This window comes from Eschrichtius robustus, chromosome 2, assembly GCF_028021215.1.
Source record: "Eschrichtius robustus isolate mEscRob2 chromosome 2, mEscRob2.pri, whole genome shotgun sequence".
In the NCBI taxonomy this organism is placed as follows: domain Eukaryota; kingdom Metazoa; phylum Chordata; class Mammalia; order Artiodactyla; family Eschrichtiidae; genus Eschrichtius; species Eschrichtius robustus.
In genome coordinates this window covers 168,171,744-168,273,328 of record NC_090825.1, presented here as the reverse complement: position 1 = coordinate 168,273,328, position 101,585 = coordinate 168,171,744, and the positions used below count along the sequence as shown (strand labels likewise).

At 49.9% G+C, this 101,585-nt stretch overlaps 2 protein-coding genes, 1 long non-coding RNA gene and 1 pseudogene across 4 annotated transcripts; 2 read left to right on the top strand and 2 right to left on the bottom strand.

The window, feature by feature from the left end:
• The first annotated feature begins 3,478 nt into the window (after window positions 1–3,478).
• FAM32A (family with sequence similarity 32 member A) lies at window positions 3,479–9,074 on the top strand. The gene is made up of 4 exons (XM_068536807.1): window positions 3,479–3,595; window positions 3,686–3,827; window positions 7,548–7,601; window positions 7,904–9,074. The coding sequence occupies exons 1-4, from the start codon at window positions 3,522–3,524 to the stop codon at window positions 7,970–7,972; spliced, it is 339 nt and encodes a 112-aa protein (XP_068392908.1). The 5' UTR covers window positions 3,479–3,521; the 3' UTR covers window positions 7,973–9,074.
• On the bottom strand, window positions 4,143–7,529 carry LOC137759974 (uncharacterized). The gene is made up of 3 exons (XR_011073219.1): window positions 7,391–7,529; window positions 4,306–4,374; window positions 4,143–4,194 (listed from the first exon to the last, which is right to left on the bottom strand). It is a non-coding gene; the product is annotated as an uncharacterized lncRNA (long non-coding RNA).
• A 2,180-nt stretch (window positions 9,075–11,254) lies between the features above and the next one.
• AP1M1 (adaptor related protein complex 1 subunit mu 1) lies at window positions 11,255–41,498 on the top strand. 2 transcript variants are annotated; one of them, XM_068536806.1, is made up of 12 exons: window positions 11,255–11,414; window positions 17,018–17,174; window positions 19,665–19,732; window positions 21,506–21,636; window positions 22,467–22,614; window positions 31,461–31,587; window positions 32,635–32,777; window positions 33,233–33,304; window positions 33,945–34,103; window positions 39,620–39,745; window positions 40,366–40,441; window positions 40,601–41,498. In XM_068536806.1, the coding sequence occupies exons 1-12, from the start codon at window positions 11,373–11,375 to the stop codon at window positions 40,621–40,623; spliced, it is 1,272 nt and encodes a 423-aa protein (XP_068392907.1). In that variant the 5' UTR covers window positions 11,255–11,372; the 3' UTR covers window positions 40,624–41,498. The 2 variants fall into 2 exon arrangements, with proteins under 2 accessions (XP_068392907.1, XP_068392906.1); XM_068536805.1 differs by lacking the exon at window positions 11,255–11,414 and adding an exon at window positions 16,664–16,902.
• A 3,150-nt stretch (window positions 41,499–44,648) lies between these two features.
• On the bottom strand, window positions 44,649–45,543 carry LOC137758761 (NADH-cytochrome b5 reductase 3 pseudogene; annotated as a pseudogene).
• Between the last annotated feature and the right edge of the window lie 56,042 nt (window positions 45,544–101,585).

Here is a 101,585-nt window from a genome sequence, read left to right as displayed (position 1 = left end):
ATGGGAAAAGGCAGGCATCGTGCCCTCCTTTGTCGAACCCCTCTAGATTTGGGGGCACTTGCTTCTCTCTTCTTCTCTCTCCTCCACCCCCATAATGCCCTCCAAAAAAGGTCCCTGGCACAATTTGGGCAACAGCAGTCCAAATTTAAATGCACAAATGCACATAATCTTGGACTCAGCAATTCCACTGCTACAGAGTCAGGCCACTTGCAAAAGTCAGATAAGATTTGTGGGCACCTAGATGGTCATTGATTGGGGAGGGCTTCACTCAGCCACAGGACATCCAGCTTTGAGGAAGGTGGGGGGTGGAAGTGTACCTGCTGTCTTGTAAAGAGCTTCAAGACATTTTGATAAGTGAAAGGCTGAAGGCAGAAATAAAAGAACATCACAAAGATAAACATATGTGTGTATGTATATATATATATATATGTTGGCATATACACATTTTGTGCTGCAAAGAATCAAAATGAACTTGTTAATCGCTTTGGAAGGAGGTGGGAAGGGAAGTTTCTACTTTTTTGTTTTTCTTTCTTTCTTTTAACCTTTTTTTTTACTGTGTGGTTTTCTTACACGGAACATGTGGATTTATACATATATCTTAAAGTCAGCAAAGGATTATGGGAGATTTTTGGGCTTCTTCCCTGTTTCTCTCAGTGTTAAAAACCCAATGATAAAATTTTTAACTCAATACATAAAAGCAGTCACAGTATTCTGATGGGGCAAGGGTCAGTGACAAAGCAAGTATAGAATAAGATCCCATTTTTATTTTTTAAAATTATAAATAATAATAGACTGAAATAAAGAAATCAAAACACTAACAGATTTTTTTTTTCTGGATGGGAGCGATTTCTACTGTCTTCTTTGGGTTTCTCTGTATTTTTTTCTATTACGTATTCCACAATTAATGTTTGTATATCTTTTGTAATCTGAAAAAAAATAGATACACAGCATTGTGAATGTATTTAATGTTGATGAATTGTACAATTTAAAGTGGTTACAATGGTAAATTTTATGTTTTGTGCTATTTACCTGGTTGGTTATTGCAAGGTTACTTTTCTTTACGGGATGGTAGGAGTCTATCAGGCAGATGACCTAACTAGTGCTGACCAGGCAATTCCTGATTGACTAGTTTGAGATTCCATTTCTGGAAGAGCCAAAACTGTCTCAGTTTGGTGAGTCTCAGTTTGGTGATGTGGCACTTAGTATAAGTGACTCCATTTGAGGTCTGTTGTCTTGTTTGTTTTTTAGCAGTGTGTAGGTTCCAGCTGTGGGAGAGAAGAGACTATTGTCTTTAAATCAAGTTCTGGACTTTCCATTTACTGAATTGAGGCTTATTTACTACGTAAAGTGAGTTTCCTCTATGTCACATGAAAAAATGAGAGGAGAGCCATGGGGCTGACAGCATTTTCATCCAGGGCAGAGGAAGATGATCCACATTGAAAAATATAATGTTTAAAAGAATGGAAGGAAACAAAGATAGAACTGTGTTTTGGTTATGACAATAGTTCTGCTTATTCAACAAACAAATTACTTGTGATATCAGGGAATTAAAAGCCCAACTCACTGGAGTCCCAAGTGTTATGACACTATTAGATCAGGTTTTTTGGTACACCTTCTGCAACTATTTTCTCTTATCACAGCCTCAAAGCCAGAGTGGCTGAGAATCAACATTTTATTCTGAGGAAAACCAAATCTTGCTACAATTCTACCTCAAGAAGCAAAGGCATCTGGAGTGAGCCCAAGAGAAATGAGAACTATGTCCATACAAAGATATATACTATGTTCACAGAAGCTCTATTCATTATAGCCACAAACTGGAAACAACCCAGATATCTATCCACAGGTGAGTGGATAAGCAAGTTGAATACATTTATATATAATGGTGTTACCGAACCAAACTTGGGTCTGCTTGCTTGTGTGCAGTAAAGCCAATCTACTGACACTGGATTGTGGTGAAGGAAAGTGTAGCGTTTATTGCAGGGTGCCAAGCAAGGAGTCCAGGTAGCTAGTGCTTAAAAGGCCTGAACTCCCTGAAGGCTTTCAGGGAAAGATTTTTAATGACAGTGTGAGGAAGGGGTATTGTGGGGTATGTGATCAGCTCATGGACTTTCTTCTGATTGGTTGGTCATGAGGCAATTGGGAGTCAACATCATCAATCTTCTGGTTCCAACAGGTCTGGGATCTATGTGCTTGTGGTCAGCATACAGTTAACTTCTTCTACCTGGTGGGGAAACCCTCAAAGGGTATGGCTCAGAATATTATCTGTAGCCCTTGAGGAGGAACTAAATGTCTTTGACTTTGTTTTTGTTTTTTAAGTATTTATTTATTTATTTTGGCTACGCTGGGTCTTAGTAGCGGCATGCGGACTCTTAGTTGTGGCATGCATGCAGGATCTAGTTCCCCAACCAGGGATCGAATCCAGGCTCCCTGCATTGGGAGCGCAGAGTCTTAGCCACTGGACCACTAGGCAAGTCCCCTTGACTTTGTTTAATGGCTAAACTACTATTACTTTGTCTTCCTTTCTTTCTGCATTGTCTCACTTCTCTGATTAAATTTACACTTTGGAACTTGGGGACAGCCTAGTAGGCTAAAGCTCTTCTACAAACGAGAGGCAGGCAGAAGACATGGTGGGTGAGTGGGTGGGGGTGGGTGTGTTCCAGGAAGGGTCCTTCTCAGTTACGATGGAATAACACTTACCAATAAAAATGCAGTACTGTTATACCCAGCAACAGGAAGAATCTCAAACACACTATGCCCAGTGCAAGTACTCTAACTCAAGAGAACACACGTTTTATGATTCCACCTATATGAAACTTTTAAAAAAAGACCATTATGACCTGTAGTGAGAGAAAATAAATTTGGAGTTGCCTGGGGAAAGGGATGGGAGAATTAACTGTAAAGAGGAACAAAAGAATTTGGGGGAGAAGGAATGTTCTTTATCTTGATTCTGAAGGCGATTACATAGGTGTATAAATGTGACTACACTCGTGGAAGGCTACAATTTAAATGGGTGCATTTTACTGTTTATAAATTGTACGTCAATGAAATCGATTTTTATTTTAAATACCACGAACATATATTTCACATACTACCGTCATTTACTAAAAGCTGAAAAACTAACGAGTACTTATTAGGCTTACAAAATTAGGTTATCTATTGAACCCTCAAAATATGGCAATAAAGGAGAACAGAGCATTCAAATACGCGCAAAACACTCAACAGAACGTTGGGTTTTAGGAAACCGGTGCTTTGTCAAAAAGGTTTCCCAGGTCTAGGTGCCCAAGGCGGGGGAAATTGGAAGTGGGCGCCAAAACCGGAAGTGTGGCAGGAAACAGGATGCAGAAGCTGGGGACGCGCTTGACTCTCCAAGTCCGGCCCTGAACTCGGAAGTGTGGCCCACGTCCAGATGCAATTACGCATGCGCACAGCCTAGATCGGCCAATCAAAACGAAGGAAGGCGGGCGTTCAGGTGAAAATAGGGAAGTGTGGCCTTTTTACGTTCCGGACGTCAGCCGGGCGCCATGGAGGCCTACGAGCAGGTCCAGAAGGCGCCCCTGAAGCTGAAAGGCGTGGCAGAGCTCGGAGTGACTAAGCGGTGAGTCCCGAGAGGTTGTCCCTTTGAGCCTCTTCCTGAGACCCCGGAGCGTTGCCCTCTGACCCGCCGTTACCCCGTCTCCCCTCCCAGGAAGAAGAAAAAGAAGGACAAAGACAAGGCGAAACTGCTGGAAGCGATGGGAACAAGCAAAAAGAACGAGGAGGAGAAGCGGCGCGGCCTGGACAAACGGACACCGGCCCAGGCGGCCTTCGAGAAGATGCAGGAAAAGCGGGTAGGGCGGGTGGGAAGCCTAGGGATGTCCCGCATCGCTGGCCTGGGTCTCCGGGGGTGGATTCAGAGGCAGGACCCGGAGACCCGTAACCGGGATCTACCCCAGAACGCTCCGGGGAGGGCAAGCGGTCAGTGAGGACCTTAATTCCGGGGAGAAGATGCTGCGTGAGTAAGAGAGGAAGAGTCCACGGTGGGGGAGCTCCGAGGACAAGAAGGTTTTCTGGCCGGCTAGGACCGCAGAGGGGAGAGCTAGAGACCCGGCTTTGGATTCCAGCGCTGTCGCTCGTTTGCCCCGTAACACTGGGTCAGTGACTCACCTCTTGATGCCTCAGTTTCCACATATGTAGGGATCAGGATCATGCTTTCTCCTAAGAGGGATGGGAACTTTCGATGAGGTAACGCGGGCAAATGGCACTCAGTCCGGCATAAAGTCAGTGCTCAATGGATGTTAGCTGTTGACATTAAATGGGCATACTCACTGCTGTAGGTCACCACGAAGTGTTCCCATGACGACTTCGGCAGCTTCAAATACGTTGTATTTTCAGGCTCTGAAAAATGATTTCTCTTAATATTAAGTACTTAATAAATTTGGGTGGCGGAGGATAGGAGAGGTCAGCGTAGGATAGATACGTTCAGCGCATTGTGTTTGGCGGGAATAATCAGTCTAGGCCAGTGGTTCTCAACTGGGGGCCATTTTGTCCCCCACCTCCAGCCCCAAGGGGACATTTGGCAATGTTTAGAGACATTTTTGTTTGTTACCACTTGGGTGGGACGGGGCTGGGCAGAGATGCAGCTCAACATCCTGAAGTGCTTGAGACAGTGTCCCCCAGAGCAAGGATTGATCTGGCCCGAAACGTCAATAGTGCCCAGGCTGAGAAACGCTAACGGTGGTCTTGGTGATTTGGTCCAGTAACATCAGGAAAAAGTTAACTCATTACTCCCAGGCCTAATTGAGTCATAGAAGAGAAAAAGGAGAGAGAGGGAGAGAGACTCACCGGCTTTGACACGACAGACCTGCGTCCCATTCTGTCTCTACCACTGTTGGTGGTGTCTAGACAAGTTGGCTCACCTCCCACACCTTAAATGCTTCATCTGTAAAGTGGGACTCAAGTTCCAACCTCATAGGTGGTGAGGACTTAACAAGTGAATGCACTTAAGCCCGCTCCTTAAGGTTATCGTCAGAGGCGGGACTGGGATTTTACTGCTGGAGTTGGGGTGCAGAGGGGGAGAGGCTCATGCAACCATCAGAGTGACTAATAGTGGCCCCTCAGAGTAGGGCAGTAATAGTGGAGGTGATGGAAGGTGTCGGGTTTGGGATAGGTTTTGAAGGAAGAACAGCCAGATTAGCTGATGGGTTGGGTGTGGGCTGGGAAAGGGGAATCAAGGATGACCAAGATTTTTGGTGGGAGAAGCTGGGTGAATGAAGGTGCTGTTTTACTGAAATGGGAAGGACTGTAAGTAAAGCAGGTTTCTAAAGTGGGGGGATCAAGAGCTTCATTTTAGAAGTTAAATTTGAGGTGCCTGTTAGAAACCCAAGTGGAGAGTTCTCATGGACAGTTCGATACCTGAATCTGCAGTTTAGAGGAAAGGTCTGGGCCCAGATAAACATTTGGGAATTGCTCTGGGGACTGCATGAGATCCTTTGAGGAAGGATAGTGACAGAGGAGGTCTAGGATCTGACCCCTGGTGATCAGAGGGTGGCAGAAAAGAAATTGCAAAGGAGCACAGGACGGAGGGATACCAGGAGAGAGTGTGTCCTTAGGAGCCAAGTGGAGAAAGTGTTTCAAGAAGGAAGACGTGATCAACTGTGTCATACGCTGGCAGGAGGTCTAGGCGGGTGAGCACTCAGAGCCCTTAGTTGGCATTTGGTATGAGAAGGAGGAAAGGCTGATTAGAGTGGATCCAAGTGGGGGCAGGGAAAGGCAGAGATGGAGACAAGGATTAGAAATAAGTCTTGGGAGATTTGCTGTCAAAGGGAATGGAGAAATGGGCCTCTAGGTGGAGGGTAGAAGGTCAAGGTGAAGTTTTCGTTGTTGGCAATGAATACCAGAAATACTCCTGAGGGTTTTGTTTGACCCAGCAGAGGGAGGAAGGGGGGCAGGAAGAGAGGGAGAGAAAGAGAGGGGAAGAGAGGGAGGTGCATGAGGTGGATGAGAGAGAAGGGAGCAGGTGTGGACAAAGCGAGGTACAGTTAGGAAATGCAGATTCCCTTGTGGAAGAGTGTTGGATTGAGCACAGTGGGCTTTATAGGCTGGACAGCTCCTGGAAGGAAGGCTCCAGCCTGGTGGAAAGGATCAGAGCTTGGCATTTCCAGTCCCATCACCCACTGTGCACTCTGGTCCTCATTTTCTCTTGTCTGTGAAGTGGGGTTTGCAACAGCACCCATGACACCCGCTGAATTTGGTGCGTGGAGTGAGAAGAGGGAGGGCGGAGCCCGCCAAAGTGCCTGGCATTGGTGACAGCTGGTCAAGTCAGTGTGGCCTCTTGTGAGGAGACACGGGCCTCACGTGGGCTCACAGCAGCAGGAAGGGGCAGGGATGGACAAGGCAGATACTTCAGAGGGAGAGGGAGTGTCAGCCAGGTGAGAGCTGACTGGACACAGAGGGAGATGAAGAGGCAGCAAAGGAGAAGAGGAGGGAAAGGGAGGAGCAGCCAGGGGGCAGTCTACAGTATATCTCATGCTTTTGTGGGTTGCCTGGGCTTAGCTGGGTGGTTCTTCTGCTGGCCTCCCTTGGAACCTGGTGCAATCAGATGGCAGCTGGGGCTAGAGGCCCATCTGGGCTGAAAATCCAAGATGGCTTCACCATCACATGTCTGGTGCCTCATTGCTCCTTCCATGGCCTCCCTCCCCACATGTCATCTCATTCTCCAGGTCCTTTCTTTGCAGCAAGGTCATCAGACTTCCCGAATGGTGGCTAGCTTCCAAGAACACAAGGCAAAACCTGCTAGGTGTCCTTACAGCTTCAGCCCAGCACTGGCACTGCATTCTGTTAAGTAAACCATGTCACAGGACCAACCCAGAGTCAGTGCGACAGAGGACTGCACCAGGGCACCAGTACCAGGCAGCTCGGTTCATGGCGGGGGGGCCACCAAAGTGAGTCGGCCACAGTCACCCAGCTAGTAAGTGTAGAGCCAGGTGCGGCCCCAGCTCTTGTCTGGCTCTGCATCCCATGCTCTTAACTCATACCAGCTAAAATTGGTGTTAAGCATGAGGGGTCGGGTAGGTCGTGGTGGTACAGGATGCACGTTCCAGAATCATACTTGTCAAGGCGATCTGGATCTTGTAACCCTCTTGGCTCTGTGTACCGTCACTCAAGCACCTACTCTGTGTCAGCCTCTTTACCTTCCTCATTTATCATCCTTCCTCAGACCCCTTCTGAGGCTTTCTTTTTCTGCAAACTGGGAATGCAGTCAGTTGCCCAAGGATGCAGGAAGCACATGTACAGCTCCCAGCGGAGTCTCCTTAAGTCAGTGCTAGGACGCTTCCCGCCACTCAGACCAAAGGGCAGCTGATGTGAGTTCCCACTGGGGTGTGTTACGGTCAGGCATCCCTGCTGGACCCACCTGAGTGGAGTTGAGGGAGGGGCGAGGTGTTCACCCTGAGACCTCCAGCCATTCTAAGTGTGAGAGCCAGGCGGGCCGGGGGCTCTCATCTTCCATCGCGTGTTGGCCTGGGCTGCATCAGGCATGTGACTCCCCTCCATTTCTCTCCTCTCTTCAGCAAATGGAAAGGATCCTGAAGAAAGCATCCAAAACCCACAAGCAGAGAGTAGAGGTAAGTCACGTGCTGGTGAGGGAGACTGAGCCATGCAGGGACCAGGCTGGGCCCAGAGGCTAGGAGCCTGGTAGAGAAGCCACTGGAGTGTTGGTGGGGAGGGGCTTTACCCAACCTCCGCAGGGTCATATAAGGGCAAGGCCAGGGTTCAGGCATCTATAATGCCGGGCAGGGTGGCTTTGAGAGGAAGGGGCTCACTGAGGAGAGACAGGATGTGGAGAAGTGGGAGTGGGCAGTGCTGCGTATCCCTAGTGCCTTGCTTGGGTCTGTGTTGACGTGGGCTTTCTCCTCGGCTTTCCCAGGACTTCAACAGACACCTGGACACACTCACGGAGCACTATGACATTCCCAAAGTCAGCTGGACAAAGTAGCCTCCCCGCCTGGGGTATGGAGTGGCATCAAGGAGAAGCAGAAGGCAAAGCGGGGGTTATATTTGGTGCCTTTGGTATTTTCTGGAAACATTCTTTTACACACATCCTTGCATCATCTGCTGAGACAGTGCTTTTCAAAGCTGTATGTCCTCGTTCTGGAACTTGATTAAAATAAGACCGTCCTTTTACTCTATTTTGATTTCTCCGTAGCACATAGAAGAGAAACATTTTTAGTGTGGAAAGTGTATCCAGAGATTAAGGTTATTTCTGTGTAAGTGCCATGGAAAAGTGGTTTTACCCCCGAGTTGTATCTGACTCTTTGACAGCCAGCCAGCTGGCTTTGCCTGGATGAAACCGACTCCAGAGGACAAGGAGCTAATGCCAGCCTAGCCTGCAGCATGTAGACCCCTGTAGGGCCCTGCACAGGCTGCCCTTCCAAGCTCCCTCTAGCTTGGGGCTTATGCTCTCCCATCCAGGGCTTGGGGAAGCCACTTGCAGCTTCACGGTCTTCAGACTGCCCCCTCAGCCTCCTGGCCAGTGAGACAACACAGCCTGGGAAACAGAACAACCACCTAAGGCAAGGATGGAACGTACACCTTGTCCCTTTCTAAACCTGTGGCCAGCGTGTAGCCTCTTCTCCCAATATCCCCATTCCAGACATGTCTAGTGGGTGTTGCCATGGCAGGCATTGCCTGTCAAGCACAGCATTCTTTGTAATGGAACCCAGACACAGCCTGCCATCTTACCTTCAACCCTGGGCTCCGAGCAGCCCCCCCGTATTTATTCAGAGTTGGCACATAACATGTTTGGCGTTACTGGCCTAAGGACACCTCGAGGGTGATGGGACCGAGGCAGACCCCCAGCACAGACAGACGTGGGTGTAGTCGAAAGGAAGGACTCAGGTTCCCGTGCTGGAGAGCCAGGATCTTTGAGGGCCTCTGTATACCCACCAGATAAGGATCAGATTGCATATGCTGTTGGGAAAAAATGTGTTGACATAGATGCTGAGAGAATAAGAAAGGCAGAAAACAAAACCATGTGTTGGGTTTGGGACTGTCATATGTGAAATGCAGAATAAAACAAAAAAAATTATTAACTATGAGTCTGAGTATCATAATTACAGGCTGTTTGACTACCACTAGAAACACTGCCTTTAGGATTATCACACACAAAGAATGTGCGTACCACAAAACAACTATTCTCCCTCAATTTGGAGAAAATTTAGATGACGTGTTTCCACCTGGGGTTTGCAACCCACCTAAAGGAGGTGACATACTCTCTCGCTAGCATGGCTCCTTGCGGTGGATTCCCCCACTGACTGGTAGAAAGGCACTTTCAGGCCTTTGCCATTCATGAGTCAGCAGTTGGGGTCTGTGAGCATGATGCAGTGGCGCTGTGAAAAGCCTGCTTCAGTAGTGGGGAAGACAGCTATTCCAATTCTCCCTGCCCATCAGATCACTCCAAAACTGAGTGACTGAAAACAGTGGAATTTCTCTCTCACGATTCTGTGTGTTGACCATGCCCAGCTGGATGGTTCTGCTCCATGAGGTGTAGTTTAGTTCATGTGTAAGTTACATTGACTTACCTGGGGCCAGAACGTCCTCCAGAATCTCCCTTTACATAACCTGTTCCATCGCCAACACAAGTCATTGCCAAACCCACTCTGGGAGGGAATTACACAGGGCACGAACACCAGAAGATGTGGTTTATTGAGGGCCATCACTTACAGTCTACCACAGTGGTTCTCAAAATCTGTATGTTAGGCTCTCCTGGGGAGCATTAAGAACCACTGATGCTGCCTGGGGTGGGGTTCCGTCATGAGATTTTTCAGAGCTCCCCAGGTGACCCCAGCATGCAGCAAAGTTTGAAAAACTCTGGTCTAGCACAGTCAGTATGGTCTTTTCTGAGATGTCACAGAGGTCAAATCTGACTTATACATTAATTGCCAAGAATGAAATTCAGATATGATTCAAATTCCTGCCTCCACATGTGGAGAAAAGGAGGTTACAAGTAATTTATGTGTAAACAGTGTTTACTGTGACAGTACTCCTGGCACTTGGAAGTCTTTGTTTCCTCAAAAGACTTTTGTCCTCCTAGGCCCCCGATACTGTATTAAACATCTAAAATGCCCACAGCAAGCCTGAAAAGAAATCCTCCATAATGGAAAGGGTTGCCTCTCCTGGGTGGCTTTTCTTTCTGCCTTATGCTTTTTGGCATTTCCTCAGTTTTTCTTCAGTGAGATGTACAGTTTTGTAGTTAGAAAAAAGACATGTTTTTCTAAAACACTGCAATAAATTGGGCAAGGTATGAGGCTAGGCACGGTAGGATTTCTTAAGAGAGAGTTGGTGTCAAAAAGCCTCAGTTGGCTGCTTTGTGGAAGAATTCTTCCAGCCCAGGATTCACTTGATAACCTTTAAAGATTCCAGTTTTCTTCTCTGGATTTTCTTGCACTTACATCTCTACCCCAAGTAGAGGATATACGACCACAGAGTTGCAAAAACTATCTTTGAAAACCCCAAGTGGAGGTAGTAGAGAAGATAAAAGATAAGAGAGAGGCAAGCAGCCTGGGTAAATGGTTCTGATACTGCAGGACTGGGCCCAGGGCACTGTGATGGTTCATTGGGACAGAATGCAGGCATTTCTCCAAAGGCTGAGTATTCATAAAAGCAAATAAAATATAATTCAATTAGATTAATTGGGGGTCACAGTTTGCATTACCCACAGTGACCACTAACTACAGAAATAAATCACCTGCTTTTTGCCTAGGTTCAGTGGGGTGTGGCTTTCAGGAGATCATTTCAGGCAATAAACTGGCACACTTGTCCACTGACAAACGTTGACACTGACGGGTGACAGGAACTGACTGTTGATACGGCTCGATTGCCAGAGAGTTTAACTTCTTTCCAAGTAACCACCACCTTACCCCTCCCTATAAAGGGTATCACAATTGGTGACTATATTTGTTTTCGACTTTCCCACCAGGCTATGAGTTCCATACGGCTGGGCCCCAGGTGGGTTCAACCACCAGGATCTCTTACCTAACTTGGCCCACAAAGTGGGGTTTTCAGCTGCAGGGGCTTCGCCCAGTCAGGCAGCTAGAGTGCCCTGCCTCAGTCGGCCCGGCCCGGCCCGCCCCTGCCCCTCTCGTCTTACTTCCGTGATGCTTGAGGGAGGAGCGGGAAATTAGGGCGCATTGGACATACTGCGCCTGCGCACCCTGCGCCCTGCGCCGGCGCATTCTTGGCAGCTCGTCCCCGGCCGGACATAACGGTCCGCGCGCGGCTCCCTGGACCGGAAGTGGAAAGGAACTGTCGCGGGGCGCGCCCGGCCTGGCTCACCGCCTGGCAGTCCCCGCTGTCGCCGCCGCCCTCGGCCAGTGCCGAGGCTTTCCGCAGCCGCCATGTCCGCCAGTGCCGTCTACGTGCTGGACCTGAAGGGCAAGGTACCGAGGGCGCCCCACCTTCCGCGTTGCCAAGCAACTGGCAGGGGCCTCGCCCCATGGGGACCCACCCTGTTGCTAGTTAACCGGCCAATGGGAGCCATCCTGGTCTTAGGCAAGGAAGCCGTTTGGCCTCACCTGAGGCCTCCACCCTGTTGCTAAGTATCCAGGAAGGGATCTTAGGTCCTCCTTAGCCCTGCCTCGTTGCTAGGTAACGCGGTGGGCTGCCGCCGTTGCCAGGTAACCGGCTGCAAGACCCTCATCCCCACCCCTGTGGGTTGGTGGCCCAGGCCTCCGTGGGGACCTCGGTGAAAGCGAGGCCACGGGGAGCGCGGGCCGCAGCCCGCTTGGAAGCCAGGCCTGGCGCCGAGGGGCTGCACGACCCTTGACCAGAGGTGGTGAGGCGTTGCCGGGACAATGTGCCCTCGGGCCAGTCCCGCCCTCTGGGAGCGCAGCAGCTTATGTTTATTCAGCGGTTTTTCTGTGCCAGTCCCTGTAGGGATTTCTTAACGTTCACTGGGACATTGAGTTACAACGGTCAGGTGAAGTGGGTGGTGGGAGTGCCATTTAACAGAGGGAGAAACTGAGGCACAGAGAGGCGATGCAACCTGCCCAAGGTCACACCGGTCACAGAGAAGTGGCAGGTCTAGGAGTTGAACCCAGAATCATTTGTTCATTCAGCTGATATTTGAGGAGCACCTACTAAGTGCCAGGCAGGGTGCTAAGCCTTGGGCTGCCTTTGGGGGGCAAAATCAGAATCAGTCCCTGTCCTTCTGGAGCTCACAATCTGGTGGGCGAGAGGGACACTGATCTCAAAAAGCACAAATAAATATAAATTGCAGTGGTGGAGCAGTGATGATATAATAGGGAGAGTCAGCCTCTGCTGGGGGTCAGGAAGGGCTGCGCAGGGGGAGTGACAAACCCGGCTGAGACATGAAGGAGGAATTGGACATAACTAGGACTTGGGTGCCTTTCCCAGGGGTTTTTGGGAAAGCTTCATAAAGGAGGGATCTCAAAACTTTTCAGAAGTGACCTGCTGCCTTCCCCCAAGTCCATCCCGGCTAGAAGCCAAGCGAGTATCTGGCCTCTTGCATTGGGGAGTAACAAGAATAGGACAGGACCAACAATATTAAACAAGCCCCACATCAGTGAGTGAGAGAAACATGGGTGTCGGGCCTAGGTGAAGTGGGCAGTAGTTAGCTCAGAAGCAGTAGGGAGTGAAGAGGTGAAGTGACTGTCCCTTGCTGTTCCACTCCCCACCCCCAGCACTTTCCCAGAGTCCCTTAAGTGGGTTGCCTGCCTTGGATGCCACCCAAAGTCAACAGCTAGTGAGACCCAGTACTAGGCTCCCTTCTTCAACCTTCTTGGAGGCAAAGAAAGACACAGGGCACACCAGGGGCTGGGAGGGTGCAGTGTTCCCCAAGTCTTTGTAGCACGTGTTCTTGTTTCCTCCTGGCCGCTGTGTCGCCAGAGGTCCTACAGGCTGCCTACTCAGATCACTCATTTCTTCAGCAAACATTTCATGAGCACCTAGTAGGCACCAATTCCAGTGCGGACCATCGCTCTGTGACTGAGAAGTTAGGGCTGGGCTCAAAACCTGTCTCTGCTGCTCAGCCGCATGACCTAGGGCAAGTGTGTGAACTCGCTGAGCAGGCACACCAGACAGGCTCAGCACCACCCATAGGCCACAGGCCACGTTAGTCCCCACGGACCTAGAGCTCTGGTAGGGGAGGTGCATGGAAGCTGACAGATCCAAGCAGACGCATGGATCCAAATGGTCAGATCCCATTAGCCACAAGGACAAGGCCCCAGGTAATGCAGTTACCCAGCCTCAGTTTGGGCTGGCGGGAGGAGAAGTGGTTACGAAAGGCTTCCTGGAGGAGGGAGACGCCAGACCTGGGAAGGTGACCAGGTGGCAGTCAGGCGAACGAGGAGGTGTCACAGTGAGCCCGCTGGCGCTGGCAAGCCAGCAGTCCTGGGTAATGCTGGAGCCTGGAGGATGGCACCAAGAGGGCCGTGGGTGTTGAGGATGTCCAGATGGGAGAGCAGGACAGAGGGGACCACTTTGATCCCAAGAAGGAACAGCCACCATAAGGAGACAATAGCCTGGAAGAAGCATGATTATACGTGCCTTTCAGGAAGCTCCTGAGGCAGCTGTGGGTTTGCCTCCCGTCCTCAGTGACCATCACGCCATTTATTATTCCACTCCCCACGGACCTCATGTTTTGAAAGTTTGCCTTCTGCGCAGACTGCATTTAATAAAAAATAAGGTCAGGAAATTCACAACCACACATCTACCTGCCAGCCAGAGCCTCTGATCACCGAGGAAACCAGCAGGGCCACATTCAGCTGATAGAAAGCCCTCCATGGATATTTCTCTGCCCTTATCTTTCTTGCTTCTTTGCAGCTTCTGACACCACTACTATGCTCCTCCTCAGCAGGCTTCTGTTGGCCTCGAGGTTGCTGTGCTCTCTATTTTCCCTGTTTCTCTCACCGACTGCTGCCCCTCATCTTCTGCCCTCCCCTTGGATGTCGGCTCCTCGTGCTTGGGCCTGGTGTGCCTCCCATACTGTTGCTCTCCTTGAGGCAGGCTTTGATTTATGTCACTGCCAATGACTCTCAAATTTGTTCCGAAGAGCACTTATCTGGAGATCCACTGGCCTCCAGGACACCTTGGAGGTCGCACAGCCACCGCAAACTTGGCATTTCCCCAGATGAGCTCCCCGCCACCCGCCAGCCCTGCTCTCTCTCCCCATCTCAGTGATTGACACCACCATCCATGCAGCTGCCCACATTGGAGACATGGGCATTGTCCTGGCCTCCTTTTCCTCACTGCCACGTTCACTGCACAGACTTTACTGAGCATCTACTGCAGGCCAGGCTCTGTTGTGGGTGCTGGGACACAGCCGTAACGAGACGAAAGTGGTCACTGTTCTCAGGGAGTGTTAGACTCTGGTAGAAGCGACAGATGATAAATGAGGATATGAATATATAATGCAGTGGTGATGTGGGCAGTGAAGGTAAAGTGGGCTTGGGAGTGGAAAGGGGCAGGATATCATTTTAGCCAGGGTGAGCAGGGAAGACTTCTTGGAAGAGGTGCCATCTGAGCTGAGGTCTGCGAACCGAGAAGATCTAGGCCAGGGCGTTCTGGGCAGAGGGAACTGCAAGTGCAAAGTCCCTGAGGCAGGAGCAAATGTAGATCGCTTAGAGAGAGCTAGGGTGCTGGCCAGGATGGCTGGAATGGAGTGAGCCCAGGGAGCATGGATGGAGAGGCACTGGAGGGGCTGTGAAGACATGCCATGGGGATGGACTTGCAGTTTGTTCTGTATGAGGGGAGGCTGGGGTAGCAGCAGTTTAAACAAGAAGCAATCTGATCTGATTCCGTTTAAGAAGGCCTGTCTCACTCTCTGCGAGGAAGGAATTGTGGGGTCAAGATCAGCAGCAGGGGTTGAGGATTGTCTCCTCATTGTTGCCTGCCTCCCTCCAATCTGTCCTGTCTCCTGCCTTTGTCCTGACCTGCAGCCTGAGCTCCAAGGCTGCCCCTACTCTACCTAACCAGTGCTCCTGGGTACGCCCACATGGGCTGCACCCCTAACCCCATGGCTGTAGCCACACTGGTCCCTCTGCTTCTATGTGCCTGTCCCCTCAGGCCTCAGTTTGAAGGTCATACCCTTGCAGAGTCTCTCATTTCCCCCTGACCAGGTAGCTGTCTCAGTGCAGGGACCCTGTTTGTCTTGGTCACCCCTGTGTCTCCAGGCCCAGCATGATGTACGGTAGAAGGTATGAATGAGTGGACCTCTCTGCAGCCTTGGTGATGAAGGTGGGCAAAATAAATTGCTCCCTGCTCTTTCCTTTGAACACACTGGGGGCCCGGGGACTCCATGCCTGTGGCATCCCCCAAAATTGGATACCTGGGGTAGAAGGTGGGCTTGGAAAGCCCAGGAAAGCAATATTTATGAAGCAGAAGTGGCCCTGCTGGGAGTGAGAAGTGGGGTTAGAATCCTGGCTCACCGTTGTTTGCTGTGTGACCTCAGGCAGGTGGTGCCACCTCTCTGGACATCACTGTCCATCTCTTTAAAAATACCAGTCCTGCTTCATGGTGGGGGGAGTATATGAGGCAATATATACTCCTGGCAAAGAGTATGTGAGAGGGTACGTGGGAATCCCTGTGCCAGGGCCTGGTCCAGGTACCCACAAGCTCACCCACTGGGTGCTGAGTCTCTAAGAGGCCTTCTGAACAGCAGTGAGGGCACAGGGTCCCTTGCCCATAGGCCACAAAGGAGAAAGTAGAAAAGGAAGGTTCTCTCTTGCCCGCTCACTCGCCCGCTCTCTCTCTCTCTGGCTTGAAACAGTAAGACAATGTATCTTACGAAACTACAGGTTCTGAGGCAGGCGGCTCCCAGGCTGGTCAGCTCTGTGGTGTCATTCTCAGCACATTACTGAGTTACGCCGCCAGCTGTCCTCATGGACACACAAGAGTGGCGGCAGCTCTAGGCGGCATCTCCAAATGGGGCCTTGCTCAGCATGGCATAGCTTCACACCTCCTTTTTCATTCCTTCAGGGAGGTGTAACTTCCATGTAACAGACTGTGTTTATTTAAAGCATATAGTTTGATGAGTTCAGTCATTGTGTATACCCAGGAAACCATAAGCACACATTCTATCACCCCCTAAAGCTTCCTCACACCCGTCTGTATCCAGCGTGTCCCCAGGCAGCCACTGATGTGTTTTCTGTTACCATTTCCCAGGATTTATTTATTTAAGTGGAATCACGTAGATACATTCTCCATTGTCTGGTTTCTTTCACTCGGTTCAGTGATCCTGAGATTCTCTCATGCTGTTGCCGGTGTCAGCAGTCATTCCCTTTCATAGCTGAGGAGTGTTCCGTGGTGTGGATGGACACAGTTTATGTCTCCGTTCACCTGCTGAAGGACGTTGGCATTCTCGCCAGCCTGAGTCTATTTAAAATAAGCTGCTGTGAGCACCCATGCACACGTCTTCATGTGGACGTGTGGTTCCTTTCTCTTGGGTGACTACCTAAGAGAGGAATGGCTAGGTTATAAGCTGGAGTATAACTTTCTGAGAACCTGTCAAACTTTACCAAAGTGGTTGTCCCATTTTCCTTTCCTATCGGCAGCGCTGCTGCACATCCAAGCCCACAGGCCGTGAGAGATGAGGGGAAGGGCTTCTCTTCGGGCCACAGGCAGGTTCTAGCAGATGCGAACACTTAGCAGTGTCCCTCTCCTGACACAGGCAGAAGAGCAGGGCTCATTAGCACAAAGGCTCTGAGAAGGTCTGCAATGAGAGCCTACGGGACATTGTTTAACCTGGCATCTCCCGAGTGACGCGGTCCTGGACTCTTGCCCCATAGCCCACCCCCAACGCTCCCTCTGGGAAGATTCCCACTGGCCCCTGTGGAAGTTCACTTGGCGAAATGCTTTCCTTGAGGAATCCCCTGGGGGATGGAGATCGGATGGCCCTTTGATGGACAGGTGTGTTTGGGGTCCCTGGAGGGAAGGAAGCTGGTGCATCTCATCCCCCACCCCAGCCATCCAGCTGGTGGAACTCAAGATGAAAGTGTCTTCCCTCTCTTCCACCTCCACGCAGGTGCTCATCTGCCGGAACTACCGCGGCGACGTGGACATGTCGGAGGTGGAGCACTTCATGCCCATCCTGATGGAGAAAGAGGAGGAGGGGATGCTGTCACCTATCCTGGCCCATGGGGGAGTCCGCTTCATGTGGATCAAGCACAACAACCTGTATCGTATCCCTTGGCTGGGGTGCTCCCAGGGGGCTCCTGTGTGGACATGTGTGTGCATACACACACACGTGCAACTGAGGGCTGCCGGCCCCTGCCCCGGCTGACCCAGGGCTGGCTCAGGCCAGTGGGGGCCATGAGGCACAGCCCTGTCTTTCTGGAGCTCCCTGCTGCCCAAGGATGACCAGTGTGACAGAGGTCCAAGGAGCCAGGAAGGGTTCCCTGAGGAGGTGACATCCTGGAGGAGACCGGCAGGAAGGCCACAGGAGTTGGCCGGCACGAGGAGCGCTAGCCCAGGCGAAGTCCCATTCCGAAGCTGCAGTGGGGGTGACCGGAGCGCTGGAGGGGGTTGCCTGGTAGGAGCAGGGCCCAAGTGGTCAGCAGGGTGTGCACTGCAAGGCCTCACAGGAAATCACCTTAAGTGTGTTGGGAAGTCTTTGGAAGGTCTCAGGCAGAGGGGTGACACGGGCATGTTTGCATTTTCTGAAAGTCTCTGGCTGCTGAGTGGACGCCAGACTTCAGGGATCAGAAGTGGACATAGGGAGGGGTAGGGAGGCCGAGGTTGGCATCCACGTGGGTGGGGTGGTGGCCTGGACCATGAAGGGTGGTGGGATACAGAGGAGGGGAGAGATTCCTCCCAACCCTGCCCAGATCTCAGAGTCCCCCATGCTCAGGCTCGTGTGGAGACCTGGCTGAGCCAGTTTGCATCCGTGAGGTCTGACCGGCCCCCCCATGGCTTTGGTCAGGCACATTCCGGTATCCGCACTGCTGCAAGAAGGGCGTGGCTTTGCAGCACACAGCCCTGTTCAGACCCAAGCTCCAGTAGCTATGTGACTGGAGGCAAGTCCTCACCTTCCCACGGTCCAGTGAGAGCAGGACGGTTAGGGTCCGTTGAGCTGGTGCATATGCATCACACCCGGCAGACGTGGGTTCTGTCCCCTTTCCCATGTTCATGGAGACACACAGGACCTTGCTAGTGCAGGTGTGGTCCACGGGCCCGAGCATCCCCTGGGAGCCTTTTGGAAATGCAGAATCCCAGACCCCATGCAGCCTTGCCGGGTCAGAATCTGCATTGTAGCAAGGCCACCCCTAGTGATTTGTGTACATGTTACAGGGTGGGAGGTGTTGGCCTGGGACCTTCATCCAGTGCCCTGAGGTCTGGCTCCCTTCATCGTGCCTCTGTTTCTTCACCCCTCTCTGGAAGGCCTCAGGGGCAGCTCTGTAGAGTATGGCAGGTGGCCTGTGAGCCAAGAGTTGGCTATCTTGGAAGCTGCCCTGGGTCTGGGCAGTGGTTGCCCAGGTATGGAGAGGAGGGAGGGGCAGCTGTGTCAGCGCAGCAGGAGCCGTCAGACCAGTTTCCACTTGGGCCCCAGTGTTTCACGCATGGGCAGCCAGGGAGGAGACATTGAGGGCTTGCCCCTCTGGGTGCCAGTGCCCAGCACACCCTGCCTGAGTGGACACCCTCTCACCTCCAGCCTGAGTTCCATCGTCAGGTGGCAGTTTCCAGCAAGGCCCAGCCATGAGGGTCAGAGGTGCCCTCCGCCCCTCCTTAGAAAACACCTGGACGGCATGTTGCCCGGACTAGAGGTGGGAAGCCAGCACTCCTTTGACTGGCCCAGCTCCATTTCCTGGGGCCCTGCGCTGGGCCGGTTGAGGCAGGAAATGAGGTGGAGGCAGTCCCTTTCTCCCTCCCAGAGCTCACAGCTCGGCCCTGGGGTGGCACAGGCTTGTTGTGAATGGCCAGGGTGCAGCGCACAGGAACTGGCCTCCCTGGACGGCTTGAGGCCCCTTAAGGAAGGAGGAACAGGAAGTGCCCAGTATACACTGACCCCAAAAGATGGGGACATACCCCCCACCCACCCCCCGTCCCCCCCGCCCATCAGAGGGAGTGTGCCAGACACTTTACATACATCACCTCAGTAAATCCACTCTCAGGCCCTCATCATACTAGTGAGAAAATGGAGGCTTCATTCAAAAGGTTTGCTTCAGGGGTAAAGGCTCAAAGAAAGGCTTGAGCTAGAATTGGCCCCGGCTGCTTCCGCCGGAGCCTGCCCGGGGAGCCCTGGACCTCAGGAGGGTCACGTAAGCGATGGGCTTTGGAGAAGAGCCGACTGTGCTCCTGCTTTCCGCTCTGGGATGACCCGCACTACCTCCTCCTGCCGCAGGCTGCTCACCCCACCTGAAGTGCCCTCTACCACACCCTGGGCTTCAGCCCTCAGCTCAGGCATCACCTCCTCAGGGCAGCCCCCGCTACCCAGCAGCTGGGGTGGGTTCCCTGTGCCCCCTGCTGCCCCTCTGTCAGCTGAGCGCTCCCTGGGAGCCGGGACCTCCTCTGGCTGTAACTGCTGTGTCCCAGGCCCAGCTCAGACCAGGAGCTCGGTAACCCGCTGAGGGCCGAGTCATGGCTTGGGGTGGCTCCAAAACACGCAGTGAACTGGGGTCTGTGGGGTGGCAGCCCAGGCCTCTGACTGCTCCTTAACTGCAGCCGCCACGCAGTGGTCGCCACCTCTAAGAAGAACGCGTGCGTGTCACTGGTGTTCTCCTTCCTCTACAAGGTGGTGCAGGTGAGTTGAGCCACAGGGGTATCCGTCGCCCTGGCACTGCAGTGTGCCTCGCCATACCAGCCACCCAAGGGCTGCAGCATCCCTAGGGAGTTTGGAGCTGGAACCCCCAGAAGAGGGATGGGGGAGCTCCACGTGATCCGTGAGTGGGGTTCTGCAGCCTTAGTTGCCCCTCTGCCTGGTGAGGAGAGGAAAGTGAATGGGAGGTGGGGCTCAGGCCAGGGGTGCGCCATGACTCCAAGAGGGACAGGTACGCCCCCTAGCTGGCTGTGGAAGGGTGGACGGTAACCCGATGCGTCAGAGATTCGGAAGGTGGGATAAGCAGGAGGAGGGCGGAGCCAAGTTCTGCTCAGAATCTTGCGGGGTTGGGGGTGGGGGGAGTGCCTAAAGGCGCAGAGGCCCGAGACCCTACCTTGGAGAGAGGTGACACACAGCAGGCCCAGCTGACAGTGAGCTGGGGAGGCAGAGAGCAGCACATGCAAAGGCCCTGGGGTGGGAGTGCACGTGGTGCAGTCAGGGAACATCAGGCGGGCCAGTGTGCTCAGGACAGAGTGCGGGGCTGCTGTCAGCAAGGTGACAGGGCTAGACCATAGGGGTGGGCGGGGTGGGCGGGGTGGGCGGGGGTGGGATGTACAGGGCCTAGTGAGGAGTTCAGATTTCATTCCAAGTCTTGCGAGAGATGGTGGAGGGCACTAAGCAGGAGACTGACAAGACCTGATTTGAGGTAAGATCATCTCTGGCTGCTGAGTAGAAAAAGCACTTGAAGGCAGCTGGGAGGCCAGACAGGTTTCCAGGAGAGAGATGGAGGGGCGCGGCCAAAGTGGGGGCTGTGGGGTTGAAGAAAGTGGGCAGCTGGGCCCAGGAGGCCTGGGGTGGGCCCGGGAAAGCTTTCATCCCTCAGATGGTGCCCTGTGCAGCCCGATCAAGAGGCACCTACGCCAGACGCTAGGGAACAGGCTGGTGTGGGCAGTGAGGACATGGGGGCAGGAGAGCAGCATGTCCCCCGGGGAGGCCCCGAGTGCAGGCTGAGGGGTAGGCCTGCATTCCGGAGCTGTCGCAGGCCGGGCTGCGCTGCCTGTGGTTTCAGAGGAGAGGCCCAGCGGTTGCAGTCCTGGGGTGTGGAGACGGGGAACCGGGAAGGAGGAAGGTTCTTCTCCCTGAAGTGTTTGGCACTGCCTTTCTGCTTCAGTGTTTGTGCTCATGAAAGAGCTTCTGCCAAGCCCCTCTTCCCTTGGTCTCCTTTGGCGTCCCTGCTTTGATCCTCTTAATTTTCTGCTGAGATGGGGCAGATTCGTCTGCAGGCACAGCTGTACAGACTGGAGTTCAGGGAGGCCAGAGGAGGCTGGAAGAGCCGCTTGTCCCGTCCGCAGTGGTTCTTCTCCCTCACCTGAGTCGCTCCTGACTCAGAGGCAAAGGGTGATAGTTACAGTCAGGATTAAAGAGCAGATGGGAAGGGGCCCCAGGCCTGGGAGTGTCAGTCAGGGAGGGGAGGAGAGTGGGCCCGCAGGGGTGGGAACTCGGGCTTCTGACCAGGCCTAATGCCTGTACTACCCCAGCCTGGTTCCCACCTCATAGGCGGCCACTGCTGTCCTCCTGCCCACATTCCCTGAGCCCAAGGCCTCGTCCATAGCACTCTGGGAAACGGGCAAACGCAGCTTGTGGACAAAGGGGCTGTTAGCAGGGGCCTCAGGGCATGAAGGGCCGATGAACTCGTGCAAACGTTCGTCACCTCCTCGTCCTTCCTCTCAACAATCTGCCCCCCACGCAACACCACAGGTATTTTCGGAATATTTCAAGGAGCTGGAAGAGGAGAGTATTCGCGACAACTTCGTCATCATCTACGAGCTGCTGGATGAGCTCATGGACTTCGGCTACCCCCAGACCACAGACAGCAAGATCCTGCAGGAGTGAGTGGGTGGGATGGGGCCCGGGGATGGGGGGCGGGGGTCAGGCCCCTCCTGGGTGACGTCACAACATTGATGTCGTCGGCAGGTTTGGAGGTGGAGGAAGCAAATGTATGTTCATGTTGTTGGTCCCCCTGCCCTGTCTCCAGCCGCACCAGAAGTCACTGGGACAGTTGTGGGTCCTTTTTCCACTCAGCATCCATGCGTAGCATGAGCGTTTTTCCTGTTGCGAGGTCTTCATTTCCATCCACAGAAGTGTGCTAAATGGCTTGTTATTAGGGAGTCACCTGCCTTTGTTTTTATTGTCATAAATGAAGCTGTGATGAAAAATCTCCCTCCTTTAGAATCCTGCCCATCAAATAACAGTCACCGTGAATTAAGCACTTCTGTGAACCAGGCCCTGTGCAAGCACTTTTTTTCACTCCATTCACAATCAGAGGTGCTGTCTTCCCATTTTACAGGGGAGCAGAGGGGCACTCAGAGAAACCACATAACTTCAGCACAGCTCACATCTGTTGTTCCCCAAGTGGAGTCAGGGTCACCAGATTACACCCCCAGGAGGTTGGTCCCTTCTGCGCCCCCAGCGGGGGAGCACTTCATGCCCACTTCTTGTTTTCCTCACCAACACTGTCTCCTTGGCCCCCTAAAAGTGACCACTCTGCACTCACTGTAACTGAAGAGTTTGCTGGAGGCTTTGGAAATCGTAAGATATTCTTGTGTTAAACAGCCTCAGGTGAAACCAGAGCCTGCCTTTCCTGGTGCCTGCTACAGGGAGGGGCTGTTTTGAAGAATGTCAGTGCCTGAGCTGCTTAACTGTGAGCCCGGACCCACAGGTACATAACTCAGGAAGGCCACAAGTTGGAAACAGGGGCCCCACGGCCCCCAGCCACCGTTACCAACGCAGTGTCCTGGCGCTCTGAGGGCATCAAGTACCGGAAGAACGAGGTGTTCTTGGATGTCATTGAGTCCGTCAATCTCCTGGTAGGCTTCCTTTTCTTTTTTTAAAATTCTGTCTTCTCCATGATTGGAAATAAAAGCAGCTTGACTTTTAAAACTAGCAAGGCCCTGAGAAACAGGTAGTTTCTGTGTGATAGCAGATCAACGGGATTCAGTTTGGGCTGCTCATTGCAATGCGAGCTTGTTTTATCTTCATTAGTTTCTGTTCTTATTTAGAGTGAATGCATGCACATCATTTAAAAAAAAAAAAAAAGCAGTGTATAGAGTTTGAAAGTGCAGGGCTCTGTAATCAGAAAGGCCACATCGCTTAAGGATTCATTGTCATCCTTTGGGACCTCGTGCTGTAGATATACAGACATACGTTGTTTTTCTGTGAAACTGAGAGCATAAGATGTAGTTCTCCTGTGACTTGTTTTTGGGGTTTTTTTGGTTTTTGGTTTTTACTGTTTTATGTTTGTTTGTTTGTTTTTTAATTTTATTTTTTTAAGTTACTATTTGGTAATTGACCATATTTTCTATGAATTTTAGCACGTGTACGGATTTGTGTACCCATTATCATAACCAGGAATCAGAACAGCTCCATCACCTCAAAAACCTCCCTGGATGCTGCCTCTTGGTAGTCACACCCTCCTGCCTGTTCCCAACCCCTGGCAACTGCTGATCTGGTCTTCATCACTATAGTTCTGTCTTTTTGAGATTGTTGTATGAGTGGAATCATACAGTGTGTGTCAGTTTGAATCTGGCTTCTTTCAGTATAATGCCTTTGAGATTCATCCAAGTTGCTCTGTTATCAAAAGTTTATTTCTTCTTATATTTGTTTATTTTATATTTTGAACCACAGTATGTTTATCCATTCACCCATCAAAGGGCATCTGGGTTGTTTCCAATGTTTGGCAGTTGTGAAAAGAGTTGCTATAAACATTTCATGTATAGGTTTATGTGTGGAAAGAAGTTTTCATCTCTCTACGGCAGATACCCTGCAGTGGGATTGCTGGGTCATATGCTAAGTGTATGTTTCACTGTGTAAGAAACTGCCAAACTGTTTTCCAGAGTGGCTGTTAACATTTTTGCATTTTCACCAGTAGCGGATGAGAGTTCGGGTTGCTCCACATCCTCGATCAACATTTTTATTTTTGTCATCCTAATAGGTGTCTCATCATGGCTTTAATGTGCATTTCCCTAATGGTTAATGATGTTGAGCATCTTTCTATCTGCTTCTTTGTCATCGTTATGCTCTTTTGAGAAGTGTCTCTTCATATCTTTTTTTTTTTTTTTTTTTTTTTTTAATTTATTTTTGGCTGGGTTGGGTCTTCGTTGCTGTGCACGGGCTTTCTCTAGTTGCAGTGAGCGGGGGCTACTCTTTGTTGTGGTGCGCGGGCTTCTCATTGCTGTGGCTTCTCTTGTTGCGGAGCACGGGCTCTAGGCGCACGGGCTTCAGTAGTTGTGGCTCGTGGGCTTCAGTAGTTGTGGCTCGTGGGCTCAGTAGTTGTGGCTCGCGGGCTCTAGAGCACAGGCTCAGTAGTTGTGGCACACGGGCTTAGTTGCTCCACGGCATGTGGGATCTTCCTGGACCAGGGCTCGAACCCGTGTCCCCTACATTGGCAGGCGGATTCTTAACCACTGCGCCACCAGGGAAGTCCCTCTTCATATCTTCTGATCATTTTTGAGTTGTTTGTTTTCTGATTGTTGAGTTTTGAAAGCTCTTTATATATTCTGGATAAAGTCTTTTGTCAGATATGTGATTTGCAAATATTTTCTCCTAGTCTGTCACTTTTCTTTTCATTCTATTGGCATTGTCTTTCACGGAGCAAAAGTTTTTAATTTTGAGAAAGTCCAATGTCAGTTTTTTAAATTGATTATGCTTTTGGTGCCATGTCTGAGAACTCATTGTCAAACCCAAGGTCACATAGATTTTCTCCTAAATTTTCTTCTAAAAGTTTTATAGTTTTACATTTAGGTCTATGATATTTTTGAGTTAAATTTTATTTGAGGTATGAGGCATATATCCATTTTTTTGCATATCGAACAATTTTTTTCATTTGTTGTAAAATCATTTTGGAAAATATTATTCTTTTTCCATTGAATTGCTTTTGCATTTTTGTCAAAAAACAATTGGCCATATTGTGCAAGTCTATTTCTGGACTCTGTTCTTTTCCATCAATCTGTATATCTGTTTCTTCACCAAAAACCACACTGTCTTGATAACTGTAACTTTATAGTAAGTCTGAAAATCAGATGATGTGACTCTCACAACATTCTTCTTTTTCAAAATTGTTTAGCTCTTTAGTTCCTTTGTGTAGAGTTTTAGAATCAGCTTGTCTGGGATTTTGATTGGTGTTGTGTTAAATAACTCTATTAATCAATTTGGGGAGATTTGATATCTTTATTATATTAAGTCTCACAATCCATGAGTGCAGTATGTCTCTCTCTATATATTTAGGTCATCTTTGATTTCTTTCATCAGCATTTTCTAGTTTTTACCATGTACAAATTTTTTGTTAGATTTATACCTAAGTATTTCATTTTTTGGAAGCCATTGTAAATTGCTTATTTTTTATTTTATTTGGTAGAATTCACCTGCAAAACTATCTGAGCCTGGAGATTTCTTTTTCAGAATATTTTTCAGTACGAATTTCAATTATTTAATGGTTATAGGATTATTTGGGTTTTCTGTTTCATCTCGAGTGAGTTTTGGTAGTTTGCTGTTTTTAAGAAATTGATCTATTTCATCTAAGTCACTGAGTTTATATGCACAGTGTTGTTTATAGTATTCCTTTATTACCTTTTTCATGTGTACAGGGTCTGTACTGATACCCTCTCTTTCATTTCTGATATTGGTAATTTATGTTGTCTTTCTTTTCTCTTCATCAACCTTATGAGAGGTTTATCTGTTTTATTGATTTTCACAAAGAATCAGCTTTTGATTTCATTGATTTCCTCTATTATTTTTCTGTTTTCAATCACAGTGATTTCTGCTCTTATCTCTAATATTTTCTTCCTCATGACTTTGGCTTATTTTGCTCTTCTTTTCCTAGTTTCTTAAAGTGGAAACTAAAGATACTAATTTGAAACTTTCTTCTTTTCTAATATAAACATTTAATGCTATAAATTTCTGTCTAAGCACTACTTTAGCTGTGTCCTACACTGATATCTTGGATTTTCATTTTTGTTCAAGATATTTTCAAATTTCCCTTGAGACTTTCTTTTGACCCATGGCTTATTTAATAAAAGTGTTGTTTAATTTCTAAATGTTTGCAGGTTTTTCTGTTATCTTGTTGTCATTGATTTTTTTTTTAAGATTTATTTATTATTTATTTATATATATTTTTTTATTACTTATTTTTGGCTGCATCAGGTCTAAGTTGCAGCATGTGGGATCTTCATTGCGGCGCACGGGCTTCTCTGTACTTGTGGCGTGCAGGTTTTCTCTTCTCTAGTTGTGGCGCCCAGGCTCCAGGGCGCATGGGCTCTGTAGTTGTGGCGCGCAGGTTCCAGAGCACCTGAGCTCTGTAGTTTGAGGCACACAGGCTCTCTAGTTGAGGCGCGCAAGCTCAATAGTTGTGGCACGCGGGCTTAGTTGCCCTGTGGTACGTGGGATCTTAGTTCCCTGACCAGGGATCGAACCCACGTCCCTGGCAGTGTAAGGCGGATTCTTTACCACTGGACCACCAGGGAATTCCCTGTCATTGATTTTTAATTTAATTCTATTACTCTCTGAGAATATAGTTTATATACTGTCAGTTCTTTAAAGTTTGTTAAGGTCTGTTTTAATGATCCAGAATATGGTCTATCTTGGTGAATGTTCCACGTACCCTTGAAAAAAATGTATATCCTGCTCTTGTTGGAGAGAGTGTTCTGTAAATACCAATTAAATCCAGTTGGTTAATGGCATTGTTCAATTCTTCTAGCAATTCTTGCTAATTTTCTGTCTACTGGTTCTACCTGTTACTGAGGAGCATTAAGATCTCCAGCTATAATTGTGAATTTGTCTGTGTCTTTGCTTCACATATTTTGAAGTTCTGCTATTAGGTGCAAATGGATTTAGGATTCTTCTGTTTTCTTGGTGAACTGACCCCTTTATCATTATATAATGCCCCTCTTTATTCCTGATAATTTTTTTGCTCTGAGGTCTGTTTTGCTATTAATATTGTCACTCCAGAATTCTTTTGATTAGTGTTAACATGGTATATGTCTTTCTATCCTTTTACTCCTTTTTTTTTTAATCCTTTTACTTTTAACTTAACCTGTGTCATATATCTTGTAGAAAACATATAATTTATTCATTTTTTAAAATCCATTCTGACAGTCTCTGTCTTTTATATATTTAGAGCATTTATACTTAACTGTAACTGCTAACTTGCTTGGATTAAAATATACCACTTTATTACTTGCCTTCTGTTTTTCATTCCTTTGTTTCCTTTTCCTATCTTTCTGTGATCTTCTTGAACATTTGTAGTGTTCCATTTTGTTTCTTCACTCTATCTTTTTTTTCTTCGTATAGTTTTTTTAGTGGTTGCTATAAAATACTCTACTTAGAGTTAATATTTTACAGCTTCAATTGGAATTTAGAAATTTTACTACCCTCTTATAGAGTTGTCCTATATATTCTTCTATATACATTGAAAACCATATCAGACAGTGTTAAAATTTTTGCTTTCAATTGTCAAACATACTTTAAAGAACTCAAGAGGACAAAAAGAAGAAGACTCTCTACCATATTTACCTAGATATTTACTATTTCTGTTGCTCTCCCCTCACTCCCAATTTTCCAGGTTTCCTTCTGGTACAATTTCAGTTCCATCTAAAAAGATTCTTTTAGCAATTCTTTCAAAACAGGCCTACTGGCTACAGATTCCCTTCGTTTTCCTTCATCTGAGAATGTCTTTATTTCATCTTGATTCCAAAAGGATATTGTCACTGGATATCAAATTCTGGGTTAACAGTTCTCTTTTAGTACCTTAAAAATGTTGTGTCACTTCCTTCTGGGCTCCATGGTTTCTGATGAAAATCCACTGTCACTCGAATCGGTATTCCCCTGTAGGTAATGTGTTGTTTTTCTCTGGCTGTTTTCCACATGTTTTCTTTGTCTTTAGTTTTCAGCAGATAGCTTATGATGTGTCTAGGTATGGATAGCTTTGGATTCCTACTGTTTGGGGCTTGTTCAGCTTCTTGGATCTGTAGATTTATGTATTTTACCAAACTCGGGATGTTTTCATCCATTATTTCTTAAAATATGTTTTCACCATTTCACTCTTTCTCATTTCTGTCTGGACTCTAGTGACATAAATGTTAGACCTTTTGTTATTGTCCCAAGGGTCTCTGAGGCTCTGTTCATTCTATTCCATCTTTTTTTCTCTCTATTGTTTAGATTGGATAAGTCCTATTGATCTGCTTTCAAGTTCACTGACCCTTTCCTATGTTATCTCCATTCTGCTATTAAGCCCATCCGGTGATTTATTTGTTATTTTATTTTTCAGTTCTAAAATGTTCATTTGATTCTTCTTCTTATAGTCGTTTCTTTCCCAAGACTTTCCAGTTTGACATTTGTTGCAAGAGTGTTTGCAGTTTTTATCCTAGCTATTTAATGTCTTGTCAGATAATCCCAATATCCATATCATTGTTGGTGTCCGTTGATTGTATTTTCCATGTGAGCTGAAATTTTCGTGGTTCTTTGTATGCTGAGTAATTTTAGATTATATCCTGGGGTAAGATTCTAGGTCTTATTTAAATTATACAGAAAATGTTGATTTTGTTTGTTTGTTTGTTTTAGCTGACAGTTGTCCTGGTTAGGTTCAGGCCACAAGTTTCAACCCCCAATCTATGGGCCATGAGTATCAGTTCAGTTCTCAAAGCCTTTGTGCCCTTTGCTATTTAAGTCTATCCCAAATATGCACTGCCCAGTGGTCCGTCAGGGACTGGGGAGAGTTTGGTTCTTGATGTCTTTGGCGTGCTAATTAAGATCATATCCATGCACGCCTGGTTCTAGAGAGATCTGGAGACATAAACAACTTCATGAGGTTGCTTACCTGAACCTTTCACTCTCTGCTCTCTACCTGGTGCTTTCTGGCTGGGGGCTTCCCTTTTTGGTTCTGTGGCCAAAAACTTGGGGCTCTAGATCCCTACTCTCATGCTTGTCTGCACTTGGGCTGAAATCCTGGGTTTGCCCCCACCGTCTTGGAAAGGCAGCTGAATTGCCTAGGGCCTGGGACGTGAGAAAACAGAGAAAAGGGGGTAAATGAGGGATTTCCATACTCCTTCTGAGCGGCAGGAGTTCCCCTTCTGGCCCTGGAGCTAGAGCCAGAGGCTTGCACAAGCTCTGACTGCACTGTACTTCTTGGTTCCACTTCCAGGTTTCTGCTGCACTTTCACATGGGTAGGGGGGTAGGGAGAACTGCTCATTCAGTCGGCTCCTCCCAGATCCACCTTTTCAGTCTTCCAGTAGTTGCCCATGCCTCCTGCCCAGGTTTTATAGCTGTAGTCAGTGGTAGAGAAAGGGTGATGCAAGCCAGTTCCATCTCACCTGCAACCTGCCTGTCACCACACGGGAGAGGGCCTCACTCCCATTACTTGGGCAGACAAGGATTGGCTGGGCCAATCCAGTCATGTGGGCCACTTAGGTGTGCCCATTTCTGACTGTTACAGCCAGTGCAGAAATGAGCATGATTGCTCATCCTCAGTTGTGTGCTTGGGCATCTCCCTTATCTGGGCAGGATTTCTGGAGGGCCGAGTTCCCAGACATGCAATTGCTAAGTAACAGTGCTTTCCGAAAAGATTCTCCCAGTGGACTGAATATAAATGTATTTGCTGTCTTACTAAGCCATGAGGCAAGACAGTGGCCTCACTCACTGTGTTCCCCTCCTGCCTGAGGACCTTCGTCTGAATTGTTTACTGAGCCCAGAACATGGCTGTAGGTTGTCCTAAGGTGGAGAAGTAATCCCAGGGAGCAGCTTATAAACAACTGCCTGGGAAAGTGCTGGGAGTTCAGGGGCGTCCCAGCCACAGTGTGTCCCTACACATGGCACTGCCCAAGGACCACTGTTCTTCCATACAAGGAGCAGCAAGAGGCAGGTATGGACATCCCAGGCATGTTGGAACACACCTTCCTAAGTCTGATTGCAGAACTGGCGGCCTTCAGAGTCAACATTGGCCTCCAGATTCTGAAAATCTTGTTGTACTAGTATAATTAGGCAGCCGATCCCCCGGCAAACATCTCCTCTACGCCCACCCTGGGGAAGGCACCAGCTTTGGGCTGCCAGTCACGCCTCAGCACCGTCCTGGTTGCTGCCCAGAGGGCCAGGATTAGCCTTAGAGGCTGCATGGCTTTTGTCTCCACTTCCTGAGCCTTCTTTCCCATTGTTCAGCTATAGAGGGCGGTGCAGTCCCAACTCCCCAAGGGGAGATAGCCCCCCAGAGAAGGGGGTCTAAGGGCAGACTGTCGGGGGGAACACGGAGGACCCGCAGAGGAAGGCAGGTGGTAGTGCCAGCTGCCCAGAGCCCAGGGGCGAAGGGCCATGTCTGCACGGGCTCACCGAGTGCCCGCTGCCCCAGGCACTGTCCTCGTGCTGGACCCAGCAGTGAGCAGCCTGCCATGGCCCCTCGCCAGAGCGCAGACAGGATGGGTGGACAGGCAGACAGGGCTGGCGAGAGGCAGAGGGGGAAGCGGCTTCTGTGTGCTGCGGGGTCAGGTTGCTGCCTGCTGAGGCGAGGACAGCGAGAGGCCAGCGTGGTCAGAGTATAGTGAGCGACGGGAAGTGACAGAGCCACACCCTGCAGGGCCTTCTGTCCTGTTTTGTGCCTTTCTCGGGGTCGTCGTCCACATGGCGCCTCAGTTCTCCACTTCCCTCAGAGGCGAAGGGCTTTCATGTGTGCACAAGTTACTTCCAGACATCTGAGTTAAAGACTGGACAGATTTTCCTGCTTCTCTGCAGAAATCGGAAACTCGGGCCCTCCAAGGAACGGCCCATATGGCCCTAGGGCCTCTGAGTTTGTAGCCCTCTGTTTCACTTGCTGGTGTGGATGTGGCCTCGTGCAGAATGGCACTGCGGGGTGGTGGTCCAGGCTGTGGCCCCAGCACCTCTGCCAGCCACTCTGTGCCCTCGGCGTGTGGCATCCTCTCTGTGCCTCAGTGTCCTCGTCTCTAAAATGGGCCCAAGGAGAGGTGCTCCAGCAGCCTGGCTCCCTGAGGACAGTCTCCGGGTTTGCCCATCGTCCTGCTGTGATTTTTAGTTGCACTCTCAGATGCCTTCCGGTTTGCACAGGAGTTAAAAGGTCGCCCAAGTCACAGCCCCGCCCTGTTGAGGAGGAGCTGCTCAGTCAGTGTTATAGCTGTGATTGTATTTGCTTAAGTGTATTGTTATTTTGCATCAGTGGTTATCAGACATCCGGGCAGCCCTGGGAGCAGGGCCCAGGGAGCTCCGTCTTCAACAAGCCCTAGGGGCTTTGCCAGGCCCCACATGGAGAAACAGAGATTTCCAGGAAAGTGAGTCTGGCCTGCTCCAAGAGAGCCCCACAGAGCCCAGCAGATGAGCAGACCTGGTAGAGTCCCTGCCTGGGCCAGCGGAGCACGCGGCCTCAAGCCACCAGGTCTGCCCCGGGCATCCCAAGAGCAACTTAGAGTAGAGCCCTCAGAGAGGATTCCAGGCACAGTATCGCCTGGCCCATCTGAGAGGGAGGAGCCTCGTGTGGCCTGAGGCCTAGAAGGTGGGACCTGTAAGTGTCTGCCTCCCTGGCCTGGCCTGGCACTGCCTCCCCAGCTCAGGGGACAGTGAGAAGGGCTTCGAGAACGGGAGTGGCCGGGAGGGTCACACAGCGTGTGGGGGACAGTGACCGGTGCGTGGGGCCTCCCCTCACCCCCTCCTCCCACCCCCTAGGTCAGCGCCAACGGTAACGTCCTACGCAGTGAGATTGTGGGCTCCATCAAGATGCGGGTCTTCCTGTCGGGCATGCCTGAGCTGCGCCTGGGCCTCAACGACAAGGTTCTCTTCGACAACACGGGCCGTGAGTATGCCACCAGGGCCCAGGTTTCACCCCTGGGGCAGCTGAGGGACTGTTCACCTGCGTGATGAACAAGTTCATCTCAAGCACTTGGCTTAGAAACATTTTCACGTTGTTTACGAGACAACTGTGAAAACGAATAAACTAACACCTGGACTTAGAGGACATGGGAGAGTGAAAATCCCCAAGTCAAGCCCCCTTGTTGCTCCGAGGGCCAGAGGTGCAGGTGAGTACCGTAGCTGCCAAAGCGCGTGGAACATCATGCCACAGGTCCTCACCTCCACCTGCTGGAAGGTACCGCGGGGCTCGCTCTCCCCTCCCAGGCCCAGTTTCTGCCCTCACCTCTGGCGCTGGGTCTGGGCTGTTCAAAAGCCACATACAGTGGTTCGAGCATGCGCTGCCTGGCCTGGATGTAGCACTTCCCATGGTGGGGCATGGCTAGAGCGGCCTCAGGAGCCCAGGCTGGCTGGGGCTCCGTGTTTGCAAACTGGACCACCAACCTCCCCGCCAACCACAGGTCCACCGGCGGCCGGAGCAGTGGCGCGTGTTGTCATAGTTACGTCTGCAGCATCGCTAGTGAGGGCCTCTCTGACGTTAGCCCATCAGAGCAGCTGCGCTCTCAGGACTGAGCTCAACCCACACAGCCTCTCTGGGCTGGGAAACCAAGACAGGACCCCAGGGATGACAGGACCGGGGCCCTCAGGGGGCCCCAAGTCATCACCGAGCACCCCCAGTGGGGTCTGTTAATCATTCAGCAAACACGTCCCAGGCAGCAACCCTGGCTGGGGACTCAGTGTGAACTAGGCCTACTAGCCCTGCCCTCAGCCCAATCTCGGGACATGATGGGGTTTCCAGGGGGGTGAGGAGAGATGGGGCGTGGCTGCCTCAGAAGCCGGCCCCCTTGGTGTTCGTGGCCAAGATACTCTCACAGATTTGGGGGCAGCTCTGCTGTGCTCTGTCAGGAGTGGACCCCAGACAGTGGGAGCATTGCTGAGAGAGTGGCCTGGGGGGCCTAAGGACTGTCCCGCCCTCACCCCCACCTCCCCTCAGGTGGCAAAAGCAAGTCCGTGGAGCTGGAGGACGTGAAGTTCCACCAGTGTGTGCGGCTCTCTCGCTTTGAGAACGACCGCACCATCTCCTTCATCCCACCTGATGGCGAGTTCGAGCTCATGTCCTACCGCCTCAACACCCATGTGAGTGCACCAGCCGCCAGCCAAGAGGGCCCCCAGGCCCCCACCCCTGCTCCTCCCCTGGGGCAGCCTCCCTCCTCTTCCCTGCTGGCTGGGAGCCGTCCCCGTCCCAGCGAGTCTCACGTCTGTGAGGTGATGCCCAGGATGGGCACGGCTCCCCACGAGCAGCCTGGGCTCCAAGGAGCCTGTTTGACAATGCAAGGCTCTGAACTTTCTGAACTGAGGGGCCTTTGGCACCACTGCCCCTTTCCCAGGCATCCCCACCAGAGCGTCCTCGGTGATGTTTTCTGCATTTTCTCTAATGCTCTGACCCATCCTGGCACCAGCTGTGGAGCCCCGAGCAGCAGTGTGCTGGGCTCACACCTGGCCCAGTGGTCCCTTGCCCTCAGTTTCCCCTCTGTGAAACAGGGCTTTGTAAAATGACTGGTTGTGAGCGCCATCTTCACTCTCCCCGACAGGTCAAGCCCTTGATCTGGATCGAGTCCGTGATTGAAAAGCATTCCCACAGCCGCATCGAGTACATGATCAAGGTGCGTGTGCATCCTGCACGCAGCATCAGCCAGGCGTGCGGGCCGTAAGAGGGGGGATTTGGGCTTCCCCGCCTGGTGCAGGCCTTCTGGTATCTCTGGCCTGTCCGGGGCCTTTGGCACAGGGTCCTAACCCAGGACTGGGGGCATGCTGGGGCTCTGTGACACCTGTCCAGGGGGTGAGGCCTGTGGCTGTCATCCGTGCTGCCTCACTGTGAGCTCATGCACAGCGTGGGCCTTGGGCACAGGGAGGACACACTGCCCAGGTCTTGTGTGCGGCCACCGTGGCAGTGGCCTGTGACCAAGTGTCCAGGTGGAGCACTCCTGCCACTCAGTCACCTCGTCTAGCCCAGGCCAGCCCTGGTCACACAGACGTTTTCCCTGGAGGCCAGGGCCAGAGGGAGGGATCGGGAGTCCCAAAGGCCAAGGGGACAGGAGGGCAGAGACTGACTGTCCGGAGTTGAGCTTAAGGAAAACCTCAGGGGGCGGGAAGAGGGCGTGGGGGTCAGCTTGGTGCTGGGGGGGGGGGACTCCCAGAGGCCAGGCCAAGGGGCATGTGGCCCTTGTGGGAGCAGGCTGGGTGGGAGCCAGGCTGTCTCACCTTCGCCCGCCACAACCTTGGCCACATCGGCCTCGTCTCCAGGCCAAGAGCCAGTTCAAGCGGCGGTCAACAGCCAACAACGTGGAGATCCACATCCCCGTGCCCAACGATGCCGACTCACCCAAGTTCAAGACGACAGTGGGGAGCGTCAAGTGGGTCCCCGAGAACAGTGAGATTGTGTGGTCCATCAAGTCCTTCCCGGTGAGCACCCTTCTCGGCGGGGCACCGCCTCCAGACAGGCATGGGCAGAGGCCGGCTCGGCTCAGCCTGGCTGGGGCAGGGGCGGGGCCGGGGCCCAGGGTAGGGGGGCACTCCACCTTCCTCTTGTGTGTGAACTGGCCTGTCTTAAGAGTCACGGCAGGGTTCCCTCTCTTCCCTCCTTCTTTCTCCCTCTGACACTCCTGTTTAGAACTCAGCTTCCCTCCTGGGGAACAGACCACCTTGGGGCCAGAGCCTCATGGGAATCCAGCACCAGCTCCAGGAAGGTAGAGCACTTCCTGCCCCGGCCCACAGGCTGGTAGAGCCACCTGGCTTGTGTTCAGGATTTGGAGCACTTGAGTCTGGGTTTGTGGGAAGAGTGCCCTGGGACTGGAAGATGGGTACGCGGCTGTGCCGACTCAGGGTGCGGCCGTTGCCATCCTCATGATAAACAAGGTGGAGCACCTTTTCCATGTCTCAGAGGACTGTTTGTGCCTCTTTCTCTGGAAACTGTCGTAGCTGTCTCTTGCTCACTTCTCTATCAAGTTTGCTCATTTTCTTCTTAGTTTCCAAAAGCTGTTTACACATGGGCAAGATTAGTACCTTTTCTTTGATATCATTTGCAAATGGTATTTCTCAGTGTTTGGTGTTTGTCTTTTGACTTTGCTTCTGGTGTTTTTTGCTGTGTAACCTTTTTGATTGCTTCTTCTTTTAATTGTTGTTTAATGTAGTCACATTTCTCAGTCTTTTTCTTTTATTGTGTTTGGAATTTAAGTCATGATTTGAAAGGCTTCCCCATTCCAGGCTATAAAGCAATTCACCCATGTTTGCTTCTAGAACGAGGACAGTAGTATTTTTCACCTTAGACTTTAGGTCCTTTTGGAGCACAGTCTGGTAAATGGGTGACATACAGATCCAACTTTATCTTTTCCCACATGGCTATCCAGTTTCCTAACATCATTTACTAAAGAGTCCCATCTTTTCCCCAGTGGTTTGAAATGCCGTGTTTTTCAAAAATCAAATTTTCATGCAGCATTAGGTCTCTTTCTGGGTATCCTCTTGTCTGTCTCTCCATGCCGCAAAGCCACATTTTAACTTTATGTTTTAACATCTGGTAGGGCCAACCCTACCCCCACCGTCGTAACTCCCCACAACCCCACTGCTTGTCTGTTTCCTGGCAACTCTTGCTTGTTTCATTTTTCTTATAAATTTTAGAATCAGTTTGTTTGCACTAAATTTGTTAAGTTAATTGGGAAGGATTAACACGTTTTTGAGGCCGAATTATCCTATCAATAGCCTTGTCCCAGTCTCACCTTTGTGCCTTTTGGGAATGTTTTAATGCTTACCTTATATATACCTCATATGGCCTTTCCCATTGTTTTTAAAGGTACTTTTTTTTTTTTTTTTTTTTAGTGTAGCCACCAGTTAGATTTTATTTTTTATTTTTTATTTTTTTTCACACACACACACTGTATTTTATTTTTACAAGAGATAAATAGACTGACACCAAGCATTGTCCATGGATGACCACAACAAAAGCAACAATGATTGCAATTACCAAACATGAAACACACTCATAAAGGTACTTTTATTTAAATATAACATGCAGAAAAGTAACAAGTGATATGTGCACAACTCAGTGAATTTCCTCAGAGTGAACACAACTGAACCGGATAAAAGCCACAGAACACTCCTTGCCTCCAGGACACCCCAAGGATCTCTTCTGGTTTTGCACATTTCTCATTAGGATAATTTTTAAGTTGATGTTTTGGTAAACGGGGTCTTCTCTTCCATTATATCTTACAACAGGTTGCTAACATTTGTATGGTAATTTTGTGTCCTGGTACCTTACTAAATTTTTTGTTTGTGGTAGTTTTTCTTTCAATTCTCATGGGTTTTTAGATATTCTTCCATACTGTTTGCAGCCAGATGCAGTTTCCCCTTTTCGTCTCCCATTCTTGGGCACCTTATGGCTTCTGGCGTCTCACTGCTTCACTTGCTGTCTCCATTGCCTGTAAATGGCGGTGGAGAGAGCAGCCTCCTGGCTTTGCCCCCAACTGGAGCTGGCAGGGTTTCCCCTCTTAAGTGTGTTGCTGCTTTGGGCTACAATTCACTTCAGTCCTACTTTACTGTTTTTTGTTTTTTTTTAATATTTATTTATTTTTATTTGGTTGCGCAGGGTCTTAGTTGTGGCAGGCGGGGTCCTTAGTTGCAGCACACGGGCTCCTTAGTTGTGTCATGCGAACTCTTAGTTGCTGCGTGCGAACTGTTAGTTGCTGCATGCGTGTGGGATCTAGTTCCCTGACCAGGGATCAAACCCGGGCCCCCTGCATTGGGAGCGCAGAGTCCTAACCACTGTCCCACCAGGGAAGTCCCCTTTACTGTGTTTTTAGCACAAATGGCCAGCGAATTTACCCAAACGCCTCTTCAGTGTCTGTAAGTTCCTGTATTAATATAGGATGGATCTTGAACCATCCATGCATTCTGGCAAGCTCCACTTGATCGTGATCTATTTTCTCTTTAATGTGCTATTAATCCTGTTGGTTAACATTGTATGTAGGATTTTTACATTGAGATTCATAACTGAGATTGATTTTTTTTTCTGGTACAGTCTCTATCAGGTATCAATATTGTACCCATTTCATTATTTTTTTGTCTCCCTTTTCCATGATGCAGAACAGTTTAAGTAGCCTTGAGATCATCTCGCCTTGAGAGGATTGGTAGAATTTGGCTGTGTGACCATCTGTATCTCTGTTACTTTCTCTAACTCATCTGTGGAAATTAGACCATTTAGAGTTTCTATTTCTGTTGGAGTCAGTTTAGGTAAATTGTATTTTTCTACAAAATTATCCACCCTAACCAGGTTTTCAAATTTGTCTACACAGAGTTGTAGAAAATTGGTGTCTTTTTTTCCCCTTCTCTTATGACAATTACTTCTCCCTTGTTATATCTTATTTTGCGTACTCGTGCCTTCTTTTTTCCTTGATAAGGTTACCTGGTGGTTTGCGTATTTTTTTTCCAGATTCACTTTTTCGTTTATTTGTTGTAATAGTTTTCAGTTTTATAAGTGTTTAATTTTAGTTTCTTCATCCTTTCTTTGCTCTAGTTTTCAAGTTATGTATTTTAATTTGATTATTTTGTTTTAAAACTTGTATTGCTATAAATGAATATTTAAGCCACAAATGTTCCTCTGAACCCTGCCTTAGCTGTATAGCCCATAGATCTTGCATGTAATATTTGATATTATCTAGAAATTCTGTAATTGAATGGAGAGTGTTTTTTTTTGTTTAGTTTTGTTTTGTTTGAATTTCCTGGTCAAGGGGTTTTTTCCATTTTGTCTTCACTATAAATTTGGTGCTTTGAGACCAGAGAATGTTATTCATGCTGTTTCTACTTTTAGAATTTATTGAAGTGTTCATTGTGCACTAATAGAAGGTCAGAGTTTGTGAATATCCCATATGTAGTTGAGAAGAAGATAGGGCCTCTGTTACTGGGGTAGAGAATTTGACACATGTGCCATGAGGTCTGCCATGATGCCATGACAGCATCAGTCAGACAGAGAGCTGGGCCAGCTCTGCCTTCCTCTGGTTCTCTTCTCCTCTTTTGTAGCATCTGCTTAACAAAAGTTGCTGCCATGTTATTTGGTGCATAGATACTCCTATCTATTGTATCCTCCCTATGGATCATAAGAATAGCCTTTAGGATTGTGGACTATCGTCCTCTGCACCTGTAATTCTTTGCCCTGAATTCTCTGCTGTGGCAGCAGCCCTGCTCTATTTTGTTTGACTTTGGCTGGCACGCCTTCACCCATTCTTTCTACTGGTTTAGCCTTTCTCACTCTGCTTTTACAGTGTGGAGTTGGGTTTTGGTCTGTGAGCCAACCTCTAAGTCTTTCTCATTAATAGGAGAAGTAAACCCATTTACATGGACATGACTGACACAAGGTAGGCTTGCAGACTTCCACCACCCCCCAGAGAGGGCCTGCCTCTCTGCATATTGTTTTGCTTTCATTTTCCACTTTGCTTTTTCTTTAATTACTACTCTTAACTTTTTTTTTTTTTTTTTTGGACTGCGTTTGGGTCTTCGTTGCTGCGTGCGGGCTTTCTCTAGTTGCAGCGAGCGGGGACTACTCTTTGTTGTGGTGCGCGGGCTTCTCGTTGCGGTAGCTTCTCTTGTTACGGAGCACGGGCTCTAGGCGCGTGGGCTTCAGTAGTTGCAGCATGCAGGCTCAGTAGTTACGTAGATACGTGGACCCTAGAGCACACAGGCTTCATCAGTTGTGGCTTGCGGGCTCTAGAGCACAGGCTCAGTAGCTGTGGCGCATGGGCTTAGTTGCTCCATGGCGTGTGGGATCTTCCCGGACCAGGGATCGAACCCGTGACCCCTGCATTGGCAGGCGGATTCTTAACCACTGCGCCACCAGGGAAGTCCCTCCACTTTGTTTTGATAAGGCTCAGATTTTTGGTCAGGTTATTGTTTCATACACAGGCTGATGGAGCTGATTTTATTCCTTTGCTGCCTACTTCGTTTATTGCTGAGACCACATTATTCTCCCCTCGTTGTCCCAGAATCTTCGCTCAGCACATAGCACCGAGTCAGGCAGAGTCCACATTCGTGCACCGATGAGCAGAGACTGCCCACTCGCTTCATCCCGGGCAGGGGAGCATGAGCTCAGCCCTGGGGAGGCGTGGCTCTGCCCTGCCGTGCCCTGCCCGAGGCATGCAGAAGTAGCTCTGGTCGGCAGTGACTCCTGTTGCCAGAGGCCTGGGGATCAAAACCCTCCATGTCCCACGTGTGACGAGAGCCGTGCTTCCCACCGCTCCCTGCTGTTCTGGGTGAGACTCACCGGGCGCTTGGACAACCAGGCCAGGACTCCTGCCTCCTCGTGCCGAGAGGAGGGTTCCAGCCATTCCTGGCCCTGCTCCACGCCCCGTCTCTGGAGCCATTGCTCAGCTTCCAGGGCCAGAGCCACCCCCTTTGGGGGCGAGACCCGGGGCCAGCTCATCAGTCAGCCCCTGACCTTGGTCTCTTATTTTTGTTGCCTCTCCCTGTTCCCTTTTCTTCATTCTGACATGTCCTTCTTGCTTTCACACACCTTCCTGACACTGGGCTCTGGGGGTGTTCACCTGGACTCTGGCCTGGGCAGGTAGGGCCCTTGTCCCACGGCAGCCCACCTCTGCGCTGTGTGCGCTCGCTCTCCCTCTCTGTTCTTCCCTCCCAAGGCCTGTTGGTCTTATTTCCCTTGAAGCAGCTAGGCTTCTGTGCCTGGCAACTTGTGAAATTTTCTCTTCATCCTCAGAATTCAACAGTTCTCCCCAGCGGGGCTGGTGCGGGCAGCCCGTGAGCCCTGGAGGACAAGTATGAGTGTTTTGGAGAAGCCAAGGCACTGGGTGACTGCAGGCCACACAGGAAGGGGCTTGGTGGCCGAGCCAACAGCCTGGCATTCTCCAGGGGCAGCCGTTGGCTGAGCTTGCCCGGAGCCTCAGCCTGACCACCTCCACCCTGGTGTTCTCCCCCAGGGCGGCAAGGAGTACCTGATGCGGGCCCACTTCGGCCTGCCCAGCGTGGAGGCGGAGGACAAGGAGGGCAAGCCCCCGATCAGTGTCAAGTTTGAGATCCCCTACTTCACTACCTCCGGCATCCAGGTACACGCGGCCAGGGCTGACATGGACAGGCCCAGGGGGGCCTCACAGGGACCGGGACCAGGTGTCAGTCCAGGCTCACAGGGCTGCAGGTGACAGACATCAGTGCAACCAGTTAGGAAAGGGTGCTAATTGGCTTGTCCCGGGGCTCCGCGGTGCTCCCCGGCTCTGCCTGTCTCCGAGGGCAGCCCGGCCCTAATGGGAAGAGGCCCACAGTTGTCTACCCAGACCTGACCTGTGCTTGAGCTCCAAGCTCAGAGACGCATCCAGTCCCCAAAACTAGAGTTTGAGCCTCTAGCATCCACACACTTGCCACCATGGGACCCGTTTTCCTGGGCACCTCTGCAGAAAACCTGCATGGGGAAGAGAACCCTGGACGGGACCCCTTCTCCAGGAATCTGCTGGAGGGCTGTGCCCGAGAGTGCACATCTGGCTCTTTGCCGCATCTTCTAGAAGTACCTCCACCCTCCCTCAGCCTCTGAGAGGTTCAGACAGATCAAGGCCCTTTGCCCCCTCCCTCGCCCTCCTGGTCACAGCCCGGCCCCGGGAGAAATGACGGAGGGGGGACCAGGAAGGGGGATGGGGGCGTGTGCATGCTTAGGGCCCCGGTACCTGTGCCCCAGGTGCGCTACCTGAAGATCATCGAGAAGAGCGGTTACCAGGCCCTGCCGTGGGTTCGTTACATCACTCAGAACGGAGGTGCGTGCGGCCCACCCGTGGGGCAGGTCGGGGGTGCTGAAAAGGTCCCTGGTGGGCATGCCGCTGTCTCCGGGGTGGTGCTCACGGAGCAGCCCCAGGGTCGGGGCAGGTGGGTCCAGGGTGCAGAGCAGACGACAGACACCTCCTCCCCACTCCTAGATTACCAGCTCCGGACCCAGTGAGGGGCCATGGTGGCCAGCGCTCCCGGCCCGGCACCGGGGCTCCTGGTGGAAGCACCAGGAGGAAGCACCTGCCAAGCCTGCCGGAAGGAAGGGCTCCCCTGGACACCAGCCACCCTCCCGGCTCCACCCAGGGGCCCCTCCTCCTCCAGGTGCACCTGCTGTGCCGTCGCCACTCTCATCCCCCAAGTCCCTTTTCCCAGAAGAGGCGTATCTTCAAGAAGTCTCGTCTCTTTGCCCCCGAGTCAGTTTGAAGGGAAGGAAAGAAATCTTTCCCTCCAGAGTTCAAATACAGCCTTCTGTGCTGTTTAGCTCCTAGTCACAAAAAGATTGGGAAATGCTCACCAGACCACTGTCTGGCCGGGCTGGCAGGGCCACCGTTTTGCTGCCGTTCTGTTGAATGTTGTAGGTTTATTAAGTGTTCCTGGATTTTTGTCTTGGTCCGTTGCTGTTTACGTGAACTTCACTGTCCACGCCTCCTGCCCCTCATCCTGGAGCGCTCAGGCAGCACTTAGCGAGGACAGGACCTCCCCGTCCCTCGCCCTCCTCCCCAGCGAGGCTGACGCTGGGTCGCCTTCCCACATCAGGCTGGAACCTGGCACTTTGATCGGAGGCTGCAGCTTATGGCTGTTCCTTGGAGGCTCCTTGGCCTGGACGCATAGGCTTCAACAGAGGCGCCTTCTCAGGGCCAGCCTGTGCCACACAATGCTGTCACTCAGCCACATCAGTGTTTGTCCCACCAGGGGAGGTGGGGTCCAGGAAGGGCCCCCGGCCTCAGAGGGTGGGGCGCACGGGTCATCCACATCCGTGCTTGGACACCACCCCCTTCAACCCTGTCTGTGTTTGTGTCATGAGTACATTAAATTCCGCCAATTAAACATGCTGCCTGCCTTCCGTCTGATACAGCGTGGTGCTGACTCCCCCTGGATGACCAGGGGGAGGTGCAGGCTCACGCCAACCTATGTGTGGCTCCGTGTGGTGTCACCAGCTCCCAGTGCCCCTACATCCCCCAGGGAAGACGGGAACAGGCAGTGGGGCGGCAGAGCCATTGCACTGGGCCACCAGGGCCACCCCTTCTAGGGGGGCCACACAGAGGAGAGCACATGAGCAAAATGTATCCCTCCCATCTGAGATGACTGTTACAACCCCCAACCCTCAGATCACCAACAGTTTGCCCCCATCCCTCCCCAGCCCAGTGGTCTTCCTTAGAGTGTGGTCCTGGTACCAGCAACATCCCCTTCGAGCTCACTACAAATGCAGGTTCACAGGCCCACCCTGACCTGCTGAGGCAGAGTCTCGGGATGGGGCCCAGGAGACTGGTTAACAGGCTCTACATGTGATTCGTGCACGCACTGGAGTCTGAGAACCGCTGCCTGGTCCATAGAGGGGATCATGGTGGGCACATGGGCAGGAGGAGCTTGTCTTCCCACTGCAGGCACTGCACCCACTGTCCTTCCAACGCTGGTGGCCCTGCCTGGCCCACACCCTCTTGCCTTCAAGGGCTGTGTCTTCTTCTCCCTCTCCCATATCACCCAGCTCCTCCTTGGAGGTCTAGTGGGCATCAGCCTGAGTGGAATCTTGGCCTTCTACTGCGTGGAGTAAAGGACGTTGCCCTGGCCCAGGGCTCAGGCCAAAGCCCTTGCAGGTACCCTTAATGCCCCACCCCTCACTCTCATGCCCACATCTGCAGCAAGCCCTGGTGGCCTCCCTCCAGAAGACCCTGGGGGGGCCACAATATACAAAGAGACAATGACCAGAATTTTCCAAAATTAAACATTTTAAATGTAAAATCTTTACATTCTCAGATTCAGGAAACCAGTGAGCCCAAATCAGGATAAACAAACCTAAGTCTAAAACTAAAAAACATCACAGTCAAAATGCAGAACATTAGAGACTCAGTGAAGATCATAAAAAACAATCCAAAGAAGATAAAAACACACAACACACACACAAAAGAAAAAAGCAATTAGGCTGAGAGCTGGTTTCACAACTGCAAGAATGGAAGTCAGAAGATAAAGAATAGGCTCAAATTGCTGAGAGAAGATGACTAATCTGTGATGACCGATTCTGTGCCCAGCAAAAGAACAAAATTAGAAGTTTGACAATAGCAGACCCTCACGAAGCAACTTGGCGTACAACAAGAAGGAGATTCAGGACTTCCCTGGTGGCTCAGTGATTAAGAATCTGCCTGCCAATGCAGGGGACACAGGTTTGAGCCCTGGTCTGGGATGATCCCACATGCCACGGAGCAACTAAGCCCGTGCGCCACAACTACTGAATCCTGCGTGCTGCAACTACTGAAGCCCATGCACCTAGAGCCCGTGCTCGACAACAAGAGAAACCACCACAAAATGAGAAGCCTGCGCACCGCAACAAGGAGTAGCCACCCGCTCTCCACAACTAGAGAAAGCCCGTGTACAGCAATGAAGACCCAACACCGCCAACAAAAAAAAAAAAAAAAAAAAAAAAAAAAAGGATTCAATGCAGGAGGAAGGAAAGAGACTTGAGGAGGATTGCTGAAAAAGCTTGGAAAACATTGGGAATATCTAAACTATCATTGACTGTATAAAGCAGTGGTAATGATGAGTTAGTAATGTCTGAGTAGTAACATAAGGTACAACTAAAATTCTGGACAGCATCCTGCAAAATAGATAGGCAGTTGGCATCGATACCTCCCAAGGTCTTTATACTGTTTGGGAAGAAGATGGACTAAAGTCTAAAAAAGCTATATCTTGTATAACTTCCAAACCAGTGGTTGGGAAACGGTTTAAAGAAAATTTTAACAAACCAACAGGAAAGGAGAGAGGAGCATGAAAAAGCAGGATAAATACAAGGTGTCCTAAGAATCTTTTAATAATAACACTTAAAACTGCACAACTTTTCATACTGTGCCATAGAAACCACAAAATAAGATTGTAGAAATAAATCCAAATGTTAGGAATCACAATAAATGTAAACGAAGCAAACCTGCTAGTTTAAGATACAAAATCCAGCTATATCCTGTTTGTGAAATATACACCTGAAATATAAGTACACAACACAGTTAAAAGGAAAATAATGCTAACCGATACCAAAATAAACCTCATGTAGTTATAGTTATATTAATATAAGACCAAATAGACTTCAGGCAAAAAAAAAAAAAAAAGTGTACTAGACCCTGAAACACTTTTCACAAATGCCCAAGAATTCTTGGTATTAGAGTCCACATTCTCTAAGGAATTCTCAAGAGAATTGAGTTAGACTTCAACAACAAATGAATTTCTTTAAAATATTTACAAATATAATTAGTTTTCTTTTTTTTCTCCAAATTAGCAAAGTTTTACTTCAATGTTATGTTTGCTCATAAAAATGACTCTAAAAAGCCGATATGCAAGAGGCTGACACGCTGTGGTCTAAAGGCAACGTCGAGGCCACTGAGAATATCCCTCAGACAAGAGGCTCTGCTCAAAATCTCCCCCACCTGGGGTGAGGGCAGCAGGAGGGGGGTCTGGGACAGAGGGATAAATACATCGTCTTAGCTCTGCCATCAGGGCTGGCAGCCCGGGACCCCAAGCTGGTCAATCAGAGGTCGACTGCTTGGAGCTTCCAAAGCTGCCCGAACGTTTGGGTGTTTTGGGGAAATGCTGAGGCTTTGGAAGGGCCCTCGGCCAGCCCCCTCCTCCTACTCCAGCCCCAGGGAGAGCGCAACTCCCTGCTGGCTGGGCCTGCTGTACCCTGGGGTCGAGGCAGCCTCTCACCCAGCAGCCCCTGCCAAGAGGGGGTGGGGAAGGGCATCTCCAGTGAGGCCCAGACAGGAATCTGCCCTAAAGGTGGCTGACAGCGGCCCACCTCTAACAGAGCCCTGCTCCCAAAGGGGCCCCTTGGGGACCAGCCCAGCGGGGCGACCTCCCAGGCACGGGCAGGCCAGGCTGAACCCGGCCGCAGCAGGAGATGTGGGGAAGAGTGGTGTTAACAGACAACAGCAGGAGGGGTGGGTGCGGACAGGGCACGGTGAGTGTGGGGCGGAGCCAGCGGCCCGGGCCCGCCCATCAGAAGGTGAAGGAGCGCTCCTTGGGGTGGCCCACACTGTCCAGGTTGGGCAGGCAGGCATACTGGATCATGCACGGGGGTCCACACATCAGCACCAGCGGCTCCTCCTCCAGGGGCGGAAGGTGGTCCCGGATCATCTCCTCGTTCAGGAAGCCCTGGCTGTAGTCCCAGGCTTCAGGGGCTCTGTCCACCGTGTACCAGAGCTTGAAGCACTCAGAATGTTCGTTCCTCAGTTCCTCCAGCTCCGGCCACAGCAGGAGGTCCTTCTCAGTCTGGTTGGCAAAGTGCAGGTGGCACACGGTGTGATCATCCATGTCCTTCATGATGGCGCGGATCACATGCAGCATTGGGGTGATGCCCGTTCCTCCTGCAAGCATGCCCACAGACTTCACCGTCTTGATGACAGGGTTGGATTTCTTGTCCGCACAGATGGAAAACTTTCCTTTGCCCTGGTAGACCAGCAGCCCATTTGGGCCTCGGAACTCAATGGTGCCTCCAATCTTCATGCTTTACAGGTACTGGGACATCTTCCCTCCAGCGGGAAACTTGGGGTGGGTGTCTTTGAAGTAAACCTTGATGGCCAGGTCCACAAAGCCCTTGTCATCACTGCAGACGGGCGTGTAGGGCCGAATGACCAGGTTCCCATCAATTCGAGCCGAGAGGTAGATGTGCTAGCCCTATGGGGAGGCCCAGGATGTGCTGGGGCGACGGTAGAGCAAAGTGGAACCATCAGGTGTCAAGGCTGATGACCTCCTTGTCAATCAGCCGCAGCAGGTACTTGATGTCCGGGTTCTCGAGGGTGATGGCTGGGGTGGAGCTTTGGAACAGCTTCATGAGCAGGCTGTACAGGAACCAGACTGGGGAGAGGACCACGTGGCCCAGCGTGCTCAGCCAGGCCCCCGTGGTGGCTCCGCTCTGCTCTAGCTCTGCCGCCACCACCAAGACTGCCACGCCCTGGGCCTGCCCCCCCCCCCCCCGCCACGTCACTGAGCCCAAATATAGTTTTTAAGAACACTTCTAAATTACCATGTGTAATTAAAGAAGAAAATGTAATGGAAATTAGAAAATACCAGTGATTTTGTTTTTAATCTGGATGCAGGTTACATGAGTGTTCTCACTTTTGAAAATTAATCAAGCATTTATGATTGCTCACTCTTCTGTATATATGTTACACTTCAGTAAAATTTATAAAGAAAAAAAAGACAACAAATCTGTAAAGCAGCTGGGGGTGGAAAACACATTAACTTCAAAAGTGTGACAAGGTAAACAGCCTACTTTTCATCAGCAATAAAGGAAGCCAGATGAAAGCAAAATGACATTTTCAATGTGCTGAAAGAAAACTGCCAACCCAACAAAAATATTTCAAGAATGAGGTTGAAATAAAAACTTTTTCAGACAAAGCCCGTAAGAGTTTGCCAGCAGCCAACTCACACTAAAGAAAATTCTAAATTATATTACTTTGGGCAAAAAGAAAGTGATCCCAGATGGAAGGTCAAGATGTAAGAAGGAATAAAGAATAAAGAAGGAGTAAATACATGGGAAAACCTAAACAAACATAGGTTGCATAAAACAATAATAATGTTTCCTGGAGTTAAAAAAAATGATAGAATTAAAATGTACAACAGAAAAAAACACTCCTCAGGGAGTAAATGGAGTTAAAGTGTTCCAAGTCCACGATTGTGTGGGACAAAAGTAAAATACATCGATGAAATCTGCATTTTGATAAGCATGCATTATAACTTCTAAAGGAATCACTACAATAATAAAAGCAGAATTGTAACTTCCAAATGTTCAGAGGGAAGACAATGATTTTTTAAAAAGCCACAGACAACCTAAAAGGAGGCCAGAGAGGCCAGAGGGGGGATAAAAAGGAACATAGAAAGGGTAAAAATAAAAAGTAAATTAATAGGGTAGATTTAAATCTAGATTTAAGTGTGATATCAATTATTACATTAAATGTAAATGGACTATACACTCCAGCTAAAGGTCAGTTTGTCAAACTGGATTTTTAAAAATTTCAACTCTATGTTATGAGACACATAAAAACCGTTAAAATACAGAAAGTTAAAAAAATAAGAGGATGGGGACTTCCCCGGTGGCGCAGTGATTAAGAATCTGCCTGACAATGCAGGGTACATGGGTTCGAGCCCTGGTCCGGGAAGATCCCACATGCCGTGGAGCAACAGCCCATGCGCCACAACTACTGAGCCTGCGTGCTGCAACTACTGAAGCCCGTGAGCCTAGAGCCCGTGCACTGCAACGAAGAGTAGCCCCCGCTCGCCGCAACCAGAGAAAGCCTACGTGCAGCAATGAAGACCCAACACAGCCAAAGATAAAATTAATTAGTTAATTAATTTTTAAAAATATATAACAGATGGGGAAAATAACCATTGAAATACCATAAGAAAGCTGGAATGGTTATATTAATATTAGACAACATATGCTTTAAGGCAAAATCATTGCTGGAGATAAAGCGGGACATATAATAATAATAAAAGATTCATTTCATCACGAAGATAAAAATATTTTTAATTTGTGTGACCCTAATAACATGGCCTCAAAATACATAAAGCAAAATTTGACACAACTACCAGGAGAGATAGTTAAATCCACAGTAATAATGAGCAATTTAAATTCATCTCTCTCAGCAGTTGATAGAACAAATAAACCAAAAAAGTCAGTAAAGATACAGAATATTTGAACTATACAATTAATAAATTTGACCTAATGGGCCTGTATATGTAGAACATTGTATTCGACAACTACAAAATACATTTTTCTTTGAAGCACACACTGGGTTATAAAGCAAGATTGAAGGAAATAGTCCCTTTACCAAAACGTTATTTAGTTAGGAATCAATTTTAAAACAATAATAAGAAAAATCTCCATTTTTTGGAAACCAGTTCTAAATAACCCATTGACCAAGGAAGAAATTTTAGGAAAATTATATTTTAGGGAAATTAATTTTTAGGAAATAATTAAATTTTTGGAAAATTATCTTGAACTGAGAGATAATGAAAATACTTCATTTAAAAACTTGTGCAATAAAAAAAAAAAAAAAAAAAACTTGTGCAATGCAGCTAAAGTAGCATTTTGAAGGAAATTTGTAGCCTTAAGTGTATTAATACTAGCCATTAAAATATATGCAATATATGTTGCATATATGTAATATGTAATACATTATATATATTGATAAAATATATATTATAAAAGAAAGACCGAAAATGATGAGCTAAGCATCTGTCTCCAGAATTTAGGAAAAGAACAAAATAAACCTGAGTATAGATAGGAAATAATAAAGAGCAGATATGAAGGAAATAGAAAACAAACGTTCAACTAAAAAGAATCAACAAGTCAGCTATTTTAAAAGATGAATGAAATTGAAAAACTGGAAATTTTGAGCAAGATGAAAAAAAGGCACTAATAGCTATTATTGGAAATGGGGAGGAAAAAAAAGACATTACTGTAGCTTTTGAAACATTAAAAAGATGAGAACAAGGCAAGTGGCACTTCACAAAGACACTCAGCACACTTTCTGTCTACCAAACTGTGTGCCTGGCCCAAAGCTTCATCCACCTCGAGGAGGACTGTCTTTTTCTAATCCACCTGAAGATACCATATGGGCAAGGAGTACTGGATAAAGGGGTATTATGAACAACTTTATGCCAGCAAACTTGAAAATTTTAGATAACTTGGATAAACTCCTAGAGGGGAAAAAAACTGAAAAGAAATGAAAAATCTGAATTGTTCTATAACTACTAAAGAAACTAAACTAGTCAAAACTCCAGATCCAGATGCCTTTATTGGGAAAGTTTTACCAAACATTAAAGAAAAAAAAAAGAAGAAGAAGAATTTCACAAACTCTGCCCAAAGAATAGAAAAATAAGAAACATTCCCTTACTCATTTTAGGAAATCAGCATGTCCATGAAACAATCTGAGACAAGAAAATTATAGACCAATCTCACTGATGACCATAGATGTGAAAATCCTAAATAAAATTCCAGGAGGTAGGGGGGGTGGAGTTGGCAATGTATAGAAAGGACATAACATTGTGACTAAATTGGGTTAAATCCTGGGAAGGCAAAATTGGTTTAATACTGGAAAAGCAATCCACTATCTTAAAAGGAGTAAGGGAGGAAAACATATGTGATCATTTCAATAGGTAGGTACAGGTAAAGTATTTGAAAAAATTAAACATTCATTTATGATTTAAAAGAATAAACAACTCTTAAGCAAACTACAACTATTGACAATAGTGTCAAAAAAATGAAGTACCTAGGATTAAATTTTTAAAAATATACAAGGCCTGTATAGGAACTTTTATGGAGGGTCATTAGAGAAGACCTAGTGGGTAGATCCGCCATGATTATAGAGTCACAGTATCAAAGATGCCAGTACTCCTTGTGGTAGGCAGAAAAATGCCCCCCAAAGACGTCCACATTCTAATCCCCCAAACCTATGAATATGTTAAGTTACATGGCAGAGGGGTGTTAAGTTTGCAAATGGGATTAAGGTTGCTAATCAGCTGACCTTAATAGGGAGATTACCCTGAATAACCTGGATGGGCCCAATGTAATCACAATAGTCCTTAAATGTGGAAGAAAGTGACAGAAGAGGAAGAACCAGAAAGTGGCAGTGTGTGAAGGACTCAGCCCATTGTTGCTGGCTTTGAAGATGGAGGACGGGGCCGTGAGCCAAGGACACAGGCAGCCTCTAGAAGCCGGAAACGGTGAGGAGACAGATTCTCTGCTGGAGCCCCCAGAAGGAATACAGCCCTGCTGACACCTTGCTTTTAGCATGGTGCGACCCATTCCAGACTTCTGACCTCCAGAACTGTTACATTAATAAATTTGTGTTGTTTTAACTTGGGGGTAATTTGTTACCGCAGCAATAAGAAACTAATACCCTCCTCAAATTGAATTATAGATTAAATGCATTCCTCATCAAAATCCCAGTCAGGTTTTTGTGGAACTTGACAAGCGAATTCTAAAATGTACATGGAAAATCAAAGGGCCAAGAATAATTAAGAATCTTGAATAAGATGGGATGGCTTTCTTAGCTAGGCATCAAGACCTACTTAATGGATAGTGATTCAGACACACAACATAAACAGGGTGATTCCTTTGGGATGAAGTTCAAAAACAGGCTTAAACTAAACTATATTCTTCAGGGATGCTTCCAGAGTAAGGGAAAAACTCTAAAAAGCAAGATGAAGGTTAAGTCAGAACAGGGCTACCTGGGGGAGGGGGAGGAGAGGAGAAGGACCAGGGGGTGTGGGTTGGGATGCTTCCCGTACTCTATTTCTTGAGTGGATGGTGGTAACACAGATGTTTGCCTCATAATTCTGTTAAACTGTACATTTCTGTTTCATGTACTTTACAGTACAATATTATAATTCCCCCCAATTTAATGTATTACAAATCAGATGACTCTAATTCCAGGCAATCAAAATGGTGGAAAGCTCCCCAGTTCAGTCTTTGAAGCAGCCAGCACTTGAATACCCAGACCAGTTAAAGATAGGGGAAAAGGGGCTTCCCTGGTGGCGCAGTGGTTAAGAATCCGCCTGCCAATGCAAGGGACACAGGTTCGAGCCCTGGCCCGGGAAGATCCCACATGCTGTGGAGCAACTAAGCCCGTGCGCCGCAACTACTGAGGCTGTGCTCGAGAGCCCGCAAGCCACAACTACTGAGCGCACGTGCCACAACTACTGAAACCTGCGTGCCTAGAGCCCGTGCTCTGCAACAAGAGAAGCCACGACAATGAGAAGCCCGCGTACCGCAACGAAAAGTAGCCCCCTCTCGCCGCAACTAGAGAAAGCCCGTGTGCAGCAACGAAGACCCAACGCAGCCAAAAATAAAAACAAACAAATAAATAAATTTTTTTTTAAAAGATAGGAAAAAAAAAAGGAAACTGTAGATGAGCCTTACTTTAGAAGCAAAACTTCTAAACAAAATATTAGCAAACCAGAATTGAGCGGCAGGTCAATACTACAACATGCTCTGACTAAGCAAGGTTTATTCCAGGAAGGATATGGGTTCCACAGAGTCCACTCGATCCACATAACTCATCCCACCACCAAACTGAACCATATCAGTAAATTTGGGAAAGGAATGCTTAAGACACAGCAGACTTTTCTAGTAGAAACAGGTGTAGGGATAGAAGGAAGCTACTTTCCCATCATAAACAATCCCCATTTACCATCAAACATCAGAAAGTGCCCCTCTCGGAGATCCTAGTAGACAAGCACAGAAGGAAAGGCTTTCTCTGGCACAGGCACACAGCCGGCAGGAAGGGCCAGTAATCGATGCTCCCCTAAGCCCCCTATGATTTCACAGCCCCGCCTCAGAAATGCTGAATTTTAATTAGAGGCTAAAGTAACAATGTCATTGTCCTATGGCCCTGGCCCAAATTCCATCACAAGTGCCCTGTATACCCCTCACACAAGCACAAACGGTCCAAGAACACTCACCATAGCTCTGTAAGAGCTAACAATGGGAAATAACCAAATGGGAGCTGGTGGGATGATGGCAGAACAGTTGTCAATTTATCCATGCACATATTCTGCTCACTCAGTGAATGGCCCAGGGCTGGGTATGCTGACACGGCCACATCTCTCAGCTACGCCCTGTGGTCTCTACCAAAGCTGACCATTTGCCCAGCCTGCGACTCTACAGTTCCACCTCTGGGCATTCACCCAAGAGAACTGAGCACACATGCCATGAAAAGACAGGGGCTCAGATGTTCACAGCAGCCTGACACATGATAGCCCCAGACTAGAAACACAAGGTGTAGATGAGCCACACAATGGAATGTTATACAGCGACAAAAAAAGCAGAAGGGCTCTCCCCATGCCACCACAGAACGGATCACAGGCACGAGCGAAAGCAGCTGCTGCTGGGACCAGGAGGCTACTGATTGGAGGGAACCTTCTGGAATGATGGGAAAGCTCTACATTGTGACCTGGGTGCTGCTTACACATGTGTAAGTCACGTGCACTGAAGACATGCACTTTAAACACTTTATGTGCACGTGTTATACCTCAGTTTTTCAAAGTTTAAAAATAAACTGAAAAACTAATAGCTAAAAATATATAAACCTTGTTAATGAAATGAGCAAACTGCAGGAGGATGTTCCCCCCCCCCCTTATTTATACAAAGTTTAAAATCACATAAAACAACACTTCGACATCTATGGTCACATAGTATATAATAAAATATAAAATCGTACAAGGCAGGGGTCCCCAACCTGTTAGGAACCGGGCTGCACGGCAGGAGGTGAGGGGCGGGTGAGCGAGCAAAACTTCATCTATATTTACAGCCGCTCCCCATGGCTTGCACTACCACCTGAGCTCTGCCTCCTGTCAGATCAGGGGCAGCATTAGATTCTCATAGGAGCGAGAACCCTACTGTGAACTGTGCATGGGAGGGATCTAGGTTGTACTCTCCTTATGAAAATCTAGTGCCTGATGATCTGAGGTGGAGCTGAGGCGGTGATGCCAGCGCTGGGGTGTGGCTGCAGATACAGATTATCATTACCAGAGAGGTTTGACTGCAGAGACCATAATAAATCAGTTGCTTGCAGACTCATATCAAAACCCTATCAGTGAGTGGCAAGTGACAATTAAGCTGCATCTTACGGAGTAGACTGGACATAAGCAACACACTTCGGGTGTCACTGTCTCCCATCACCCCCAGATGGGACCATCTATCTAGCTGCAGGAAAACAAGCTCAGGGCTCCCACTGATTCTGCATTATGGTGAGCTGTATAATTATTTCATTACATATTACAATGTAATAATGATAGAAATAAAGTGCCCAATAAACGTAATGCGCTTGAATCATCCGAAAACCATCCACACACACCCCGGGCCCATGGAAAAATTGTCTTCCATGAAACCGGTCCCTGGTGCCAAAAAGGTTGGGGACCGCTGGTATACGGGAGAGACTAACTCCAAATTCTAGACAGAGGTACCCTCTGGGGCAGGGAGAGGAACGCCCAGGGCTGAGCTGGAGACCATGGGCCTTGATTGCATTGTCAAGTTTTATAGTTCTTCTGGTCAGTGGTGCATACATGTTAAATTATCATCAGTGTTTTTGTGACAGCTCAAGATCACTGTTAATAAAGCTTGTCCCACCCTCACTCAAAATCCTACCATAGCTCCCAGTGCCCTCAGAGTAAAACCCTCCCTCCTCGCCTGAGTGTCTGGTCTCATCCCCTCTCAGGCCTCCAGTCTCGCCCTCCTCCCCTCTGCTCCTGCCACCCCACTTATGTGCCCCAAGCTTGTTCCCACCTCGGAGCCTTTGCACTTGCAGATACCTCCACCTCGTGTACCCATGTCGGCTGCCTCCTTCCTGACACTCACATCTCAATTCAAATCTCGTCTTCCCCGAGCCAGGCCAGCTTGTCCATACATACAATTGTTCTTTGTTCCACATTTCCTGTGTCCCCTATCTGCCTAGAAGCCCCCCAAGGGAAGGGTCCCCTGTTTGGTTTGTCACTGCTGTGTCCCCAGGGTCCAGGGCAGTGCTAGGCTGGGACTGGGACCTGTGGACATGCCCACAAGGCTCTGCCAGTCATGGCCATCAGGGGGCGCCCACGGGTCAGAAATAAATGCTTGCAGACTTGGGTCCAAGGCCACAGAGAAAGGTGGGCGGGACAGGCCTGGGGATGGGGAGATCAGGCCCTCTCTGAGCATGGGGGTGCCCCAGGCACATGTTATCCTTTCTGGGGGATTCTCATTTAGCCTGACCGTGACAGATGTAGAAACTGAGGCTCGGAAATGTCATAGAAAGTTCTCAGGTTCCGAATGCTCCCAGATCACTCAGCTGTGCTCTCTCAGCCCCCGCCAGAAGAAGCTAGGGAAACTATGGTTGGAAGGAGGACAGGGGCACTGGGGGCCCTGATCTCGGGTGGTGCATGTGATCCCCACCGGCCAGCCTGTCCTGGCTAAAAGGATCAAGTTAGGGCCACCAAGGAGTCAGTCTGACCCTCCCAGACTCAGGGAAGCTTAGCTCACAGCAGGTGGCCCAGTACCTGCCTGAGCCCTGCAGCCCCCCTGAACACATGGGGAAACTGAGGCCCAAAGACAGACTGGAGCAGTCCTCAGGGCACCAGGACTGGGCAGGTCCCCTACACCCAGTGCTGCCCCCTGGGGTCGGGACGGGGGCCTCCTGGGGGAGAGCAGACAGGGCACCCCTCACCCACTTCCTTCCAGCCATTCAACAGATGTGGAACTGGGTCTGTCCCTTGCTCAAGCTCAGCCGGGAGCCCCAGTCCAAAGCCGAGCCCCACAGACTGGCTCCCCTTGCTGTGTGACCTCGAGCAGACTCCCTACCCTCTCTGGGCCTGTTTCCATGTCCACATGGGGCTTCTACATGCCATTTTGTTAGAAGAAAGGAAGTTCTAGGTTGTTGTCAACCATGTAGGAACTACTCAGTTGCCCTCTCTAGGGGCCAAGATCCTTTTAGAAGGTGCAAGGCCCTGGTGTCGCCAATTCACTCTTGTTTCTTTAGCTGAGGTGAAGTTCACATAACATATAACAATTTACATAACCATTTTGAAGCGGGCAATTCCACGGAATCTAGTGCATTCACAATATTGTGCAACCACCACCTCTATCTAATCTCAGAAATTTTCATCACCTCAAGGGAAACCCGTCCCCATGAGCAGTCACTCCCCATCCCCCTCCCTCAGTCCCTGGTAAGTACCAATCTGCTTTCCATCTCCGTGGATTTGCCTGTTCTGGACATTTCATGTAAATGGAATCACGTGCTATGTGGTCTTTTGTGTCTGGCTGCTTTCACTCAGCATGTTGTTTTCAAGATTCATCCATGTTGTAGCATGTATCAGTGCTTCATTCCTTTTTATGGCTGAGTAATACTCCATTGGGTGGATTTACCAGATTTTGTATAGCCACTCCTCTGTAGATGGACACTTGTGTTGTTTCCATCTTTTGGCTAATGTGAATAATTCTCCTATAAACATAGGTGTAAAAATATCTATCTTCATCCCTGCCTTCAGTTCTTTTGGGTATATACCTAAGGGTGGAATTCCTGGATCATACAGTAATCCCATGTTTAGTTTTTTTGAGGAATTTCACTGGTTTTTATAAGACTAAAAGGCCATGACTCCTGGCCAAACTGGGAATACCATGCCTGGAAATTTCTGGCAAGTTCTTTTCAGTGATCACTGCCCAGCCTCCCTACCCCACCAAATCTCATGTATTTCAAGTGCTGCCCAAATTGTTTTTTGTGACTGTATATACTCACCTTTGGATTGAGATATAACACACAGCAACTTGTGCCAAATACTCAGATCTGAGGTGTGTAGCCTGATGCGTTTTTACCTCTGTGTATGTTCAAACTGACACATAACATAACACCGCTCCATCCCCCAGACAGGCTCCCTCGTGCCACCTCCCAGAAGGAACTACTATCCTGCTGGCTAACACCATTGGTTCATTTTGTCTGTTCTTGAACTTCAGGTACACAGACTCACACAGAGTGTCCAGTTTTTGATCTCACTGCTTTTGCTCATCATCGTACCTGAAAGATTCACCCACATCCTCCATCCTTTTTCCTTGCAGTATACTATTCCACAGCACAGCTGTACAGCAATTTGTTTGGCCAGTTCTGTCGATGGGTGTTCAGCTTGTGTCCAGAGCTTCTCCAAGCGGGTGTGCCCAGGTCCTGTGGCTACTGCATGTTTTCACCTCTTGTGGATAAACACCCAGGGGTGGAATGTCTGGGTTATAGGGGAGGGGGGAATCTATGTTCAGTGGACACTGCAAAACAGTCTTCCAAGGTGGCTGTGCCATTTTACCTCCCACAGAGGTGAGCTAGGGTTCCATTTGCTCCACATCCTCGTCAGCACTTAGTGTTATCAGACTTTTCCATTTCAGCCCTGCTGGTAGGGCTGTGGTTCATGCATGTTCCAACCCCACTGCAATTGGACTTTGCACCCACCGGATTCTGTGCCAAGCTCCCCACTGAGGAACCAGTGGGGTGCTGACCACACCCACCTTTTTGAGCGGCCCCCTCTGCCCTCGGCTCCTGGGCCACCATCCCCCTCTGTGTTTTCCTACCACTGTTTCGTCTCCATCCCCTCCGTGGATCCTCTTTCTCGGCTTGATCTTGAAACAAGGTCTCCAGGTCCTCCTGCCTCCCAGGAAATGGCCACAGAGTTGAGGGATCCCCCGAAGGACCCAACACTCTACTTCTCCTCCTCACCCCGGGGGGCCTCTCCTGCCTCAGTGAGCGCCAGCCTAGCTATTCCAAAGCACAAACGGGAAATCGAGGCTCATCTCCCCCACACGGATCATTGACGATCCCACCCTCTCCACCTCCTGAATCTCAGCTCCCCCACTTCTCCCCTCCCCTCCCGCACCCTCCTAGCCTAAGCCCCTGCATCTCCACTGGATGCGCCCAGCTGTCCTGGATGTCCTACCAGCCCTGGCACTTGCCTCTTTTCCAACTCACACCACGTGCTTCTAAGACCACGCGTTGCCCCTCTTAGGTGTTGTCTGGCCCACTTCTTAGCATTTGTCCCCTGACCAGGCCCTCAGGCAAGTCCCTGCTGCATCTGGTTCCTCTGACCTCTCCAGCCCCTCCTCCCACCCCCATTCATTCATTCATTCATTCATTCGGGTATTTATTGAGAACCTGCTGAGTACTAGGCCACGTTCTCAATGCAAGGAGGCAACTGAACCACACAAACAAAACCCCTCCCCTCGGGGGCATGAGGTAAGGGCAACAGATATCTCCACCACAGCATGTCGGGACCTGCATGAGGGCAGGGAGGCCCCGGCCTGGCATGGGGTGGAGAGGCATCCCAGGGAACTCAGTGTAGAGGCTGAGGCCTGGGACGGGCAGGACGCAGCCAGCCAGGCGTGGCAGGGAGAGAAGAACAAAGATCAGGACCCCCCAGAGAAGGGGATGGGGAGCCACAGAGAGGTTTAGGTTTTCACAGCTTCCCCTGGCGGCTGATGGGAGAGAGGAGAACCCAGGCAGGAGGGAGGTGGGGAGGCCTGGGGTGTTGGGTGATGGAGAGAAGAGGTCGGATTTGGGGTGTGGCCGGAGAGCTGAGAAGGCTTGGGGACTTGGAGCTGTGGGGTAGGGAGGTTGTGGCGGTGATGACGGCATGGAGGGGCCTCCCATACTCTCTGGGCAGCAAACACATCCGAGCAGGGGATTCAGTTCCTCAAAAATGCCACATAGGCACGTGCGCGCACACACACATGGGTGCATCACGCACGCGTGCATAAGTACGCAGAGACACAAAGCGTGAACAGATATACACACGAAACACACACAACAGACACACAGAGAGACACACAACACAGAGAGACACGCCTACAACAGACACAGATACACAGAAAGATACACACGTACACGTGTGCCTACAGCACACAAACACACACGCACCCTCTCCAGGCCAGCCTTTGAGGGACAATCCTTTTTGCCCCTCTCTCTCCTCCGGGCCCCCAGCTCCCGCCACAGGGCCAGGCCAGGTTCCAGTGTCACTGAGCCGGTGTCAAAGGTCCCTCTCTGCCTCTCAGCCCCTGCCCAGTCCTGACCACACACTGTGTGTCCTGCTCTGTCCCCCACCCTGGGAGCTCCTCAGGGCACATGGCAGGTGTGGGAGGGGCAGTCAACAATGCCTACTGAGCAAAAGGTCTTGGTCCCCTAAGCCTCTCTCCCCTGCTACTGCCTCCACACTCTCCCAACCTCAAAGCAGAGCTCCCCACTCCCCAACTTCTCATCGGCTCAGCCTCACCCCTTGACTGAGCCGGATGCAGACACCCCATCTCAGAGAGGTCAGGGGTGAGCCAGAGAAAGGGCTGGAGGGTGCCCAATAGCAGAGCTAGAATCTACTTGGGAGATCAAGGAGGGCTGCCTGGAGGAGGGGACATTTGAGGATGAGCTGGAGCTTGGCAGGCGGATGGTTAGGGGGTCCTCTAGTCAGAGGGACAAACCTGGTAACTTCATCTAGTGCAGTCTGAGCCCAGAGCTGCTCCACCAGGAGGGATCATCGGGCTGTTTGCTTCTTTTTTAAAATTGTGGTGAAATACACATAACTTAAAATTCACCATCTTAGCCATTTTTAAGATCACAGTTCAGTGGCATTAAGTCATTTCACACTGTTGTGTAACCATCACCACTGTCCATCTCCAGAATTTTTCATCTTGCAAAACTGAAACTCTGTCCCCATTAAACACTAACTACCCATTTTTCCCTCCTTCCCTGGCAACTCCCATTCTACTTCCTGTCTCTACAAATTTGACTACTTTAGGGACCTCACATAAGTGGGATCACACAGTATTTGTCCTTTTGTGACTGGCTTCTTTCACCCAGCATCATGTCCTCCAGGTTCATCCCTGCTGTAGCAGGTGTCAGAATTTCCTTTCTTTTAAAGGTTGAATAATATTCCATCATACATATATAACACGTTTTGTTCATCCATTCATCTGTCGCAATCTATTTTCAATTTTTTTGAGGAACTGCCATACTGTTGGCTGTTTGTTTTTAAACCCAGAGTGTTTCTCAGTCGTCCCATCCAGGACCTGAACAGTCCTTCCTGCCCCAACTTCCGCCTGCCAAGCAGGGCTCCCCCTCGGCTAGACCCCTCAATTGTCTCATCCATCCCTCAGATCTGCTCTGAGAGGCAGTGGCTCTTATAAAGCCCATTTCATAGAAGAAAACAGGTTGGAGGGCAGGAGTGATGTGCCTAGTGTCAACCAGCAGGGGCTGGCTTGTCCCAGCTCCCAAAACCACAGGCTGCCCGCCTCTCCACATAGCCCAGAACGTTCCCAGCCCCTCAGCAGTTCCTGCACAGCCCGTCTCCCACCCTGCCCGCACTCAGACACTGAGAGCATTTCCCATCCCCCTCCTGGCTCTGCTCCCTTCTAAGAGAAACAGGTTGCACCTGGCACGGCTTCCCAGAAGGCCTGGAGCGGCAGGAGCCCAGCCCCGTGAGTGGGTGTGTGTGGGGGCGTGCAGTCACACTGCAGCACCCACCACACCACCGCTTGAGGAGGGAGGGGTCCTAGACCCAACAGTGAGGACCTGCGAGGTGCCGAGCACACAGCGTCGGAGCCAGGCAGACCTGAGTGAGACCGGGGCTCGGCTACTTGCCGGCTGGGTAACCAAGAGCATCTGAGCCTCAATCCATCATCTGGGAAATGGGCTCACAGTGGCCCTTGCCTCTCAGGGAGGATTCTGTGAGGGGACTCGGGGCTAGGGGGCCCTGTGCAGCTGAGGGTCCAGCAGGCTGGCAGAGCTAAAGCGCTCAGGTGTTTCGTCCGCATGGACATCAGAATAGCAGAGGCAGGGCCACCATCACCCCAGCTCCAATAGCAGGTCTTCCTAGGAGCACTGACTGCATAATGGGGGAGCCCATCCCATCCTCAGCCAAGAAAATCAGATGATAGCACAAGGCTTCACCATTTGAAATTTTGAAACCACCCGGAAACCAGCCCCAGGACACTGCCACACAGTTTAAAAATCGTTTTTCTAATGGAGGTGAAATTCACATGACATAAAAGGAGCCATCTTAAAGTGAACAGTTCAGGGGCACTCTGTGCATTTACAAAGTTGTGCAACCACCAGCAGTATCTAATTGTAGATCGCTTTCATCACCCCAAAAGGGAACCCCGTTCCCGTGAGCAGTCCCTCCCTGTCCCCCCCTCCCCCGGTCCCTGGAACTGCTTGTCTGCTTCCTGCCTCGATGGATTTGCCTCTTCTGGACATTTCATATAAATGGGATCATGCACTATGTGGCCTTTTGTGTCTGGCTTCTTTCACTCAGTGTGACAAATTTGAGGTTCATCCACGTTGTAGCATGTGTCAGGCTTCATTCATTTTAATGGCTAATATTTCCTTGTATTATGGACCACATTTTGTTTATCCTTCACCCATCAGTGGGCATTTGGTTTGTTTCCACTTTTTGGCTACTGTGAAAATGCTGTTGTGAATATTCATGTACATGTATTTGTTTGAGTCCCTCTGCCACACATTTTTGAGTCCTCCAACCAGGAGACCCAAGTGGCTCAGGCCCCATGGAGGCAGCACTGATTTATAGAACAAAGTTCCATAGTCTGCTCACGTCTCTTGAAAAACATGAAAGAGGGGATGAAAATCAGCAGTTCCCTCACCTCTCACCCCAATGACCCTCCCTGCGTTGTGCACAGAATCTCCAAACCTGAGCCAGCAAGGGGGGGATGGGGTGAGCAGGCAGGAATTGGGTTGTCCTGGGTAAAGAGTCCAGGGATGCTGGTGTTCTGGGGCATCTCGGCCCCTGCCTCCAAGGGCAGGGAGGTGTGGACAACCTCCCTGAAACCACAGGGTAAAACAGAGGCAGGACCAGTGACCCTGTCTCAGACCCCAGCTGGAACCTTGAGACTCATCTTTGACCCCAGTCCCTCCGTGCTGCTCCCATCAGACCCCCTAGCCTTGGCCACCAGGTTCAGGAGGACCATGGTGGAGCTGGTGAGAGTCAGAGGTGAAAACCCCTTTTTAGAATCAAAGTGTAAGTGAAATGAGTAATGTTTAATATCAGCGTATCAGTTTAATAAAGCAGTAGGTACGGTGACTTAGCAGGACACAGGAAGGCAAGAAAATGTGTCACACTTATACCAAATTAAGGATGTTGAGTTATGGCTGTAGGCAACTTTAATTTTAACACCATCTACCAAACTAAACTTTATTTCCTAGAAAATTTTATTCACTTTGTTATTTCCTGTAACTTAAAATGTGTATGCATATACATATACATACATATGTATATACATAATACATATATATAGTTTATTTATGTATAATTAATTGTACTGTTTGGGCTGCAGTAAAATCAAATTTGAAATTTAAAAAAAAAGTCCCCCACGTCCCAGGGTCTCGACTGAGAGGGAGCATGTCCCCTCCCAGGAGCTCGGGTCAGCAGGTACAGGAGGAAGAGCCAGGTTTCAGAGCCATGGAATCACTTCCTCCTGGAATCTCAGCTTCCTTCTCTGTGAAATGGGGAGAGTGTCACTTTGACTCCAAGCATTCTCACACACTGTTCCCTCAGCCTGGTCATCCCTTCCATGTCTTCTGCTTGATGAGCTCCTACATATCCACTAAACCCCAGCTGTGGCATCCTTCCTCCAGGCAGCCACCCTCCTTCTAGCCAAGCCCTGATGCTGCAGGGCTGGGGACGGGATCTGTGTCCAGCTCTGTCTCCCCCAGACTTGGGGCTCCTTGAGGGCCAGTCTGGGGGGCCAGGGTGGGGGATGTTAAATGAAAATGGAGACACCACTATCCCCACTTGATGGATGAGGGTGACTTTGAGAGGGACCCAACTCCCAAGAGTCACCCAGTCATTTAGCCCCAAAGCTGCAAACTCAACCCTGGGGCAGTTGGGCTCCGAGTACAGTGCTCCTTCCCCAAACTTGTGAGTTGACCTAACTACCCACCACCCTCAGAGGGCTGCTGCTTGCTCTGACCCCCTCCTGGGTCCCTGCAGCCCCTTCCCCTGGCCAGAACAGCCTGTCCCCTGGTAGGGGGTGCTGTCCTTCTGGCGGCCCCAGGGTCATAGATAAGGCCACTGGGCCTGGCTATCGGCAGGAAACATCTTGGCAGGACAGGAAGCTACGGCATTGGCCAGCCGCGCCCTCGCCTGCCTCAGCCTATCTGCGGCCAGATATTTTGGGAGCCACTATATAAACCCCGACCGGGCTGCCAGTTGTTCCCGGGGGAAGCTTGAAGCTTCACGTTCCTCGGCAGCTCCCGCTGGCCCTGAGGCTGATGGAACACGGACACCTGGGTGCTCAGAGCAGAGCGCGCCCGGCTCGCTGGAGGGGCCGGGGCCTGTGTGTGCGACTCGCCATTCAGTCCCAGTGCAGCCACTTGCTGGCTGAGCGACCCAGGGTGAATGACGTCACCTCTCTGGCCCTTGGTTTTCCCCTCCCCACAGCCCTCCTCCGTCCTGTCCCAGGAAACACAAACTCGGGTCCCAGAGCCTTTCCTAAAGTTTCTCGGTCTGATGTGGCACCTGCTGACACCTGAGGGCCAACCCGCCCCCTCTTGACCCTGGGAAGTGCCCAGGAATCTGCATTTTAAACTAGCTGCATGATGAGATCCTTATAGCTCAAGCTTCTCAAGTTCAAGGACATGCCATTGGTCCAAACTCTCCAGGATGCCTCACCTCCCTTGGACAAGCACCCAGCCAGACCCTGAACAAGTGCTGGATCAGAGAGACAACATTCCAAGGGTGTGGCTGTAGTTATTCCCATTTTAGAGAAGAGAGAATTGAGGCCCAGAGAGGGGAAGGGACTTGCTTGAGGCTACACAGCAGGCCAGAGGCAGGGTCGCATCAGAGCCCAGGCCCGAGGTCTCTTCCCACACCCCATGCACCTCTCAGGAGGCTTAGAGGGGCTGAGTGTAGCTCCAGAGGCCACACAGCCAGCCAGTGGCAGGGGTGGGATTCAAACCCGGGTCTGTGTGCTCCCCCATCCCCACCCTGGTCGACACAGAACAGAACCATCCCTAACCCAGTAGCTACTGCTTGGGGCCTGACTAGCATGCACATTTCGCCCAAGACCAGTAAAAGTGAAACGCAGAAGTGAAATAAAAATACTCAAGAGCTCAGTGGGGCTCGGAGTCGGCGCCTGCTCTCAGACCCCTGGCCCTTTCCTGGTGAGAGGCGAGGGGGCAGGACAGCAAGCCAGGCAGGGGAGACCAAGCGTGGCTATGTAAAGTGGCCGGCCCAGCACCTGCGGCCGCTTGCCAGTGCGGGTGCTGGAGCGTGCCCAGTGGCCCCCACCCCGGGCAGCTGCAGCCGGCGAGAGGGAACGGCCATGCCAGATATAACCTGACCTGAACTCCACCCAAAGCCAGAGCTCCAAGGCCGGCCTATGCCTGGAAAGCCAGTTTTGGCCGAATGAGCTTGGGTAGGTTCTGGGCTTCCATCTCCCCCCTGAGGAAGGTCTCAGCATGGCCATGTGTCCCCTGCAGTCCTCCTCCTCCCCCTCCTCTCTACAAGGCCCGGTGTGAGGTAAGGCGTTAGACTACCCCTGTCTTGGCCAGCCTGCAGTAATGAGCTCCTGCTCCGCTTGCTGCCCCCCGGGCATCAGGCTGCCATCGTTCTCCTGACGGGATGCTCGCTACCATCAAAGTAGCCTGGAACCCGTGCCTCCTTCAGAGTGGACCCCCACCCTGCCTTGCTCTGCCATGGAACCACCCGGACGAGGTGACAGGGACCTGGGTCTGTCCTTCTCTGAGTTAAATGCCTTAAAGCCTCCAGTGCCTTCTCCCCGGGCACCACTCTGAAGTGTATACACACACACATACATACCACGGTGGTTTTCACTGAACCTGCTGTCTGTCTGCCCTATTTCAAAGTGGCAGGGGCAGCTGCTTGCCTTCTCTGATCAACCCAGAATGGGGAGAGAAATCACCTCCCTTGTTCTAGAGTCTATACCTCTATTAATGCAGCCCAAGCACCCAGCAGCTTATTGGGCAGCTACATCAGAGACAGAGGGCCCCTCATGTAATCATTAGTCATCAGTTCAAAAATGTTGAGCCCACCAGGAAGTTCGGCAGGAGGGGTTAGGGCTAGGGATGTTCTGTTTCTTGATCTGGGCGCTGGTTACACAGGTGTGCTTACTTTGTGAAAAGTTATCGAGCTGTAGACTTAGGATTTAGGCACTTTTCTGTCTATATGTTACACTTGAAGGGAACATTTAAGAAGAAGAAAAAGAAAGAAGGCAGTTTGACGTCAGGCTGAGACTGACAGGTAAGTAGGCAATAACTGGTTGAGGTTCAGAGGCATGGATGGATGCAGGAAGAGCAAGTGCAAAGGCCTGGGGTCCTGGGGGGGGCCTCATGTGTCTGAGGATCTGGCAGAGAGAGACCCAGGTCTGGGGCGGGGGCAGGGACTGGCCACACAGAGCCTCAGAAGCCACAGCCAAGAGCATGGACGTTATCCTGAAACCAAAGCAATGCCATCAAGAGGTTTAAGTGGAGGCCGACGACATGGGGTGGACATAGGCAAAGGCCACTGAAGCCACAAGCAGGAGTGTTTATGATAGAGCGAGGGGGGAGAGCTCAGCCCATTTGCCAGAGGGGGAAACTGATGCCCAGCAAGGCCAGGCTACTTGGCTACATGTTAATGGTGGAGGTGCAGTGTGAGCCTGCCTGACTCTCCCAGGGTCTCGTTCTTTCCAGTCGGATGCCCCGCGCACCTCAGGGTAGGAAGGATCGTTGCGCCCAAGAGGCAGCCATCCCGGGTTCGGGTCCCAGTCTGAGCTCGCTGGCCTCTGGGTCCTCATCTGTAAAATGGGGACCCGGGAAAGTTATGAGGGGTCCTTTCCAGTCCTGTTGCAGGGGGCACTCGGTAGGCAGTGAGTCCAACAGGGTCTTCCTGGTCAGCTCAGGGGGCATTTCATAACCCGGGGACCACGGAGGCGGTTTTTCTGAGAAACCCGAAGCCAAGGAAGAAATCATTTGTTTATGGGGGACCGTGGGATAGGAGCAGTACCCTCCAGCCTGCACCAAGAGAGACTCTGCAGAGAAGGCAGAAGGTAGGAGTTTTAAAAAGAAGAAATGTCCCAATAATGCAAATTCAGGCCCGAGGGGGTGAAACCAAAGCAGGAAAGAGAGAGCAATGGAAGAGACTCCTGTCAGGGGACACCCACCTCGTGCAGAGCAAGCAACCGGTCACCACCAAGACCCCCCTGCCCACCTCCCTTGCTCAGGCCCTCCCTGTGGCTCTGGGACCCACCCCCGTCACCCTACCATGCTCTCTGATATCACCTTACTCATTTGACTTTCTCTCATCTGTCCCCTGGCCATCGGCCATCGGCCATTGGGAGGGTAAGACCTTGCCGGCTTGCTGCCCATCAAATTTCCGGCTCCCAGCCCAGACCCTGGCACCAGGAGGAGCTCGGTAAATATTTGTTACCTGAATAAACTGTGGCAGGCCATCCCCCGAGCTTATCTCAACAGGAGATTTATCGGCCTTGGCTTGACACCAGGCCAGCAGCTCAAACCCCAGCCTGGCTTCAGTCTGGCCATCACACTTCTATGAACCCCCGTGTTCTCAGCTGAACTATGGGTTTGGGGGATACACATTTTATGGGGGGGGTGTCCCAGGAGATAACCCACAGCACACAGACAGCCAGGGACACAGGCAGTGCTTGGTAAATGGCCCCTGTCATCACCGCCCCCCAACCCCTGGCCTCGTGCCCCTGCCGACCCCCGGATAGAGCTCCTGTCTGCCCCCCAACCCCAGGGAAAGAGAGAGCAAAGGTGGTGCCAGGACTCGCTGGGGGCTGGCAGGCTCCCCCCACCTCGGGCTCTTTCTAAGAAGCCAGCAATGATAACATTCCCCCAAAACAGGAACCAGCAGGTCAGACTGGGTATTGCAGAAGCCTCCAGCAAGTTCGCCCCCCGGTGCACAGCCCACCGACCCCATGGCCGGCTTCAGGGCCCGCTGGGCACAGCTTGGAAAGATTTTTATGTAAAAGTGGCCGATGCAAATCCAGGGGCCCTGGAACCACGAAAAGCCCCACTTCCCCCTTTACCACCTTAGCCTGAGTAGCTGCCACCTGGGCGTGGTGGGCAGGAGCGTCGGTGGGCACTGGGGCGCCCTCACTGGGCTGGCTGCCGGCGCCCACCCTGCTCTGAGGGTCCAAAGGGAGGGGGGAGGGGACAGTACAGGTGCCCCCCCGCAAAACTCCCCACTTTAGGGGTGATCACAGAGGCTAGCTCTGATTTTTTTAATCAAGATAAAATTTACATAACAAAATTCACCATTTTAACCATTTTAAAGTGTACGATTTAGTGGTTTTTAGCACATTCACAATGTGGTGCAATCATCACCTCTATCTAATTCCAGAACATTTTCATCACCCCAAAAGGAACCCCTGTCCCTATCAGCAGTCACTCCTCCTCCCCCCGCAACTCCCAGCCCCTGACAACCATTAATCTGCTTTCTGTCTCTGCGGGTTTGCCTGTTTGGATATTTCATATAAATGGGATTGCACACTATGTGGCCTTTCTCGTTGGCTTCTTCCACTCACCTTAATGTTTTCGAGGTTCATCCACATTGTGACATGTATGAGAGCTTCATTCCTTTTTATGGCTGAATAATATCCTATTGTACGATGGACCACTTTCTGTTTATGAACTCAGCTGTCAATTGGCATTTGGTTGTTTCCACATTTGGCGACTCTGACTAGTGCTGGTGTGGATATGTGTGTGTGCGCAAGTTTTTGTGCGGACACGTGTTTTCACTTCTCTTGGGTCTGCACCTAGAAGGGGAATTGCTGGGTCATATGGTAACTCGATGTTTAACTTTGAGGAACCGCCAAATTCTTCTCCAAGCGACTAAACCGGTTTACATACTTACCAGAAGTATAGGAGGGTTCCAACTTCTCCACATCCTCACCAACCCTTGATTGTTTTTGTCTTTTTGAAGATAGCCATCCTAGTGCGTGAGAAGTGGAAGCCCCTATTTTACAGACAGAGAAACATGCTCAGAGAGGAGGACCTGCTTGCACAGCGTGAAAACTCAGCTCCTCAGGCTTGAAGGCAAAGAGAAATGTGGGTAGATCACAAGGAGAACAGGGCAGATGCGCTCCAGGGAATTCGCCTCAAGTAGGAATCAGAGACTTGCTCATCCCATCCAACTTTCCTGCACAGGCCAGAGGTCTCCATAAAATCTCTAGGAACCCAAACAGAACCTCCTTGCATGCTCCCATGACAGGGCGCTCACTACCCATGGGGCAACCTGGTGGGACCCTCGCCCCTGAATCGGCTCCCAGGGTTAGCAGATTCTTTCCCAGATGGAGCCTCAACTTTCCCCTGGCTTCCCCTCAGCATGCCCTTGACCCTGGGGACCTCCTGCTCAGGGACAGCCTCACAGAGGTCCACAGACACCACCCAGCACCCCCATTCAAGCCTTCTCCAGTTTCACAGCTGGGTTTCCAATACATAGAATCCATATTTTTAAAACAGCCCAGCAACTAAATGCAATGTGGGATCCTGGAACAGAAAAAAGGCACCAGTGGAAAAGTTGGTGAGGTTCAAATAAAGTCTGGCATTTCGTTAATAGTAACGTAAACACACCAGCATTCATTCCTTCAATTTGGCAAAGGTACCGTGAAAATGTCAAATGTTGATGGGGGAGGTTGGGAGGAGGGCTACAGGGTACTGCCTGTGCGACTTGTCTGGAAGCCTAAGATTATTCCAAAATAGAAAGTTTATTTAAAGAGTTAGCTGGACATGAACACACATCAGCCCCTAAATCCTATGGGGGGAACAGAAAAAGAATAATCTCAGAACCTGGGACCCAAGCAAAGCCTGGGGACTCTGGCTACCCCTTCGCCTTGCAGCTCCCAATTGCTCTGTCCCTGTCCTGGGCCACGCCTGGGCCGACTTCCCCAGGAGCAAACTCTCCAAGCCTCATATCCAGTGTCATCTCAGAGAGGTTCCACCAACCTCCCCCAACCCAAATCAGCCCCCCACACCTCCCCTTGACTGTATCCATCCGTTCACAGCTATTTATTATGCAGATGCAGCATGCCTGGCTGGGGTACAGCAGTGAGCAAGACAGACAAGATACCTGCCAATGGAGAAAGAAACAGTAAGTGTATAAACGTGCAACATAACATCAGGACAAATCTTTATGATACAGAAAAATGAATCAAGTTAAGGAGATGGGTGGGACTAGGAAGTTTATTTCAGCTGGGAAAGTCAAGGAAGGCCTCCTTGTTTGAGCTCAGACCTGCAGGAGGTGAGGGAGTGAGCCAGAGGGAGTGAGCCAAGGGAACAGCATTCTTGAGAAGGAACAGCCAGTGAAAAGGCCCAGAGACAGACAGTGCCCGGTGTGATCATGGCACAGGAGGGAGGCTGGTGTGTTGGGAATGGGAGAAGATGGGGTCAGAGGGTGTCAGGGGCCAGACCACAGGGCCTTGTGGGCCTCAACAAAGGGTTTGGATTTTATCCTAAACACGCCTGTGGACATACCTAGGTCAGGTATACTATAGCATGATACAGCTGTTCGGAAAATATTTGCTGAAAGTGGATGGATGTACCACAGACCCAGCCCTGCCTTTGGAACTTCAGGGCCTTCAGTCCTGCCCTTGGAAGCCCCAGAGTGCAGTGAATTTGAGCCTGTGTGTGCTTTCCTGAGGAAGATGGAACAGTGTGAAACGGTGTGGAACAGCATGGGTGCATTCTGGAGCCAAGGCTGTGTCTCCAGCAGAGCCCAGCTGAGTTGGCCTCTCTAGGACCCAAGTCCTTGGCCAACAACTGCCAGCCTCGAACCTGAACCCAGGAAGACGGAACTGCCCCCCACATGCTGCCCCTTTGCAGAGACCTGATCGTGTGACAGAGAAGAGGCCACCATCCTAGGCAGAGGATCTTGAGCTGCTGGCACTTCCTGCCAACGCCTAAGACGGTCCACACATTTCCCCTGGACAGCCCCAGGCCTGAGGGCAGTTCATTCCAGTACTCCTGAACCCTGTCTATGAAGCAAAGGGTGTTTGGTACCCATCGGGACGCCTACTTGGCCAAGACAGACCCAGGGAATGCGGCATGAGGACCGATCGGACTTCAATTTCTCCAGTGTGAAATGAATGGAAAAAGCCCCACTGTGCATAATACCAACCCACTGCTTTCATCAGGGACTGGGGGCCCCTGCCTCCCCCTCGCATCCCCGAGCGCTCCACGCGCTGCCCTTCACTCCTGACCACGGCCGGGCCCAGATACTGTTTTGATCTCGCTCTGCTCGGTCGACCTGGCACCACAAGTCTGATGGCTGCGAAAACCACAGCTCAGGGGATGTTATCTGCTATCAGCGGCGGGGGGAGGGTGGTTTTGGGGCCTCTCCATGCGCACACTTCTCAGAAGAGTTGGCCCATGTCATCACAGGGCAGCTAGTACAAAACAGCCGGGTTATCAGGTCCCCCATCGTGATCCCGGCCGATTAGAGCCTTTAATGCACCCAATGACTTGTTTACAGGACTTATTTTTAAGATTTTCAGCCGGATGCCTCCTGGTCTCACAGCCAAGGGTCAGGGCTGGGGTGAGGGGGAGAACGGCTATGCCAGGGCCTCCGGGGGGCTTCCTGGTGGAAGGGACGCTGGAAGGGGGTCTCGGGGGAGTGAGTGAGGGTTAGTTGCAGAAAGTGGGGAGGGCGCTCTAGGCAGAAGGAAGGACTCACATGGGCAAAGGCTTGGAGGTGAGGGCCACCTGGCAAGTTGAAGTTAATGAGCTGGGCCTTATCTCGAAAACAGTGGGGACTTGGCACAGCTTAAGCCACGGACAGGGGGAGGTGAACGTTCAAATCCCCACACAACTTGCACTCTCTGAGCCTCGGTTTTCTCATCTGTGAAATGGGCATAGTGGTAGCACTCACCCCGTGGGGGTGGTGTGAGGATAAAGTGAGACCACTTGGGACAGGCTGGAGGGAGCTGGACCGGTGACACCATCAAGATAATGGAAAATCCATATGGATGGAAAGTAGATTAGTGGTTGCTTAGGGCCGGGGGTGGGGATGGGGAGAAATAGTGAGGTGATAGCTAAGGGGTACAGGGTTGCTTCCTGAGGTGACGAAAATGTTCTAAAACGGACAGTGATGATGGTTGCACGACTCTGTGAATATACTAGAGACCATTGAATTGGATACTTTAAATGAGTGAATTACATGGTATGTGCATTTATATCTCAACAAAACTTAAGCACAAAGGAGACCTTTTCTTCCTCGGAGCTGGAAAATGCAGGAGGCAGCGCTGAACCTCCTGGTAAGAAGTGTTTTGAGGGATGCTGAAGGAGGGAGATAGTGAGCTCCCCGTCACCCAAGCCGGGACCAGGTGAACCTCCACTGGGAACTCCAACTGCCCCAGCTGTTCCTGCCCCTCCTCTGGTGGGACAGGTGCCAGGGGCTGCCCCTCAGATGTGGCATCAGTCACCAGGCCCCCCACCTGCCCACGACGCCAGGCTCGCCTGGGGTTTCCATGCGTTTGCTACCTGTCTACCTGCTAAGCCACTTCCTCTGCGGGCTGCTGCCTGTCTGTCTGTCTGCCTGCAGGTGCCTGGCTTCCCCCCGGCTCCTGGCATGGCCTGGCCCTCCTTTTCCCCACCCCACCCCCACCTGCATCCCCCTGTCTGGCATCCTTGTGAGTGTTCTACAGAGGCAGGACCTCCCAGGATGAATCTGGGACAGGTCAGGAGGGAGGCCCAGTCCAGACCCTCCTGCTAGAAACAAGCGTCCAAATTCTGAGCCAGCTTTGCCACTAACCCACTGGAGGGTCCAGCAGGATAGCTGAGCCTCAGTTTCTAAACCTGAGCAATGGGATTAAAATCGCCCACCACGTGGGATGGCTGTGAGGTGCAGGGCTTTTGCACTGGCTGTTCCCTCTGGCCTCTCTCACCTCCTGCGAGAAGCCCTCCTGCTTGCTTACAGTCACAGGCATGAATGCGCCCTCTCTCCCCCCGGCCTTCCTTCTTCTGAGCATCTCAGTACCTGGAATTCTATTTGGTGTCTATTTACTGATATCATTCGCATCCTGCTGGCCCGAGAGCCCCATATGGGAAGGGACTTCGACCATCCCCGGTGCCCATCATGGATTCAGTGACTATTCATTAAATAATGAGAAAATTGTGTCTGGGGAAAGTGTGCACACAGATTCAATAGAAAATCGCATGTGGTTTTACAGCAAAGTTAACAAGAAAACGTCAAGGGGTTGAGTGAAAACTTCAGAGAAGTTTTCAAAATACACCCTGAAACCTCAAAAGAAATTCTCTGCTTTGAGGGGAGGGTCAGGTTGGGTCCAGCCCCATCCCACCCCCACCTCCCACCTCCAAGAGGCAAAGTTTGAGGAGCAGGACCCTTGGGACCTCCCCAAGAATTCATACGTTCATTCCAGGCTTCAATTCATATGTCACCTCCTCAAAGAGGGCCCCTTGGGCCTCCCCTAGTGACTAAAGTAGCCCTCAGATTCCCCCTCTCTCAGCACCCTGTTTAATGCAATTCCCCATCTATCATGACCTGTAATCAAATTCTGTATCCCCTGCCCCTGCCCTCAGAGAGTCCCAAGACGGGGAAAAAAAAAAAAAAATGGAAAAGAACCCTTCCCTCCAGGCCTTTGTGTGCCATCACCAGGAGCTCTGTTCCTGGTGGTTCAGGGACCTGCAAGGGGGGAGAGTGGGGATGTAAAAACACTGGGCCTCTCAAGGCCAACCAGAGCTCCAGGCAGGGGCCCGGGATACAGAATTTAGCAAGACCCTACCCTATATGGCTGCTTGGGAACAGGCCTCAGTTTGGACGCTGCTTCCAAGAAGGCCTCCAGGATGCCCATGCCCAACTGGGCCAGGTTGGGGGTTCCTAGGGCTCTGCCATGGTTCCTACACCCTCCCTCCCAACACACACACACCTGAAACCTGGAGGGACCTGGCATAGCGCTCACTGCCTCCCTCACCCCACCCCTGAGCATTTATAGCCTGTTCCAAAGCCAAGGGAGATAATTCCGTTTCCCAATACACAGCTCCAAGATGAGAGGCATGCAGGGTCGGAGAGGGAGAGTGCTTCAGAGGCAGAACACAGCCAAAGGGCCCCAGAAAGGCAGATGCTATGAAAAATTACATCTGAAAGCCTGATTCGCATGTTTATCCCTGAACTGATCTCCTGGTTCCCTGAAGTTTCTGGCAAACCTCTGCCCACCTCCCCACCCCCACCTCCTCCCTGCCTGGGCCACACACTCTGCAGCCCCATGGCTCCTCAAAAGCCCAGCTTGCTCCCTACCCCAGGACCTTTGCACGTGCCATGCCCTCTGTCCAAAGCATCCTTCCCCCAGATCCTCACACAGTGTATTCCCTCACCTCCTTCAGGCTTCAATTCATATGTCACCTCCTCAAAGAGGGCCCCTTGGGCCTCCCCTAGTGACTAAAGTAGCCCTCAGATTCCCCCTCTCTCAGCACCCTGTTTAATGCAATTCCCCATCTATCATGACCTGTAATCAAATCATCAGACTTGATCCCCCTGGAATGTCAGCTCCATCACGCAGGACTGGACCTGTCCTGTTCACTGCTGTGTCCCCAGGGTTGGGGACTGAGCTCAGCACATAGTAGGTGTTCAGGAAACTCAGAGAACCAGGGGATGTCAGTTTTTGGAAGCCTTAAGTCTGTAGACAGAGAGGGAGGCAGAAGAATGGGGCTGCCACCTCAAGCTACAGGTGCAGCAACAAAGCCAGGGAGGGCAGGAATGTGCCCAGCTCCTCTGTCCCCCACCCCCGCTGCCCAGTGACCAGCTGACCCTCTTCTTTCTCAACTTCCCTCCTTGAACCACTTTCCTTCCAGGGCCACCTCGTCCTGGGGGGGAGGGGGCGAAAAACACTCTCTTGCCTGTGGGTTCCTTTCAGCCTCACCCCAACCCTGTTGGGGGAGGAGATATTATTATTATTCTCCCATACAGATGAGGATCAAAGTCAGGGGACCCAGAGGAGGGAGGTGGGGGGCCCAGGGTGCTCCACAAAACTCCATCTTCGAGATAAATAATATGTAATGCGATCTTTTTGAAAATAAAATGCGTGCAAAAATATCCACGATGAACAAAGTATCCCTGTTCTAAATTAAGACGAGTCTGACCCAGCAGGGATGGGATTCCACGTCAATGTCCTAACCCCAGTCCCAGACGGAAACCTGGCTTTAGAGGGACAGTTGTCCAGCCCCAAACGCAGCCCCCTCAGAGGCCGTGACTCCAGGCGGAGGTCATTGGAGGCTGCGAGGACAGGACCTGACGATGCGGGGTCCCTCTGATGGCACGGAGCTCAGTGACCCGTCCTGTGCCTCAAAGGGGTCAACGTGCCAGAAAATCAACCTTGAGTCACAGCAAAGTGAGCAACATGTAGGGACGCCAGCGGCAAAATCCAGATTTGGGGAAACTACAGGACACGCCTGTGACCCCAGTTCCTCAACAAATAAAAAGTAAAGAGGAAAAGAAAAGGAGGGAGGAAAAGCTATAAGTTAAAGAGACGAAAAAGACATTTCTTGCCTTTTTTTTTTTTTTTTTGAATTGGGGCATAGTTGCTTTACAATGTTAGTTTCTGCTGTACAACGAAGTGAATCAGCTATATGTATACATATATCCCCTCCCTCTTGGACCTCCCTCCCACCCCCCAATTCCACCCATCTAGGTCACCACAGAACACCGAGCTGAGCTCCCTGGGCTATACAGCAGGTTCCCATTATCTGTTTTACACACGGTAGTGTATATATGTCAATCCCAATCTCCTAGTTCATTCCCCCCTTTCCTCCCCCTGTGCCCACACATCCGTTCTCTATGACTGAGTCTCTATTCCTGCCCTACAAATAGGTTCACCTGTACCATTTTTCTAGATTCCACATATATGCCTTAATATACGATATTTGTTTTTCTCTTTCTGACTTACTTCACTCTGTATGACAGACTCTAGGTCCTTGCACATTGGCTTGGAACAGGATTCAAACAAACCAACTGTAAAAAATATATATATATATATATTTTTTTTTTAAATGTCTGTATAAACATAAATATAAGTATATATTTATATGTAATAACTTTACATATATTACACATTTGCACATTATAGTATATTTGCATATATTTATATATGTCTACGTATTGTGTGTGTGTGTGTGTAGTCAATTCTCATTATCCACCAAAAACACTGAATTAGCCAATACTGGACAAATGACCCTAAATGAAATACAGGGTTAGTTTCCTGCGAGCCTCTGGTGACAACATTTGCATCAACCAGTCAATACATGACCTTGTTTTCTGTGTGTTTCTGTTTAAAGACACTTTGTTTACTATATATTGTGCAGAACTCACGCCTGAATGAAGTAACATGTATTTTTCCCCAACAGTGCGTCCCAGCCTTTTTGCTCTTAGAAACACCAGATAGCACTTCAGCGCTACACTTGGGGGCCTATTTAAACAGCAAGATCACCAAAGAAAAGCACAGAAGTGGGGAAACTGTGACACTAAAGAGATCATGAAAAGGATGCTTGTTTACAGTCTGAGAGCTGGAACAGGAAGGCAGAGTGTCGTCTTGTCCCACCTCAGATGGGACCCTGCACTTGGCAACTCAAATTTGTTGTTGCTCTGTGTGTCCGCGAATTGATTTGGGTGTTACAAATAAATTTTAGCAAGTTGGAGAATTCTCAAATAAGGAATCTGCAGATAATGAGGACTGACTGCATATATCTGCATGTAACATTGTAAATTATATAAAATATATAAATATATAATATATTGATACATAAATATGTAAATATTTATATAAATATATAAGTAAATATATTTATATACAGTAAATATATTTATATTTATATATAACTGTATATTTACATACAGTTCCCCTACATACGAACCTTCAAGTTGCGAACTTTCAAAGATGCGAACGTGCGTTCGCATGTCCAATCATGTAAATTAGTTCACGTGTCTGGCGTACATTGTCACGTGCGTGTCCTCTACAAGTAGTTGTGCTTTTGTGTACTTTACTGTACAGTACCGTATACAGTAGTACAGTATCTTTATTTCAAGCCCAGGATGTCCAGAAGCAAGTGTAAAAGCAACGGTGATGTAGCTGGTACTACTGTACTTTTCAAGGTATTGTAATGTAAGATTAAAAATGTTTTCTTTATTTTTTGTGGTTGTTTTTTATGTATTATTTGTGTGAAAAGTGTTATAAACCTATTACAGTACAGTACAGCCAGTTGTGTTAGTTGGGTACCTAGGCTAACTTTGTTGGACTTATGAACAAATTGGACTTACAAACACGCTCTCGGAACGGAGCTTGTTCGTATGTAGGGGACTTACTGTAAATATTTATATATTCATAAATATTTGTTTAGGTAATTATATATTGATACTACATGTATAGGAAAACCAGGGATGTTGGATATTTGCTAGTTAAAAAAATAGAGACAAATGAGCCCTGATGGTATCCCAGCTTGCCCCTCCTCCTTGGTCTCACCTCCTAGAATTTGACTTGATGGGACCAAGTGTCCTAGTCACAGCTATGACCTCCACGTGCATAAGACCCTCAATAAATCCTTCATGGAAGAGGAAAGGGGAGATCAGGGCAGTGGGTGCCCTGCCCGGGCTCACACAGCGACAGCAGCAGAGCTGGGGTTCGAACCATGTCCCCTGAAACCAGGCCAACCACTCTTATCTGGCCTCTGTGCAGGCTGAGCCTTCTTGCCTTGGCCCTTTGGGCCCTTGCAGAGTCCTTGCTAATGCCGCATCCTCCGGGTGCTCTCGGAGCCTCAGTTTCCCCCTCTGTAAAATGGGACTAGTGCTGCAGATGAGCTGAGAACTGCTTGGTGGCCAGCACATGGAGCTGTACCATGACTCGCATGCCCCAGGGTCTCCGAACTTCAGGGGGGGTCTCCCTCCTCAACACTCAGCGGATTTAGTCCAGGTCCCATCCGTGCATTTCAGAAGCCACCCCAGGAGTCATCACGGTCGTTCATTTGTTCACATATTCAACAAATATTTTAGCACCTGCTTGAGCCTGGGCTGGCTCTGGGTAAAACAGGCAGATAAAAACGCTGACTCTTAGGGCGTGGGTCAGCTGGAACGCTCCAACGCTGCAGAGGGAATGTAAAAGAGTACAACCACTTTGGAAAACAGCCTGGCAATTTTAAAAGGTTAAACATCTTGGGGTGATGGAAATGTTCTAGAATTAAATAGAGGTGATGTTGCACAACATTGTGGATGTACTGAATGCACTGAACTGTTCACTTGAAAACTGTTAATTTCATGTCATGCAAATTTCACCTCCGTTTAAAAAAAAAAAAAAAGTGTTAGACACATACATACAATTTGACCTCATCATTCCACGCCTAGGTATTTACTTAAGAGAAATGAAAACACATGTTCTTAGGAATGTTCATAGCAGCTTTATTCATAATTGTCAAGAATGGTAACAACCCAGATGCCCCTCAAACAGTAAATGGAGAAACTGTGTCTGTCCACACCGCAGAGCCCTCCTCCACCACGAGAAGAAACGGACTGCAAATACATGTGATGGCCTGCAGGGAGCTCGGGATCGTGATACTGAGTGAAAAAAGCCAGACAGGAAAGCAACCTCTTGGATGATTTCATTTATGTGAAATTCTAGCAAGCACAAACTAATCTATAGTCACAGACAGCAGATTGTGGATGCCTGGGATGAAGGTGGGTGTTGGGAGGGGAAGGAGGGATTACCAGGGGACCCAGGAAACGTGCAGGGATAAACCTGTTCACCAATTCCATTGTGGGCACGCAGTTTTACCTAAGGTCATCCAATTACACGCTTTAACTAAGTGCAGCTCATTGTATAGCCACTGTACCACAGTAAAGCTGTAACCAATGTCCTCTGTACTCCTGGAACTGAGGATCTGGCAGGGGAGACAGGTGATAAAGCAAGGCAGCAAACAATGAGAGGGGACTGTTGGTTCAGAGTGACTAAGGGCGACTGCTCCCAGGTGACACCAGAGCACAGAACCGAAGGAAGTTAGAGGAGGAGCTATATGGCTTCCTGTGGGGAGGGTGTTCTGGGCAGAGGTAACAGCCAGTGCAAAGGCCCTGAGGTGGAGAAGTCCTGGGCGGGGAGACCAGTGTGGCTGGAACAGAGTGATGGAGGGAGAGAAGGAGGGAGACGAGGGTGGGGAGGCCAGAGGGGTGGCTTGGAGCAGTGATGGAGGCTGGATGGTGCAGGGCAGTGGAGGGAAGGAACAAAATGAGGATACATTTTGGAGGCAGGGCCAACAGGACTTTCCAATGACCTGGAGGAGGCGGGGAGAAAAAGAAAGTGTTGGGCACGTGTCCCTCATGTCCCCAAGCCTGCTCCTCCCTCCAATCCTCTTGGCCCCAGGGTGGCCAGAGGCCCAAGTCTGGCGAACCAAGGCCATCTGACCCAAGATCACCAATTCTTGATGGGGACAAAGGGCTCTGTTTCCTCTCCAGCCCAAAGCAGAAGGCTCCCCCGCAGACACATCCCCATCTGAGCCGAAATTACGCTGATTTTATAAAAAGGAAGTTTTTATTTTGGATAATTTTAGATCATCCAGATTATTGTTTCAGAAAAGTTGCAATGATGGTACAAAGAGTTCTGTCTCCCCTTCCCTCAGCCTCCGCAAAGTCATTTTCTTCCACTTCTGCGGTACATTTGTCAAAACAGAGAGATTAACCTTGGGACGATGCTGTCTGTCAAACTCCAGACCTTTGTCGGATTTTCTCCAGGTCTCCCTTTGCTGTTCCAGGATCTCATCGGGGATGACCCCCTCCCCACAATAGCATTTAGGCAGCACATTTTAAAAGAGCACTTTCACCCCCTTCTCCATCATATTGAAGAAAATCAATACATTTTGCATTTATGGAAGAGTTGCACAGCTAGAACAGAACTCTCTTCAACCAACTGTGGTGTGTTGTGTCAGAAGAAACCAACGCTGCCCGTGTCTCTAAACCATCACGAGGAGCCCCCTCGCTGTTTTTCAGGGCCTCCACGGCTTGAGGTCAGGCAAATTAGGGCTTCTAATCCCACCCCGGCCACATCCTGCTATGTGACCTGAGCAAGTCACTTCACCCCTCTGAGCCTCAGTTTCCTCTTCTGTAAAATGGGCAGATGCAGTGCCAGCCAGGCACGTGGCAGGCACGGGACAAACACCAGCAAGTTTTAGTTTTACGGTTGCTCCAAGTCCTTGGCATCTTTCTGTGGAATAAAGTGCAGGCATGGTGCTCCCTCAGCCAAAACGGAACATTCAGGGTTTGATTTCCCAAGCGGGACCTGCGGATGGGTGGGACCCCTTCCCATCCCCATCTGGCTTCCCCATATGACATCTTGACCTTCCTAATGATGCCAGAGGGTGGCCTCACATCCCCAGTTTGCACCGGAGGAAACAGGCACCCAAAGAGTGAGATGTTCACCCAGCATCACCCAGCGAGCCCCACCCCAGGTATAAATGAATTATCTATTCTGTTACAGATACGTCTCAGAATGTGTGGTTTTTTTCAAATTGTGGTAAAATTTGTGGTAAAATACTCGTAACATAAAATTCACCATCTTAACCATTTTTAAATGCACAGCTCAGTGGCCCTGAGTATATTCACTTTGTTGTGTAACCATCACCACCATCCATCTCCAAGAACTCTTCATCTTGCAAAACTGAAGCCCTGTCCCGATTAAACGCTAACTCCCCAGTCCCCCTCCCCCAGCCCCTGGCAACTACCATTCTACTTTCTGTCTCTATGAATTTGCTCTAGGGACCTCATATAAGTGGAATCATGCATGCTTGTCCCCTTGTTACTGGCTCATTTTACTCAGCATGTCTTCAAGGTTCATCCATGTAGCGTGTGACAGTTTCCTTCCTTTTTAAGGCTGGATAGTATTCCATTGTATGGATAGACCACATTTTGCTTATTCATTCGTCCATTGCTAGACACCTGGGTTGCTTCCACCTTTTAGCTATTGTGGAAAATGTTGCTGTGAACCTGAGTGTACAAGGATCTCTTTGAGACCCTGATTTCAATTCTTTGGGGGATCTACCCAGAAGTGAGATTGCTGGATCATAAGGTAATTCTATTTTTAATTTTTTGAGGAACTCCTGTACTCTTTTCCGCAGCAGCTGCACCATTTTACTTTCCCACTAACAGTGCACAAGTGTTCCAATTTCTCGACATCCTCGAAAACATTTGTTATTTTCTGTGTTTTTGTTAGGATCCGCCCTCATGGGTGTGAGGTGGTAGTGCTTTGTGGTTTTGATTTGCATTTCCCTGATGATTAGTGATGTTGAGCATCCTTTTCATGTGCTTCTTGCCCATTTGTATAACTCCTTTAGACTAGACCTGGGGGCCTTTAATTCCTGGGGGCCAGTCTGAAGCAAAGAGGATGGAAATGGCTAGTTTCCTCCAGGCGAGGGCAGGCACCTGAAGCCATCTGATCACCTACTGTGTGCTCGGTGTCTCCGAGGCAGAAACCCAGCCTCTCTCCAGATCTGCTCACTCTTCACCACTCTCCCTCACGGCTTCACATCTCCACAGCTTTCCATGTGCAGTTCCCTCTGCTGGGAATAATGCAGTTACGCCAAGGCACTGAATTCTCACAACCCTGCTATGAAACAGGTACTATTCTTAACCCCATTTCACATCTTAGGAAACTGAGGCTCAGAGAGGTTAAGTGGCTTGCCCAAGGTCACACAGCTGGTAAGTGGCAGAGCTGGGATTTTAATGCAATTAGCCCAGCTCTAGAGTTCATGCTGCACTATTTCTCTTCGAAGGGATGGGCTTTCAAATTTTCTCAGCCCTACTGAGCCCCTCCCCAAATCTCCACTTTGTCCTTGCCTCTCCTCCCCAGATTTGAGCCCAACTCCTTGGCTGTGGTCTGGCCAGGGAACCCACCTGCCTCTATCTGGACCCTATACCTCTGTTGATGTGGCAGAGACTCACCGCATCCCGGGCCCCACCCCCTCCCCCTGCTGAGTCATATCAACCCAACAGAACCCCGAAGTTTTTCTCACAGGTGTTGCTGATATGCCGTTATCTCCCCCACCTGCTCCTGGACACTTCCTTTCCTTGAACCCAAGGGTAGAGCTGAGTTGCTTTTTTTTTTAATTGCAATGAAATTCACATAACATAAAATTAACCATTTTAAAGTAAACAATTCAGTGGCATTTTGTACATTCAAAAGGTTGTGTAGCAATCATCTCTAGTTCACCACCTAGCTCCAGAAAATTTTCATCACCCCCAAAAGAGACCCTGTACCCATTAGAAGTCACGCCCCATCTCCCCCTCCCCCAGCCCCTGGCAACCACTAATCTACTTTCTGTCTCTATAGATTTGCCTATTCTGGACATTTCATATAGATGGGATCACACAATATGTGGCCTTTTGTGTCTGGCTTCTTTCAATCAGCATGATGTTTTCAAGGTTCATCCACATAGTACCATGTCAGTGCTTCATTCCTTTTTATGACCGAGTAATATTCCATTGTATGGATGGACCGCATTTTGTTTATCTATTCATCCTTTGATGGACATTTGTGTTGTTTCCACCTTTTGGCAATTGTGACTAGTGCTGCTATGAACACGAATGTACAAGTTTTTATTTGAACACCTGTTTTCAATTCTTTGGGGTAGGACTGGAATTGCTGGTAAGTCTATGTCTAACTTTTGGAGGACCCACCAAAATTCAGCCACTACACCATTGTACACTCCCACCAGCAAGGGCTCAACATTTTTTAACCCTGTGACTCTCACCTAACTAGGACCCAAGTTCAAATCTTGGCTCAACCACTGTGACCACATGAACGTTTTCCTTCCCATCATGCATCCTGGTTTTTCTGGTTCTCCTTCCAGGAATCACCCATCTCATCCTAGCCAGTGAGCCTGTTGATCCCAGAGTCCCACCCTCCCCCGGCTTGGGATGAGGAGGGGAGGATTTGGGGAACCCAGGGAGAGCTCCTCCAGGTAGGCAAATCCCCATGGACAAGGCAGACCCGAGATCCACTTGCGGGGAGCAGAGAGAACGGGGCGGCCTTGGTAGCTGCCAGAGGCTCCCGAGCCAGTGAGATTTTCAATCTGTTTTTGCACAGAAATAGTCGGGCAGACCTTAAAATGGGAATAAAAAAGAACCTGTGTTTAGAGCCTTGAGCCGAGCGTCTAAGCAGCTGGCAGCATTTAGCCTGGCACGGACCATCGAAGGCAAGTGTGCGGTTATGGTCGTGTTCAAAAATACAGCTTCGAAGCAGCAAGCTTGGGGCTAGGCTGCAAGCCCTGTAATTCTCTTTCCAAATAAAAGGCAGAACTATTCCTGGCTCGGCTTGGGGACTTCTGTGGCTGCTGGGGCTCCAAGGAGGCCGGCCTGGAATGTCAGGCACGGCCCGGGCCTTCGCTGCCTGGGAGTTTACATTTCGAGTCTGTCATTGTAAGCCTTTTTAATTAAAATGTTATTCCCATGGGGGCCATCCAAGGATGCCTGAGCCCCGAACCCCTTCCACAGGAGACCCATGGGCTTGTGGTTAAACATTGGGAGTGTGTGATGTTTGGCAGCTTGAGTCGATTTTGAGCTATTTGTGGAGGGGATAAAAAAGAAAAAACATCGTCTGATGTTTGACAAATATAGCATTTTGCATTTCTATAAGCAAAGCCCTGATTTTAAAAAATAATGTATTTGGTCAGCCATAAAAAGGAACGAAGCACTGACATATACTAAACACGTATGGACCTCGAAAAATGTTACGCTGAGTGATAAAAGCCAGACATGAAAGGCCACAGAGTTATGTGATCCCATTTATATGAAATGTCCAGAACAGGCAAATCCACAGAGAAAGAAAGCAGACTGGTGGATGCCAGGGGCAGGGCAGGGGAATGGGGAGTGACTGCTAATGGGAACGGGGTTTTTTTGCCCTCAGGCATGAGAAGCACCTCAGCGTATGGCCACCAGGCCTGTAACTTCCAATTAAGCAAAATGGAGCAAACACTGCTCTAATGAGGGGCAACTCAGGAGACCACACAGAGAAATGGACATGAGGTCGCCAAGGTGGGGGAGGGGAGTGGAGAGGGGGCAACTTGGACCTCTGCCCAGGCCTGCAGCCTATGCTCTCCCCTGGCCTCACCAACCCCATCGGCCCCCTCAGAGAAGGGCCCTTGTCCTGGTCCCCCTGTTGCAACCATGACGCTCCCACATCACCACAAACCCCAGTTCTGAAGCTGGGGTGCCACTTTCAAAAATCCTGGTGCCCAACCCATGCCCAAGGATCTGACTTCAGTGGGCTTGGTGAGGCCAGGAAACAAGGCTCTGTTTTGCGTTTTTGCAACATTTATTTTGAAAAATGTGAAACCTACAGGAAAGTTGCTAGAATAATACATACCCTGCACCCAGACCCACAAGCTGCTAACAATTTATCACATTCCCTCTCTCTCTTTATATATATAAATATAAAGTATATATACTTATACATATGTGTATATATGTAATTGATACAAATGATATAAAATTTGTATATATAGTATATATTACATATACAGGTGAAAAATGTATATATTTATAAATATTGTATTAGTCTGCTCCAGCTGTCATAACAGCCATTTTAAGACTGGGTGTCTTAAACAACAGAAGTTAATTTCCTCACAGTTCTGGAGACTGGAAGTCCAAGATCAAGGTGTCAGCAAGTTGGTTTCTCCTGAGGCCTCTCTCCTTGGCTTGCAGATGGCCACCTTCTTCTTGCTTCTTTGCAGGGTCTTTTCGCCATATATACACTTATCCCTTGTGTCTCTTTGTGTCAATTTCCTCTTCTTATAAGTACACCAGTCAGATCCGGTTAGGGCCCGTTGTATGGCCTCGTTTTAACTTAATCATCTCTTTAAAGACCCTACCTCTGGGCTTCCCTTGTGGTGCAGTGGTTAAGAAAGAATCTGCCTGCCAATGCAGGGGACACGGGTTCGAGCCCTGGTCCAGGAAAATCCCACATGCCGCGGAGCAACTAAGCCCGTGCGCCACAACTACTGAGCCTGCGCACCTAGAGCCCATGCTCTGCAATAAGAAAAGCCACTACAGTGAGAAGTCCGCACACCGCAACAAATAGAGGCCCTTGCTCACCGCAACTAGAAGAAAGCAACGAAGACCCAACACAGCCAAAAATAAATAAATAAAATAAAATAAATAAGACTCTACCTTCAAATACAGTCATATTCTGAGGTACGGGGAGTTAGGACTTTAGCACGTGAATCTGAGGGGGGAGCACAAGTGTTCAGTTCATAGCAATATAATATCATTTTTGAACGATTTGGGAATACACTGTTGACATCGCGCTCCATGATCCCTAAATTCTTCTGCTTGCCTATCCTGAGAACCAGGAGGTTCTCACACAACTCCAGGACAAATGTCACACTCCCCAAATTTTCCATTGAGAAAGAGCATGATCTAATTTACATTTTGTAGTCAAATGAACCCCACTGCCCCCAGTGGTCTGAATGTTTGTCCTCCCAAAATTCATAGGTTGAGATTCTAACACCCAATGTGGTGGTATCAAGGAGGTGGGGCCTTTGGGAGGTGATTAGGTCATGAGGGTGGAGCTCCAGTAAATGGGATTAGTGCCCTTGTAAAAGAGACCACAGAGGGCTCCCTCGCCCCTTCCTCCATGTGAGGACGCAGTGAAAAGGCAGCATCTATGAACCAGCAAACCCTCACCAGCTGCCAAATCAGCCCATACCTTGAACTTGGACTTGCAGCCTCCAGAACTGTGAGAAATAAATTTGTGTTTATAAGCCACCCAGTCTCTGGTATTGTGTTATGGCTGTGCAAAAAGACTAAGCTTTTTTTTTTTAATGTCTTTTAGTCTTTTGATGGCAACTTTTTCTTTCTTCATTTAGGATCCAGGACAGACTCACCTGCTGTCTTTTGTTCTCATGTCTTTCTTGCCTCCCTTATCAGGAGCGGTTTCTCAGCCTTTTCGTGTCTTTCACATTTGACATTTTTGCAGAGTCCAGGCAGTTGTTTTGCAGCACATCCCCCGGTGGGCTGGCCTGCTGGTTCCTGGTGACCAGCTCAGTTGTGTGTCTTGGGGCAGGATCTGCAGGAGTCATGCTGGTCCTCCCTGATGCCTCGTATTCTGAGGCACCTGACCTTGGCTTGTCCCATGGCTGGTGACAATGTGTTAACCATTGCTGGTTAACTGTGTTCTCTGGGTTCAGGTGGTGGGATCATAGATCTTAAAATCTCCCTGGGGGCACTTGACTGTTCAGGCAGAGTTGAAAATGACCAGCTTAACTCACCTTCTATTTTCTGAAAGTGCAGAGAAACTGCAAAGCTCCACCGGCCTGAGCCTCCACACCCATCTTGGGGCTCCCTCACCTCGACATCTTGTCTGGCCAGTTGGTGAGGAGGCATCAGGGCCCAGGGATGGCTTCCCTGACCCTGAGAAGTTTTGTAAAGGGGACTATGTGAGGATGGAAGGAATGCATTCCTGGAGGCTTCCTGGAGGAGGAGACCTCTAAGCCATGCCTGCAAATGGGCTGCACCCAGTGCCATCTCAGGGTCCCACATTCTCACCAAAAAGTCTGTAGGAACCTCCTTCTGAACTCACTGAGCAGAACAGCCCAGGGGGTTCACCATCTCCCCATTCAGGGGCTCATTTTGACTCTCCCCATCAGACACTTTTGGTGGTTCCCCAAGGCAGCGGGCAAACACAATCAGGCCCCCATCATCAGGGACCAGACCCCTTTGGCTTCTTTGAAGTTTATGATCTCCAGCAGACAAGATTTGAATCTCTTATTTTACCCCTGCAGCTTTGGAGTCTAAACCACAGGCCAGTGTGCTCAGCGGCTGCCTTGAAGGGAGAGAGAAAGGAGCTATTTGGGGCTCTGAGGGCTGTAATTTCTGCTGCCCGGAGAAAGCCTGAGGGGGCAGGGAGCAGAAGGACAGGTTACTGGCTTCCCTCACCGCACCTCAGTTTACCCATCTGCTGAAGGGGTGAGTAATTCACATCTCACAGGAGGGTGGTGAAGGGTGGGAGAGGTGTTAGGTGTGAAAAGTCTATCCCTTGGTCTGTCCATGGGAGGAGGGGTAGGTCTCCCACTCCCCTTCTGCCACCTACCAAACCGGGATAGGTGGGGTCAGACAGAAGGGGAAGGTGATTTTAACCTCCAGGGAACATTGGGCAATGTTGGGAGACATTTTTGGTTTTATTGGTGGGGGGGCGGGTGCTACTGGCATCTGGTGGGTGGAGACCAGGGACGCTGCTCAACCCCCTACAATCACAGGATGGCCCCAGCACAGAGAGGGATCCAGCCCCACAAGTCAATGGTGCTGAGGCTGAGAGTTCCTGAACTAAAGGGGCTACTGGAGGGGACATTTGAACTTAGATCTAAACACGCCATCCTCAGTGATGTTTACAGGCCACACCTTGAAGGAGGCACACCCGATGCTCACACTCTACTGCAGTATGATCCATCAGGGGAGGAAACAAGAGGCTGGTGCTGGCATCCCTGGGCGAGATGGAGGGGGCTCAGCTGGATTGGAGCCTGGATGACGAGGTGAGGAGAAATGGCAGGGTCGGCAAACTTTTCCTGCCAAGGTACACATGGTACAGATGCTCAGCTTTGTGAACTATACAGTCTCTGCCAAAACCACTCAACTCTGCCATTGTAGCCTGAGAGCAGCCACAGACAAGATGTACACCAGGGACTTCCCTGGCAGTCCAGACTCTGTGCTTCCAATGCAGGGGACATGGCTTCTATTCCTGGTCAGGGAACTAAGATCCCACATGCCACAAGGCCAGAAAAAAAAAGAGAGAGAGAGAGAGAGAGAAGGTAGTACGATCATGTTGTGGGTGAAGGAATAAAACTTTAAAAAACAAAACAAAAAAAAGATGTACGCCAACGGGCAGGGCCAGGTGCCAATAAAACTTTATTTATGGACACGATTTGAATTTCTGTAGAACTTTCCCATGTCACAAAATAGTATTCTTCTTTTCGTATTTTTTTCAACTATTAAAAAATGTAAATGGCATTCTTATCAGGGGGTGACAGTTAAGGGGTGTGGGTTTCTTTCAGGGTAATGAAAATATTCTACTTGTGGTGACGGATGCACAACTCTGTGAATATACCAAAAATCATGGAATTGTACACCCTAAGTGGGTGAAATTGTATGAGATGTGAGCTATATCTTAGTAAAGCTGTTATAAAAAGAAAACACGCAATAGCCAAAGGTGGAAACAACCCAAATGTCCATTGATGGATGAAAGAATAAGCAAAATATGGTCCATCCATACAATGCAATATTATTCAGCCACAAAAAGGAAGGAAATTCTGACACATGCTACAACATGGATGAATTTTGAGGACATTACGCTAAATGAAATAAGCCAGACACAAAAGGACAAATACTGTATGATCTCACTTATATGAGGTCTCTAGAGGAGTCAGATTCATAGAGGCAGGAAGTAGAAATGGTGGGCGCCAGGGGCTGGGGGAGGGGGAATGCGGAGTTAGGGTTTAACGTGGACAGAGTTTCAGTTTGGGAAGATGACAAAGTGCTGGGGATGGATGGTGGTGATGGCAGTTGTACAACAATGTGAATGTACTTAACGCTACTGAACTGTACATTTTTAAATGGTTACAATGGTAAATTTTATGTTATGCATATTTTACCACAAGTTAAAAAAGAAAGGAAAGCAAACATTCTCAGCTCACAGGCTTTACAACCACAGGCGGCAGGCGGGATTTGGCCCCTGGGCTGTAGTTTGCAGACCCCTGGGCCACCCCATACAGGTTGGCGCTGGGAATAACAATGTGTGAAGCCCAGACAGAATGGCCAGTGGAACTCAGACTCATGGGGGACTTGCTCACGAGGCAAAACCGGGTGAGGATGGGTGTGCTCTGGAGGGTGAGCCCAGGGTGCCGGGGGACCAAAGCAGGCTGAGTGCCAGGCTCCCCAGGGACAGGGAAGGAATGACTGAGTAAATGAATAAAGGAATGAGTGAGTGGGTGCAGAGATGAATCGCAGGAGGCGGGGGAGGGGTGGGGCTGCTGCGAACGTCCACCGTGAAGTAAAATGCTCCACATTTGGACAAGCCACTGCTGGAGGGCCACGGAAGCGAGAAACCAGAAGATGCTTGCAGCTCTTCTAAGAGAAAGCAGCAAGAACCCTCCAGCTCAGCTGACACCCATCCCCACCCCCCGCCATGGACCTTCCCCAAATGGGATGGAACCCAGCCGTTCCCCAGATTACAAGGAACCCCTTTGCCTTTAGGTCAGGTCCAGGCTCCCAGTCCCCAGGCACAGCTTCCTGGCCCTGCCTGAGCTGGCCCTGGGCATCTTCACCCACTAGCGGGCCCCAGGCTGCCTCAGCTCTCTGGGTCTTTGCACATGCTGTTCCCCTGCAAGAGGAACCCCACTCTGTCCCCCCATTTTAACTCCACATGTCAGATTCCATTTTGGAGCCTGCTGCTTCCCCCTGCCCATGCCCCGTCCCTCCCTCAGGCCCAGCCCTGACCACACAGGCTGGGGTGTCCTGCTCATTCTCCCCAGACTCAGGGCCCCTCAGGCATGGCCTGGATGGAGCTGAGACTTCCCAGGGGTCCCAGCCTCACGCAACCCAAAGTCTGAGGGTTTCCTGCGTGACTTCAGTAGCCCGTACTATGACACAGGGCTCAACACGGGGTGGCGCGAAGCCAGATGGCTAAGTTCAGTGCCGGGAAGCGGGTGACCAGCCAGGCTGGTGGAGCCAGCTACAAAGGGTTAGGTGTCCAGGGCAGCAGACCCAAACTAGGGTGACAAGAAATAGCTGCAGGCTTGGAAGCTGCCTAGGATATAAACTGAGATGCAACTTTTAAACTCGCCCTGAGCCAAGGGTCCCTTGTTCTTATTAAGATGAGGCTCCAGGGCTTCCCTGGTGGCGCAGTGGTTGAGAATCCGCCTGCCAATGCAGGGGACACAGGTTCGATCCCTGGTCCGGGAAGATCCCACATGCCGCGGAGCAACTAAGCCCGTGCGCCACAACTACTGAGCCTGTGGCTCTAAAGCCCGCGAGCCACAACTACTGAGCCCACGTGCCACAACTACTGAAGCCAGCGCGCCTAGAGCCCATGCTCCGCAACAAGAGAAGCCACAATGAGAAGCAATGAGAAGCCCACGCACCGCAACGAAGAGTAGCCCCCGCTCGCCGCAACTAGAGAAAGCCTGGGCGCAGCAACGAAGACCCAACACAGCCAAAAATAAATCAAAAACAAAACCCAACCAAAGCTGCTGCCACCTGTAGGGTGCTAAGATGGGATGGGGGTGGCTGGTAAGAGAGAGCATCTGATCCCCATAACTGCCCATCATACCACCTCCAACTCGCTTTACCATCTTTTATAATCCAGCCTCACCTCCCTATATTTCCTTCCAACACACCACTCCTCCTGTTTCCCAAATCTGCCAAAGTCTCACCTCTGGACCTTTGCCTGTGCTGTGCCCTTTGCTTGGAACACCCTTCCCCCGTTTGCCTGAACCTATATGTCATTTCCCCCTTGCAGCCTGGCCTGCTCCCCCTCTGGGTGCTCCCAGCAATGGGTCCTTCCCTCTGCCCAGTCTTGACCCCATAGGACTGTGTCTGTGTCCAGCTGTCTTCCTCAGACTGGAGTTTCCCATGCCAGGTCCTCCCTGAAGTCTCTGTGTCCCCACTGAACCATATCTGGCCTAGAAATAATGTTGATGAATGTTTATCCAGTGACAAGCTGGGGAGTCCATGGCTGGCCCCCCAGAAGATGGCCATCCTTCCCCCATCTTCACCTGGAGGAGCCAATGAATCTGGCCCCCTCCCTTCTGCGGCCACAGCCTGCAGCTGGCTTTACAGAGACACCCTTGCCCTCCTCTCTCTCTCTCTCTCTCTCCCCCGTAGCTCTCCTGAACCCCACTTGGATCGCCGCCTCCCTCTGGGAGTCCTTCAGCTCTCCCACAGGGGTCCCCTCTAATCTCCCTGCCTCAGTCAAGACCACATCCTGGCCCCAGAGCCATCTCCCCAACATGCAGACTCAACCGGTTCCCTCCCTTGCCCTAACATCTCTCATGGCTCCCTACTGCCCTCAGAATGAAGCCTGAGCTCTGCTTCTCACATGAGGCCCCTAAACTTCCTGGGTCCCAGTTTCCTCACCTGGGGATAAAGGATCCCACCTCACAGGGCTATAGGAGGATCACAGGCGGTGGGAGATGAGAAGGACCCAGCCCAGAAAGGACCTTGCCCCTTCTGTTACAGGCATCTGAGCCTTCACTGGGTTGGGGTTTCTCGGCACTGCTGATATTTGGGACTGGATCATTCTCTGTGATAGGTAGGTAGGTAGATACATAGATAGATAGATAGATAGATAGATAGATAGATAGATAGATAGATAGATAGATAGATAGATAATTGATAGATGATAGAAGATGTGGTAGATAGATATAGACAGATAACTGATAGATAGACACCAGATTATTAGATGGATGGTCAATAGATAATTGATAGATTGATTGATGATCGATAGATGACAAATAGATAATTGATAGATAGACTGATGAAAGATGATAGAATAACAGACAGCAAACAAGGTCTTTCACGTCAAGGCAGTGTTCTCGTCTTCAGCACTATCGACATTTGGAATCCATCATCCCCTGTTTGGGGGGGTGGTGTTGAGCAGCTTCCCTGGTCTCTACCCACTCAAAACCAATAGCACCCTCTAACCCCAGTTGTGACAACCAAAAATGTCCCCAGACATTGCCAGACATCCCCTGGACTGCAGAATTTCCCCCAGGTAAGAACCACTGACTCAGGCAAATGTCTTTGGATGTGGTGACAAGATCCCATCTGAGACAAAGCCACAAAGGAGCAAACAACAGGATGGGTGACCCCAGGAGGTGATGACAAGAGAGATCAGAGAAGGAGGCAGTGGCTTCTCTGAGGGCTGTGGCCAAAGAAAGGAGACCAGGAGGGACAGGGGAGGGGCTGCTCGCAGGAATTCCCAAGCCCAACCAGGAGAGGAGCCCACCCAAGTTTAGGCTGGGGCTGGGGCTGCATCCCCAGCACTTCTTGTACCTGTGAGACCCTGGGCAAGTCACACGCCCTCTCCAAGCCTCAGTTTCCACATTTGTAAAAGAGAGGGCCCTGCTGGAGCAAAGTTTCTCTGGATACTGGGGGCCGATGTCAGAGTACAAAGGTTTTAGGCTTTAAGGGAACCATAGGGCTTTGTCCAGCATCACATGGCTGGTAAGTGAAGGAGGCTGGATTGAATCAGGTCCTGGCTGCCCGCCACACCCCACTGCCTCCCCGTGAGAAACCATCACCGCACATAGAAGACCACGGGAAGAACAGGTCAAACCAGAACAGAAGTGTTAAGATGCCTCTGTCCAGAACTACGTTTTCTCCGCACCTTCCGCCAAAGTGCAGACATCATATGAATTGCTCTGCAGCAAACAGCAACGTTTCCAAGAGGAAAATGACACGACATTGACAAAAATAATTTCTTCCAAACCCAAGCCTTCAATCGCTGTTGGAAAGCAAAATCCATCCATCAACAATGGAGTGGATAAACAAAACATGGGGGCATCCATACAATGGAATACTACTCAGCCATAAAAAAGAACAAAGCACTGATTCATCCTGCAGTGTGGATGAACCTTGAAAACATGATGCTACGTGAGAGAAGACAGACACTAAAAGCCACACAGTGAATGATTCCATCTATATGAAATGTCCAGAACAGGCAAATCCATAGAAACAGAAAGCAGATTAGCGGTTGCCAGGGGCTGGGGCAGGGGGAATGGGGAGTGACTGCTCATGGGGACCGGGTTTTATTTTGGAGTGACGAAAATGTTTTGGAATCAGAGACGGTGGTTGCATAACACGGTGAATGTACCCAATGCCACCAAATTTTCCACTTTAAAATGACTAATTTTCTGTTATGTGAATTTCATCTCAATAAAAATACATGGATAAAAATAAAAAACAGAAGCATAAAAAAATCCACCAATGCAGGTATTTGTCTATCCAGTTGGGGGTGGAGGGAGGGCACACACATTTTTTCCCACCTTGGGAAGGGATGATGGAGTCGGGGCCCCCTGCCTGCGAGCCCTGGGCATGGTCTCGACCAATTTGTCAGCGCCGTGGGGGCCATGCTCGGGCTGGCGGGAGCGCAGAGCTCTGAAAGGGTTTTGTCAGGGCTTTGAAAGGGAGCCAGGTTTTTTCCCCCGGAGCCGAGCAGTCTTGGGCCTGTTGTTCTCAGCAATCTCGGGGCCGCGTGTTAGCAGGAAACACGGCCAAGTAGGGCTTCCTGCGAGTCGGAGAGAGGAAGCTCTGTAATGTTCTGGAAGGCCGGGTTAAAAATAACCCCGGTATATAAAGACAGCGGAGGGTCCCCTCTCTCCCTCACTCGTACGCAGGCTGGCTGGATGCTGGGCTGAGCAGGTGGTTTGGGGCCTGAGACAGGCCAAACCCCCGTCCCTGGGCCCCGGGGCTGGGGGAAAACACCAGCCAAGTTCAGAGTCCCGAGGCTGCCCTGCTTCCAGAACTTAGGCAGAGTCAGGGCCACCGTGGGTGTTCCTGTTTTAAATCACTTTTCTCCAGCCAAGGATGCAAACCCAGGCGCTATCGGGGGAGAGGAACTCGGGTGGAGCTGTGATTTCGGATGTGCCCAGCGATGACGCACAAAGCGCACACAGGCTGGGGGCCTGACAGCCAGGGTTCGAGTCCTGCCTCTGCCACCAGCTCTGGGTCTCAGTCTTCTCATCTGTAAAATGGAACAAACAATAGTTCCTACGTTGTTGTAAGCCCTAAACACTTAGAAGAGAGGCTCTAGGAGGCTGAGTAATTATTATGAATCCTTACCACTATTTCCAGGGCTTTTACTTCCCTGGGCGTGGCGTCCACATATTATCTCATTGAACCCATGCATCAGTTCTAGTACCATCCCCTCCCCCTCTTCAGAGGATGCAGCAAGGGAGGAGTAGCATCATGTGTTGTCACGGTAACCCAAGACCACGTGGCCAAGTTGTCTCAGAGAGTTTTTTCCAACCTTGCCTTCCACAAGCCTGCTGATGGGCACCTCCTTAAATTTTGCACCTGGATGCCTCACTTGCCTTACCCTATCCCAGCCCTGATGAAAAGTAACAGGTTTGAGCCAGGGTTTTCCGGACTTCGGGGCTCATGTTCTCTCTGGTCTATGCTTAGAAGTCAAACTTTGGGAGTTCGGAGGGCAGAGTCAGAAGAGGGACCGTCATCACCCTTACAGAGGAAGGCTTTCTGTGCTTTGAGCTGGGCGGGGTTGCCTTTCCATAAGGGCCTCCGATGTCGTTGCCATCCGAACAGCGAGGACAACAAAACCCACTACCGCCCGAATCTGGGGACAAACTCAACACCAGGGTTTGGGGCTTCTCATCCTGGGCTGAGCCACATAGATCAGGAAAATAAGGCACCAATGACCAATGTCAGGAAGGAGAGAGGGGACCCCGGGACAGATCCCACACATATTAAAAGGATCACAAGGGCACATTATAAACAACTTGATTCCAATCAATTCAATGGCTCAGATGACAACAGACAAATTCTTTGAAAGACACAGATTCCCCAAACTCACTCAAGAAGAAGTGGATCACCAGGATAGCCCTGTATCCATGGAAGAAATTGATGGGGTGGTGGAGAACCTTCCCAGGTAGAAAGCCAGGTCAGGATGGCGTCACTGGTAAATTCCGCCAAAGGTTTAGGAAAGAAAGAATGCCAGTTCTACACAGACGCTTTCATAAGACTGGAGAAGAGGGAAGTCTTCCCAACTTACTCTAAACGGGGGGGGGGCTGCTGCGGGGTGTGCTGGGAGCTTCCCTAAGTGCCACCGTTCAGTAGTGCCCTGGGGCTCCCCCCGCACCCTCACACCCCAAATGAGATCCTGTTCCCTTCCAGGGGATGTTTTCTTCTGCCGTTAGGACAGATCCCTGCCGGGGCTCAGGGAAATGAAAGAAACGTTTGCTCTCCAGAAATCTGATCCAGACGCGCCAGTTCCCCTGAAGGCGCCTTTGTACCCTGTATGGCTGCCTCAATTAGCGCCGTCGCTGGCTGTACGTCGTCGCCGCCGCCTGGGTTCTGAGGCCCCTTTCAGAAGTCACCAGCGTCCTCCACCAGCTATTTTTAACTGGCCAAAGGGGACTTGTGGGCTGGGGGACGCGGGAAAGTGATCGGGGGCATCAGTGAGGCTGAGGGCCATGGCAGGCCAGCCAAGGAGAGCAACATCCACAGGCCTGGGTGATGGTGAACGGAGGGGACTGGTACCCCCTCCCGGCCTCAGTTTCCGCATCTGTCAAGTGAAGACTTGCATCCCACCAGGGCTTCAATTCAAAGAAGCCCAAAGGCTGAATTCTATCAACCGGTCTCAGGGTCCCTCTCTCTCTCTCTTTATCCCTCTCTTTCTCACTCTCTCTCTGTCTGGCTCTAACTCTCCTTCTCGTGTAATGCAGGGCTTTTCTGCTCAGTTCTGCCTGATCAGGGAACCACTCTCTCTTCCAAGAACAAGATGACCAGTTCTGTCTGCTGTCTCGTTTTCTTTCATCGGAGAAAGGATTATCAATCGTCAATCGATCGATTGTCCTAAATCACCTAGCCAGAGCACCCTGTGTGTGCCTGCCCCTGGTCCCCACTTCCCAGCAGGGTGGGCTGACTTTGGTCCTGTTCAAACATTTCAGATCGAGCCTATGTCTTCTCTGTGACTCAAGTTTCTCAATTAAACAAGTAAGTAGATGCCCAGGCCCCCTGGGGGACAGGTTTCACGTCCCTGGCGAGACGCCCTGGAGGATGGTGAACTCTCCAGGGGTTGAGCTCAACTCTGCACCATCCCACATATAGCACCACCTTCTGCTAAAGCTCCGCTGACCCAGGGTGGGGAGGGGCAGGTTCAGAGGGGAAACTGAGCCTCAGAGGGGTGAAGCCCCACCCCCAGCCCAACAGGGTCAGCTACCTGGCTCCAAGAACCAGGCTTTTAACCAAAGCACCTCCTGATTATTGGGATTCGAGCTCTTTTCTGATCCTCTGTTGGCCCCTGCGTGCTGGGCCCGCCTGGGGTGGGCGTCACAGCCCATGAGGCTGCCTGCCTGGGGGCTGTCAGAAGAGTAGCCGTTTGCCCCCTCCCTCCCTAACGTCCCATGATGGCTCGCGTCGTCCCACCCCCAGCGGTGACTCAGCACCCTCAGCCTGCAGATGGCTTTCCCTGGAAGGACCTCCTGGGCTCGGGGCCACACAGGCCCACACTGCAATCCCAGCTGGCCATGCTGAGTCCCTGTGCAAGCTCCCTGACTTCATGGGCCTCAGTTGCCACTTCTGTAAAGGGGGTACACCAGGGGTCCCTGCTCCCCAGCATTCAGCGGGACCTGACATCCATCCGTATCCGGCACAGCTCCTGGCAGCAGTTATCCTACCAAAGAGGGTCCCTGTTCGTAACTCTTCTGGGACTCTGGCCACGGGCCTGATGGTAGCCCAAGTTTCTTCCTAGCCAGCCCCTGCCTGATATTTTTTTAAATTGTGGTAAAATACACATAACATAATATTTACCATTTTAACAGTTTTCAAGTGTGTGATTCAGTGGCATTTAGTACATTTGCAGTGTTGGGCAATCAGCACCTTTATCTAGTTCCTAAACATTTCTATCACCCCCAAAACGAGACCCCGTCCCCATCTGCAGTCACTCCCCATCCCCCCTCCATCAGGCCCTGGCAACCATCAATCTACTTCCTGTCTCTATGGATTTTTATGTTCTGGATATTTCAAATAAATGGAATCATATATAACCTTTTGTGTCTGGGCTTCCTTCCACTCAGGTTTATTTGAGGTTTATCCACATTGTAGCATGAATCAGTGCTTCATTCCTTTGTATGGCTGAGTAATATTCCATTGTATGGTTGGATCACATTTTGTTTACCCATTCATCTATCAATGGACATCGGGGTTGTTTCTACCTTATTTATTTATTTTTTGGCTGCACCTCGAGGTATGCAGGATCTTAGTTCCCCGACCAGGGATAGAACCCGTGACCCCTGCAGTGGGAGTGCGGAGCCCTAACCACTGGACCACCAGGGAATTCCTCTGTTTCTTTTGGCGATACTGACTAGTGCTACTGTGGACATGCGTGTGCAAGTATTCGTGTAAACATGTTTTCAATTCTGGAGGGTAGATACCCAGGAGCGGAATAGCTATGTCAAGTGGTAATGCTACGTTCAACTTTTTGAGGAGTCCTGCCCAATTTTGACCCTGGCAGGATTAAGCCTGAATTCTTCATGCTCCTGTGGGCATACCTGCAGCTGCCCACCAGGAAGTACCCTCATTCTGCACCAACTTCCCTCAGCTCTCAGCTTCCTCATCTGTGCACAGGCTGTGATGATGATGTAAGGAGATGACGTCGGTGACCTGGCACCCACTAGGACCTCAAGCTAGGATGGGTGCGCCCCCATCCCCGCCTCTCCCTGAGTTTTCTCTCTTGCCCTGCAGGGTCCCAGGATAAATCACAGGATACCAGTTACATTTGAATTTCAGGTAAACAGTGGATAACTTTTTAGTATATCCCATTCCATGCAAAATTTGGGATATACTTATACTTTTAAAATCGCTGTTTATCTGAAATGCCAATTTAACTGGGTATCCTGCCTTTCATTTGCTCAATCTGGCGACTGGCTTTTGTTACAGTTTGTTTTTCACAACCAGGCAGAAATCTCAGAAATCATAGCCAGGCAGAAATCAAAGGCAACTCCACTCCAGGCCTTTTGGGCCCCAAATGTCTGATCCACCTGGCTTGTCTCAGTAAAACCCAGCTGGGGCCTGAGCCGCCGCGATGTCTCCGGTCCTCTACCGGTTCCTCGAGAAAGTCCTGGTGACAAAGAATTTGTTAAGACCCTGGGAAATCTTTGAAGGTCCATTTCGGTCAGATGGCAAATGATCTAAATTTGTCCCCAAACCCCAGGCCACCGGAAGGCCAGTGAGCAAAGGGGTGAGCACTCAGGATGGCCCCTTGAAAAGACACCTCACTGGGGCTTGCCTCCCGGGCCACCGAGGTCTGATTCATCCTTCCTCATATTCAAAGGAAGCCCGTCTGGGCCGGAAGCATCTCTGCGAGGGGGCAGATCGGCCTGAACAGGGAACACTTGTCCCCCTCGATTTTTCCCAGAACCTGGTTCTGGGCCCTGCACTGACCTGAGGTTTGGGAGATGCCGGGCAACATCAGATAAGGGAAATCCTGTGGTCACCATCCACTCAGGGGACATGGGCTTAAGGGAAGGCCACTTTCTCCGGGACCAGCTGATACCTCAGGAATAGGAGGTCTGGTACTTTTAGGAGTCCACAGAAATGTCTTGATTTCTTTTAAAATCAAAAGAAAAAAACATTATTTTAGGGCAGAAAAAAAAAGTTTTATTTTTTCTTACTTCAGAGGGTGAAAATGAAATTTTTAAGTCCTATGGAAATCATTACATTCTTTTACCTTTTTTTTTAAAAATGGAGGAAGTATGTCCCATTCCATGCGATACTTGGTATATATTTACGCTAAAAAATGTGTCATCTGAATCTCAAATTTAACTGGGCACCTTGTGTTTTATTTGCTAAATCTGACGACCTGGTCGTTTTGTGACAATTGGTCCTCTCGGCCAGGTAGAGACCTAAGGCAAAAGCAAATGTGCCTAAGGCCCCCCGAAGCCAGAAGTCAGCCCTGAGCTTCTCCTGCAAAGATCAAGGTGGTCTCGTTATACGTTTGCACTACGAAGGTGGGAAAAAGCCTCCTCGCCCGTGGACACATCAACATCTGGTGGGATGTGGGGAGGGGCTCAGGACCACGTATCCGGCATGTACCAGGAGATACAACCCATTTCTCAGATATCAAAACTGAGGCCCGGAAAAGAGAAGCAACTTGACCCAAGCTCTAGGCCGTGGTTCTCTCAAAACTCTTTTTTGGAGGGGTGGTTTTGTATCTTTTTGATGTCTTGGGCTCCCCGGTGATGAAAGTTGGAGACCATTCATTTTACATAAATATGTCAGCAGCTTGCCTTCAGTTTCAGGGGATTCATGGACCCTCTGAGGCTCATACAGGGGAACAAGCCTGGGTCAGGATCAGAGGCTTCAAAATCGAACAGTCGAACTCCTGGCTCAGCCGAGGATCAGTTGTGTCTCAGTTCCCCCTCCCCCCCAATAAAGTGGTGGAAATACGAATGGGTCTCTTAGTCCTGAGGACCCAGGGAGCTCCACGCAGGGCCTGGCACATAGTAGGTCTTCAATATTAGTTTTCTTCTCCCCTCCATCAATCCTAAGCCTCAAACACACACACACACACACACACACACAAACAACATGACACTGGACTGGCCATTTTAAACTCAAGCCTTCACATCTACTCCTGGGAGGAAAAAAAAAAAGGAAAACTCTCTTTCACTACACATATTTTCAAAAAACTGCCCTTACGGTGGAAAAGTTTTTACATCAGAAGAAAACCCTGATTGTTAGACTCAGGTCTGCAAGAAACCACGGCTATTTTTAAGCGCCTGGGGACGCAGGCTGGCAACCCCTGGAAAAGAAGCAGCTGTTTGTCCTCCTCGGCACGTCCGTCCGTCCGGAGTGGCCCGAGTGATGTGGTGTGGAGGGTGAGGGGCACGAGCCGTCAGCCTGCCAGGAGCACAAGAGCCTCCTGGAGTATTCCAGAACATTCTTCCCCAGGTCGTTCGAAATCCTACAGTTGGGGCCGTGCCTCAAAGTTCCAGTTCTGCGAGCAGTTGTTTTCCACTTCATTTTTCCTCTTCTTCTTTTTTTTTTTTTTTTAATTTCTCAAATCACATTTGTTTTTCCCCAGTCGAAAGCACTCACACACATCTTGCCCTGGCCTTCAGACACACTGTTCTCACCAAGACACGTAAACAACTGCTCCCCCCAGCCCACCCCAACGCCCAGAGCTGGGTGTTTGGGTGACACTGGAAAACCTCAAGGGGAAAAAAAAAAGGAAAAAAAAAAGGTGGTGGTGGGAGAGGGCGGAGTTTTCCAAAACTCACCTCAGAACTTACGTAACACAGAGTCTATGCCACTGGCCCCTGGCAGCACATCCAGCGGCCCAGGCTGCGAGCTTGCGGGGCAGAGGGCTGTGCTGGCAGCAGGCAGACACGAGAGGGGAAAGTGATGCCCTGGCCGGGATCCCTGACTCCCCCCACCGGAGTGAGAAGGGGAATGTGGATGGGGCTGGGAGGCCCAGTGCATATGTGAACTCTGTTGGCAAGGCCGAGTGCTTGTAAACGGTCACAAATCTTCCGAGGAAAGGAAAGGACTCTTCTTCCACCAGCCACTGGCAGCTGAGACCCAGGCACATCTGTTGGTCGCCCACAGTGAGCCGGGATTTTTAAGTCACTTTCTATTAGTGTCTCCTTATTCCTCCTAGCACCCTTGGGAGTTCCACCATGCCCTGAACGCCTTTCCCATTTTACAGAAGAGGAAACCCAAGGCACAGAGAGGGCAGGCGACTTGCCCCCAACAAAGTCACTCACGGCTGAAGCCGGCAGCCCTGGAACCCAAAGCTAAATCTGTCCGAGGCTACATTCGATATTTTCAGTATTTGCCTTAAAGACCACCCCCCGCAGACATGAGGGTTGGTGATGGTCGGAATCGGGACCTGAGAAATGTGTAAAGTGTGCGTGACAAGTGTTCTCCAGCTCGGATGTGTCAGGGACGTCTCATTTCACAAAACCCAACCCGAGTGTTATTCCCTTAGCTGCTGGCCGCACCCCACCCCTGCACCCCGGTCTGGGAGATGCTCTCAAATCTGGTCCAAGTTTCATGTTCAGGATTTTCTTTTTGCTGACTCTGTGGGCCACGCTTTTTAGGGAGCTGCGCTCTCTCCTCGGGGTGGTTGTTTTGCTTTCAAGAGTAATAAATTGGTCCAGCCACTTTGGAAAACCATTTGCCAGTATCTACCAAAGCTATGACCCTGTAATCCCACTGCTAGGTATATACCCCTAAAGAAATAAATCCATATGTCCACACTAAAGAAATATAGCCGCATTACTGACAGTGGCAAGAAAGAAAGAAAGAAAGAGAGAGACAGGGAAGGAGGGGGGGGGAGGGAGGGAGGGAGGGAGAGAGGGAGGGAGGGAGGAAATGAGAAAAGAACCCAAATGTCATCAATGAATGAACTGTAGTATATTCATTTAATGGGATACTATACACCGATGGGGGGGAAAAGGCCTGCTACATACAGAATGTGGAACCCAGCGGGCACAAAACTGAGGAAAGAAACCAGATGTGAAAGAGGCCATAATGGTGATTCCACTGTGAGTTCCACCAGTAAAACCAACAGCTGGCGAAACTCGTCTCCGGGGACAGAGGTCAGAGGCAAAGTTTCCCTCACTGGCAGAGGGAGCCTTGGGGGCACTGGATGCTCCGACATTTTGATCTGGGTGATGGTCACTTCAGTGAAATCCACTGAGCGTACATTTCAGATTAGTGCACTCAGCCACATGCAAGTTTTACCTTCATTGAAAAGACCGGACAGGCATTTATTGAGCACCTAGTGCATGCGCTAAGGGGCAGCAATGGCTCAGACCTTGCTCCTCCTACAAGTTCACCGGCCAGGCAGCCCCGCAGGAGGCAGCACAAGCTGGAAGGTATAGCAGAAGGCCTCGGCAGAACTTTCCCGCCAGCCCCATGACCCAGGGAACCCTGCCCTGTCTGGGAAGAAAAAGCAAATGGTTCTAACTCTGGAGAGATTTTGCAGAGGAAAGACAAGGCTTTGTCCTGGTCTTACAGGCTGTGAAAGGGTGAATGGTGGTGGAGAGAGGAGGTCTGAAAGGACCTGTGCTCACAGGGGCCACCTCCTTGCCCAGGAGGACCTGTCATCGATGACGGTGGCCACCGTGGGTGAGAGGTCCCTACGCACCAGGCGCTTTACAGCCTTCACCTCGCGATCCACCCTTCCCTAAACCCCACCTGGCAGGTGTGGAAAGGAGACTCAGTGACTTGCCCAAGGACCACAAACTGGACCCAAAAGTGGGATGCCGATCCCTGAAGGAGCTCACGAGCCGCGCGGAACCCCTCCGGCCAGACCTCTACAACCTGGTGGCATCCCCATTGCCCACTGGTTTCCCTGGTGACTCAACCAGGTGTGTCTGGGAGGCACATGCACGCAAGCAGCCTCGCCTGATGGTTGCCACCTTCGGTACACAGCCTCCGGGTGCCCAGGACACCATGAGTCATGGGGACTCAACCCTCAGATTGTCTGCAAAAGGCCCTTTGTCGCCACAAATCAGTAAGCTTGGTAAAAGTTTCTGGCAGTCAGCCGGCCAGCCCCTTGAAAACCTTTCCAAGGGATCCCCTTGGACCCCAGTGAGGACAAAAGCCAGTGGCCAGTCACCTCCAAAAGGTCTCAAAAGTGAACAGACACCTCCTCTGTGTATGGGGACGGAGGACTTGCACAGGAATGTGGTCCCTCCATTCCTGCCTGGGGAGTCTCGTCATCCAGGCTGATCATCCAGGGCATTGAGGCCCACAGCCCAGGGGACAAAGGACTTTCACCGTCTCAGTGCAGGTTGTCTTTATTTGGAAGGACGGGGCAGTGTGTTTCTGATGAGGGACAAAGGGCTCCCACCCCCAATTCCACCCACGGGCCTCCTGAGCAATCCCTTCATAACCACCCATGGGCAATGGCAAGTGGTAGAGCTCATGGTAAGCGGGATTCAGATTCCCAAGACTCCTGCCTGGTATAGTACCGTACTTATGTGTGGGACCAGTGAATGGTTGAGATATCACTCCCTTAATTAGGTTACATTATAGGGCCAAAGTGAAGGGATTTTTGAAGATGCAATTAAGGTCCCAAATCATTTGATTTTGAGTCCATCTAAAGGGAGGTTATCCTGGGTGGTCCTGACATAATCAGGTGAGGGTCTGATGGTAAATTTTAGGTTATGTCTTTTTTTAGTTAATTAATTAATTTATTTATTTATTTTTGGCTGTGTTGGGTCTTTGTTGCTGCATGTGGGCTTTCTCTAGCTGCAGCGAGCGGGGGCTACTCTTTGTTGAGGTGCGCGGGCTTCTCATTGCGGTGGCTTCTCTTGTTGCGGAGCACAGGCTCTAGGCACGCGGGCTTCAGTAGTTGTGGCACGTGGGCTTAGTTGCTCCGCAGCATGTGAGATCTTCTCAGAACAGGGCTCGAACCCCTGTCCCCTGCATTGGCAGGCAGATTCTTAAACACTGTGCCACCATGGAAGTCCCTAGGTTATGTCTTTTTTTAACCACAATTTTTTTAATCAAAAAAAATTTTTTAACTGTGTTGGATAGTGGAAGCAACCCAAGTGCCATCAACAGATAAATGGGCAAACAAAATGTGGTATATCCATACAATGGAGTATTTCTCAGCCACAAAAGGAATGAAATTCTGACACATGAGACATGGATAAACCTTGAGGACATTATTAAGTGTAATAAGCCAGTCACAAAAGGACAAATACTTTCATGAGGTTCCTAGGGTAGTCAGATTCATAGACAGAAAGTAGAATGGTAGTTGCCAGAGGTCGGGGGAGGGGAGAATGGGGAGTCAGTGTTTAAAGAGGATAGAGTTTCAGCTGGGGAAAATGAAAAAGTTCTGGAGATGAATGGTGGTGATGGTTGCACAACAATGTGAATGTACTTAATGCCACTTAAGTGTACACTTAAAAAGGGCTATACTCAATATTTTGTAATAACCTATAAGGGGAAAGGATCTGAAAAAGAATATATATATATATGTGTGTGTGTGTGTGTACATGTATGTGTGTGTGTATGCATATACGCATGTATATATATATACACACACACATATTAATTGAACCACATTGCTGTACACCCGAAACTAACACAACACTGTAAATCAATTATACTTCAATTTTAAATAAGCAAAGGAAGCAAAAAAGGCGGGGCTAAAATGGTAATTTCTCTTATGTATATTTTATCACAATTTTTTAAAAAACGATGTTGGATAACTCAAAATTAAACTAAGTATCTGGACTTGAAGAAACACTTTTTTAAAAAAAAAAGAGCATCTAGAAGTCAGAAATTGGAAGCAGCAGAGAGCTGCAATGCTGTGGGTCTTAAGGAAGGTTGATGGAGAGGATAGGCAGCCTCAAGGAGCTGAGGGCCTCAGTCCTACAACCACAAGGAACTGGGTTCTGCCAACACCCAGGGAGCTTGGAGGAGGAGCCTCAGGTGAGAACCCCACCCTGACCGATATCTTGATTGCCGCTTTGTGGGATCCCGAGCAGAGGACCAGCTACTCCGTGCTGGGCTCCTGACTTGTAGAAACAGGGAGATAATACAGACTGTCTTAATCAGCATAGGCTGCTGTAACAGAATACCATAGACTGGGTGGCTTGTAAACAACAGATCTTTGCCTCTCACAGTTCTGGAGGCTGGAAGTCTGAGATCAAGGTGCCAGCATGGTTGGGTTCTGAC

Bases quoted from the DNA above. Each gene is read 5' to 3' on its own strand.
- FAM32A (XM_068536807.1), top strand. From the start codon at position 3,522: ATGGAGGCCTACGAGCAGGTCCAGAAGGCGCCCCTGAAGCTGAAAGGC. The intron at 3,828-7,547 runs GTAGGGCGGGTG...TCCTCTCTTCAG, and splicing joins AGAAGATGCAGGAAAAGCGG to CAAATGGAAAGGATCCTGAA. The intron at 7,602-7,903 runs GTAAGTCACGTG...CGGCTTTCCCAG, and splicing joins CCCACAAGCAGAGAGTAGAG to GACTTCAACAGACACCTGGA.
- AP1M1 (XM_068536806.1), top strand. From the start codon at position 11,373: ATGTCCGCCAGTGCCGTCTACGTGCTGGACCTGAAGGGCAAG. The intron at 33,305-33,944 runs GTGCGTGTGCAT...CCTCGTCTCCAG, and splicing joins GCATCGAGTACATGATCAAG to GCCAAGAGCCAGTTCAAGCG. The intron at 34,104-39,619 runs GTGAGCACCCTT...GTTCTCCCCCAG, and splicing joins GGTCCATCAAGTCCTTCCCG to GGCGGCAAGGAGTACCTGAT.